This window comes from Diospyros lotus, chromosome 3 (assembly GCF_014633365.1).
Source record: "Diospyros lotus cultivar Yz01 chromosome 3, ASM1463336v1, whole genome shotgun sequence".
Taxonomy (NCBI): domain Eukaryota; kingdom Viridiplantae; phylum Streptophyta; class Magnoliopsida; order Ericales; family Ebenaceae; genus Diospyros; species Diospyros lotus.
The window spans coordinates 21,948,401-22,092,579 of NC_068340.1; the positions used below are offsets into that span (position 1 = coordinate 21,948,401).

General features: G+C 35.5%; 8 protein-coding genes across 13 annotated transcripts; 5 read left to right on the forward strand and 3 right to left on the reverse strand.

The window, feature by feature from the left end:
- Positions 1–5,640: 5,640 nt before the first annotated feature.
- Positions 5,641–8,264, reverse strand: LOC127798536 (uncharacterized protein At3g61260). Its single transcript, XM_052332159.1, has 6 exons — positions 7,725–8,264; positions 7,400–7,497; positions 6,822–7,145; positions 6,454–6,730; positions 6,298–6,379; positions 5,641–6,213 (listed from the first exon to the last, which is right to left on the reverse strand). The coding sequence occupies exons 1-6, from the start codon at positions 7,748–7,750 to the stop codon at positions 6,022–6,024; spliced, it is 999 nt and encodes a 332-aa protein (XP_052188119.1). The 5' UTR covers positions 7,751–8,264; the 3' UTR covers positions 5,641–6,021.
- A 293-nt stretch (positions 8,265–8,557) lies between these two features.
- Positions 8,558–11,089, forward strand: LOC127798537 (40S ribosomal protein S5-like). Its single transcript, XM_052332160.1, has 4 exons — positions 8,558–8,753; positions 9,555–9,826; positions 10,329–10,532; positions 10,688–11,089. The coding sequence occupies exons 1-4, from the start codon at positions 8,661–8,663 to the stop codon at positions 10,740–10,742; spliced, it is 624 nt and encodes a 207-aa protein (XP_052188120.1). The 5' UTR covers positions 8,558–8,660; the 3' UTR covers positions 10,743–11,089.
- Positions 11,090–41,038: 29,949 nt separating this feature from the next.
- On the forward strand, positions 41,039–63,159 carry LOC127797093 (uncharacterized). 4 transcript variants are annotated; one of them, XM_052329622.1, is made up of 15 exons: positions 41,039–41,164; positions 41,763–42,107; positions 56,259–56,336; positions 56,711–56,766; positions 57,584–57,703; positions 57,807–57,877; positions 58,147–58,240; positions 58,409–58,618; positions 60,089–60,340; positions 60,817–60,925; positions 61,092–61,159; positions 61,985–62,054; positions 62,142–62,216; positions 62,307–62,398; positions 62,736–63,159. In XM_052329622.1, the coding sequence occupies exons 2-15, from the start codon at positions 41,796–41,798 to the stop codon at positions 62,809–62,811; spliced, it is 1,683 nt and encodes a 560-aa protein (XP_052185582.1). In that variant the 5' UTR covers positions 41,039–41,164; positions 41,763–41,795; the 3' UTR covers positions 62,812–63,159. The 4 variants fall into 4 exon arrangements, with proteins under 4 accessions (XP_052185582.1, XP_052185581.1, XP_052185584.1 ...); XM_052329621.1 differs by having other exon boundaries at positions 41,069–41,164; positions 41,679–42,107; XM_052329624.1 differs by lacking the exon at positions 41,039–41,164 and adding an exon at positions 41,177–41,272.
- Positions 63,160–63,695: 536 nt separating this feature from the next.
- On the forward strand, positions 63,696–70,024 carry LOC127797096 (clp protease adapter protein ClpF, chloroplastic). 2 transcript variants are annotated; one of them, XM_052329625.1, is made up of 9 exons: positions 63,699–63,965; positions 64,493–64,925; positions 65,079–65,138; positions 65,452–65,546; positions 65,734–65,906; positions 67,772–67,884; positions 69,202–69,247; positions 69,479–69,519; positions 69,606–70,024. In XM_052329625.1, the coding sequence occupies exons 2-9, from the start codon at positions 64,593–64,595 to the stop codon at positions 69,756–69,758; spliced, it is 1,014 nt and encodes a 337-aa protein (XP_052185585.1). In that variant the 5' UTR covers positions 63,699–63,965; positions 64,493–64,592; the 3' UTR covers positions 69,759–70,024. The 2 variants fall into 2 exon arrangements, with proteins under 2 accessions (XP_052185586.1, XP_052185585.1); XM_052329626.1 differs by lacking the exon at positions 69,202–69,247 and having other exon boundaries at positions 63,696–63,965.
- Positions 70,025–71,165: 1,141 nt separating this feature from the next.
- LOC127798303 (putative pentatricopeptide repeat-containing protein At1g69350, mitochondrial) lies at positions 71,166–75,146 on the forward strand. Its single transcript, XM_052331769.1, has one exon. The coding sequence runs from the start codon at positions 71,402–71,404 to the stop codon at positions 73,649–73,651; it is 2,250 nt and encodes a 749-aa protein (XP_052187729.1). The 5' UTR covers positions 71,166–71,401; the 3' UTR covers positions 73,652–75,146.
- A 496-nt stretch (positions 75,147–75,642) lies between these two features.
- On the reverse strand, positions 75,643–78,784 carry LOC127798304 (pentatricopeptide repeat-containing protein At2g03380, mitochondrial). Its single transcript, XM_052331771.1, has one exon. It carries the CDS (start codon positions 78,610–78,612, stop codon positions 76,456–76,458), a length of 2,157 nt encoding a protein of 718 aa, XP_052187731.1. The 5' UTR covers positions 78,613–78,784; the 3' UTR covers positions 75,643–76,455.
- A 2,428-nt stretch (positions 78,785–81,212) lies between these two features.
- Positions 81,213–91,122, reverse strand: LOC127797765 (uncharacterized). 2 transcript variants are annotated; one of them, XM_052330905.1, is made up of 5 exons: positions 90,731–91,122; positions 86,797–86,934; positions 85,374–85,606; positions 84,353–85,172; positions 81,213–83,786 (listed from the first exon to the last, which is right to left on the reverse strand). In XM_052330905.1, the coding sequence occupies exons 3-5, from the start codon at positions 85,602–85,604 to the stop codon at positions 81,589–81,591; spliced, it is 3,249 nt and encodes a 1,082-aa protein (XP_052186865.1). In that variant the 5' UTR covers positions 85,605–85,606; positions 86,797–86,934; positions 90,731–91,122; the 3' UTR covers positions 81,213–81,588. The 2 variants fall into 2 exon arrangements, with proteins under 2 accessions (XP_052186865.1, XP_052186866.1); XM_052330906.1 differs by lacking the exon at positions 86,797–86,934.
- A 20,869-nt stretch (positions 91,123–111,991) lies between these two features.
- Positions 111,992–113,248, forward strand: LOC127796876 (xylan glycosyltransferase MUCI21-like). Its single transcript, XM_052329280.1, has one exon. The coding sequence runs from the start codon at positions 111,992–111,994 to the stop codon at positions 113,246–113,248; it is 1,257 nt and encodes a 418-aa protein (XP_052185240.1).
- The last annotated feature ends 30,931 nt before the right edge of the window (positions 113,249–144,179 follow it).

The window sequence follows — 144,179 nt, forward strand, 5'->3', positions numbered from 1 at the left end:
AGCATTGAGTAGGACTGATTCTTATATGTATGATTTATTGTGAATTTCTAACCATTGGTATTAGTTTTATGGCTGTCTTTGTGCGTATCTATATATATATATATATAAAATCTGTTTTTTTGACGTGAATGTCTTGATTCACGCAATGGATATATAAATATAATCTGATTTTGGATGTCAATGTATCGATTTATACAAATGGGTGTCAGGTTTGCGCAAAATTGTTAAGGAAATCTGTGCTTCGCGATCTGGGTTGAAACTAGGTCAGTAAGATTCGTTTTACAGTGTATTGGCTAGAGAAGAAGGCTGCCCGGTCTTCTGGACTGAAGCCCACACGCATGCACGGCACGTGCAGCCGTATGCGGCTCACTGTATTCTCCGAATTTTCTGACTGCAATATATGTATATAAATATTTTAAATATGCATGGTTCTCATATGATATGGGGCAACATCTAGTATACACTCAGTTTTTTGTTTTTTGACGTATTTTGACTATAGAAATATTTTCTGTATTAATTATTTGTACTTAATCCCCTCTATAATGTGAGGATTGTTATGTCTATTACTATTTATATATATTGGATTGTTATATAGTGATTATATTAGTGATGAATATACCCTATCGGTGTGTCATTATTAATGTAGTCTGTTTTTGATACAACATATGTTTGTTTAATTTTGGATTTATGTCTATGATGTTTCAAATACCCTGTGGGTATGAAAACTTTGGTGGCATAGTATTCCATGTTCTAAGGATTTTCTTATTCATTGTGGCTCGGGACCCTTAGGCGGAATCACAATGAATAAGAAATCTGTTTTAAAGGTTCAATGAGCCAAATAAAACGAAATTATTTATTGTTATTATTCATCAATTGCATGATAATTTTTTTTTTTATTCATCTGGAGTGTCTGAGTTTCGCTTGACTAATCCCCAGGCACAAGTGACCATCCCCTAATGCATTCTTTGGGTAAATCTGGATACAAATACAATCTATACACATCCAAAACTGGACATTTAGTGCAGTCCATACAAAATTTAAATCTTTCAACAAATTGTCACACTGATTCGAACCTTAATATTTTACGTGAAATTCAAAGTATTTTATCACTGCCCCACCATGGAGGCAATTGCATTATAATTTATTTACATGCAGTTAAATGTTTCCTTATGAATTTTATGATGCGAGCTTATTTCCCTATGCAATAGACTACTATTACAATTTTAAATGGGACCAATTATGAGGACTGGAAAGAATCTTTAGACTTGTATCTGGCTATTACAAGCATGGATTTGGCTTTAAGAGAGGAAAGCCTTCTGACAACTCTGCTGCTGTTGAAAGGGCTTCTCATGATAAATGGGAACACTCTCGAATGGGGTGTGTTTGATGGTCATGAAATATACCATGGAGAAGTCCATTAGGCAGAGCATTCCTGAGACAAACAATGCCATGGAATTTCTTAAAGCTGTTGGTGAAAATTTTAACTAGTTTGGCAAATTAAGCTCAGAAGGGCCAATTTATTTCTCTGTTAGAGAAGATCCAATATGATGGGGTTAGTGGAGTGCGTGAACACATCATTATAGTAGTGCACTACTACAATAAGCTGAAATCCCTAAAAGTTGAGCTGGGTGATAGTTATCTGATTTGGCAAGTTTTGGAGTCTCTTCCATCCCAATTTAATGTTCTCAAGACATCTTACAATGCTTAGAAAGAATAATGGAGTATTGATGAGCTGATTGCTATCGTTACTCAAGAGGAAGAGTCCATGAAAAAGGGAAAACTTCACAGTGCTCAGTTTGTTTCTTATGGCGCTAGTACTAAGGGTGAGAAAAAACCCTATAATGGCAGTAAGGGCACGCCTTAGTTTGATAAGAAGAAAGGTGGAAAGCCTGAACAACATTTACAGCTAAAGAAGAAAGCATTCAAGGGAAAGTGCAATCACTGCAAGAAGTTTGGCCATAAACTGGCAGATTGTTTCATCCTTAAAAATAAGCGTAAGAGACTAGGTTTTCCTCTAGCTCTAGTTTGTTTTGAATCAATTTTTTTTATGTTCTGTCTAATACTTGGTGGTTGGATACTGGTGTAATTATTCATGTTACAAATTCCTTACAGGAATTCAAAACCAATAGGAAGCCAAGTGAAGCAGAGTCTGTGATATCTGTAAGCAACGGAGTTAAAGTGACGGTGGGACACGCAGGAGTTGTCTCTTAAAAATTGTTTTCTGGACATGTTTTGGAATTAAAGGACACTGTTTATGTACCTTCCATGAGACGGAATTTGATTTCAGTTTCAGTTTTGGACAAATGTGGTTACACTTTTCATTTTGGCAATGGAGAAATTATTGTTTATTACAATTCTATTATGGTTGGTTCAGGAATTCCCTGTGATGGTTTGTATATGCTTAAAGTGGATTCTGTCTGTCAATTCTACAAACTCCGTTGTGAATACTGTTGTTAGAAATAAGCATACTAGAGTTGACAAGAATTCTTCCATGTTGTGGCATAGACTCTTAGGGCACATTTTCAGGCCTAGAATTGAGTGATTGGTCAAACAGGACATTTTGCATGATTTGGATTTCTCTGATTTCGATACTTGTATTGATTGCATCAAGGGAAAACTTCCTGCTAGAGCTAGAAACAAAGGGGCAAGTAGAAGTCAAGATGTATTGGAAGTGATCCGTACAGATATTTATGGGCCCATTAATCCTGCTACCATGGGTGGTTTTTGGTATTTCATCACTTTTATAAATGACTTTACAGGCATGGGTGGATTGATCTTATTATTCAGGAAAAATCTGTGTCATTGGATGCTTTTAAAATAGTCAAGGCTGCTATTGAATTGAAGACAGGTAAGAAAATTAAGTATATGAGGTTTGATAGAGGTGGTGAATATTATTGCAGATATGATGAAACTAGAAGAAATCTGGGGCCTTTTGCTAGGTTTCTTCAAGATTGTGGAATTGAAGCATGGTACACCATGCCTGGCACTCTTGAGCAAAATGGAGTTGCAGAAAGGCGAAATCGCACACTTATGGATATGGTGAGATGTTTGCTTAGTCATTCATCTTTGCCTGAGTTCTTGTGGGGTGATGCCTTAAAGACAACTATGTATTTTCTAAATCAAGTGCCTAGTAAATCTATGCCTAAGTCTCCTTATGAGTTAATGTCTGGAAAGAAGTCTAGTTTAAGGCATTTTCATGAGTGGGGTTGCAAGGTAGAGGTAAGGCCTTACAAGCCTCAACTGAAGAAGCTTGATCCCAAAACAATTAGTGGTTACTTTATTGGCTATTGTATAGGCTCTAGAGGCTGCAGATTCTATTGTCCTTCTCACTCTACCGGAGTTGTTGAATCGAACTGCGCAATCTTTTTTTAGGATGATTTGAACAGCGGGAATCAAGTACCACATAATATCACTCTTAGAGAAGAGTGAGCCATTGTTCCCATGCCTCTAGTAGTTGTGATAGCTCATGTGAACTGTAATGAAGTTGAGGTTTCCCAATAAAATGATAATTTCCTAGCACCCTTAGTTGATGATCAAGAACAAATTATTGTTGTAGAAGAGGATCCCTTGAGAAGATCTCAGAGAATGCGCAAAACTTCTATTTTAGATGATTTTGTGGAGTACTTGTAGGAACATGACTTTGACATTGGCGATAAAACTGACCCTGTTACTTTTCAGGAGGCCGTTTCTAGTTCCCGTGCCTCTGAATGGATAAGTGCTATGCAGGATGAGTTGGCCTCTATGTATCACAATGGTGTTTGGGATCTTATGGAATCGCTAGACGGTTGCAAACTTTTAGGATGTAAATCGGTTTTTAAGACCAAACATAATCCAAATGGTGACATTGACAGGTATAAAGCTAGGTTAATAGTGAAAGACTATAGTCAAATTGATTATAAAGAGACTTTCTCACCAGTTTCTACTAAATATGCATTCCAAGTTGTTATGTCTATAGTGGCTCATTCTAATCTAGAGCTTAACCAAATGGATGTAAAAACTGTGTTTCTGATTGGAGATTTGGTTGAAAATGTTTACATGGTTTAGCCTGATGGTTTTGTTGAAAAGGGTAAAGAGCACTTAGTGTGCAAGCTGAGGATGTCTATTTATGGGCTAAAACAATCCTCTAGGCAATGGTACCTAAAATTTGATGAGGTAGTCACTTCTTTCGGTTTCAAAGAAAATGCTTCAGACCAATGTATTTATCTGAAAATGAATGGGAACAAGTTTATAATTCTTGTGTTGTAAGTTGATGATATTCTGCTTGTAATTGTGTTAAGACTTTTGAATGAGACAAAACAGATGTTGTCTAGTCATTTTGACATGAAAGATATTGGTGATGCCTCTTTTGTTCTAGGCATTCAGATTCAACATGATAGATACCGACATATTCTTGGTTTGTCTCAAAAGTCATATATTGAAAAGATTCTCAAGAGGTTTAACATACATTCTTGCTCTTCATGTGCTGCACCTGTTCAAAAGGGTGATAAGCTCTCTAAATCTCAGTGTCCTCAAAATGATAAAGAGAAAGCTGATATGGAAAAGGTCTCATATGCTTCTGCTGTTGGCAGCTTGATGTATGCTCAAGTTTGTACTTATCCTGATATTGCCTTTGCAATTAATGCACTTGGGAGATACTTGAGCAATCCTGGATTGAATCATTGGAAAGTTGTAAAAAAGGTCATGAGGTACCTAAGAGTACTAAGGACTTTATGCTGACTTATAAAAGAACTGATCATCTTGAAGTTACAGGATACTGTGATTTTGATTTTGCTAGTTGTCTTGATTTTGATTTTGATGGCAGAAAGTCCATTTCAGGCTTTATTTTTATGATGGCTGGAGGAGTTGTTTCTTGGAAAAGTGTCAAGCAAACATTCACAGCTACCTCGACTATGGAGGTAGAGTATGTTGCTTGCTAAGGCTACTTGTCAAGCTGTGTGGTTGAGGAATTTGATTTCTGGATTTCACGTTCTGGAGAGCATATCCAGATCCCTGACCATATACTGTGACAATACTTTTCCTGTACATTTCTCTCAAAATAACAGGAATTCTGCATGATTTAAATATTTTGATATCAAGTACCTATTTGTTAGAGAGAAAGTTCGGGACTTCCAAACTCGAATTGAGCATGTTACTACAAACCATATGATTGCAGATCCACTAACCAAAGGCTTGGCTGTTAGAGTTTTCCAAGATCATGTAACTCGTATGGGCCTGATTAAATTTTTTGATGTCTTAGTTTAGTGGGAGTCTGAGGTTTATGTCCATACTAGAACATTTAAATTTATGTTTCTTTTGAGACATGTACGGATTGATTTGATCTAGTTATAAGATATGGGTGTTTTGGCATGTATGTGTGTTTTGTTCCCATCGAACATAATATTCTACTTTGTCAAAAGACTTTTAGCCTCATTTCTAGATTATTGGTTGTAAAGTGCTTGGTTGTAAATTGATATTCCTGTTGTGGCCATGTTAATCTAGAACTTTGTATTCTAATAAACTGACTAATGCTATCCAAGTGGGAGACTGAAAGATTTATTGTTTTAGTTAATATGGATTAACATTATCAGCATTTTATTATAAAGCTGGAATAAAAAGGATATCAAATTAAGAGCATTATAACTCAGCTCATTATAATAGGCTTATAGCACTTAGACCAATTAAAAGAGATCCTGTTATGGGCCTTGTGAGTGGATAGTCCATAATGGGCTGGACTATCCATGACCCAACACAAGGAGAGGCCCCTGCCTTCACCCTAATATATTATTGTGGTTGCCCCATTGAAACCGCTTGACGTGATATTTTGGCACACTGGGGAAGAAGGCAGTTTCCTATCTTGCATATACAGTTATTTTTCTGGTTTTCTTCTTTAGCAATGGATTCTACTTATACACAAGATAATGCTATATAGCGTGATTAGGACTGGTTCTTGTATGTATGATTTATTGTCAATTTCTAACAGAAATATACATGCAATGCCAGGCCGTTGAGCAGGGAACCCCTTTAATTTTGTTATAAACGCGGCTAGAAGCACAAACAGGCTGCTGGAATCCTGCCCGTTAATCTGATTTTGTTGGCCTTGTCTTTCACTTTCAACTCTTCATTTCTCTTGTGTTCCTCTGCTTGAGCTAATGCTCCTCGTGCAATTTCCTCCACTCTTTTCATCTCGCTTCTGTAATGCTCCGAGGCCTTGGTTTTTTTCCGCTCCACTTGCCTCTGCATTTCAGTTTTGCTAGTCAATTCTCAATACAATGCCACTATTCTTCATGTCTATCAAGTTGAAAGGACTAGTGAATAAACCTCCGTTCTTTCCAGTCGCCGCTTCGCTTTCTCCTTCTTCTTAGTCTCCCACTCACGGATCGTAGTCTTCAACTTTTCATACCTGAAAGTGGAAGTTTCTGGTTAGCAGTTTTGACGCACAATCTTCATTTCATTTGTTAGTAAATATACAGATACCGTTCATTGATCTTGGTGAGCTCGGTTTTCTCCCAAACATCGGCCCGTGTATCATCATCCATTCCAGATCTTTTTGAATCCTGGCTCTTGAGGTCTGTTGGTGGCAATGAGGTTGCAGATTGTCTGGGAGATGGAGGAATGGGTAATGCACTTTCAGGCGCTTTGCTGGCCGTGCCTGTAAAACTTGGAGCCTGTTTGAAGGACGGTGTAGGGCTGACTGCCTTGCCAGCCACCTTGCCGCTTGCCGCTTTAGTCACCGGCGCAACCTTGCTAGGAGCTACCAATTGTGTTATTGAAGCCTTCCGTTATAAACACAGGGTTGTCAATATGCACGCAAGAAGACTACTGGAACCTTATTATAGAATTACCTGAGGATTTCATAGATGTTTCCCCGGTTTCTGGTGCTCGATTTTTGGAATCTTCTGCCGAGAATCGTTTCGATGCTTTGCCAGATTCTAGTACCCGGTTTTTGGTATCTTCTGATTTACTACTCTTGGTCTTGGTGAAAGAGGGGACAAGCCCATCAGGCCTCTTGTTCTCATCTCTCATGCTCAACTCTTGGAGCGAGTGAATGGCAAATGCTGCTGCGGCAACTGCAGCCGAGTGCTCGGTGCCATTGATGTAATTGTACTCTTGGCTCACTTGCCTGGAAAACTGTCGTCCTTGGAACCAGTTCAGAGTTTTTTTCTTCTCTGCAAAATCCCCACAACCAAGGTTTGCTTTTCATTGCTTCATCTTATGCACAACCCCTAATTAAAGGCTATTCAAGAGGTTAAATAATCTTCTTTCTGTTTAAAATCTGCTCATTAATTAGCTTCTACCAGACACTTGTTTGAAATGGGATATGGAAAAGATTCAATATTCATTCATTCGTTGATTCGCAGAAAGAGACAAAACGAGGTTATCGTCAAGGTCAAAAGAGAAATCTGACAATTTTACCATTTACCTGCTTTGAAAGATTGAGCTCTTTCTGCTGGTATTTTTCTTCCTACAATGCTGCCATCTTCTTCTTTAGTTGTCTGTCCTGCACCACCATGTTTTTGCCTAACAAAATAGTCGGTGGTCAGGTGGACATGCAGTTATGCACAATGAATGAAAAGAAAAATTGCTTCTTCTTCGCGAAGTTGCAGATGCAATATAATCATGGCTTGTAACATGATCTCATCAAGCTAACATGGTATCACAGTCCAATCACATGTTGTCATGTCTATATATTACAAAACATGAATACTTTTAGTTGATCGTGTCATACAAATTTCAATAAAAGTTACCATGTCTGCCGAATCAAACTCTCCATTCTCTTGTACACTGCTGCTAATTCTCAAACTTATTTCTTTGAATGATTTGATGAACATGGACACCTATTTATTTGGAGGGTCCTTTGATGGTGCCAATTCTCAAGGTTGAGTAGTGCTTTGCATGCAAGGCCTTGTTTGATCCTTAAGGTGGTCTAAAACATTCTTTCCTTTCTGTCTGTATTTCGGCTTTCTTTTCCCACAGGTTTTGCCTATGTAAAAGTGCATTGGAAGCTTAGTTTGATTCTCATTCTCACCTTTTCTCTTCTTCTTTCTCCTTTTCAATTGTTGATGGGAAAGCTCTTTGCCCTTTCCAGTTTTCATAAATGGTTATTGTAGTAATTGTAAAGTGAAATGTTTATTTATCAAAAAAAAAAAAAAATGAAATGTTGGTGTGAAAAGAAAGTGGAAAATAAAAAATTTAGAAGATAAAAAATACTGGATAGATTTAACCATTTAGGCCCAAATTTTTTGTTAAAAGGCCGGTGTGGCCCCACCAGCTAATAAAGTTTATTTATTTAATGTACATTAATTAATATTATATTATATTATATGAATATAATATAAAAATAAGATATATACTATTGTTTACTTTTCGAAAAGCATTTATCTATGGTTTATACATTAATATTAAGTAAAAAAATTGACAAAATTACTTCTTTTGAAATTAAAAAATACTGAATGATTTTTTATTAATTAAATTTTGGGCTGCATAATTGGGCTTGACATTTTCTACCTTGGGCCTGATTGGAATAGGCTATATTCAGCCGTAAGGGGCAACACAGAGTCTGCTATGTTAGGGTTTTATATAAAAATCAAATTCACTCCGCATCCGTTCATTCTGGTCCGGCGCTTCCCTCTCGCTCTCTTCCGTTGCCAGATCTTTCTCTGTGTTTCTCAAGCTGAGTAGCAATGGCCGATGTGGTGGCTCAACCGATTATTGAAAGTGAGACGATTCACAGTGAAGTGAAGCTGTTCAATCGGTGGTCCTTTGATGATGTTCAAGTATGTATCTTTTTGTCTCTGTCTCGCATTTTTTCCTTCTAGTATTTTCCAACTGCCGTTCGTTTATTTGACTAGAGATCATCTAATCTGATTTTGATTTGGGATTTCAATTTCCAGTGGTTTACTGCTCTCTCTCATATGCACACGCCCTCTTTCGAAGTTACCACGAGTATTTCAATTTAAGGCGCACTTGCCTTTCATTCAAATTGGGAATCAATCAATTTCCAAAGGACATTTGTGAATGCAAGTGAAATTACTAAGTAAAATTTATATTTTTTTTCTCTATGAGTGCTTAAAGTTATATGCCCTTCTGAATTCAGATAACAAGTTCTTTATTTCTTGATTACATCTGAAATAGTTTCATTTGGGCAACCAGGTTGGCCATGAGTTGTTGTGACGAAGGGTTATTATGATATGCCTGTTCCCTGCCCATTATAAGCATATACGTGTAAATATCTATTAATATACATGAGTACATGTGTGTGCTGAGTATTAAGTAATTCTGTGATGGGTAACAAGTATTAGTTTGACACCAGTTGTTGAGAGGCTGATCTACCCAATTTCAATAGCGAGGGAAGAGACCTGTCTGTGATGGGGTAAGGGCATCGTATATTTCTAAAGCAGAAGGCATGAATGTATGCCCGGTTATTGCTGCTATTAGATGTCATGGGTGGGCTTGGTGTACATTTGTGATCTGAGAGCTCTTTGGAATTTCTATTTGTAGTAGTTGAAAGTTACAACTTTAGTTTGCATTGTTATATTGGTATCATTAGTAACCAGTTTCTGGGGTATTGTACTCAGGTCAATGATATATCTGTGACAGATTACATTGCTGTGAATCCTGGAAGGCATGCAACTTATGTGCCCCACACTGCTGGAAGGTATTCAGTCAAGCGTTTTCGGAAAGCACAATGCCCCATTGTTGAGAGACTAACGAACTCACTGATGATGCATGGCCGTAACAATGGCAAGAAGCTCATGGCAGTCCGAATAGTCAAGCATGCTATGGAAATTATCAATCTGCTGACTGACCAAAATCCAATCCAGGTCCTTGTTGATGCAGTGATCAACAGGTACTATTTTATTCATCATTTTGGATGGACATGAGATCTTCACTAATGGGCTTTATTTGTTATGAACTTAGATAAAGTTTGGAAAATTGGTTTCTCGTTCTAAAACCTGAAATCTTGGGATAATTCATGTTGAACTTGTTTTACAGATTGTTTTTGCAGATTTGTCTAAGAATAGTTTGTTTCTTAGGAAACAATGAAAAGATGATTTCACTTGTTTGAAAATCTTTCCCGAAATAAAAAAACAATGAAGACAATGCTGCAGTCAAAGTTTTTGTTGTTTTTGGAATAAAAAACACAAAGAATGGTAGATAAAAATTAAAGCACTGATATCATAGTTTAAATGGGCCATTATTGTTATCTTGCATACTTTTTGAACCATGGCAGATTGGTGGACATAGATTGTTCTGTGTTCTTTTAGGATTTACTATAAGGACTAGGCTGAGAGTAAGAAATTTTGTAGCTCCTTTTGTTAACATGATCTCTTTATTTGGCTATAATATAGTGGACCAAGGGAAGATGCCACTAGAATTGGTTCAGCTGGGGTCGTGAGGCGTCAAGCGGTGGATATTTCCCCGCTGCGGCGTGTTAACCAGGCAATCTATCTGCTTACAACCGGTGCTCGAGAGAGTGCTTTCAGAAACATAAAGACCATAGCTGAATGTCTTGCTGATGAACTGATTAATGCGGCCAAAGGATCTTCCAACAGGTAAACAGGGCCACCCGTCATTTTACTCTTTTTCTTTTTTCTGCACATTATTTTCAAGAATGGTAGATAAAAATCCCGACTAGTACTTGTTTCTTAGGCAATTTTGCAGCAAATTTGACACCCCCCCCCCCCCCCCCCCCCCTTCCTTCTTGCAGCTATGCTATTAAGAAGAAAGATGAGATTGAGAGGGTTGCCAAGGCCAACCGTTGATTGGCTGATGTTATAACAAGGGTTTTGCAAGTGGTAGTTTTGTCGTCTGTTTTTGCAATGCCCGTCATCCCTGGGATCTTCACTGGTACACATCTTCTGCCATTGCAGATAAAAGTAATAACAATTAGAACAATTTCTTGAGGAGCGAACAGATTTATATATAGGAGTGAGTTTGTTTTGTTTAATTGTTTCAGTCGGTGTTGAACTCAATAAAGGAAACCAAGTCGCAGCGCCAGGTCGAGGTTTATAAATGTTCCAACTTATTAATTGAAAAGAACAGGCCGGGGGTCAAAAATCTTTATTTCCTATTGAAGAGACGCCCTTTCGCTTGAAAGGTTTGATTTTCGGATTTCAGACGCACCCCTTCAGAGTCAATATCTCTGCAATTTTATTATGAGCAAATTTTATATTTATATGTTAAATGTACAATTAATTATTTACTATTATTTTGAATGATTGTCCTTGCGTGGTTGCGCAAGCTCCTAGTATTCGTGCTCTCAATTACGTTCGGAGAAATAAATCACAAGTTGGATTTTTGGTCCTTGCATAGGGCAAGGATTGAATTCGCAATCTACTGAATTGATATCGATATATTATTTATTCGATCACTCGATCAATGTCCAAGGATAATTACTTATTATTCTCTTGTTACAGTGTCACATGGTATAATTAATTTTATTTCTTTTATATGAGATTTGAATTTTAATATCATGAAATACGAAGCAACCAAGGAGATAGCCAAATGTTATATAGGGGTATTTACTAAAATAACTATTTTGTCGACCTTTTAAGCATGTTAATATCGGAATCAGGTTGGGAATCTGGATCGCGTGTCTTTGCTAGTCTGCGTCTCTTAATTGTTAATCATTGTAAATTAAATGATCTTTTAAGAAAGAAAGAATAATTAGTGGAATGAAGGGGCGTTAGATGTCACCTCACTTTTTTCTAAATCCGATTTGTTGATTTAATTAGATATTTAGGTCTTTTAACAAAAAAAATTCAGTATTTGTTATAAGTGCTGTTAAATAAATTATTAATTTTTTTAAAAATTAAACAAGTTATTGTAGAGTCACATTAATTATTATTACTATTATAGATATAATTTTAATATTATCAAATGATATTTTAATGCTATTAACAGTATTAACTCTTTTGTTTCTAATTAAACTTTAATTTAAAAATTAAATGTCAAAAGCACTAAACAAAAGAGCATTTATGATTGTGATATAAGGTTTTTTTGAGTTGTGAAGCGATTTTAATTATGTACATTCTTCCAATATTTGAATTTAGGACTTTATGATACTTTTTGACTCTTACTAGCTTTAGAATTTGATTTGATTTGACCACTTGTTGTATTTGAGTTTTTTTTTATAAAGAATAGAGTTGATATTGTTAATAAAATTAAAATGACATTAGATCTTATTAAAATAAAATCAACTTACGAATTTATAAATATAAAAATTTATTTAATTATTTTTAAAAATAAATTATTAATATAACCTTAATACAAAATATAATAACTTATTGAAGACTTTATTTTATATATAACCATCAATATAATTGCAACATTAAATTGAAATGATATAGTAGTTATTTTAATTTAAGTGGGACGATGAGTGTTGTTATGGACAAGTCGTGCCTCATTTCGAGCCAAGCAATGGGCCCAGTAATCTTAGACTCGACCTAGCCCAAAAATGTTAAAGTTAAGGGCAACAATAAATAGAAAGTGAGAAAAACGCGAGAGAATAGAGGAGGAATGGAATGAATCGAGAGATCCAAAGAACGGCACTGCATTGCATCCAGACTTGAAATGAGAAAGCAGTTAATAATCATTGACATTCACCTGTGCGCCTACCGTCACATGCCTTAAATTCGAATGCTTTCAAAATTAGCCTATCTCGTGAATTTGTTCAATTCATTCAAAATTGAAACCCTAGCTGTTCAATCTCGATGTTGTTTAGACATCCGATTTTCTATTGGTTTTTTGATCGTCCAAATTCGTCTATTCTGATCCTCGAGCTTTTTTTATGGCTACGATTGCACCTAATTCTTCATCCTTGTCGATGAACAATTTTGTTGTCGATGATGGATCGAGCCCATACTTCCTTCACCACTCCGACAACCTTAGACTTGTACTAGTCTCTCAGCCACTGACTAGAGATAATTACGCATCTTGGAGTCATGGGATGACAATCGCCTTGTTTGTGAAAAACAAGTTAGGTTTCATCGACGATACCATCCCGTGACCTACAAGTAATATCTTTCTTGTTAATGCTTAGATAAGGAATAACAATATGGTGATATTCTGGATTCTTAATTCTATTATGAAAGAAATTTCTATCAGTGTCATATATTTTGATTCTGCGTATGATATGTGGATTGATCTTAAAGAACAATATCAATAAAGTAATGGCCCTAGAATCTTCCAATCAAGGCGTGAATTGATGAATCTAAGTCAAGGACAGTCATCTATTAGTACCTATTTTACAAAACTCAAGACTATATGGGATGAACTTGCTAATTTTAGGCCTGCTTGTCATTGTGGACATTGCACTTGTGGTGGTATTTGGGCTTTGGTTGATCATTATCAGATGGAGTATTCTATATCATTTCTTATGGGGTTGAATGAGTCTTTTTCTCAAGTTAGGGGTCAATTGTTGTTAATGGATCATTTTCCTCAATTAATAAGGTGTTTGCTCTAATATCACAGGAGGAGAATCAAATGAGTGTTATAAGACGTGTCACTAATTCTGTTATGTTTCATTTCAAACATGAGGTGAATAAATCTACTCATAATAAATCTCAAAAGAATGAGAGATCGATATGCACACATTGTGGATATTATGGTCATACCATAGAAAAATGCTATAAGTTACATGGTTATCCTTCTGGCTATAAGATGAAACAAAGGCTTCCTAATTACAATAATAATAATAACGCTCCTAATCAAGTGAATGTTGTTGTCATGGGTCAGGATTCTGAAAATTCTTCTGGTAGTCCGGTTATTGGGGATTTCGTGCAAACTTTGAACCCTAATTAGTATCAGCACATGCTGAGTATGTTGAACTCTCATTTTGGGTCATTAAAGCTAAAGGCAAAACCTGGTATTTCAGAAGAACAGGCCTCATGTAATACCCCGAGAGCCCAGAGAAGTTGGAATATATCGAAGATAGTGTAAGAAAGGAAACAACACCAGCTGGATACCTTTTGGGCTGAATGTTGGCAAAGAACTCCCAAGTTAAGCGTGCTTGACCTGGGGTAATCCAGGGATGGGTGACCCCCCTGGGAAGTTCGTGTAGGCCCATCAGGGTAAGTTGTTCCGGTCCTTCCTATCGCTCGAACGGGATGTTACAAGTGGTATCAGAGCCGACCCTTGGCGAAGGCGGTCCGATGAGGGCGAGGAGTGGCGCCGGGGCTTGAGGGCCTGTACAAGGAGCGGCTTCTGGCAGGCTTCTAGGATGGCAGCCCCCGAGGGAGAAGGTCTGGGACCAGTTGTAAGGTCGCATGACGAGGACGTCATGTACTCAAGGGGGGGAGAATGTAATACCCCGAGAGCCCAGAGAAGTTAGAATATATCGAGGATAGTGTAAGAAAGGAAACAATACCAGCTGGATACCTTTTGGGCTGAATGTTGGCAAAGAACTCCCAAGTTAAGCGTGCTTGACTTGGGAAAATTCAGGGATGAGTGACCCCCCTGGGAAGTTCGCGTAGGCCCATCAGGGTAAGTTGTTCCGGTCCTTCCTATCGCTCGAACGGGATGTTACACCTCAGGTAGTTGCTTTTCTATATCAGTGAGTCCAATCCTTAATAACTCTAGGTATTGGATAATAGACTTAGGAACTACTAACCATGTATGTTTTAGCAAGGTTGTTTTTCATTCCTTGAGGCCTGTTACTAATACATATGTCACATTGCCTGATCATTCTCGGATACCTGTGCAATCTATAGGGATTATGAGTCTCAATCAAATTTTGGTGCTTGAAAATGTGTTGTTTGTCTCACAATTCAAGTTCAATTTAATTTCAATGAATGGTCTAATAGGAGTGAATACTATGAGCCTCAGCTTTTCCTCTCGTTTATATATTGTTCAGGATGTACATTTTTCAAAGATGATTGACAAGGGTAGACTTCTTGAAGGCCTTTATGTGCTTGATGCTGATGCTGATACTCATTTGTTGACAAGCAAATATAATAAATCTGCCACTATGGAACATGTTGTAAGTAGAACTACTTGGCACACTAGATGTGGACATATTTCATTTGACAAGTTTGAAAAATTGAAAAGTGTGTTGCATTTTGAAAATAGTGATAATGATTCTCATTGTTCGGTTTGCCCTTTAACTAAGGAAAAAAGACTTCCTTTTATTTCTCAAAATCATATCTCTCGGAATGTTTTTGATCTTGTTCATTGTGACACCTGGGTCCATATCATATTCCTACACATACGGATTATAGATACTTCTTGACTTTGGTTGATGATTGCACACGTTTCACTTGGATGTTTTTAATGAGGCATAAATCTGAGGCTAGGGACATAATTCCTAAGTTTTTCAATATGGTGGAGACTCAATTTAATGCTAAGGTGAAGATGTTTAGGTTTGATAATGCATTAGAGTTGAGGTTTCAAGATTACTTAGAGTGTTTGGTTGTCTCTGTTATGCATCCACATTATTATCCCATAGAACTAAATTCTTTTTTAGAGCTTATATTTGTATTTTCCTCAAGTATTCTCTTGGCAGGAAAGGTTATAGGCTGTATGATATGGCTATTAAGCGTTTCTTTGTCTCTCATGATATTGATTTTCATGAGAATATTTTTCCTTTTCATAGCATTGTTTCTTCTCATGATATGGTGGATCCTTTTCCTGATTTGGTTATTCCCTAGCCTCAACATCAGCCTATTATGATTTCTCCTCCTGTTGATTCTGTCTCAATTGAGGTTACCACTCTTGATGTTGATGATTTCATTTTAGGTTCTCCTTGTCATCCTATTCCTCCATGTAGATCAACTAGGGTCTCGAGGCCTCCTTCCTATCTCTAAGATTTCCATTACAACCTATTATCACAAACTTCTTTACCTTCTACCAAATCTTTGTGTTCCCTAGACCATTTTGTTTCTTACTCCAATTTATCTCCTACTCATAAAAATTTATTTCTTAACATTTCATCTACCTTTGAGCCCCAATTCTATCATCAAGCAGTGCCCTATGCGCACTAAAAGGATGTTGTGACAACAGAGTTAGAGGCTATGCATATGAACCATACATGGACTGTAACTTCCTTGCCTCATGATAAACATGCTATTGGGTGCAAATGGGTGTATGGAATTAAGTATAGATCAGATGGTACTATCGAGAGATATAAGGCTCGTCTTGTGGCAAAGGGATACCCACAACAAGAAGGGTTAGATTTTTTTGATACATTTTCTTCGGTTTCCAAGTTAGTCACTATCAAGGTGGTGTTGGCTTTAGAACAATTCATAAGTGGCCTCTTATTCAACTAGATGTTAATAATTCCTTCCTCAATGGGGATCTTTTTGAGGAAGTGCATATGGATCTCCCTCTTGGTTATAGTCCTAAGGTTGGAGCAAATGCTCCATCTCAGGGGGAACGCCTGGTATGCCGGCTTCACAAGTCTATATATGGGCTCAAACAGGCTTCTAGGTAATGGTTCTCTAAATTCTCATCTGCCCTTGTTGAATATGGGTTTCTTCAATCAAAATCTGACTATTCTTTGTTTACCAAAGGTGTTGGGTCTTCCTTTGTGGCCTTACTTGTTTCTGTTGATGATATAATTATCAAGGGTTCTGATGTGGTTGTCATAGCCTCTCTTAAGTCCTTTTTTTCATAGCAAGTTCAAACTTAAGGATCCAAGCCGGTTACGATACTTTCTTGGTCTTGAGATTTCCCGGTCTTCTAAGGATATTTTTTTCTCCCAGCAGCATTATGCCCTACAGCTTCTTGAAGACATGAGTTTCTTGTCTAGTAAACCGACTGATGTTCCAATGATTCCTAATATACGATTGAGTTCAAATAAGGGTGCTTTACTTAAGGATGTGTCTGCTTATCGGTGACGTATTGGGAAACTTCTATACTTATCCATTTCTCGGCCACACATCACATTTGCTGACCATAAGCTTAGTCAATATGTTTCTAAGCCTAAGAAGCCTCATCTTGATGCAACATATCATTTGCTGAGATATATTAAAGCCTTTCCAAGGTAAGGTTTGTTATTTTCTGCCTTTTCTTCCTTACAACTTCGAGCATTTTATGATGCTGATTGGGCATCTTGCTTCAACACTCGAAGATTTGTTACCAATTTTTGTGCATTACTTGGTGACTCGTTAATCTTTTGGAAGGCTAAGAAGCAGACCACTATGTCTCGGTCATCTACAGAAGCTGAGTATCGCGCTCTTGCTTCTAATGTTAATGATATTGTTTGGTTACACTAACTTTTATCAGATTTTCAGCTTTCTACAGTAACTCTTTCTATCTTGTTTTGTGATAATCATGAGGTTGCGGTTCATATAGCTTCTAATCTGATTTTTCATAAGCGTACCAAGCATATTGAATTGGATTTGATATTTCACTCTTAGTAATAAAATAGTTTTGATAATGACTATATGAAAATCAATTTCTACTATGTGGATTATATGAATGAGAAAATGAATTTTTAGTATATAAGCTTTGAAGCAAGATATGAAATCTTATAGAAGAAATATTGAGTATGGTTGAGAGTGATTTGAAAAACTTGCTTGTTGAGAGTGATTTGTTTCAAAATATACTTTTGATAATCTCAACTTGCTTTTAAGATAATCAAAAAGAGTTTCTAACAGAATCAATTAAGGATGTATTAAAAATTCAAGATTTTCTATAGAATAGTCGACTATCATGATCATTCTGTCGACTATGCTTCAAAATAGTCGACTGTTTTTAATGTTCTGTCGACTATTTAAGCATCTGTCGACTATTTCAGCAACTGTCGACTATCGAGTAAAAATAGTCGACTATGCATTCTGATCTGTCGACTATTTTTGTTCATAAAATTCAAAAATTTCTTCTCATTTCAGCAACTGTCGACTATTCAAGTATGTCTGTCGACTATTGGATTTTTGTATTAAAAATAGTCGACTGTCAGTATATGTCTGTCGACTATTCTTAGTTTTACTTGTAAAAATAGTTGACTAATCTTTTCTTCTGTCGACTATTATGTTTCACAGATTTTATAACGGCTAGTTTTTCAACTCCAACGGTCACAAAACGGCTAGTTTCTTCTTCAATCTTTATGGATGCTTATATATACAACTCATGGATGATCAAGGAGAGGCCAATGGACTGAAATGAGATGATCTAGCAATTGCAAACAATTTTATTCGAGCTTACAGTGTTTGGGCTTTCATTGTTTTATTTTTCTCTCCAAGGCTTTGCTATTCTATCATTGTAAATTTATTGTTAAGCCTTGTTTTTCATTGTGAGAGAACTTGTAACTAAGAGTGTTAACTCTTAGCTTATCTCTTTCATTTGTATTGTTTCTATTTTTCTACCTTGTGTAGCTAGAGGGCCCATTAAATTGGGAGGTTGTTTTCCTAGCTTGTGTAGCTAGAGGGCCTACTTGTGTAAGTAGAAGGTTTTAGTGAATTGGTTTAAAATCCTTAGTGGGAGCTAAGGTAGTGGATTAGGCTTGGTTTAAGCCGAACCACTATAAATCCTTTGTGTTTTTTATTCTTCCTGCTTTACATTTGTCATTTCATATGTTCTATATTTTAAATCACTAAAACCTCAATTGGGTTAAAAAGTTTTTCAAGTTTTATCATTTAAGTTTTTAAATATCCAATTCACCCCCCCTCTTAGTGTGTGACATAGCATCTCCCTTTCTAACAGGATTGTCCTTTCGTTTATGACAAGTTGCAGGCTGGTTTATTCAAGCTTTTGTCTATTAGATCAACCTATCAGCTTACTAATCTTTTTACAAAGTCGTTCCCAGCTTCTCAAATGCAATCTTTGTTGTCCAAGATGGATGTGCTTGATATTCATAGTCCAACTTGATGGAGAGTATTATATGTGGTTGTATTTCTTATATTTCTTATTTCATTTAGTTGTATTTGTATTTTACTTTCTGTTTGGTGTGTAGTGTTAGTCTTCTGCTTTGTATTTGTTTAGTTGATAAACTAAACCAAGACAATGGCATTATTGTAATTAGGTGATATATTAGTTTAGGTATTTAAATGGTTGAGATCCATGAATAAGAGATCGGGGAAACATTTTTACATCTCTGTCTCTCTGTTCTACCACCTACCCTAACCCTAATTGTACATGTTGGCAAAGGAAGAGCTTCCAACAACCATATGCTTGCCAACATAATTGGTGCCCTTAGAGGATTTCCTGGATGTTTGTTGCTGGATGAGGCACTTTATGTGATAATGGGTTCCAACGATAATACGAAGGATAGACTGATCTTGAAAGGTACTCGATCACAAGCTTCTGTCTATGCTGGCAAATTCCATCATCAACTGCTTTCCATTTCCCCTTCCCCTCTATTGCTGGCAAGTGACAATAGCTAGTGAGCCTTGATTGTAGTTGCCTTATTTGGATCACAAGTTTTTTATTTGATCGATTTGTGGGGATTAACTTGCATGTGATGATTTGAATGCAACTAGGTGTGTGTTTGATGAAGTCCACTAGACCTTGGCACAATTTTGTTTTGTCATGGGAAATTACCACTTAGCGCTAGGTTGGGTACTACTGCTCTTATAATCGTGTATGCTAAATGTGGGTCTTGTATTTAGCAGAGAATGTGTTTTATGGAATGCTTCAAAGAGATGTCATATGTTGGACTTCTAGGATTTTAGGTGGGGAAATGCATGGAGGTCAAAAGTGTGCTCTCCTGTTGTTTTAGGAGATGGAGAAATTGGAACCAAGCCTTATGATAAAATGTTTATTGTTGTTTTTATTGCTTGTAGTTAGTTATTCAGGAATGGCACCTAAAGGTCTCAGGGTTTTGAGCAGTATGTGTAATGTTTGCAATATTGTGCCCAAAAGTAAACACTATTAGGGTATAATTGACTTACTAGCTTGGTGAGGACCACTTGCTGAATCATTGGATACCGTTGAGAGAATAGCCAATTATAGCAGCCCTTCTGAGTAAGCTATAACTTGGAGGGGATTGATGAACACTTGCTTTAATGATGAAAACATGGTTGTGGTGGCAGCTAGACTTTTTTTTTTCTCCTTCTTCTTCCTTTTTCTCAGGCTCTCTCTATTTCCTTTTTCTTCTTCTTCCGTTCTAGAGTTCACCGACTCCATGCAGTGGCTTTGAGCTTCTGAAGACACATCATGTATTTGAAAATTGAAATGCCCCAAGGTATGAATGTATGACTATTTTCTTTGCTACTAGATCTCATGGTTAGGCTTGGTATATATTTGTAATCTAAAAGCTCTTGAAATTCCATTCACAGTGGTTGAAAGCTATAACTTCAATTGACATTGTTCTATTATTATTACCTTTAGGGTAAATTTCACACGCCACTTCTGAAGTTTGGTGAAATTGCTCCAATCACCCTTATATTTTTAGAAATAACACATACCTACCTTGACTTTTTAAACCGTGTAACACTAAGCCCCCTACCATTAAGTAACTGTTGTTATTTTTATTAAAATTCTCAAAATACCGCTCCATAATTATCTACACTCTAATTATGAAAAAACTAAAAATTAAAAAATCTAGACAAACATATGGGTTCTATAAAAGAACCCAATTAGTGTGGGTTCTTTGGAACATGCCCTCCTATCTCGATGTGGTTTCTCTAAAGAACCCATCATCACCAATAATGGGATCTCTCTAGAACCCATATCAAGAGAGAGAGAGATCGACAAGGTTTCACTAGAAATCTAGTGGGTTACGATGGGATTTCTAATAAAATCATGTCAATCAAGAAATCGTTGGAGAGAGAGAGAGAGAAAGAAAGAGAAAATCTTACCACTTAAATTGCCATTGATTGTAATGGGGTTTCTCAATTGTTGATGAAGATGTGCGTGCACAAGATAGAGACAGAAAATGTTGACAATGATGAAAAGGAAGAAGAAGAGATGATGGGCAACAAGTGAATGATATATAGGAAGGAGAAGAAACAAGGAAGATGAGAGATTTCATGAAAGAGTGAAATGGAGATGGGTTTTTAAAATAAGGGGAAAATAATCAATTTGCATCATCAATTAACTGTAAGGGAGGTGCATGTTATTTTTGGAAACACTTGTAATGGGTGCAATTTCATCAAAGGTTGGTGTGTGAAATTTACACTTATCTTTATTAATCACTTATCGTGGCAGTTTATGTAGGTCAATGGCATTCCTGTGAAACATTATATTGCTGTAATTCATAATGCATGGCTGCAACAACGGCAATAAGCTTATGGCAGTTGGAATGGTCAAGCATACTATTGAAGTCACCCATCCATTGACTTACCAAAATCCTATCTGTTGATTTTGTGTGATTCAAAATTGTTTAAATGTTTTTCCATTTGCATTTTGATTCATTAAAATGATTAGATGCTGTTATATGAAATTGAGAATCATATTATATTCATGTTAATTGAATTTAATTGTTATGCATTTCTATTGATATATATATATATATATATCATGTGGGCTATCTGATTTCATATGGGCTGAGTTTGCTATGGGCCGAGCCCATGTTCGTATTATTTTCGTGTTTCATCTACTGTTGGCCCAACCCATTTCTGTCCATTTGATGATACTATATAAGGGCGGTAAGATGCCCTAATCTCGTCAGATTGCACTCTCTCTTTTCTTGAAACCCTAAGTCGATGATTTCTTGAAGCGAGACACATCCTGTGAATCTTTCTTTCTGATTTCTGGTTTAGATTGGTTAGTTGGTTGTTTCCATGGTAAAATCGTATGGTAAGTGGCTTTATTGCTTAATCTCTATGTTGTTTTAATCACCTGAGGCGTGAGAGATTGGTTGGCTGAAAGAACAGATCCGAAGCCTGATCTTGAGATCGGTATAGAACATATATTCACTTGTTCTTGTTTTTGGTTTATGTTTCAGTTGTGTTTTGCAATATTGTTTTTACTTCCGTTTGATATCTTGTAACAGATTGTAACCTTGAGAAATCTAGTGAATTGACTAGAGGCGGAGCCTCTACCGTGAGTAGGATCTATTGATCTGAACACGTATCTTGCTGTGTCGATTATTTATGTGTGTGAGTTGTGATTGTAACTTTCGTTTTTGTATTCTTATTTATTGCGCTTGATCTGTGTTTGGCCGAGAAAATAAGTTGGTTAAAACCTACAAGTGGTATCAGAGCCATAGGGATCCAAGATCTCGGTCAAGCTGTCTCAGATCCGAAAGGTAAATCACAGATATGGTCAGATCTTCGAAGAACTAAGGGTTTATGTTCTCATACTCTGTTTTGCTCTAATGTCTTGTGCGTATATACTTGTCCACTTTAGTCTGTTAGATATATGTTGTATGCCCTAAATATTTTGTATTTTCTTAATCTTGAATAAGTAATCTGTTGTTCACTCTATTCTATGATATATATTGTCGTGTGTTCTGGTTTGTATTTTGAAAAACCTAATTTAGGTTTAATTAATTTTTTTTGGAAAAATTAATTTTTCAATCAGTAAATTTCAAATATCACCTATAAATTCCATTCTGTTTTATTGCTCATATAAATGGCTCCATCTAAGTATGAATTAGATAAGTTTGATGGTAGAGGTGATTTTTCATTATGGCAAAAGAAAATGACTTCCATATTGGTTCAAAACCAGTGTTCTAAAGCACTAGATGAACCTCCTGTAATTGAGAAAGATAAAGTAGAACCCCTTCCTACCCCTGAAATACATAAAATGGATAGATTATCCTATAGTCTAATTATTTTAAATCTTTCTGATAAAGTCCTTAGGCAAGTAAACAAAGAAAATACTGCCTTAAAGGTTTGGAATAAGCTAGAATCTCTCTGTATATGACTAAATCTTTAACCAGTAAGATTTATTTAAAAGGAAAATTATTTGGTTTTAAAATGAATACCTCTAAATCTCTAGAAGATAACCTAGATGACTTTAATGTCATTATAATAGGTCTAGAAAACATAGATAAGAGTATTTCTAAAGAAAACCAAGTTGTAATTCTTTTAAATGCTTTGCCTGAGTCATATAGAGATTTAAGGACTGCAATGCACTATGGTAGAACCTCCATATCCTTAAAGGATGTAGTGTCTGCCTTAAGATCTAGAGATCTTGAAGATGATAAGAAAGATAAGAAAATAAATAGTACTGAAGGCTTAAATGTAAAGAGTAATTGGGAACAAAAATCTAAGAATAAAGGCAAAGGGAATTCAAGGGGTAGAAGTAAAATGAGGTCAAACTCTAAAGCTAGAGGAACAAGTAGGGGATTCTCTAAAACAAGAACATGTTGGTATTGTAAGAAAAAGGGCCATGTAAGAAAGAATTGTTACAAAAAAAGAAAGATCTAGAAAATGAGAGTTCTAGTAATCAAGATGCAACAAATTTTTCTGATGGATATGATAGTGCAAATGGCCTAATTTTGTCTGAACAGGCCGTAAGTGATGAGTGGATTTTAGATTTAGGTTGCACCTTTCACATGACACCTAGGAGAGACTAGTTACTTAATTTCTAGCAAATGGAGGGTGGGAAAGTCCTAATGGGTAATAATTAATCCTATAATATAACTGGTATATGGTTAGTGAGGTTTAAGATGTGGGATGGAGCATATAAGACTTTAGATAATGTGAGGTTTGTGCCCAACCTTAGAAGAAATCTTATTTCCCTAGGCATGTTAGATTCAAATGGAGGGTCTTATAAGTCTGAAAATGACATTCTTAAGGTGTTTAAAGGATCCATGGTAGTTCTTTGAGGGAATCCGTAAGCAAGGTATGTATGTCCTGCAAGCAGAGACTATCTCTAGCAGTGCTGCAATCTCATCTTCTGAAAATGACGATACTATTTTGTGGCATAGGAGGTTAGGTCACATAGGAATGAAAGTTTTACTAGAATTAAGTAAAGAAGGAATCTTGGATCCTAGGAGGATTAATAATTTAGACTTTTGTGAGACATGTGCCTTGGACAAGTTTCACAGGTTGTAGTTTATTTCTGCAACTCATAAGTCCAAAGATGTCCTAGAGTATGTTCATTCCGATCTTTGGGGATCTCCCCAAGTCCCTAGCTCCCTTTCAAGCGCCCAATATTTTCTTTCCTTTATAGATAACTATTCTAGGAATGTTTGGGTCTATTTCATTAAGCATAAGAGTGAAGCTTTTACTAAATTTAAGGAGTGGAAGACCTATGTAGAACTACAATCAGGTAAGAAAATAAAGACCCTTAGAACAGATAATGACCTAGAATTTTGTAATTAAGAATTCTCAAATTTCTGCAAACAAGTAGACATTGCAAGGCATAGAACTTGCAGTGAAACACCTCAGCAAAATGGAGTTGCTGAACGTATGAATAGAACCATTTTAAATAATGTTAGATGTTTTTTGAAAGACTCTAACTTGCCCAAGAAATTTTGGGTTGAAGCAGTTTTAACTGCTTGTTACCTCATAAACAGATCTGTTTCCTCTACCATAGACTTTAGGACTCCTGAACAGTTATGAAGTGGGAAAATCCCATCTTTAAACCACCTTAGACCTTTTGGATGTATTGCTTATGTCCATAAGAAAGAAGAGAAGTTAAACCCTAGAGCCAAGAAGGTTGTATTCTTAGGATACCCTCAAGGGGTAAAAGGATACAAATTATGGCTGATTGAGGAAAAGAAGACTGTTATCAGCCGAGATGTAGTATTCAAAGAATCGGAATACTATACCCCAAATAAGGTGGAAAATGCCAAGGTAGACCAAGCTGATAAATTTCAGTTTGAGGTGGAAAGGGATAACATTAATGATAAGGTAGTAGATTCTAGCCAAGAGAGTCCTCAAGTGTCTAGCTCTCCAGATCTTGCTGAAACTGAAATAGAGAATGAGGATAATGAAAATTCATCGAAAATCATTCCAGAATTGGATGATTATGTCATATCTAGGGATAGGGTGAGGAAAGAGATTAAACATCCTACTAAGTATGTTCATGTTGATGTAATTGCCTATGCTCTTAATATTGAAGATTCAATTGAGTATGATGAACCTGTTAGTTATCAAGAAGCTTGTTCCAGTAAGTATAGAACTAATTGGTTAAAGGCAATGAAGGAAGATATGGAATCTCTCTAAAAGAACAATACCTAGATACTTGTAAATAAATCTAAAGATCAAAAGGTTATAGGCTATAAATGGATATTTAAAAGGAAGCCAGGTATCCCATGAGTAAAACTAGCCAGATTTAAGGTTAGGGTAGTAGCCAGGGGTTTTTCCCAAAGAGAAGGCATAGACTACCATGAAGTGTTCTCCCCTGTAGTAAAGCATACCTCTATAAGGTTAGTTTTAGCCTTAGTAGCTTTACATGACTTAGAGCTTGAGCAATTAGATGTTAAGACTAATTTTCTCCATGGAAACCTAGAAGAAAAAATATATATGGACCAACCTGTAGGTTTCATAGAAAAAGGTAAGGAGAATAAGGTTTGCTTGTTGCATAGGTCCCTTTTATGGTCTAAAACAATCTCCTAGACAATGGTATAGGAGATTTGATGAGTTTATACTCAAAGAAAATTACACTAGGTGTAACTTTGATCATTGTGTCTATTTCAAACAGCTTAAAGGAAAGTTGTTCATATATCTCCTTATATATGTAGATGATATGCTTATAGCATGTAAAGAAAATGGAGAAATAGATAAATTGACTCAAGCCCTAAAATCAGAATTTGAAATGAAAATCCTAAGAGCAGTTAGGCGTATTTTAGGTATATATCAATAGAGATAGAAAAAAAGGTATTTTGACCTTGTCTCAATCTGGCTATTTAAAGAAAGTGATAAATCTCTTTAATATGGAAGGTTGTAAACCTGTTTCAACCCCTATTCCCCCTCATTTTAAGCTTCAAGTTGTAAAAGAAAGCTTACCTAAGGAAGAAGTTGAGTATATGAAGAAGGTTCCCTACTCTAATGCAGTGGGAAGCCTTATGTATGCCATGATAGGTACTAGGACTGACATAGCCTATGGAGTCAGCCTAGTAAGTAGATTCATATGCAATCATTCTAAGGAGCATTGGTCAGTTGTTAAGTGGGTTCTTAGATATTTAAAGGGGTCAATAGATAAGGGTTTAGTGTTTAGATTAAATGCTGAAAATTCCAGCAGCATTAAGGGTTATTGTGATTCTGATTTTGTAGCTAATTTGGATAAAAGAATATCCTTATCAGGATATGTTTTCACTATAGGTGGAAATGTGATAAGCTGGAAATCAAATCTCCAGCACATTGTGGCTTTATCAACCACTGAGGCAAAATATGTTGCCTTAACAGAAGCTATGAAAGAAGCTATCTGGTTGCAGGGAATAGTTAGAGAATTAGGTTTAGGTGTCCAGATCTCTAAGGTATATTGTGATTCCCAAAGTGCCATTCATCTTTCAAAGAATAGTGTATTCCATGAGAGAACCAAGCACATAGATGTGTGTCTTCATTTTGTTATGGATATTATATCCAAAGGCAGGTTAAGGTAGAGAAGATTTCTACTCTAATAAATCCAGTGAATATCCTAACTCAATCAGTTCCAGTAACTAAGTTTGAGCAAGCCTTAGATTTACTCAATGTTCTTCTAATGTAGCTGTGGAAGACTTAAAAGGGGTCTTTAGTCATTAATCCACTATTTAATCCATTCTTGAATCAAGGTAGAATTTGTTGATTTTGTGTGATTCAAAATTGTTTAAATGTTTTTCCATTTTCATTTTGATTTATTAAAATGATTGGATGTTGTTATATGAAATTGAGAATCATATTCATGTTAATTGAATTTAATTGTTATGCATTTCTGTTGATATATATATATATATATATCATGTGGGCTGAGTTTCCTATGGGTCGAGCCCATGTCCGTATTATTTTCGTGTTGCATCTACTATTGTTCCAGCCCATTTCTGTTAGATTGCACTCTCTCTTTTCTTGAAACCCTAAGTTGGTGATTTCTTGAAGCGAGATACATCCTGTGAATCATTCTTTATGATTTCTGGTTTCGATGGATTGGCTGGTTGTTTCCATGATAAGATCGTATGGTAAGTGGCTTTATTGCTTAATTTCTATGTTGTTTTAATCACCTGAGGCGTGAGAGATTGGTTGACTGAAAGAACATATTCGAAGCCTGATCTTGAGATCGGTATATAACAGATATTCACTTGTTCTTGTTTTTGGTTTCTGTTTCAGTTGTGTTTTTGCAATATTGTTTTTACTTCCATTTGATATCTTGTAACCGATTATAACCTTGAGAAATCTAGTGGATTGACTAGAGGTGGAGCCTCTGTCGTGAGTAGGATCTATTGATCCAAACACGTGTCTTATTGTGTCGATTATTTGTGTGTGTGAGTTGTGATTGTAACTTTCGTTTCTGTATTCTTGTTTATTGCGCTTGATCTGTGTTTGGCCGAGAAAATAGGTTGGTTAAAACCTACACTATCCAATTCTCGTGGATGTTGTAATTAATACGTACTATTTTGTTCATGTTACCTTGATCATTTTGGATGAAAATGAGATATTCACCAATTGGGGCTTAACTGTTGGTGCATTTTCTTTAAAGTTCAAAAAATTGGCTTTTAGTTCTAACAAATTGCTTTTGAAAATTTGTTTTAGAATAAAAAGACGATTAATTGATTTGGAAGATCTTTATCAACCAAAAGTAAAAATTAATGAAAACAATGTAAGCAAAAAGTCAAAATATCATTCACTTTTTTTTTTTAAAGGTTTGTTTGTTGAAAACATTGTCGTTAAAGGATGAAGTCATTCCAAGATAATCCAAGTTTCTCACTTATCTTCACTCAGTTTCTCAATTGTTTCAATGGGTTTGGTCTTTAGCTATGTTGATAATGAGTTTCCATGATCAATTTATGAACCACGAAATACCATAAACTTTTGCATCTTCTGTAGAAGAAAACCAGAAGTAGCAGCCTACTGAAGCTGATGCAAGATTCAAAGAGAATCTCCCCCGCTCAAGAAGCTACTCCAGCAATCCAAGCTCAACAATGGCAACTAATTCTCTTCATTGAGCTTTTCTTTTATGCATAATGATACCCTCAGATATCCCAATTCAGCTTCAAAACTAGTCTACTTTCTAACCATTCCTAGTTATGAATAAGGATTTTTTCTAGTAATTGTTAGAACAAAGAGTTTGGCAACAATACTTCAAGGCATGTAATTTATTGCCACTTTCCTAAAGGTTAATTTGTTTTTCGAATCGCAAAGAGAATCCGCAAATCCTTTAGGATACAATGGAGCTCCTCCTTGCAATAAGTGAAGTTAGAATTGACCAGTTTTTGTGTTTTTAAAAATTGATAAGAGTTTTTAAAAGTTGGTAGAAAACCCTAGAAGTTGTTTACTTGTAGAGAATGTTTTTTTATTTTTCATATATAGTTTTCATCTCTATTTATGTGTTTTCTTTTTTTTATATAGAAAATTAGAAAAAAAATAAAGAATGCATTCACTTTTATCAAATATGAAACTAATTTTAGTTTTTAGAAAATGAAAAAATGTGTTCACAATTAGGATTTTTTTTTTTTACTTGGAAACATTAATTGAAAATAAACTAACATTGATACTCACAGTAATGACAGATTTTCGATGATCACCAACAAAAGATCTATGAAGCTGAAGAGAAAAGGTCGATGACTCGTGACGACGACAAATCCGCGATGATCAAAGAAGGATCTGTGATGATAGTAGTAGCGAGTCTACAAAGCTGAAGATGAACGATCACTAAAGGAAGTTGAATGGTCTGCGATGATAAATGATGATCGACAGCTCCTAGCAACGGTTGGAAACTCATGGCTAAGGATTTGCAATGATGGCGATGAAGGACCTGTGAAATTGAATATGAGAGGTCGATGGAGAAAGAGGAGAGGACAACAACGATTGGCAATGCACGATGATAGTGGACAAGAGTGGATCTAGGGGAGGGCTGGCCCCAAAATTCATAGGTCATTTCAGCCTTCTTCCCCCTAAATGGGCTAAATCTGCCTTACAGATCTGGGAAATGGCTGAATGTGGGGGAGAACTACACCTCCTGCCTGCCCATCCTTAAATCTGCCCCTAATGGTGAATGATGAAGACAGAAGCAACAATTAACAATACTTGGCTTGGTAACAGTTGACTTGAAGAAGACAAGTTGACATGAAGAAGACAACTGCCAAGGACGTAAAGAAAATGCAAGAAGAAGATGTGAAAGAATACATTTTCAATTTTATGGAGAAGCCATATTTGATCTTGGGACATTCCAAGGGAAAAAATTTCGAAAACATGGTAAATTTTAACAAAGAAACATCATAAAAAGACGTTTTCTGATTTTCAATACAACTTTGGAAAATAGAAAACTTGTTTTCTTATTTAGGAAAAAAAAATCAATTTGAACACAGTTATTTCTGTGATTTTTTTTTTTTTTTTTGAAACAATACTCTCTTTTTTCTGTAAGTGAACAGCCCCCTAAGTTTTTGTTTTCTACAACAACCAAAAACCCAGATGATCTGTATTTATAGGGAGAGTAGAAATTGATTAGTTTAAGTTTAAAACGATTTCAAATTTGATTAAAAATGATAGAACTAATCTCAGCTGATAATTTAATCAAATAAATTGACTTAAATTTGATTAAGTCAAAATAGTTAAAAGATAATATGATCAGATAAAGATTTTAAAAATTTGACACTTTATATTTTGAAAATGCCCAACATGTCCCTGCCATTTTCAAAATATATATAATATACACACACAAAATTATAGATTAAACATCACTTCTAGTCATTACATGCATAAATAATGGTTACACAGTGAGAGTTCATTACAACATATCAGAATACGATAACAGACTATGCTTTGAACCACATATTCTGTTTGATAAGCAAAATAAACTTTGCACGCATATAACCTTACACCAATCACTGTATAAACTGAAGTGACATATTCAATATAGGTCTTGTGTCCTTTGGGTGCAAAAGATGAAATTTCTCACCTTAAGGGCCCCCACACACTGTCTCATGCACGTGGGAGGGGTTAACTATGGTATACGGCAGCGCACCAGGTAGGAGACACGGTATATGATGCCCACAAGAAGCCACCCTATAGGAAGGTGAAACTCCCACACTACGATTGTCATGACTCGAACCTGTATCTTTGGGTGCAATCTGCTACCTAAGAACCAATTATGTTACGCCCGTGGGGACAAGTCTTGTGTCCCTGTATCCATTCATGAATGTTTAAGAGCCCAACCCTTTAGTTCCTTGAAGTAGGCACACTTCGCACTCACATAGGTAGACCCCTTTAATGTGCCTTAACATTGGCAACACTATAAAAATTGTCTTTAAGTCTATTAAGAGAATAATTTTCAACCTCAATCTTATTAATACGGGTACCAAACATTACACGACTTTGGGATGATTTAAACAATTTAGTGCTTACAATCACAGTACCCTTGATGTGCTTTCAACTTATTGAACTTAAGACTTGACATTGTATCAAGCGCTAGCTAGTTGAATTTCCATCATTGGTGATTATTTGCATGGGCTTGAGACTCATTCCCCCTGACGTTTGTTCACCAAGTCTCTAGGCAACCCTTTGTTAAAGGATCTACCAAATTTTGACTAGACCTTATAAAGTCAATTGTGACTACTCCATTTAAGATCAAGTCACTCACGTGACTATGCCTTTCTCTAATATGTCTTTACTTTTCATTATAGACTCGACTATAGACCCTAACCAAAGTACGTAGTCTCACTACCACAGTGAATAGACATTGGTGCAACTAGTTTTGGCCATAATAATATTCCATATAGCAAATCACGAAGCCATTTAGCTTTCTTGGTTGCAGAAGCAAGAGCTATAAACTCTGCAACCATGGTGGAATCAGCTGTGCAGGTTTGTTTCTTGGAGGCCCAATAGATCGCACCATTACCAAGCATAAAGATCCACCCACATACCTCTGATTCGTTCTTATAGTTGTTCCCTTTACGAAACCTACAAATAGCAGCATATATAATGTCCATGTTTACCTTATACAAAACATTCACCCTTTTTCTTTTGTATTTGTGGATTATTCACTTGATTAATTTGATTAGACTTATGCTTACTATTATTGTTATTATTTTTATTATTATTATTAGGCCTAAAGGAATACTTATTTGATTTTTTTCTCAATCAAATTAGTTGTAGACATTAACTCCTTAGCCTTTAGAGTTTTCTTTAAAAGCCTATTCTTTTCTTCAATTTGTATATGCACTATAGTTTTTTGAAAAGTCATAGCCTCTCTTTTTTGTCTATAATGCAAAATAAAGTCCTTCCAAGAATTATGTAATTTTTCTACTAAACATTGAGGAGTAAAAATTTCAAGCAAAACAACACCTTCCATTGACAAACCATTTACGATATTTTGATATTCATGTATTTGATTAGCTATAGTTTTTTCCTCATCCATTCTAAATGACAAGAAATTATAAGCCATAAATTTCTTTGTTCCTTCATCCTCAAAAATATATTTCCCATTTAATAAATCCCACAATTCTTTTGCATGTTCACAGTGCCAATATATATCATATAATTCATTTGGCAATGCATTCAAAATTATGGTTAGACATAATTGATCAGCATTTTCCCAATTGCTATATTTTTCTTGCTCTTTTTCTTTGTCAGACGATGATTCTGTTAAAACATAAGATATTTTTATATACTTCAAAACAAAGTTTATCCTTTTAAAATGATTTCCATCAAAAGGTTCAATTTTTGTTGCATCAAGAAGTATTTTAGCAATAGCAAGAGATTGCAAGTTTAAAGGCTTGTTAACTTTTAAAGTATCATTACTTGTTTGAGTTTGCGATTCCATCTCTTCAAACAATCTTTAAGAATGTTAGAGAAAAATTAAATATAAATGTAGATAGTACACAAACCCAAATATATATAGATGTAAGCTAACAAGCAATAATTTAATACAACAATAAAATGAAATATGTCACCGAGCTATAGAGGCACGCCAATGATGTTGTCCTTAAAGTTGTTTCGCACCCCCATGGATCTCATAGGTCCCGGTGCTTGGATTTGTGGCATGCAATCTTCTAGGATTCAACTAGAGCCTTATAGTTTCAAACGCTTATTATGAAGAAATAAAAGAAGAATTTAGACTGCCACTACAACAATAAAAATGAAAAAATTTCAAATAGTAGAAGACTTGCTTTCTGTTATACATATTTTCTGCACCATTTCTTATAGGCTAGACTCAGTCCAATAGGCCGGCCCAATCGCCTAAAGCTTAGTAAGCCCAGCGAGCTTGTTAGGCAAGCTCATATATCGCTGAAATCCGAGTTCAGATTGCGAAACCAAACGAGCTCCCAACAAGGCTTCCGGTGAGCTCTCAGCTATATATCCAATGAGCTGCCCATAATGTTTCTAGCTCGCTGGCCAACAATTCAGCTAGCCGGTTAAACTATTCAGCTTGCATAACAACATTGTTGTTGAATAACCGGGGGCAATGACCCATCTACTTTATCTGATACAAACTGGATCCCTGGTAATACGGAACCCACTCCCGATTTTATGGAGATGATAAGGACATCTTGTCCCCCATGATATCATCTCTACACTTTTATATTTTATGCAATTGTAAACACCATTCACTATAAATAGAGGTCGACACACCATTGTAAAAGGGGGAGAACACTGATAATACCATATTGTTACTCTGCCAGAATCTCCAGAGAACAGTCGTGGAGTAAGCATCATTCCGGTCGAACTATGTAAAATTCTCTTGTCCTTGCTCTACTTAGTCATTCCTCCTTGAATTGTGGGCTTATTTACTCATTACAGGCCTATGAATCATGGTCAGCTAATTCTAAACGTCAGCACTTCCTTTCTCATATATATTTTACAAGGGCATGTGGTGTATTTATACACACAAGACCCAAAGTTCAAAAACTTCCCAGTCAAAGAATATGGGACTTTTTCTTCCAATCAGCTACTACCCTTAGCCATCCCACTAGCATAGGTCACTTAATTTTGAATATCAAGAAAACGTCTTCAACAGCAAGTCAAAAATAAATAAATAAATTGATACACTAGTTAGCTTAAGAGGGGAGGTAAATCAAGTTTTTTCACCCCTTTTGGAAAATAAACTTAAATAAAATAAATTAAAGTAGAAATGTTATAAATGAAATAAATAGAGCAAAACACAAAATGTATAGTGGTTCAGCCTCAACTGCTTAATCCACTACCTTGGTTCACAATTAAGGATTTTGCAATCACACCCACTGGTGTATTATATTACCTTGTAATTTTTACAGGCTCAACTACCAATCTATACACCTGGCTTTTTCAAACGGCCTCAATCACAACTATAACCTTTTCACATGATAAGGTATATAATCTTTATAACTTGACTTTTCAAATAGGTTAAGTCACAACCATTACCTTTTAAAGGCTAAGGCATAACCTTTTACAAGTTCACAATAAGTTGTGAAAAGGATTTTTCAAGACAAAGATGAATAAAACAATAAGTACATATGTTTTTCTCTTGACAAAGAGAGTTACACGATTTTGAATGAAGCACACTCTCTTAAAATATTTCTCATAAAAAGATATATAAGAATAAAGGTCGTGAGAAGTAGGAATAGAAGGTATGAAGATTTCTTGAAGCTCTTTAGAGGCTGAAATAGAATGTGCAAGTAGTTCATATAACCTTCTTCAAGCTGCTTCATTTTCTATTTATATATTTCTTACATTGAATGTTAGTTAACAGGGTAGAATTCAAATTAAATGTTCTATTTGTCTCACAACTGTCATTTTTTTTTTTTATCTCTAACAACATTTATTAAATCATACAAGAAAGATCATGTTGTCTGAAATGCATTAAATATTCTAAAAAGTTGAAACTGTCAAATATTGAATGCGTCCAACAGTTATATTTTTCAAAAACATATAGCAGTTACTCAACTAAATTATATAGATACTCAACTAATATAGCACTTCAATCGATTGAACAATTTCACGTAAACAATTATATGTAGAGTTTACTAAAGTATGATTAAATATTACTTGACTAACTCATAAGCCACAGATACTTAGCATAAAACACTCAACTACTAGGCTAGGCTAACTCGACTAATATAAGTATTTACTTGAGTACAAGTATTTGATACTCGATTAACTTTAAAGTTCAGAAACTTAGCTAGAGACAAACCCAAACCTTACTTGACTAACTTAAAGAAATACTTGCCCATCAGAAATACATTTAGTCTATTAACAACAGGCTTTACTCGATTAATTTTTGAGACACATGGAGCATACAAAAAGTACACAACTAGGAGAACCTTAATAGTCGATTGAAAGATTTTGCCAAAGCACATAATCAACTAACTTGAAAAGTACACAAATCATTACTCGATTGATTTTCAATAAAGAAACATGAGATGTGTAAAGCACTTAACTAATAAAAAAAAGATACTCGATTAATTTAAGTACTTTATTCGATTGGAATTTAGGATTTACTTGATTCAATATATGCTCAGATTTCAATGCTATAAAGATACTCGATTAATCTCCAAAGCATACTCGAGTGCTAAAAGATTAATACTCGATTATAGAAAGTTAGACATACTCGATTGTAGCTTTAAGAAATATAGATCCTGTAATAACATATATATTTGAGCAGGTACTTACAATAGTCGATTGAATCACTTACATACTCAATTGTCTTGAAAGCAATACTGAGCAATATACGATTATTTTTGTAAAAGGGATTTTATTATTTTTGGTCGATTTTTAAAAATATTTTCACAAAGGCTTTTCATCATGTATATTTGGCTGTTTTGAAGGATATATATGTATGAAACTCTAAAAGTCTCTAATTTAAAATAATTTAAAGAAAAATATTTTAGAGATCATCAATAAATCAAATTTACGAAAATATACTTTTTAAAATTATTTTTTTCATAAATAAAAATACAAATTTCTAAACATAAATAAATAATAATTAATTTAGAATATTAATTAACATAGTAAGTGTTTTGGAAAAAATTATATTAACATAAGCATGGGCGGATGTAGGGGCCAACTAAACAATAGTAATATATTATATATATATGTGTGTGTGTGTGTGTGTAAAAATCTAGCAAAGCCCCAACTGAATATTAATATAGCCCAGTTCCAGAAATCCCCCTACATCCGCCCCTGAACATAAGCGTATGTATTATATATGTAAGTATATTTGCTCAAATATGTTTACAGGCTGTGTAGCTCAATTGAGTTCACTCCTCGATTGATCTGTGCTAAAGTTCATGCATTGTTAGTGGGGTTGCAGATTGCTACTGCGTTGGGTTTTCATTATCTTTTATATTGAAGGCGATTCCTCCTCAGTGTATAAATTCATTTCGTTTAATGGGTTTCTCTTTTTGGTCGTGTTATAGGCTTCGTAAGATATAAAATAAAATTGCTCATAACAAAACTTAAAAAAAGGCTCTCATTTGTCCTAGTGTTGCTTTTTATCGTCACAAATTCCCTTTTGAAGTTCCATCTCTTCTCTTGTGTCTATAAATGTTTATTTCTTATTCTGATTTATGAAAGTGTGTATTTATCCAAGAAAACGATAAAAGAGTAAAAACTGTGTTGGTAGATGCATGGAAATTTTTTGGGGTGTCGTTTCGGTATTTCCAAAACCTTTCCGTTTTTGAAAAAAATGTTTTTCAACTATTTTTGTAATTTTAAAAACTTTTTTTTATAATTTCATAATATTAAAAAAATATCAAAAATATGTTTTTTATTTGAAAACACATTTATAAAAAAAAATTCGTCTCTAACTCAAAATTTTTAATTTTTTCTAGAATTTATTTTCAGAATTTGTTTGAATGCATTACAAAATTTTTGTTTATTTTTAAATTAAATAACTATTTTTTATAATTTTATATTAAAAATTATATTTATAAAAAGACCCCTATATTTTTTTATTTACATGTTCCCTGTATTTCTGTTTTGTACTTTTTTAAAAAATGATGTTTTCTAATTTCCATGTCTTATTATATCCGTTTTTCATTTTCGTTTTTGTGCAACCTAGTTGACAATCTAATGAACTTAATTAATTTTTTAATATAAATATAAATAAATAAAAATTTAAAAAATGGTAAATAATTAAAACTCGAAGACTATAATCAATTAAGTTAAAAAAATAAGGGCAAAAATCAAAAACTACCTCTAGGGTTTTAAAAAACTACAAGGACACCCTTACATTAATGAAAATCCATATTTTTCACCTTATAAATTAATAGGTGTAGCATGGAGGACCTTGATGTTAAGAATGTGTTTATCTTTGAATCTAGTGACAATCGTTTTTTTTTTATTCTAAATTTATATGTGTACTGATATTTGGATGTTAGGTATATATTATTCTAAATTTTTATGTATACTTATGCAAGCCAATATAGGGTTATTTCGACTGAAAGTGACTTTCTTAGATGAATTATATGATATGCCCTTAATAAATTCTAAATTTATTAGTTTGATTGTGTTAATTGAACAAATGAAGAACCTAGCTCTTGGTGATGGATTAGATAAGACTCATATGTGCAAAGTATTTGTCAAACTCTCTTGGGAATATGATAAAGTGGAGGTTGTAACATATATACAATTTTTGAGGACTTTTAATAAGTATGGAGAACATGGTTTCAAAACTTTGGAGGCTGACATAGAAATGAACACCTATTCAAGTTGAAAAATTTGTCCCTTAGCTAGATACTATTTTTTTTCTTTTAATTTTTGCAAGTATATGGGTCTCCAAATATATTTGTATAGTGATGTTGGAATGTTGATTCTGCATAGTGTCTATGAGTCATGTGATTGTTGTGTGTATGGGAAAAAATAGGATACGCGGGTTTGATTTTCTAATTTTTTTAAAAAATTATAATTTTTTTAATCACTAGCTACCAAAGATTTCATTATGGGACTGTGTATGTTACTTGTTATATTTATCAATTTTTAGAGTTGTATGTTTATTAATTACACCATGGGTGTATGTATGTTGGTTTCACTGTTGACATTTTTCAACAATACATGTATTTTCTTCACAAAACATTTGTTTTACTACCAGGAGCAGAGTCTGTGTAGGCCCAATAAGGGCCTCGACTCTCACTAGGCCTTGGCCCGCTATTCATTGAGGCCTAAAATTTTTAACAAGCCATTACTCATGTTAGGCTGGGTTTTTACCTAAAACCAACTACTTTAGTTATAAAAAAAAATAATTAATAAATTAAAATTATAAATTATGATAATTCAATTTCAAATCCCACCCCCCTACTTGTCACCTGTCACCACCCCCATTCCTAGATTTTCTCTTTCATTCTTTCTTCGTCTGAATCGTCTCTTTCCCAATTTCTCCAAATCAAACATCACAATTTGCTTGTTACCTTTGTTCTTCTCTTTTTCCCCCTCAATACACAAAACCCAAAACATTTAATCCTATTTAGATTGTTAAAACGTATTTTATTAAAACTATTTTCAATTTTTCCCAAAAATGGGTTGGAAAGTGAAACCCACCACTTCCCTTGGTCTGTTAATCATGAGTTCTTGGCAAAAGAAAAAAAATATATATATATATATATATAATGTTATTACCAGAGAAGATTACATTTGCTGCCTACAGAATGCTCACCCAGTTACCCTAAACCCCTGCTTCACGTGAGCAGTAAGCTTTTGGCTTCACTAATTTTTGTCTAGAAAAGGTAAAATCTTTTTTCCATTTCTAAAATTGTGTGAACTTGAATTTTGTTAACTAATGTTGGGTTTCTCGAAAATAAGTTTGTTAATGTGATTTTAAGATTGATAAATAAGTTTATCAATTGCACAGGCGCACACAATTTGATTGTTGGATCAATTGCACAAGCACATATAATGTGGATGTTGATCAATTGCAATTTGTACATGTGTACTTGATAAATTTGTGAATTTATGAATTTGTGCATTATCTAATTATCATTTGTTATATTGAATTTACAACAGTCATTGAGAGATTTTTAAAATGAAAATCTCCATCGATTGTAAAAGATGTTGATAAGAAGAAATCAAATAATGTTAATTTTGATGTTACACAACTTTCCATTGATCATAGACTAAGGATTTCAATTTTGGATTACAATGTTAATATTCAAGATCAAGTTCGGAGAGCATATATACAAAAAGGTCCGTGTCAACCTCTAGATCATAACTTTCCATATAGATCACTTGGACATACACAAACTAGACACTCAATCTTATTTGGTTTAAAGACTTTGGTAGTTGGTTGGAGTATAGTGTATCAAAAGATGTTGCTTTTTGCTTCTATTGTTATCTATTTTAAACAAATGTGGGTAAATAAAGAGGAGGCGATGCTTTTGTTAGTGAAGGATTTTTGTATTGGAAAAGTAAAGACATGCTTAATATTCATGTTGGGGATCATGATAGTTCACAAAATAAAGCTCCCATCAAGTATGAAGCTTTGATGAATCAAGAGCAATACATTCAGTTAGTTTTCTTCAAGCAGTCAAAACAAGTATGGAGTGACTATCTTATCAGTCTTACTGTATCAATTGATTGTGTTAGACTTTTGTTGCGATAGTGGCTTCCATTTCTGGGTTATGATGAATTTGAGAATTCAGAAAATTTAGGTAACTTTTTAGTCCAATTGCAGTTTCTAATTTATCATAATGATAAGATTAAGGCAGTTACAATGAACAATGCTCCTCTAAATTGTAAATTAACATCACCTAATATTCAGAAGGATATTGAAAGTGCTTGTATTGTTGAAACGATTAATGTTATTATCAAAGACATTGGGGATGCAGTTTTCTCTGTTCTAGTTGATGAATCTTGTGATATGTCAACAAATGAACAAATGTCAATTGTTTTACGTTATGTGAATAACAGTGGACAAGTAAATGAATGTTTTATTGGTTTTCAGCATGTTTCCAGTACCATAGCTCTCTTACTTAAGGTTGTAATAGACAAGACTGTTTTTAGATATAACTTAAGCTTGTCTAGATTGAGAGGACAAGGTTATGATAGGGCAAGTAATATGCAATGTGAGTTCAATAGTCTCAAATTACTTATTTTGAAAGAGAATCCTTGTGTTTTTTACATTCATTGTTTTACTCACCAATTTCAACTAGCTCTTGTAGCCATGGCAAAGAAGAATACTCCAATTTCTAACTTCATTTGCTTAGTTGTTGACGTAGTTAATATTGTTGGAGCATCTTCTAAATGTTGTGACCATCTTCGAGAGAAATAAGCAGATATTGTTGCGAAAACATTAGAGAATTGTGAGATTTTAAGTGGAAGATGACTTAATCAATAAACTACCATTTAACGTTTTAGTGATACGTGTTGAGGTTTACATTATAATTCTTTGGTTAGCTTGCTTGCTATGTTCTCAACTATTATTGATGTACTTGAAATGATTAGTGTTGATAGATCAAATTATGATAAAAAGATGAATCATACAATTTGTTGGAGTCAATACAATCATTTGATTTTGCATTTAATCTAAACTTGATGAGAACTGTTTTGGCTATGACCAATAAATTATCAAAAGCATTATAAAGAAAAGATCAAGAAATGGTAAATGCAATGGAATTGATGAAACTATGCAGACACCGACTCTAGTATTTGAGAGATGATAAATGTGATTTTTTTTTGCAACAAGTCTATTCTTTTTGTTAGGTACATTACATTGATGTTTCAAACATGGATGATATATTTATACGTTGTGTACCTTGTAGTCGCTCACAACATCAAGCTCTAGAAATGATAAATTTGCATCATTTTCGTGTAGATTTATTCTATGCTATCATTGATATACAATTTCAAGAGTTGAATAATCATTTTTCAAAGGCAAATATTGAATTGCTTCTTTGTGTAGCATGTTTATGTCCAAAAGATTCATTATCTACTTTTAACAAGAAAATATTGATTTAACTTGCTGAGTTTTATCAAAAAAAAATTTCATTAGTAAATCTCCTAACACTTGATGATCAACTTGAAACTTTTATTTTTGATATACACTCTAACAAAGAGTTTGAATGATTGAAGGGCCTTAGTGATTTCGCAGAAAAGTTGGTTATGACGAAAAAAAATATAATATATATGTTGGTATACAAATTTCTGACTTTGACACTAGTTCTTCTGATTGCTATTATTACTGTCGAGAGAGTATTTTCTGCAATGAATATTGTGAATTATACATTGCACAATCAGATGAAAGATCAGTGGATGAGTGATGGCCTGGTTGCTTATATTGAGAAAGAGATATATTTTATGATTGATAATAAAATTATTATACAACGTTATCAAAATATGAAACCTTGCAAATAATTATTATAAGGTATTGAATAAATCATATTAATTTTTAGTATATTTTATATTACTACTTTTTTTTTTATTTTTTCCTTTAATAAGTTTCATCCTCACTGGAAATTTTTTTTGGCTCCGTCCCTGTTTACTACACTTGTTACTAATATGTGATTGAATGTAACTTTGTTTCTTCGTTACTTGATTTTGTATGTATACTGAATTTAATTTCTTCATGTCAAAATGTTTTTATATAATTATAAATTATAAAGTTGCTTACTTGATTTCTTTTTTGTTTTTTCATTCTGAATTTGTATGTATACTTGATTTCTTAATTCCTTTATGCTGTTCAGATGCACGGGACTAGAAGTATTTCAAAAAGATAATTTTGCCATCATGTCATTACATTTCAAATCTATAATCTTTGATAAAGTGAAAAATATATATTTTCAATAGCGTAAGTGTGCGCTTGCAGTTTCTTAAAACTCTAGGGATAGTTTTTAATTTTTGTCCAAAAAATAAAGAAATAAAACTAATTGTATATAATATTTTTTTAATGACGATGAAAAAAAATCTGTCCTGGTCATATTTTTTTTTTCAAAATTTAAATTTTAAAATTTAAAATTCAAGATCATTTCTATATTTTTTTGAAAAATTAATTAAAAATTGAGTAATTAATTAAAAAATTCAGAGTATATATATGTGATTTAAACGACAAGTCGAAGATGAGTTCCTCCAGATCAAGAATTGTTAAATCTACAACTGGAAGGTTTAGAGGCGGGCTTTTATGAAATTTGAGAAAGAAAAGGGGAGGTTTCTGAAAACTCGAGACAAATTCCAAGCGCACAGTGGGGGACAAATGAATTAATTAATAAATTCCAAATTGATTAGCCGTCTTCAAGGTCTGGCCAAATGAGCCCCGCACAGGCAATAGCTCAGCCGGTCCAGCCACCGCTATTTCGCCCCCAAATCTCACATTCCAGGTACATCCTTCTCTCTGTCTCTCAATTATTTTTCCTCTCGCTCTCTCTCTCTTGCTATTCTTTTTGTCGAAATCCATCAGCTTCAATGGAATAAATCTTCAATTTAGGGTTCGTATATGTGTTTCTGTTGCGTATATTCTTTCTATGCGTATGTACACATAGTTAATGCGTCTATATAAATCGTGTTGTTCAATCATTAAGGTTAAGTGTTGCTAGGTTTTGTTTTGGTCCTGTTGGTTTCGTGGGTGGTAATCCGATATGATCATGCAGAATTGGGGTTCATCGTTGGTTCTGATAATTGAATTGAGATTTAGTTATGTGTTCTGCGCTAATTACTGTTGCAAAGTGGTGCTTCCTAGTAATATATGTTGTTCTGCTCCTCTATATGGTCTTGGTCCTGTGTTGGGTTCATATTTTTTGTTGCGCGTGATTTGCAGTCTGGCTTCTTTTCAGGGAAACTGTAACTTTTCAGGGAAACTGTAATAAACATTAACTTTTTTGAAAAATTATGCAGGATTTTGGAGCTTTAGGAATTAGGATGGTTATGAAAATTTTGATTGGTTGAAAGATTGAAGAAATACTTGTGATTTTGGTGCAGTTAAAGGAAGAGTTTTAATTGGCAGTGGTTACCATGTATCGCTCTGTGGCTGCTACTGCTACACATGGTGGATTACCGACAGATAGTGGGGATTCTGTCGTGACGCTGGACCAAGTTCCACGTTGGAGTGACACAGAGTACCGCTTTTCACGTGAGAATGAGGATCCTGCCTATTCAAATTCATTTTTTATGGACCCTTTGACTTCTTTGTCAGCCGGAGAGAATAGTGGAAACAGTATGGTTTCCAAGTTTCCCATGGATCACGAAATCAACTCGAAGATCTATCTGTGGAGAGGAAACCCTTGGAATCTGGAGGTGGATGCTGTTGTTAACTCAACAAATGAGGTGATCAATGAAAACTTCTTAAATTCTGTTCTTATGAGACGATTTCGTGGTTGAATAAAATAAAAGCTTCTACTTTTAGATACACTTTTATCAGTTGCTTTTGTTTGTGTATGCTGCATCGGCATTTTTGTTATCTTTGTATGGAAGGTTAAATGATTCAAAAGCCTGCATGAGGCATATTAAAACTGCTTTAAAATGCAAAATAGGTTTCTGCTTGATTCACTAAATTTGGGCACACGGTGGAAACTTGTGTGCAACATTGTTAGTTTCTTTTTGGGGCTCAATATGTCTACTGACTAAGAAAACCAATGGTCCTTGTTGTTTATCTTCAATGTTGGAATCATGAGTTTTATAGCTTATTAATAAGGCTGCAAATGAATAGGGCTGCTCCCAAATAGCTCGAAGCTTGTCTTGGTTAGGGCTTGTTCATTTAGTTAAACAAACCAGCTTGGGCCAAATTTTTAAGCTCGTTTAATAAATTCGCTGAGGTTGAGCTAAAGGGTGCTTGGCTCATTTGGGCTCGTAGACAAGCTCGTTCATGACTTGCTTACAAGCTCATTTATAGGCTTGTTCTAAAATAATGTGTGTTTTTTACAACTTATATTTTTTGTCATACTACTTATATTATCTAAATTTAAATATTAGATATACTACTTTTATGTGTTCTACTAGTTTAAAGTATATATTAAAACATAACTAATTTAAACATGCTTTAAATTTAGAACTCATAAGAAAGCTTGTTTTGAAGCTTGTTTAATATAAAGAAGCCAAACCTGAGCACAACAAAATTCTTAACAAACTGAGCTCAAAATGAGCTCAAGCCCAAGCTCGAGCCTAACAGAATTCATAATAAATAAGCTTGCACCAAGCAAAGCTTGACTAGTTTGCAGCCCTACTTATTAGCGTGGCCCAGGTTTGGAAACCTCTGAGTACTAATTGCATGCAAAATAAACTGGTTCTATTTGCCTGCATCGGGGTGTGACATTTTGGGCACTAAAAAGACAAATGGAGTTTGCCAAAATACATGAGAATTCTGTTCAGCTACATCTGGTTTTTAGTGTTTTGGGCCTAAGGGTGACTGAGTTCACTTTTGATTTCTGTTACTTTGATGCATCAAATTTGGAAGTTGCAACTGAATTGGTTCTGTTTTTAGTTGAACTAGGGACCCATATTGCAGACTGGGGATCATTGGTTTGAATTAAATCCATTAGGGCCTTATTAAAAGATATGAAAACAACAAGAATCACAAGCCTTAATGTGGTTTAGATCTTCATAGAACTAACAATGTTGGGCTTTATTTCTGGTTGAATATGAGGAAGGGGTGGTAGACCTCTTTGCATGCCATGCTTATTTGTGATTGTTTTTCTTGAACAATGTGGTTTTAGAGCTTTTCTGGAAAATAATGCTACCCAATTCTTGCAATAGAACATTTTATACAATCCAGAAATGTATATTGAAAGAATTTAATTGGAATCAGTTTATTCTAACTGCTTGGTACAGCCTAGTGTCGCAACCCCAAGGATCCCCAAGGCTATAATTGTCATTATAATAGTAGTTAGTTTGCATGCATTACTATATTGTACTCTAGGTTGTTGAGAATAGTTATACTTCTCAATTAGATAGGTTGGAACAGCCTATAAATAGGCTAAAGTAGTTAGAGAATGTATGCTTTGAATTGATAATTGAATTCAGCTTTCCCTCTGAATTCCCTCTTGTTTCCCTTTGCTTTCTCTCTAATATCTTCCTTTCTCTGTTTTGACCTGCGACTCTCCCTCATATATGTCTATTATCTCCCCCCATTTTTGTCCAATTCTCCCTCCAATCCCTCTGTTCTTGGTCTTAATTCCCTCGGATTCTTCCGATTTTCAATCCAAACCCTAGGCTAAACTTAGGAACATGACAAATTGGTATCAGAGCAGTTGTTCCTTGGTTGTTAATGTTTGACGGTTCTCAGCGTGAAATTTTGAATCGAACTCTCGAGACATTGATACCTCTGATGTGGTGAATTTTGAAATTAACGGCGGGCCAGCTAATTTTAGCGAACTTCGATGGTGAGTTGCGAAGTAGATCCTAGCGAATTCTTGGTGATATAGGCAAGCTCTCGAGGAGCTTCAACATAACTGATTAGCCAACATTTCCGATCCAATCTCAAGGGAACCAAGGACAAATTGTCACCAAGCGAGGCTTTCCTCGGAAACTGATTGAGGCGACTTTGAAGGACGGTAACAAAGCCAATCAAAGAAGGTGCGGGGCTTAACGATCGCAACTCGTTCCAACTTGCAGGCAACATGGGGCAAGTGGTTCTCGGATCCGGTCGAGTTGCATGAAGCGATTTGGTAAGTTGAGCTATAAGCGACTCTTAGCTTGTGAGCTGGAAGTGTTGTTCAATTTTTGGAGGTGAGTAGGCTAGATGTTTTTGACGGTGCTTTTGGCGACTCTGAGAGCAGTTCCGGTTGATCGGAATTAGCAGGTGAATTCAGCTTCATTGATTCCGACGGAGGAATTCTTGTCTAATTGGGCTTGAGGCAGTCGATTATCCAATAGATTTGGCGGAATTCCGGCGATTCTCAATCATAGTTCTGAAAGGCGAAAGGCGCAGCAAGGCGCAAAGGGTTTTGGAGCCTGAGGTGCGAGGCGCACAAGGCGAGGCGCACAAGGCGAGGCGCACCTTTTAGAAAAAAAATTCAAAATATTGTAAAATCATAAGCAACTATCAAATTATCAATAATAACACATTGATATCATTCATGATTCATTATCTTCAAATTCTAAACTAACAACATCAAAATTGATTTATTCATCATGCAAATTCTAAACTAGAAATACCATCAAAATTCAAACTTAAAGTCTCAAACTCAAACTCAAACTCAAACAAATACCAATCATAATGCAAAGCTCATCCATGTTATTTTTCTTCTTTTGCATGTACTCTCCAATATCTTCTTTTACTGATGGAGGACATTTTGGACAAGCTTTAGTATTCCTAAAATCACCCACAAGATGTTGTTTCGCCCGAAATATACCACATTTTGTTACTTTACGACAAAATTTACATGTGTTGGTATTTCTATCATTAGGATCAGCTTCAAAATAATTCCATGCCGAGTCAGTTTTGGAAATAGTAGATGACATTTATTGGGCTGCTGCAACACAGTTCCAACTTCCACAAAATTCTCAATCAACACGAAAACAACAACCGTATAAACTATAAAGAGAGAGCTGCAACTAGTAAGAGAAATTAAGCAAGAATGCAAGAAATAATCAAATAAAAAACAAGTAAAGAACTCACAAGAGAAGGCTGGAACCAAGAAGAGGGGAGGCTGGAATGGAACCGAGATTGGCAGCTACTTTCGGTGGGCAGTGGGCTACTTAACAGCTTGAACTTGAAGAGCAGATGAGAAGAGAGGCGAGGAAGAGAGGAGAAGAGCATGAGCAGAAGAGAATAGAGGAAGAGGGTGCGGCTGGAGAGGAAATTAACAAGATAGGAGCGTGGGTGTGGCTGGAGAGGAGAGGAAGAGAGGAGGTAGGCGCGGCTGGAGAGGAAAGGAAGAGGAAGATCGGGCTGAGCTGGAGAGGAGAGGAAGAGAGGAGGGGGTCGTGGTTGGAGAGGAGAGGAAGAAGAAGATCGGGCCGAGCTGCAGAGGAGAGGAAGAGAGGACAGGGTTGCGAATGGGAGAGGAGAGGAAGAAGAAGATCGGGTCGAGCTGGAGAGGAAGATAGGATGCGGGCGCAGTTGGGGCTGGGGTTGGAGAGGAGAGGGAGAGGAAGAGGAAGATTGGGCGAGCTGGAGAGGAGAAGAAGAGAGGAGGCGGGTGCGGCTGGGGCTGGAGAGGAGAGGGAGAGGAAGATCGGGCAAGCTAGAGAGGAGAGGCTGGAAAGGATGCAGGCGCAGCTGGATGTTGGAGACGGGAAGAGTGAGGAGCGATTGGACTGACAATTTTAATTAAAAGACCTAAGTTTCATGAGGCGTGCCTCACGCCCCAGCGCCCAGGCGAGGCGCCAAATTGGCGCCTTAAGGCGCGCCTTTGATAACTATGTTCTCAATTACTACGATTCCAATTGTGATTCTCGGCTGAGAGTCAGGCGATCTAGGGGACTCCAGAAGGCCGATCAAGCCGCTGTAATGAGTGACTTCTTCTGCTTTAAAATAGGTTCAACTTTGAAGCAGAACAGCGGCTGCAATTTGCCACTTCTTGGATTAGTTTCAGAGGCGACTATTGTGAAGCAAATACCGAAGGGAAGTGTGGAATTCAATATGTACAGAACTCCTGCTTGTGGGTCTTTGACTTGTCCTATTCGTGAGATTTCTACCATGACTGATATCGCACGTGTGAAACAATTGGAGTCTCAACTGCAGTGGAAGAATGCTACATTTTCATTTAGATTCAACATAAATCATGAGGTGTTCGGCCAGAATCATGAGACATGGGAAAAGAAATTAGATAATAAGTTCAGCTGAATGCATGAGGCAATAGGTATTGTGATATGGGAGGAGATGCATAATTTTTTCGTGATGATGTCTCAGATGTATCTGGTCAGTCTTCTAGCTAAATTTTTTCTATAAGTTAGGTGGAGAGGTTTTAGATAAATACGATTGTAACCGAGAATTCTTGGAGGATGTTGAGAGTGAACCTCAGAAATATGTTTGCAAATAGAAAGAAAAAGATGCTGATGGAATAGCATTGGATCAAGCAAATCTGACTGAAGGACCATCCATATGTGTGGATATTGGTGCCGGAGTCCTTTCTTAGATTTTGGACTTACCAAAAATTGAGGAACAATCAGATTTGGAATGAAACATTGATTTGTTAGATAAGCTTGTTATTAAGTAGGTTGGAGCTGTGAGCGGTGATGCTTGTGACAGCGATTCTAGGTTGGATCTGTTAGGATACATTTGTTCTAGATTAGGGCTTGTAATATGAGGGAAAATATCATGTTACATTTTCTGTTTTGTCTTCAAGAAGGGTTTGTTAATTTTAGGTCTGACCGGGGTAGCTGTAACTGCCAATTTGGGCAGTCGGTCAGAAGTTTCTCCCGCCCCCTATAGCTTATAAATAGGGGCCGAGAGGTAGGCTTTGGGTGTGCTTTCTATTGTGGGTTTACAATCTGTCTTGATATGAGATAGTGCAATAAGGAAGAGTGGATATCTTTCTTGTATACAGCTCTATATAGCTTTTAGGTTTATGGGCTAGGTGAGAGTTGGTTTTGAGTGCACTTGTAATCTTGTACTGATATTCAAGATAGTGGAGAAAGCAGGGGCGAAAGCCAAGCTGGATGTAGGTCTTTCATTGAGACCGAACCAGGGTAAATCTTGTGTGTGTTGTGCAGTTCTTGGTTGGTTCTTGATTGTATTCTGTTTGCTATTCATTTGCAAATTAGAGAGAGAGTTCGTTGGGTAAGTTTGAGTGATTGAGTGATCATATAAAGGGTGAGATCTAGGTTAACAGGATCAAGTCTTTGACGCTCCACGTGCAGTCAAAGAAGTTTTGATCGGGCAATCCAGATTGGAACAGTCTTATATTGGCTATAAGCAAACTGTTCATAAGGGTGATGAGATCTTAAGACTAGAGGAAGATAGTCTACCTGTTCAACATTTGTCTACTGCGGCTGAAGAATTAGTTAGACAATCCTTTGGGTTCAAAACAACCAACATCGAAGATGATGAGAAGAGGGGAACATATGTGGTAACTGGTCAGATGTGTGAATTTCAGAATGATCATCCTTTGAAGGCTTTAGGTTTGCAGGTTTTAGCTACTAACTACAATAGGGAGCGACTAAATTCATTGAAGGCACTTGATGTGGACATATTGACAGATTTTGGCACCATATTGGATCCTCAGACTGCGAGTACCAGCAATCTTGATTGGGTAGCTATTGCAAACCCAAGGGAAATGGTCTATTACACCTTGGAGGTAGATGTAGCCTTGATTGCAATTGTATGAACTATGGTAACAACCCATGGTTTTGTTTCAGTTGATGAGAACATAAGGGCAAGGATGAATAAGCCTAAAAAGAGAAAGAAAGAAAGAGGAATAAACCAAATAGAAAGAGCTGGTATTGGATGAAGAAACAACGGCGCAATCGTTGTAAGTTCTTGGGGACAAGAACTCTCTCAAGGAGGGGGGAATTGTCACAATCCCAAGGATCCCCAAGGCTATAATTGTTATTATAATAGTAGTTAGTTTACATGCATTACTATATTGTACTCTAGGTTGCTAAGAATAGTTGTACTTCTCAATTAGATGGGTTGGAACATCCTATAAATAGGCTAAGGTAGTTAAAGAATGTATGCTTTGAATTGATAATTGAATTCAGCTTTCCCTCTCATCAATTTCCCTCTGAATTCCCTCCCGTTTCCCTCACCTTTCTCTCTAATCTCTTCCTTTCTTTGTTCTTATCTGCAACTCTCCCCATTTTTGTCCAATTATCCTTCCAATCCCTTTGTTCTTGGTTTTAATTCCCTCGGATTCTTCCGATTTCCAATCCAAACCCTAGGCTAAGCCTAGGAACATGATACCTAGTTAATGTACCCTAGGAACAGTTCAATTTTTTACACCAGAACAGATGATGAAGCATCACTTCTTAGTCCATCTTGTCATGTACCTAGGGTTTAGCCTAGGGTTTGGATTGGAAATCAAAATAATTTGAGGTAATTCGGACTAGGAACAAAAGGATTGGGTAAAGAATTGGACATAAATGGGGAAGATAATAGAAAGAAATGAGGGAGAGTTGCAAACAGAATAGAGGAAGGGGGAGATTAGAGAGAAGGCAGAGGGAAACGAGAGAGAATTGATGAGAGGGGAAAGCTAAAATTCAGTTATCATTCATAACGTTCCTACCAACAGACTTCAATAGCTTTATATAGCTACTCTATAGAAAATAATAAACTAATAGAAAAATACAAGTAAAATGTAAAATAGGCTAATTTCTATTTAAGCCCTAGTAAACCCTTTGGTCCTAACATTTCCTCCCGCCTTAAAACATTTCTTGTCCCCAAGAAATGCCAACCCTCCACAGCTTCCAATATGCTTTTTCCTTCTCTTCCAAAGCTTGGATGGTGCAATCTTGAACAACTTCTCTAAGACTAACAAATTGTCAATAGCTCTCTTGGACTCATTGTCTGAAACAAAACTAGAAGCGACCACTCTCTGGTTGTTGTAATTAACAGTTGAAACCTGCCAACTATTGTCCACACCAATTTTTCCCATCACCGCTCCTTTGATGTTGGTTGTTTGGAGTCCAGAGGAATGACTAACTGTGCCTGTGACTTCCTTTAATAGTTCATCACCATCTAATACAAGTAAGGATGGCAGACACACATCCATAGCTGTAGTTAATATATTCCTGACAAACCAACGTCCATTCTCTACTGCAAAAATATCTGCAATAACCTGCAGATGTAGCAATTGAGTAATGTAGACTTGCTTCGGATACCCAAACATAAACTGTCCGAGAGCAGCAAAACTAGAAGTTGTTGCAAGATCAATTTTGGTCATCACTCCATCTTTCATTACGGTAGACAAAAATCTTAATTGGCCAACTGGAATGAGAACAAACAAAACAATAAGAGTTTTGTTCTCCACATAAAAACTTTTGACTTCTTCAGTTATCTCCCTTAGTTTTCCTCTGGCTACCAATTGTCCCTGAAATTCTGCTAGGATCCCCTATAGAAATCCAAACAACAATCAAATATCAATAGCTATCAGACTTTCCAGCCAAGAACAAAAGCAACCTAGGGCGTTCGAGAGGCCCTTAACTCTCCCTAAGACTCAATACAAGAACAATCTCTCCCTCTCCCAACTTCTTCCCCCTCTATATATTCTTCCCTCCCTCCTCAACAGAAATCTGTTACGCGCTTGTTGGGTTGTTAACACAACCCAACGATTTCCCTTCACTACCCCCCCAACTTTCACCTTGTCCTCAAGGTGGAAAAATGGAAACTGCTGCTAGATCAAATGGTAAAGTTCCGAAGTAGCTTCCAATGGGGGTAGCCCTCTTCCATTGTATGAGCACTTCGAACCCCCGTAAGTTCTTTCCAGACCCTGGTCGAACTCCCAGGACCTTGACTTTGTCAGTTGTTTCAAGGCTTGCCAATTCTCAACCTCATCATGAAGTTCGCCCAAATTTCCATAATTATTTAAGATCTTTGGGTCAATACCATTGGGCACCAAGTTCTTCACATTGAAGCTTGCAAGTAGTTTCTCGATACAGGAAAATAATATCTGGAAGTAGCCCTTGCCTTGGTTATCATTACTTGTTGCAACCAAAGGAAGCTCTGCAATTTCTTGTCCAAAAAGCCTAAAGATTCCAACTGATACAATGGATGAGTGCACCATTAATACTGCACAGTACATTCCTCCAAAGTCTTGGCCCCTTGAGCTCTTTCTCGCTCCAGCTACCGGCGTTCCCTCCCTTGTCAAGGGCGAACCCACAGGTGGGTCTTCCTCATCTCGCTTCCCCTTCCTTTCTCTCTCTTGCTCCTCCCGTCTCTCCTTGTTCTTCCTCTCCCGATTAGTGTTCCAAAATGCGCTAGGCTCTAGTCGGGCGCCAGGCTAGGCCCTAGCGCCTAGGCAGGGACTAGAAAAATTGCTATTTTTTAAATTAAAATTCATATTATTCTAAATGTACATACAAATTAAAATTCATATTATCCCAAATACATATATAAATTAAACAAAGATTATGAAATATTAATATAGATTATTAAATTTAGAGTTTAGACTCCTGACTTTGTGAAACACAATTTATAGGCATTAGAAATAATATAATCAAATAAAGACATAATAACAAAATACAACACTTGCGAAGGAAGAACAACGCAACAAAACTTGGCGGAGGAAGAATAACACTTGGTGAGAGAGGTAACAACTGCTGCTTGCTGACTACTTACCAGAGGAGGCATAGGGTGAGTGAGGAAGATGTGCGAGCAAGCACGAGAGAGGCGACGACGACGGTGTGGGAGCACGAGACGGTGGCGACGGCAACTCTGCAATTGCAAGAGACGGTGGCGGCAGCGATGGCGACGACGACTCTGCAACTGCAAGAGATGGTGGCGACGTGCGAGCACGAGAGAGGCGACGACGACTCTGCAACAGATTGTCGGTGGCGGTGCGCGCGAGAGAGAAGGGGAAATCGACGAGAGAGAAGGGGTAACGGGTAAGGGGAAACAAAACCCTAATAAATTTATACTAATCCATTCACGCGGTCGATTAGGTCATAATCGGCCAGGCAGTTCGGCGCCGCCTAGGCCGCATTTTAGTTCACTGCTCCTGATCCTGCTCTTCCCACCTCGTTCTCATCCAAGCGAACTGTTCCAGCAAGCTCGCTACCTTCTTCCCCACTGATTGAACCACACCCCTCATGGCATCAAGTTCCCGATGCATGCCTTCCACCCTCCCTTCCAAATTTCCTACTCGGTCCGTCAAGTTTACCATTAGGATCGATGACGCTCTCATACCAAATTGATAGGATCCCTGATAGAAATCCAAACAACAATCAAATATCAATAGCTATCAGACTTTCCAGCCAAGAACAAAAGCAACCCAGGGCGTTCGAGAGGCCCTTAACTCTCCCTAAGAGTCAATACAAGAACAATCTCTCCCTCTCCCAACTTCTTCCCCCTCTATATATTTTTCCCTCTCTCCTCCTCAACAGAAATCTATTACGCGCTTGCTGGGTTGTTACACAACCCAGTGATTTCCCTTCACTACCCCTACGCACATGGCTGGCTGTTATGCCAGCCATCCAATTTACACCCTTGACCTTTGTCTTTGATAAGTCAAGTGCCTATCAAATTCCTTACAACTTTGAACCTATTCTTTACTGAGGAAATTCTTGTTAGGATCATAACTCTCAGGAGACTTTCCAAAGCTGCTACTAGGACATTCCTTGATTAATTGTAATTCTAGAGGTTGAGCAATCAAAGTTCTTATATTCCCAATCCGTTTATGCGGAATAAGTATGGTGTCCAACTCTCTTCTTGTCTCCCTCTTATGATAGAGATAGAAATCAACATCTCTCTTTTTAGTGAGCATGCCTTGCTCTTTTGAAACACCTGCTTCTGTTAACTCTGTTACAACCGGCATCGAAAATCAGTTCGCGCCTTTTGCAATTTGGCTTGCAGCTTTTGAAATGACGCCAACACCATCATACTATTCAGGGTTAGAATCTTTCATGTTGGCAGTAAGATATCCTCCACCTAGTGTTGTCTTCACTTTCTTGTTGCCAGTTTTAACCAAAGCTAAGGAATCCATAGCCTTATCCAAAATCAAATGCAATGGAACAACATCGTTAAGAACTTCAATATCAATTCCGTTCCTCCCAAGATTTCGATCCTGGACACTAGCCAATCCTTTAGTCCATGGACTAATTACTAGGGGTAACGTGTCGGTCTTGGCTCCTTCTATCACTTCGTCAAGTACTCTCCCATTTTCCTCTTGCAACCTTTCATTAAGTGCATCTTGAGGTATTATTTCTTCTTCTAATTTCTCAATCACTACAACAAAATTCATTTCAACACTGTTGGTTTTAGAAATTGATTGAGTCTATATCTCTTTGAGAAAAACCAGATGAATTTCAAATCTTAAAGCTCCAAATGTGTTTATCCCAAACTCCAGAACATCTCCGTTACCTCCTTTCATTCACGTCGCTTGATTGATTGCATCAATCATCTCTTGTTCTGGACTTTCGAGAATATCATTTGGAAGGTCCTCAACAACAACTTCATTTTCAAAGGAATTAGTTGTTCCGTTGAATCTTCTTGTGTCCAGACATCCTGGATCGAGCTGTCGAGATTACCGTTATTGTTGTCAACACTGTTTTTACAATCATCCTCCTTGTCAATACTACCTAAATCAAAATACTTATTCTGCTCAAAATCGGAGGTAAGCAATGAATCATTTTCCCATAATCTTGACGGCTTCTTAGACTGCTACATTTCAAGGAACTCCTGAGTAGTGTTCTAAAAATCGCTCTAGGCGCTAGGCGGCCACTGGCCACCCCGAGTATGCCCTAGTTGAGCCTCCTAGGCGTCAGCCCGATTAATCGGCAGTGACGGCGCTTAGGCAGCCCAGGCGGCGCCTAGGTGGCCTGCACCGCTTGGGCCGCCCAATTTTTTGCTTTATATATCATCTGATTTTAGGGTATTTTATTTCTTAATCTCGTCTCTCAGCCTCTCCCCCTTTCACCCCAAGGCCGCCACTACCTCAACGTTGCCGCCTCAACGCCGTCGGCTCGCCGATACTCACTGCCATCGCTGCCTCCAGCTCCATCATCGCCGTCAAGCTTCATCAACATCGCCTCTATGCCATTTGCGTGCTCCTCGCTGCCTGAACGTCGCCGCCGCCGCCGCATCCTCGCCGTTAAGCTCCATCTCCTTCGTAACCTCTCTCTCTCTCTCTCTGAGTCTCTGGTTATTGGTTTCTCATTTTCTTCGTTACATTGTTTCTGTTTTTCATTTTATTTTATTTTTTTATTCTATTTATATATTAGATATATATTTAGTTTTAATTATTATTAATTATATATAATATGTGTTTTTACATGATGAAGAAGATTGAAAACAAAAAATTATATGAGGTTATTGGTTATTTTGTAGAAAATAATTTCTATTTTCATTATATCATAAAAAAAAGTTATTTTGCTATTTTATTATTTTAATTTGATTATTTTGTAGTTATTTTGCAATTATGGCATGATATGTTATTGTTATTTTGAATATTAAGTGAGGTTATTGGTTATATATATATAGGTTTCTATTGCAAGTTTCTTCAATTAAAAAAAAATCAATTTTTTCTAGGCTCCGCCTAGGCTCTAGGCCCCAGCCTAGCGCCCAACTAACACCTAGTGCCTTTTAGAACACTACTCCTGAGGCTGTAATGCTTCCTTAACCACGTCGTTCTTCAAGAGCTCTCTATTATGGTCGTTCAATCCTGATGATTGATTGTTTGAATCAATTATCTCTTGGTTAGAACTTTCAAGATAATCATCTGAAGCATCTCCGCTCGACTTATAGAAGAATTCACTTGGAATACTAAATTGATACTCCTTAGACAACATTATGAAAAACTCCTGCATTTGCTCGCGTATCACACTGCTTGTTTCCTTGCGCATTTGACTGAACTTATTATCAAATTTCTTTTCCCATGTCTCATGATTTTGGTTAAATAACTCATGACTTTTATTGTATCCAACTGAAATTTTAGCATTCATTTGCTGTAGTTGAGACTCCAATTGTTTCACACGTGCTCTATCAGCCATGGTAGAAATCTCACGAGTAGGACAAGTTGAAGGCCAAGGAATAGGAGCTTTGTACATCTTGAATTCAATACTTTCCATGACCTAATCGACTTTGGTTTGACGCAGTCTTAGAATTTGCCTGAAATTGATAGCAATGAACAGCTTAGATCGTTAACAATCCAGGAGCAAGAGAAGTTGGAAGAATCTGTCTCTTAACGGAATCCGCCTATGGAATTACTTCTCCTCTGCAACTGCTTCATAGCAGTTGCCTAAGATAAACGATCGCATCACAGCAGTCAACGACCTCCAATTCTCGATCGAAATGAACCGCTAGGCGATAGATCCGAGTTCACCTCCTGGCTTGCCTGCTCACAACAATCTTCTATCAATAGCCGAACCTTTATCGGCTACTAAAATTACTAGAATCGTAGCCGCAAGTCAGCCGACTCTAATTCTACCTTCCAAAATTGCCAAAATTAGCTGATGGGAGTTGTTGGAATCACAGCCAAGAAGCGTGGGCCACTGGATTGCAGTGACTGAACCTAGATCAGCTCTAATTTTGCCTCTAATACTCGCCTAATCCAACTGCTCAAGTGGGCCTCCAAAATCCGAGCCCAATCAGTAAGAAATTGCTAGAATCACAATTGGAATCGCCGGAATTATAGTTGGAAACGCCTCGCCTGCTTGCCTCCAAAAATTGTCCTTACTAATTTCACAATCGAGAGTCAATTGTCGGCTTCATCTTCAAGACTTGGGCTCGAATTTGCCGAAATCACTGAAATCCGCAACTCAACTACTTCTGCTAAGAGTCATCTGAACTTCTAATCGGAATCTCCTGTATCACTGCTCAATTAGTTCCGATAATGGCTAAGGTCGCCTTTTTGAATCGCTACTGTATCAACTGAAGTCCACCGGTTCTGTTGCGGCTAAGAGAGCTGTGTTTCATACCTTCAGAATCAGATAAAAAACGATCGCCTATTAGTAGCCAAGAATCACCATCTAAATTTGCTTCCAATGACCGATTTGCTTTGTGTCAAATTTGAGAGATCTAACAATGAATCCTCAAGAATTCCTTAGAGAATTTTGGAGAACTAAACAAGAATTGGTAGGGAGAGAGAGAAGAGAGAGGGAATGAGAGAATTAGTGGGAAATTTCAGAATTGAATTGATTCATAGCATGCCTTCATCGGGTGAAATCAGTATATATATAAACTGATCTCACCAAGTCAAGTGGGATGCTTCCCACCAAAAGTTACAAACCGCCTAACCAACTCGTGCTACAGCTACTACTACTTTCCCATATTCCTGCCTACAATCTCATTAAGTACATGACACTCTGCTTTGAATCTGGTTTTGATTACTTCAAAATCGGATTGGACAACTATTGAATTTCCAGACTCATAGCGGAGGAACAACTGCTCTGATACCAAATTGTCATGTACCTAGGGTTTGAATTGGAACTCAAAATAATCTTGAGGTAATTTGGACCAAGAACAGAAGGATTGGGGAAAGAATTGGACAGAAATGGGGAAGATAATAGACATAGATGAGGGAGAGTTGCAGACAGAATAGAGGAAGTGGGAGATTAGAGAGAAGGCAGAGGGAAACGGGAGGGAATTTGAGAGAGAATTGATGAGAGGGGAAAGCTGAAATTCAATTATCATTCGTAACATCCCCAACAGACTTCAGTAGCTTTATATAGCTACTCTACAGAAAATAACAAACTAACAGAAAAATACAAGTAAAATGTAAAATAGGCTAATTACTATTTAAGCCCTAGTAAACCCTTGGGTCTTGACACATTTCACATTAAGCACGTCAGGCTTAGATTAGTAAATACACAGATGTACCTGTTTTCCATCTTTTTTGTCTCTGTCTTTTATTCTGAGTTTGCTTTTAGTTGATTGCTTGACAGAACCTGGATGAAGCTCACAGCAGCCCTGGTTTGCATGCTGCAGCTGGACCTGGTCTTGCAGAAGAATGTGCAGCACTGGTAACCCTTCTGTATATCAGAATATTTGTTAAGTCATTTTATCTCTTGATGAGATTTCTTATATGCTGCATAATTTTCCATTTTAACCTGGAACTTAATTTCTGCCATAATTATTTGCATATTTACATATATTTTTTTTTTCCAGAAAAGGTAAACATATCTCAAAAAGAAAAAAATTATAGTGGAAATACGTGCCATCGTTTTAGTCAGCATCATTAAATGTGGGGAAATTTTAAATCAAGCATTTTGCGTTGTTTTATTTTAAAGAAGTTAGTTAGATCCAGCTATAGAGATATATGAAATAAACATGGATTTTTTGGATGTAAACAATAAAACTTTCAAAAGTGTAAATAACTTACTCTATGTCTTCACAGGGTGGCTGTCGAACTGGGATGGCAAAAGTTACTAATGCATATGATCTTCCGGCAAGGTAAGCAAAGTTGTTTAGCTCTCTCTATTAATCTTACAAATTTTGTGACTAAATTTTTGTATATGGATTAGTAATGGAGAAAAACCATAATGCATTGGAGCATTGCTCTATATGTCTTAGAAGCTTACCCCCTAGACCCTCTTTTGCTACCATTGTGCCTAGAAATTACAAATTATGATATACCGCATCCATAACACAACTGTGGGAGTAGCTGTAATACTTTCATTCCTTGAGGTCATTGCATTTTCCCTCTTTCTTGTCAGTTGTCTTACTCTGTTTCCTTGTGTGCTAGTAGTTCTAAAAAATGCTATTGATGTTGTAATAAATTGTCTTGCAAAATCTGCTTTTGTCCATTTTTGCACCTTTAATAGTGTCTTTTTTTCAGTAAATCAGCGTCCTTCTGTTATTTCAATTTTTGTTTTGTCTTTGTAAGGGACAAGAACCATCTCGTTGCATGTAGTGACCTTATTTGTGGGAGCTGCTTTCATTGCCATCTAAAGCCATTTGACATGTTTATGTTCTTGCTGCATGCCTTCACAGTTAACATGACATGAGCCTGATGTCCTATAAATTCTCTGCGGCAACGTGACAAGAGTTAGATGAATTTGACATACTTTGGGTCCAGGGATGTCTCCTATTCTAAACATTCATGCTGCATGGATTACCATATCATCCCTATTAATGTGATTTGACTCTTTTGAAGTTCATGCATTTTGTTTGAGTATTGATGGCAAGAAAGCAAAAGTTGAGTCTGTGATTGGTTTTAATGTTAAATAGATCTTTGACTAAATGCTGTTAATATTTATGCATTCTTTAGGAGGGTTATCCACACTGTGGGTCCCAAGTATGCCGTAAAATATCATACGGCTGCAGAAAATGCTCTGAGTCACTGCTACAGATCTTGCCTTGAACTTCTCATTGAGAATGGACTTCAAAGGTTAGTTGAGATATCCCCGTCTTTGCCTTTTGTTTATTGTGTATTTGTTTATTTAATTTTTGTCTTACTGGAATTTTTTATTTTATGATATCTATTGACACAGCATTGCTATGGGCTGTATATACACAGAGGCAAAACATTATCCTCGTGAACCTGCTGCTCATGTTGCTATAAGTGAGATACTTCCCATATATTTTCATTTATCTCGCACTATGTTCTAGACGAGATCTAGACAATGCATTCTTTATATGTTCTCATGTTGGAGAGCTGCTTGTTTTTTTAGCCATAGTAGAGTATAGATGATCCATGCTTACATGTGTTCTTTTACCTATGTAAGGCCATTCCAATTTATCTTCATTGTTCATTAAATTTCTTTTTGGAAAGTTGAGCGTTTCTTGTTTCAGTGCTTATTATAAAATTTGTTCTCTCTTTTTCTCTCTCAGGAACTGTGAGGCGGTTTCTTGAGAAACAAAAAGATAAAATATCTGCTGTTGTTTTCTGTACTACCACTTCAGGTGATACCGAGATATATAAAAGGTATCCCATTCTTGCAGTATGTTTATCATGTTAAGGCTGTGCATTTGTTTTACATTTTTTGTATGTCAGTAAGAAACTTCTCTGGGGATAATGGCATTTGATGATTCAATTCTGTTCTGTTGTTGAATACTTTGAAATGTTTAAAATTTTTGGACTACTTAAATGTAGGTTGCTTCCGCTTTATTTTCCTCGAGATGAACATGAAGAAGAAGTTGCCATATCAAAGCTCCCTGCTGATGTTGGGGATGAAAATGGTGAAACAGTTATAGATGAGCGAAAAATCAGGATAAAGCCGTTACCTAATTTGAAAAATACTGTTTCTAAACCTCTTCAAGCATCAATGGATCTTCCTGTCAGTGACATCGGATTAACAAGAAGGTCAGTGAAACTAAATATGCTCATACACCTCAAGTACTCTCTCTCTCCAACATACTCACACACACCAAGTAATGAGTTTGCAAAAATTTCTTGATTTTGTATAGATATTGGTTAATTTGGTTCGCTGTTATCCAACAGAGCATATGACAGCATTGTTGAGTTGTAGTTAATTTCATCTACTTGAAAATCAATATTTGTTGAGCAGAGTTAAGCTGTGCCCCTCAATGTGAGGGAGGCCGACAGCACTTCTTACTATGAGTCAACCGTTGCTTTTGACTTTTTGTTATCATCATTTTAAACGGATGCCGTCTCATTGAGTTGGCAACCAAAAAATGTCTGGGACTCCAGTGATCATGCAATGTTTAGGAGGTGCACTGTTTAACAGCTTGAGGCATTGAGAGGCCTGAGAAATGGAATCGCAAGTAAGGGACTAACACTAAGATGTAGTGTTTGAAAAAAGGGAGAATAAAGAATGGAGGAGAAACTAGCTTCCTGACCACTTGTATTAATTGCATGCGAGGTACCCTTTGATGTTTTCAAGGTTAATTACATCTAGAATCACTCTTAGTCTTGGATAAGGTGAGCTTTGGTAGCATTGGTAGGGTTGCTCCATTGTGATGGGTAGGTACGAGTTTGAGTTATGGAAATGATCTCTTTGCAAAAGCAAGGTAAGACCATGTACAGAAGAGACCCTCCCCAGCTCTCACAAAGTAGGGGTCGAGGAGTCTCGTGCACTGGGGACCCTCGTAACCTCGTTCTTGGGATACGTATGTATAGGATAAGTTTTGTTTTCATAAACTGACCTTTGTAAGTATCAAGAATGATAACAATGGCTACCTGCCTGATTTTTATCTATTGAACTTATTTTACTAGCTTGTTGTTCAAAGAAACAATGTGGTGATCTTCCCATCACTTCAGGGCAGAAGTGGGCTAAGTTGATCGATAAATAATGTGGTGATCTATTCGTTGATTGTAGCAGATATGTGCACGTAACACAGTGGTGGGTTTTCAAATATATGGTGGTTAAAGGAGAAAAATTTGGAATGTGAGAAGAGTACTCACTGGTAATGATACAGTGGTACATTTAGTGCAAATTCAGACAATGTTGGACCAATCTTGTTGAGGCCCCTGTCAAAGCCAAAGTGGGACAGAATCTATTTATGATATTTCTTTCATGCTTCACTTGAACATCTACAATTTGATGATCGCATTGGAAGGTTGGGTGAAATATTGTCTAGATAAATTTTGGAGTTACGAGCCCATTGCTCATCACCTAACCACAAAATTGGCAGTACACTAGAATTTGGACAATTTTTTTCCTATGGAAATGTTATTAGGCACTTCCTTGTTAAATAACTTGATGTTTGTCGTGGGGGTTCCAAACACATATTTCTCTTGTTTTTCTTCATTTCCTGCCAATTGTTATTCCTTTTTTATCAGCTGAACAAACTGGAAGATCATTCTGAACAGGAACTCGCAATATTGGACTGAATATCTAGATCCTGCTTTCATGTCCTTGATTAAAGATCCAGATGAACGGCGCAAGGAACAATGGGAAAAGACTGCTCAAGCCAAACGTGGATGGAATTGTGGTAAAATGCTTGGATTGGGTGACCTTGGGGGACCTGCATTGTCAGCAGCTGAAGAATACTCGCTTCACTCCCGATATCTTGCTAAAGCAAATTCTCTTAACCTTTCTGAAATTGCAGAAATGAAAATTGTGTAAGCATATATTAGCAAAATTTTTACTGAATTTCTTGATTCTTAAACATTAAATATTATATATTTCAAATTAAATACGTAAAGACAAATTTCTGGAGCATTAAACCCTTTCAGTACATTTAGCATGCAAAAATTTCACTGTCCCTAAAGTTTATTTGTTACTATATATGGGTGGCATAAACAAGCAGAAAAGTTTTGGAGTTGCTCTAGGTGGCCAAATTTTAGTGTTTTGAGGAAGATAATTGCCTTGTTCAGATGACATGCCTTCTAACACATAAGTTAGTGTATTAATGCTTTCTACTAATACAGATTTGTTAATTAAAATTCTGAAGTTGCAAATGAAGGGTCTTAGAAAACCTTAGTTTAAGGTCACTGTTTGTGCAAAATTTCTGATTATTCATACATTATCTTTGGTCATGCTAAAATGTATTGCATGTAGACAGCAAGGATTCATAATGTTCTTTGTTTCCTTTCAGTTATCGAGGGGGGGTTGATAGTGAGGGTCGCCCAGTGATGGTGGTTGTGGGAGCACATTTTTTGTTGCGATGTCTTGATCTGGAACGCTTTGTGCTCTCTGTGGTAAAGGTGAGGGGACTTTTTCTGCTTCATTTGACACTTAGATGCTATTTTTCATTACATTGTGAACCTGCATCATTCTGTTTCTGTTGCATATGTTCAGAAAATTTGGTGGTTTGTGTACTGTGTTCTTCAGTTAGAAGTAGATTAAATTGTTCTCAGCTTTTGTTTTCAGGAGTTTGAGCCCTTGATACAGAGGCCTTATACAATTGTTTACTTTCATTCTGCGGCTTCTTTACAGATGTAAGTGTTGCATATGTTACTAGTTGTTGTTTCCAATTAGCAGTATCTTCTGAAAAAGATTTCTTTCTTCTCAATCATCTCAAGTATTTTTCTGTATTTCATATATACGATTTGGGACAAACTGTCAATGAAATCAGAGGAATTTTCAAATAAAACTGGAACTTCTTTGTCTCAAACTGACAAAAGGATGAACTTGGTTGTGGTTTGTATGCTTCTTTATAATGTTTCACTTGTTTTTGCATATGTGAATGACTTTGTTTTGGTACTTTAACCGAGAACAAGGCACCTGATTCCTTTAGTTCGCCCCCTCCCCCACGTTTTCTCTTTGCTGGACTTATAAGTCGCTGTCCTCTGTCCATTTTATCCCTTTGTTGAATTTGAGGATGCATTCAAGGCATCGGCAAACATGCTCTCTGAGATTTTCTTCATGTGAGGTGCTGTTTTCAGAAGGAGGTTGCCAACCCCTGACTTTTTCTTTTACTAATTTAATTATTTTGTCAACTCTCTTTTGTTGATGAGTAGCACACACCTCTTTAAATTATGGCTACATTACACAAAACTAAATCTTGTGAAAACAATGAATTCAGATATGGTCAAATTTTGGATTATATCTTCTCTTGTGCCATATCTTTCAAAAATGATAAAAAGTAGCTATTAGTTGTCTAGTATCAGTGTAACTATGGCCTTGTAGTAATTCCTTGCATTCAACTAGTTTGATTGTGGGGGAGGGGTAGGGGGTTAGCAGTGGAGGCATGTTGTACACACAGTTTACTCTCAAAACTGTTCTTGCTTGTACTTTTTAACCTCTATATCTTGGACAAGTAGGCAACCAGATCTTGGATGGATGAAGAGATTACAGCAAATACTTGGTCGAAAACACCAGCGTAACCTTCATGTATGTGATGGTGCATTGTTCTATCCAATTATAAGCAATTATATTTCTTCTTTCGATTCAATTATAACATGTCTATATACAATGTAGGCAATATATGTTCTCCACCCGACATTTGGACTGAAGGCTGCAATTTTTGGTCTGCAGCTATTGGTAGATAATATGGTATATTTCCTCATATTAATCTGGGTTTGGTCATGAGCACAATTATTTCTATTTCAAAGAGCTTATTAATTATTGGAAATTATCTTGTAGGCATGGAAAAAGGTTGTGTACGTTGATAGACTGTTGCAGCTATTCAGATATGTTCCTCGCGAGCAGCTAACCATTCCAGACTTCGTATTCCAGTTGAGTTTTATGTGCTTCTCATCTTACTTCTGTTGCCTTTGTTAAAGGTAGTTAAAGATTCAGATTTTTGCACTCCTCAGTTTGATATAGATGACCACTGTTTGGAAGAACCAAGGGATGGTTTGTGGCTATAGTCATCATAATTACTGGGATACCCTATTGTTTTTAGTAGCATCCCAAAGATTGGGATCAAATCCTACCCATCGGTTCCATACTGTCTTTAGGTTATTTGAGCAAGATTCTTGCCCTGAAATGATAACGGAAATGACAACCAAAATTTCCCCAACAGCTCGCCAAAATTGTTGTTTAGACATTTCACTTTGTGTGTCAATGCAGGCATGATTTGGAAGTGAATGGAGGGAGGGGCCTAATTGTGGATCCCAGAACAAAATATGTATACCATCGACCATAATTATTGCATCTCAAAACTGGAAGGAGCGGTTGAGCGAGCATTTGGGGGTTCATTTCCTTCGGTTCGTTCTCTTTTAATGTTCAAAGACATTGGGGTCGTGTTGCTTTTACAAGTCAGATTCTGCCCTTTCGTCCATTCTCTCCCATATTCTATTTATTGTTTGTAGAGTTCCGTAGACTCAAATAATATCGAGCAGTGTTGTGTATTATGTCTGCATCTTGTAATAAAGGTTTCCCCCGCATGTAATTTCTTGTGCCTGTGATGAGTTAAGGCTAATCATACATTAGAATGGATCAAGCATTATGGAGTTGTGTTTACTATAAACTTTGAATCATTGCTGTTTCTGTGCATCTATCTTCCAAGATATGGCGGCTCTCCGGTTGTTAAAAGCTTGAAGATCCGTGGGCAGTTTTGTTCATGGTTTTTGTGTTTTTATCTCCTTATTTTTACTATTTTGAAAATTAGGAATCTTAAATGAAATTTTATATTTTAAGAATTAGTTTACTCATTTATTTTTCTCAAAAAAAAAATAAAAAATTCTTAAAAACTACCTTGTTAGATATGGCTTTTTGGCCTTCAGGTTCGATATTTTGAAAGAGATTCACTTTTGTTAGTTCTCTCCTAACGACAAGGAAAATAATAGTCTTGTAAAATGGTCAATTGTCGCAGAAAATGATTTATCATAACTGTAATGATTCTTATGTTTTCTTTTTTTAATATTCGCTGAATAGAATAATAAAGAATTGTAAACGTTACTCTTTCCTCAATGGAAAATTATGTAATTTTTATAAAATAATATATATATATATATCATTCATATTTGAAATTAATTGTGCTGAAATTAGAAAATAGGAAGAGAATCTATAAATGGAATTTGGGAACATTGAAAATTCTTGAGAAAACATACAAGAAAGAAAGAGGATAAGTGATGGAAATAGGAGGACAGGGAAAAACCCTTGCTTTTCAGGATTCAATGGATTGATGGTTTTGCTGTATCATAAACTGAAAGTTCAAAAGCGTGAATCGTTGGATCCGTAGAAGCGGAGGAAGGCCGCCCAAATCCTCCGTCTCCGGCCGCTGCTAGAGCGTCTCCCAGTTTCCCACTATTTCTTCTGGAGAAGAATTGCCTCTTCCACGTACGCACGTACTATGCGGTATGCTTATGTGTATTCTTGACTTAATTAATCAGTCCCCTCAAAAATCTGGTTCCCTTTTCTTGAGCTTTGTGTGCGGAATGCTAAACACATTCACAAACTTTTGGTTCTTGGGCTGTTTGTTTGTCGTTTCAACGGGCACTTGTGTTGATTTTGAAACCAGAGGTTTGATTTTGTTTCTAGAAAGCAGAGAAAGAAGCAGTAAACAAAATTTTGAGGATAACCCTTATTGGGCATTTTCTCTCTTCTTGTGTTTAGTTATTATTATTATTATTATTATTACCTTTTTTTTTTTTATCAGCATCTGAATTCTTGTTCATATTACCAATTTGTAACTCCAGTTTTTGTGCTCACAAGACTCTTCTTGATCTTGACACTTCGTAAATTTCTATTTTCTTGTTCATATTATTGGTATATTTAATGCCATCAAAGCCAGTTGGCTGTTATATAGCCGTACTTACAGTTTGATTTTTTTTTTTCATTTGTCTTAATTTTTGTATTGGTATTTTACGTGAATTTGATGTCAGATGAGAGGCAACTGTAGTAGCAGTGTGTAAGACTGAGGGGGATTCTTGTTGGAAATAAAAGGGAAAGGACAAAAACAAGAGCTTGCACTCTGTAGAGAAAATGCTACAAGTCATGTCTGCAAGCACTCTAACAACTTCTGGAAGCAACTGCATATGTGGATATACCCATTTATTGAGAAGGCATTTCAGGCTGATGAAGGGAAGTTGCTTCACCTTTGGCGTTGACAGATCATGCCTTTGGTATCAACGTGCTCGGAGCTTACCCTTCATTGGGCACTCAGATATGTTAAGAGAACAAAGTTGGAAAGTTGAAGCTGGATGGCTTTTTAAAGGAGATGACCAGGGTCTGAATGCAAGCTCAGAGCAAAGTGAAAGTGCCAATGAGGATATATTGATTTTCTTTTTCCAGCTAGATTTGTCAACCCAAGTACAGGTTGGTGTGATTCTAGTGTCTTTTTTCCACACACATATATATGTATTTATGTTTTGGATGATATTTCCTGCTTAAAAACAATCCACTCCAACACACATCCCAGGCTACTATGAAAGAGTTGATGGCTTAGCAAATTTTCTGTTTTTGTGGCAGCGTGCTCTGAACTTGGAGGAGTATGAAATTGCTCAACAACTGAGAAACAAACTTACAGAGGTTAGAACACAAACTTTGTCAATTCACAGTACCATACCACTCCTGATGAGGCTCCGCCCAACAAACCTCCTACTTCTAGGGTTTGTTGAAGTTCTTTATTAATTTTTTATCGTATTGGTAGGATTTCTTTCTGATTTCACTCGACAATCAGCTTTACTTTTTATTTTCACAGATGATTTATGAGAATGCCAATAATGTTTTGTATATATTTTTTTGTAAGACCTATTCTTGCATACTTTTCTCCACTTAACAAATGCAGTAATTTTAAATCAAGTTATTTTGCAACATGCTTCATAACTCTTTGTCTTGGAAGGTTGAAACAGAGGTTATTAGACAGCAAGAAGAAAGAAGAGGATCAGCCTCAAAGAGCGAAGCCCAGGACATTGCTATAAATATGTTACGCCTGCGGTCAGTCTCTAACCTCATATTTCTTATACTTTAGCTTTGTTACTGTTCCAGTTTTTTTTGTTTTATACGGGGATGTTGGTCTCTGGTTACACTTCTTGTATGCACTTTTCTCATTCTGTAATCCATTATCATACTGGTTTAACTAAAAACTTATATTGGATTTTTTCCATACCTTTTTTATGTACAGTGCTGACTTACAGAGTGCAATTCAAAGTGAAAACTATCCTTTGGCAGCTGAATTGCGGGATAAGATTTCCAAACTTGAGGCAGAGTCACTGGCTGCCTCAGCAAAAGCTCAACTTTATGAACATGCTCAGTATGCATTTCGTTTGGGCCAGAGAGTGAAGCACAAGCTGTTTGGTAAATATTGTTCTGCCTTTGTTACTCCATCATTTATCTGGTTAAGAGTAATCTGTGAATTATTTTCCACTGTAGTCTACAATCAACGATGTCAAGACTCAGATGCAGTTAATTATGATCAATGATATTGGGATCTCAGGCCCCCCAAGGAATTGCAATTCAGATCTTGTATCCTGATCATGGTGCATTCATGCACCAAAATCGCAACATGGACCAACCCCAATTTAGAGGAAATATGATGAAAAAAAAATTAAAAAGGGCATCTCCATTGCGTGAAGCTCCTCACTTTATGAGGCTCCCTTCTTAAGAAATCAAAAACAATGTAAAATAAAATTCTAGGGGCTAAAAAAGCAACCTAAAGCTATGTATGTACTGCTAAATAACAAACTCACTAATTTGTTGTCAATTTAATAAACTATTGAACTACCTTTAACCCAATTCAAAGTGCACCGCCACTGTAAATGGCACTCCAACTAAGCCTTATCCCCTCGTTTTACTTAAAGAAGATAATGTCATATTGTGTACCTGTACATATACCACGTACCTTAATAACCTGTGAACTAAGTAACATTTGTTATAATTATCAATCCCCTAAGAGACAGTTGAATTCAGTTCCTTTTCCCAATAGGGAAGCATTTATGGAGTCATGATGCAAACCACTAGAATGGGCAACTGATTCCATATGGATTAGCATCTATGCAATTCAGAAGCCCACGAGTCTATTTGAGATTTGTCTTCGCAATAACTCCCAAAGTCTACATGTTTTCTAGTTTTACTTTAACATGGTAGGGCCACTAGAAACATGCTACAAACCATAATAGCTGGAGCATAAGTTCTTAGGAAATCTGTGGTTCATTTGAAATGTTTTTCTTTTTTGTTTTTAAAGGAAAATAGTTATATATTTCAGATACTTGGTAGATGACTTTTTCAAGTTCTCATAAGCACAATTTAGAAACTTTCAGGGATGATTTGCACTCTCACCATACTTCTTGCACATGTAGCACTGGCAGATAATATTCTTGGCATTCTTGCTTCTCTTCCTTGGTTGTAGAAGGAAGAATAGCATGAACTCAACCCATTTAAAGTTCAATCATCTGGATCCCTACTGTTATATACTGTAATTTCCATGATTTTTTCCTGACGGATATCAGTTTAAAATACTTAAGATATATGAAAAATAGCACTCAAAATGGTTTTAAATTATTTATAATGGTGTTATGATAATATATAATGAATCTGGGGGCATTAGGGGTCCATAGAGGGCCGGGTCTGTTAAACCCCTGTCCTGACCATTTGATTTTGTAGTTCTAATTACTGACCCCAAAAAAATGCAAAGAGGGTAATTGAATCTTTAGATTGTTATGTAGAAACAGAGAGCAAAACAAAACCTTTGGTGTGGAGTTGTATCTCTCTGCAAAAAGAAGCCTAGTAATTGCCAAAGGATTCAGTGTGTACGCACAACCTAAATGGAACTCTTTGTGAGGGAGCTGAACAGCCACTTACAGTAAATATTACTGTATGATCTGTATCCTCGCCAATTGCATTGCCTTTACAAAATTAAGAGTTGGTTGTGGCTTTCTTGTTCTTTTATTTTTTCTTTGTTTTTTTTGCCAGTTTCTGCAACACTTCAGCTTGGGGCTTTTAAGAACACATCAAGCTGTTTGTCTTTGTTTATTTTCTTGTTTCATTTAGCATCCACACTCCTTTTTTCTGAAAACATGACCCATTCTGGTAGGCTCTACATTTCCCTTTTTTATGTAATTGGACTATCTTCTGGATTACAGGCCAAGTTCAATTTTGTTTTTTGATTTACTATTCTTAGTTGTTCAAATGATCAGAAGATAATATCATTATATTTATATCAGGATATCAAGGCATTATTTGTGGGATGGATCCTGTTTGCTGTGAATCAAGTTCATGGAAGGAAATTGCACAGGTCGATAAGTTGTCTCGTGGTCCTGATCAACCATTTTATCAGGTTTTACTTGCCTTGTTATTTGTTTTAGTTTTAACAGTGTGCTAGCAAGAATAACTTTTGTTTGAATATTTCCGGGTCTACATTTAGTTTGTTGTCTTTCAGCTCATGAATATTATTTGGCTTGTTCCCTTAATGTCTTCCTCGAATATTAAATTGTGATTTTGATGCATAAATTTTTCCTGTCAATAATGTGTCATGTTTTCAAGTGTACGTTTAGAATCTTTAGATAAAGACAATTGTTAGTAATTAGTAACTCATTTTTTATATGTGGGAGCAGTAGCATTATTCGCATGGGATTCCACTTTCTACTCTTCTCAAAAATCTTTTTTCTCCTATTTTCCAATTATGGTAATTCTGAGCAAAAAATAAACAGGTTTTATTTACCTAATGATTACATGGGCATGCAATCCATTTGGTCAGGTCTTTATGTAGCAATCAAAATGAGTTCAAGTTCATTTGATATGGTAAATTAGTTCCTTTTGGAGTTTTAGTTAAATTCAAGTAGTAAGCATATCATCATAACTTGGCAGCATCTCCACTTCTTCTAATGCTCCATTTCCCTCCAAAATTCCCCATTTGCTCTCCTTTGGCAAGCTTGTGGCTGAAAATTCTTGAAACAAGGAATGTTTTGAGTTGAAAAAACTAAATCTGGTCAGATCACAACAGATATCTGTTTTCAAGTGAATTCTAGATTTTCTCTAATTTGTTACTGCTTGTTGAGCCTAAAACAATTCACTGAATTATGCACAGATTGAGATCACTGTTTCTTTTTTTTTTTTCTTCTCTCATTATCTTCCACAACAGCATTTGGCATAAACCTTCCTTTGGAACACCAATGTTGGTTTTTGTGCTATGTATACCGAAGAAGTCGCTGTTACATGCCTATCAAGTTGTCATTACTCTTTGTGACAGCACATTTATAAATTGTCATAAAAGGCCATCCTATATATATTATTAAATTACTCGAAGTACATCATTATTAAGCAAGGATTTTGATGGTCAATCACCCCAAAAGCCACACGAATGTAATTTGTGGATCAAATTCAATTAGCACTTTTTGCTGCATTGGTGATTCAACAATAAACAATGAAAATAAATAAAAACAAAAATAAGATAAATTACCGGTAAAAAGTCTAAAATTGCAAAAAAAAAAGAGTAAACATCACATTATAGTCAATGAAAACAAACTTTTGGACTCTTATTTATCAACTCTGGTATTTGATACTTTTAACTTGGATGGTGATATGAAACTAGCAACCACTGCAGGCAAACAAATAAATAAGAGAATTTAATTTTCTTTGGTCTATTGCTTTACAGGTCTTGGTTGATGTATATGCAAACCCCAACTTACTAGTGGCATATGGTAACTGCCATTGTCTTGATCTTACTTTACATTCTTGCCTTGTCGTTACCTTTGTTTTGAACTCTAGTATTCAGGAATTTGGGTTTCTATGCCAGCTGATTAACGAAGGCATAGTTTCTTCACTGTTCAGATTTGACATTATTCATATTATATGCCTCTATTTTGTAAATCATTGCTGTTTTTCTCTGCCTGGTGACTTGATTTTCCTTGCAAATGATTCTCAAATTGCAGTTGCTGAAGAAAATTTGCTGCCCCCTGATAAACCAGACATGGTGAGTCGAATTGACATTTGGTGAAAACAAGAACCGTCTGCACTCTCATGTAACTCCTCAACTGGTTTGTGCTTAACATTGCGCAGGCCAGGTTTGATCATCCCTACATTTCGTTTCTATTCTATGGCATGGATGCAGCTGGAGATTTCATCCCGATCAAGCAGCTTCGCGACAAGTACAACAGGCCTCGGCATGAGGTGCCCTATGATCCACCAGAAGACAACGGGAAAGATGCCTAAGTCAGTTTCCCTCATCTCTGCAAGCGCCAAATGTGTCCATATATAAGAAGAATAACTTCTTGCTAGCTGCCGTGTATGTGACCTAAATAGCTTGATCCATGGATGTGTGCCAAATCCTTTTGGAAGCTTTGTCATGATTTGATGTAAATCATGAAAATTAAAACCTGTATATAGCAACACAATTGAGTTGAATGCTCTCGTGGACTGTAATGAATATGGCAGAAAACTTCCTCTTTGCAAGTCATCATCTGAGAAAGTTTAGGGCATGTTGTCTTTGTTATTTTTAGGTTGTTTTTCATTTTCAGTTTTTTAAAACACTCAAAATGTATTTTCTTACCCATTTTTAAAAATGTATTTTTCAAAACACACAAAAAAAAATTATATAGAAAACTTAAAACACTGAAATCACGTTTTGACTGTTTTTAGTTAAAATACAATCTCTGAATTCAAAACACAAAAAACGCTTCCCTCTCTTCCTTCTCTCATTTTTTCTCTTTCTCTTTAAGCTTGATCACCATCACCGTCCATGTCTGCCATTATCATCATCACCCTCCACACTTGTCATTGCCATCACCACCACTTCCATGCTCGCCATGCTGCCCAGATTCATCATCCACGCCCACCATACTTGTCATTTCTTTCCTCTTGTCAAACCTAGATCCACCATAGTCCTTCATGTCCAAATTGAATATATAATGATTTTTTTTATTAATTTTTTTAAGATTTTGAATTATGTCTATGATAAAGTAATACTTTATTATTTTATGATTCATAATTTTTTTTAATGTTTATGTTGCGAGTAATCTAAATCTGAAAATTAATGTCAAATTTCAATTTGTAGATAAAAAAAAATTTCTCATTGAATTAATAATTGAGTCAAATTAAAAATGACTTTAAAAAGTATTTTTATAATTTTAATACATTATATACAGTTAGACTATCAGTTATTTCTTATATTATATTTTAAATTCTTTGAATTAAATTTATAATTTATTAATAAATGTTACAATTTATTTTAAATCAAATTTATTAAATAAAATATTATAAAATAAATTTTCTCAAAATTTCAAAATAAACATATTTTTTAATTTTTTATTTTGACAAACAATTTTTTAGAATGAAAAAAAGAACATATTTTTAATAATCTCAAAATAAACACTCAAAATATAAAATTAAAAATAAATTTAAAATACAAAATTAAAAACTAATACATAGAGTTAAATTTTAATAAATTATGAGGCTGTGATGGGATGGTTATTTTTGCATTGCATGTGGTTGAGGCATGTTGAATAATTCTGCTGCTTGCCCACCAAATTATTAGATCCCTTGGCCCAATTAAAATCGCCCTTTTTCTCAGGAAACAGTAGCCCACTAGGCGAAGCTTCCATTTACAATATGGGCCAGCCTCAGCCTCAAGAACAGATACTTAACAGACGAAAAATGGAGAAAATAAAGCAAAGATGGATTAGATCGCCAATCTCTCTCTCTCTCTCTCTCTCTCTCTCTGCAGCGGCATTTGAATGTTCCGGGGCTTTCACATTACATGGAGGCTATTAATAAAAGACAGAGAATCAGCTCAAATTGTGGTCTGAAACTACAATCTTGTACGAACACTCCTAGCAGATTCTCAGCAAAGATTGAGGATGACGCTTTACATGCCCCTCTTCAGATTATGCACCACCTTAAGAGCTGTTTCTCAACTCCATGCTCATCTCTTTGTCACTGGACTCCACAGAGACCCTTCTGCTTCAACCAAGCTCATTGAGTCATATGCCCAAATGGGCACTATTGAATCTGCCAAACTAGTTTTTGATCACTTCCCAAATCCAGATTCTTTCATGTGGGGTGTACTGATCAAGTGCTATGTGTGGAACGGCTTCTTTGGAGGAGCCATTTCGCTGTATAAAAAGATGATGTGCAGTCAGGCCCATCTCACGAACTTCATATTTCCGTCTGTGTTAAGAGCTTGTTCTGGATTTGGAGATCAGGATATTGGTCGAGAGGTCCATGCGAGGATAATTAAATGTGGGTTTGAGTCGGATTCTGTTGTTGAGACCTCATTGCTTAGCATGTATGGCGAAGGAGGTAGCTTGGATAATGCTCGTCAAGTATTTGATGGAATGTCTATTAGAGATGTTGTTTCATGGAGTTCAATTATATCGAGTTATGTGCAGAATGAACAATCAAGTGAAGGGTTAAGAATGTTTTCTGAGATGATCGTGAAAGGTCAGGAACCTGATCCCATAACTATGTTTGCTGTGGCTGAGGCCTGTGCTGAATTAGGTCTACTGGGACAAGCAAAATCAGTTCACGCTTATGTTGTCAGAAAAGAGATTCAGAGTAATGGGGCACTGGATAATTCTCTGATTGCAATGTATGGAAAATGTGGTGACTTGTACAGCTCAGACGTAATGTTTGACAACATTATTCACAGGACTACTTCTTCATGGACTGCGATCATCACTTGCTACTATCAAAACGGGTGCTACGAGGAAGCATTACATGCTTTTGTTGAGATGCAAGAATCCAATGTGCAACCCAATGTAGTGACTATGATGGGAATTCTATCTTGTTGCGCTAGACTTTACTGGCTCAGAGAAGGGAAGTCGGTTCATTGTTATGTTATTAGAAAAGCTATAGACCCTGAGTGTGATCTTTTGGGTCCAGGATTGATAGATTTGTATGCTAATTCTGGGAAAGTAAAATATTGCCAGAAGCTCTTTGATACAGCTGAAGAGAAGCATATCTTGTTGTGGAATATGATAATATCAGGTTATGCTCGGAAAGGACTGTCAAAGGAGGCCTTGATGCTGTTTGTGCAAATGCAGAGTCTAGGAATATTGCTGGACTCTTTCACTTTAGGAAGTGTTCTTTCAGCATGTGGAGATGTCTGTTTTTCCCAATTTGGACTTCAGATACATGGTTGTATCATTAAAACCGGCATCTCAAATGAGTTTACGCAAACTTCACTGATTGATATGTATTCAAATTGTGGGTTTATGGATTCGGCATATAGGATATTTGATGAGGACCAAAAGAGAAGCACTGTAACATGGAATTCTATGATCTGTGGATTTTCTCAAAATGGGAATTCTGTACAAGCAATTACCCTCTTTGACCAAATGCACTCAAATTGCCTGGCAATGGATGAAGTGACCTTATTGGTTGCAGTTCAAGCTTGTTCAAATTTAGGACATTTGGAAAAGGGAAAATGGGTTCATCATAAGATCATTAACTACGGTATAGAGAAGGATACATACATTGATACAGCCTTAACTGACATGTATGCCAAGTGTGGTGACCTTGAGATGGCCCGGAGAGTTTTTGATACCATGTCAGACAGAAATGTAGTGTCATGGAGTGCCATTATATCTGGTTATGGGATGCACGGAGAGGTTGAAACTGCTATCTCACTTTTTAAGCAAATGGTAGGATCTGGAATAAAACCAAATGAAATCACTTTCATGAATATTCTATTTGCTTGTAGTCATGCAGGATATGTGAAAGAAGGGAAGTCATATTTTAGGTCCATGATGAAAGAATTTGGTATTATTCCAACGTCTGAACACTATTCTTGTATGGTTGACCTTCTAAGCCGAGCTGGTGATCTTGATGAAGCATATAGAATTATTCGTACTATGCCATTTCCTGCAGATGCCAGTATTTGGGGTGCTCTGTTGAATGGGTGTCGAATTTATAGGAGGACAGACATGGTTAGAAGCATTGTAGGAGATCTTTTAGATATACAGACTGATGATACAGGATATTATACTCTATTATCTAATATATTTGCAGAAGGGGGTGACTGGGATGAGTTTAAGATGGTGAGATCAACAATGAGAAATACAGGTCTGAGGAAGGTCCATGGGTACAGTGCAATTGAGGTTGACTAGAAAGTTAACAGATTCAGCAAAGATGATGAGTCTCATTCCAGAGCAAATGGAATTACTTCTTACTACCAAGGGTTGTAACCTCATTGAAAATGCACAAAGTATGGACTCAGAGGTCACGAGCTCGACTTCCACCTTCTGCTCTCTTATGTGATTATGCATGCAAACTCACTTTTTGATAGTGGTCTCATACCTGGAAACCTGGAGAGACATTTTCTTTTCAATTAGCATCTTGCTTAGGGTCAGGTGTACATCTGTTGTTCACCCCGGTCTCTTGAAGGCCTAACAGGAATAGGAGGAGTTTCCAAGGTCGTATTCTGGCAAGGAGTGACATAGGTTACACTCCCCTTACCCCTTACATCTAGAGGGGGAAAAGAAATAACTGCTCATTTAAAAACTAAGAGAGTTTTCCTTTGATAATATTCTCCTAATAAATTTTCAGTAGTTATATTGGCTACTTTCCCAAGGCACAGTGTTAGAAATCATAGTATGGTGTTGGCTGTTGGGAATTGTATTTGGACATAGCAAGATCAATCCTGAATAATAAACACACGTATAAGTGCCTTCAAAGTGACCATTGATAAGAATAGATCCATTGCAGGATTGCAAAACTAGAAAGGCCTAGCTGCTTCTTTCACTTCAGTTGTTTGCGTGTGATAGCAAACTTGTGCAAGGGTGGCAGTAGATTTTTCCTTAATTAGATGAAGCAAGCCTGGGGATATGGGTGTTTGTGGTTTGAGAGGAACAGCTTCTATGGCAGGCAGAGAGACACTTTTGGGGTGGCTGCATTTGGCGACAAGTACTTGGATGACTAACCCTGAGCCCTGGAAGTTAATGCCTTAGAGAATAACCACAACTTTTATGCCCTTTCAGTATTAATGCTGCAGGGTTTGAGGCTCTTATCATATTCTGAACACAAGTCACAGTGCCCTGAGGAAAATTGGAGTGGCTGAGGATGTGGATTAGGCCTTCTTTTGGATAGGAGGTTCCTTCAGTGGCTCCTTCAAATCCTAGAAGATGTATGCTCCAAATCTTAACCAATCTTGTCTCAGGCTGTCAGGCCTTTGGTAAACAATAGAAAGAAAAGGAGGTCAAATAGAATGGGCATTGGAATGAAATATTTCATTTCATGAAAGGGGTTGTTTTTGAACAGACTATTGGTTGTAGCTCAGTTTGTTTGACAAAAAAGGAGAATAAACCTTCCAAGCATAGCTGAAAGTCAATAACTGGAATGACTCATCTCATTCAAGGCTGGGGTTGAAGTTGCCTGACTCTCCAAATCCATCCTGCACAGACATCTTTTTGGGCTAACCTGGTCCAATTCTTTTGGTGTATTGCATGCACCTGGAGTTTACTTATATAATGGATGCAGGTCTTCATTACAAAACAGCCAATAAACAGAAACTATAGAGGAGAAGAAAATTCTCCCGGGTCAGTTTTTGTACAGTCCACATTGCTTGTATATTTACTTATATGTTAAGACAACCGGCCCCGGGGGGGGGGGGGGGGGGGGAGCATAATGCACTTTTGATGGTAAATCAAAGGAATGGAAGTTGACTTAATTGGAAGTATTTTCTGTTTTTGTTCTTGTTCTATCTATAGATATTGACTCCAGAACCTCATTTCATAGCTGCTCTAAGTTTAGTGAACATTTTTCTACTTGCACAATGTGATGTTGAAGCTTGAAGGTTTGATTTAGTTTGCCGATTACAGAAAGAGTTATTACCAGAGAGCGAAGGACCTTCTGCATGGACCTTATGAGTGCATGAACTTCTGAATCGATCTTATATTGCAAAACTTGACTGATTAGTGAGTTAATTGTTGTTCAATCAGATCCTTATCTTATCCCATAACAGAAATAAATCTTCTTATGCCTTGCAAATCCTTGTGCTTTTACTAAATGATATTTACATTGACTAAGATTTGATCTTATCAGAACTTGGGATTCACTTTCACATTTTATTGCTGCCGGGTATTGATAATAATAAGCTCTCTGGATAATCGAACAAAATCCTGAACAGGAAAAAATAATTTATATATACTGAATTTGGATTTTGTTACAAGCCTCTGCAACTGATATTTCTTATATCCGCTGCAAACATTACAAAACCACAAAGGGTAGATCCTTGCTAGGGCCAAAATCATACAGGAGATAACACAAAAATAGCCCGCCCCTTGTTCATCATTAGTCACTCACATCTGTTCAAGCAGTTTTGCATCATGAGCTTTCATCCAACTTCTTTATGAGTGTCATGGCTGCAGCTTTTCATCCTAGAACATAGCAGTCTTTCTGTAGTCACTGATTTGGACATGCATGAGAAATTCGTGTCACCTTGAGAAAGATACAGTGTTGATACTGCTGCGAAGGATCTTATTGTTCATAATTCAACCCCCAATCTGCTGTACAGCAATATTATATTCTCCCCCAACTTGTTTCTGAGCATGGAATTTTTCACTGTTTCTGTAATTTATGTATTATAAAGCACCATTACAGTCACTGACTAAGCAAGATCAACAGAAACTCTTTCTCAATCAAGTGTAGTAGGAGTTGGTACAGGAACTGACTGGGTAATCAGATGAATATTGCTGAGAAAACCATCAATACAGGCAAATTCAAGAGGACAGCTCTCTGCCTCTCCCACAGCAAAATGGCAGTGCTACAAGAATTGACCAGATAATTGTATGGGTATTTACTAGGAAAGCCTGTCGATCACACCCCATGAAGAGAAAAACTAAACGACTTGGATCCTCTCATGATGTTCCTAGTTGGTCCTCTAGATGCGAACATACCTGATGAAGCGAATAAATTAAGCAATAGCTGCCACTATTGGGGGAGAAGAATCGGTACCGATGTCAATCTCTACTTGGCTAAATCCAGGGTCCTTGCTCAGCCCTCTTTTCTTCATCAACTCCCATACCCAACTAGCCTCATTCCATCTTCCACATGATATATAGAAGTTAGACAAAAGCACATAGTAACAAGCTTCATTAGGGTGCAACTCTATCATCCTCGTAGCCGCCACCTCCCCAAGGTCGAACCTTGAATAGATGTTGCATCCATTGAGGAAAGCTCCAAATAAACTCACATCCGGCTCTATTGGCACACTATCAATAAAATGCCAGGCTTCCTCAAGCCTGCCTGCGCGAGCCAATAGATCAACCATGCATACATAATGTTTCCTGGAAGGGACAAAATTGTATTGCCGGCACATTGAATTGAAATACATCAATCCTTCCCCTACCATACCTCTGTGACTACAAGCAGATAAAATACTCGTCAAGATTACATCATTTGGCTCCAACTTCTCCTTCAACATATCGTTGAAAATTGCAATGGAACCGCTACAATCCCCTTGCATCCCGTAACCACTGATCATTGCAGCCCATGTTATTCTGTTCTTCTCCCCCATCCCATCGAAAACTGAACGAGCAGACTGTGTGTCACCACATTTTGCGTAAAAATTGATCAGTGCAGTGCCAATGTAGACACTAGATGATAATAGGCCGCCTTTTAAAGAGTAAGCATGAAGCGAAGAGCCGAGTGGCAGAGAACCGAGGGACGCACAAGCTGAGAGTATGGTTACCACTGTGATTGCATCTGGCTCCAAATGTGCTGATCTCATTTGAGAGAATAATTTCAGTGCTTCATAAGCAGAACCATTTTGGGAATAGCCGGATATGATTGAGTTCCAAGCAACTAAGTTCTTGTCTGAAACTGTCTCAAACAAATAATGTGCATCTTCAATTGTATGGCATTTTGCATACATGTCTACAAGAGCATTTGTCACTGTAGCATCTTCAATGCCTAGCTTAATTCCAAGACTATGAATTGATTTACCCATCTTCAAGTTGCCCGACTGTGCACACGCAGATAGTACACTTGCAGCCGTAACAGCATTAGGCAAAACACCAGCCCATCTCTCGTCTGTAAACAACTTCAAAGCCTCGTTTGGAAAGCCGTTCTGAGTGAACCCAACAATCATAGCTGTCCACGGGACAAGATCAATGGTGTCGAGCTCGTTGAACACAGAACACGCATCTCTTATGGCTCCACACTTGACATACATGTCTACAAGAGCAGTGATCAATAGAGAACTTAAATCAATACCCTTCTTGATCATATAACCATGAACCCACTTCCCCTGATGTAATGCTCCTAACTTTGAGCATGCTGTGACTATACTCCCAAAAGTGTATTGGTTACCTTCAACCAACCCATCTCGCATTTGATTAAACAAAATCAAACCCTCCTCTGTACAATTGTTCTGCACATACCCAGCAATCATCGAAGTCCAAGAAACTACGTTTTTGTCAGTAGTTTCATCAAACACTTCGCGGGAACAGTCAACCTCACCACACTTGGCGTACATATCAACAAGACCCGTCAACACAAAACTATCCGGATTACCCACCTTAAGAATCTCACAGTGGACTTTTCTTCCTTCGTCTAGATAACTTAATTCACTGCACGCCTTCAACACAATGGAGAAAACAATGTTATCTATTTCTCTTAGGCATTTCCTCAAACAAGTGTAGAACTGAATAACGTCCGAGTACAAGTCGTTCAAAAAATACCATCTGATCATCACTTTATACGAATAGATATCCGGGTTTGGTATTCTATCAAACACCAAGCGAGCAGCTCCAGCTTGCCCGAACTGCCCATACAAACTGACCAATTTGGTCTGGAAGAGAATCTCGTCGGTTAAGCCGTGAACGACAAGCAAAGCATGGATTTTCTTGAGAGAGGAGATGGTTCTGCAGAGATCCAGAAGAGAAAAGAATGGGTTCGAAGAAATGGATCGAATTGAAGCTACAGTTTGGTCAATTTCTGGCAATTCTAGAAAGTGTTGATGGTTTGGCGAGGAAGCCAGAGTTGTTCTATATTGGAGGAGAGGTCTGATAATGGCAGGCTTTATAGCGATGCATGAAATGTTTCTGCGCAACGACGAGAGCAGTTTCATCTTCTTCTTCTCAACTGGATTGGTCGGTTTTGTGGGTTAGCAGGGCATCAACGAATCCAGCCATTTTGGCTTCTTGAATTCGCTGTTAGACGTTGCAGCAAACGCGACTAAAGGTGTGAAACATAATACAGTAACACAATTTGGCGGCGCCAATTCGTTTCAGAAAGTTATATTTTATAATACACACCATGGGAGAAAGATGCTGATTTATACTCTCACCGAGAAATCAAGTAGTCGATTTCAGATTAATAAGTCGTGAATTTAATTTGTTGTTTAGTAAAGTAACATAAAATCTTCGTCTCTAATTTTTTTTTTTTTGTCAAAATTAGTAATAAATGATAATTTTAAAATAGTGATTTATTATTAAACTTCTATATATTCATTTTCAGAAAACAATCAAATACACAAAATTAAAATATTAACTAAGCAGTCTAAATGAATATTTTATATTATATTATTTGTAATATTAGTCATGCAAGAAATTACTAACAATGAATACAGTTTGGCCCAAGTCAACCTGAACTAATTGCCGATTGGTATTTTGTGAGAACAAATCATAATAGAAAATTATTTTAGGGCATGAAAAGGATTGGTTGAATTGTTTATTATAAAAGGTGGATCACTCTTTAGAGCAATGCTATCTAGCTTCAGTAAAGATCAACAACAGTCTATATAGTAGTTATATGACTGTTAAATTGGTATTACAAGAAAATCTGTTGAGTATCTTTTTATTTTTTTTAATCAAACACTGTCATGTAATTGTCACATAAATTGTTATTTATCTTTATTGGAGATAAATAGTATTACTCGTTTAGCTATCACCCTTGTAGACTTAGGTAGTGTTTGTTAAAATGAGTAAGATAAGAGAATATCAAAATAAGTTCGAAATGATTTTCGAACTAAGATATAGAATGATCAAGATAAGGTTGAGAAATATTCTAAGATTTTTATCAAATTATTTTTTAAATTATATAAAATGCATTAGAGGACATATGCGTCATTTTTTTTATATGTAGGGACCAAGATATGTTTATCTTGAAGGGATGAGAGATATGCATATTTTGAAAAATCAAGATAAGATATCACAAGATAGTTTTTTCAAGAATTATAAGATAATGTTAACAAATATGTTAGAAAAGATAAAAATTCGAAATATATCCCATATCTTGACTTTTTTATCTTATATCTTGATTAACAAATACCCTTTTAATAGTTAGTTTAAATTATTAAGTCTAAATTATATTTAATAATTATTTATTTTTACTTATAAATTATATTTATTTTTGCAATAAAAAATAATCATTCAAAACCACCCATTGATTGAACAAATAATCATTGCCCATGACGTGATCTGAATAGATATCCTCCAAGTGGGTAGGCGTAGTTAATTTCTGATCTCAGGCTCAGGGGCATGATTGGAGAGAACATGCGTTGGGTGGGAGACAAATGTAATAAATAAAAAGTGACCGGGGGGGGGGGGGGGGGGGGGGGGGAAGTGCAAGTGGGTCCAACCAAGGCAAAGAGGGGAGGGGGGAGTGCAAGTGGATCCAACCAAGGCAAAGACAAAGATGATGACGATATTACAAGAACTAGAAAATATATAACATTGCATGTAGATGTGGGAATCTAAGGAGTCCTTTGGACTATAGTTCCTATATAGTTGGCTAGAATTTTGTGTTTGAGTCTTGTTGTTGAATTTTGTAACTAATCCCTTTTGTAAAAATCTTGAGGTTAAATTGCGAAAACTCTCGAGACGAGAAATTTCATCTTTTTAAAATTTAAGAAATATAAAATTATAAAATAAAATTATTTATATTATACAAATTCTTTGAAACATTATAACTTATACGTAAACTTTTTACAATTTTAAATTTTTTCAAGTATCGCTCTTTATGATTTCACATAAAATTACAAGTCCTAGTAAAAAATTTTTTTTAATAAACCTATTCCAAACTTTAAAAAGTCTTCTCGGTGATAGAGTCCCTTCGTCACCAATTGCACAAATAATAAGAATACACATTTTCAAGAGTAATGGTGTTTTTAAAATAGATTTAACATCAATATTAATATTAAATGTGTCAATAACTTAATATCATCACCCATATCTTAAGATGTCCCTCTAAATCATTGAGATATTGCAGAATTCTAGTTCCATCCCAGGGGTATCATAACAAAGTATAACATGTGTCAATAACTTTTTCTAGTAAAAGAATTGAAAAGCTTTTTAAATGCCCCACAGGTTCTTGAAAATTAAGCCAGTGATACTTCTATTTTATCTAACAAAAGATACTAATCCAAAAATTAAAAAAGAAAAGAAAAAGAAACATATAACCTTTAATAGCAAACTGAAACCACATAGCGTGTATTGGAAACGACCCAAACAAAACCCATGACCAGTTCATGTAAAAGTCTTCCATTTTCAAGGCAAAAATTTCTGCATCTGCATGCAACATTTATGCTAAACCTTGTCGAGCTAAATGGTAGGGCCTCTGCTTGGACAATCAACTCTGTTACTTGATCTACGGAGGCAAATCAGCCCTGACAAATGGTTAAAAAGTTGAATGAAGAAGAAATGAAAACCATCCCACAAGCAAGCAATCTCCAGGACAAGAGTTGCTCCTCCAGTCCAATGAATTAATTTGACAAACAGACAAAATAGATTTCCATCTGAAATTACAATAAGAAAGAAATAACTCCAGAGAACACAACTCCAAAGCAGTTTTGAGCAAGCTTCCGAAGGAGTGTTTTTCTGTATATATCCCAGAAGAGATCACGCAACATTATTTGGGAGTTGGGTAACTCAAGAGAGAGAGAAAGAGAGAGAATCAAGGGGCCCTAAATTATGGGCTAAGATGACATGTACAAAAGGCAATCCCCCATATAACTAACACCAAACTCACTTCAAAAAGCCATAACACAGCTCCCCATCTCCCTATCTGAAGTTCTTGACTCTTAAATCAGAGTTTTATCCCACAATTAGGTTAAAGTGACCAAGGGAAGATTACCTGCAGGGCATCGTTGGCGGCGGGGTCTTCGAGGTGTCTTTCCCCACCCTGCCAGGCTTCTATCCTCCAATCTAGCTTCAATGTTATTAAGTTGCTCCATCAGTGGTGTACACACTGTGCTTGGTGCCACAGCAGGGGCGGGGTCAACCACTGCCCTCCGCCTTCCCCTGGCACCCCCGTTCCTGGTGCCGTTCCTTCTCATCAATCCCGACTGCCATGGATGGCCTGTGGCTCTCATCAGTCCCCCAAATGTCTGAAGATCCTCTGTTACCTCATGCCTTGACAAAGAAGCCAGCCCTGGAAGGATGTCCCTTTGAAAGTCCCTTCGCTGTCTCCCCCTCCTTGCAGGGCCCTTACGGGTTCGATTTGGTAACGAAATCGTTCCTATTTCTTCCACTTGTAGGTTTTCAGGAACCAGAGGCTTTGGCATATATTCTTCTTCCTTGATCTCTGTTAGCTTCAATGTCACGGCCTCAAAATAATCAATCTCATCAGAGGAAGATACCTCATTGTCTCCACCATCTTTGCCTTTTGATTCAGTCCCAGACTTCTTGTCAAGATCACCAACCCAAGAAGAAACTATCTCAACAAACCATAGGAGAGGATCTGATGCAGGAGCTTCAAGTGAGTGGCAAGTGGTAATCTCCACATGACTGAGATGACTGGAGGACGAGATCGTAACTATAGCCTGAGCTGCAGTCCTGACATTTTCATCCTGGGGCTGCTCAGCTTTGTGCTGAGGCGATCTCATAGGCACCTCATTGTGCTTCTGATGTTCCACTAGTAAAATGTCTTCTGCAGTCTCTGGTACTGCAGGGGCTTCAAGATCTATCTCCACCGCAATCTTCATGTTGGTAATGGTGCTTGCAACAGAGGGTGCTACCGTAACTTCATCCTCACTCACACAAGAGTTCAAATCAATATTTCTGAAATTGGAAGATTTTTTATCCCTGTCATTCTCCACAACCAGTTCTTCTTCAGCAATCTGTGAGCCAGACTCAGGATCACAAGCCAAATTTATATCAATTACTCCATTTTTGCTTTCATATTTGATGTCTTCACCTTGAGCCGGGCATCGAAGGGAAGCAGATGTTGAGAGGAGAGAAGACGACTCATTCTTAGGATTACAAGGATTGTCAAAGATGGGAAACCCAAGGATCTTCCTGTTAACTAAGCAGTCACCTACCTCATTCCGCTTCATCTGGACCTCATAATCACATGAAGCTGATGTCATTTTCTGGGTTAAAAGTTGATTAGGACCTTTCACAATGTCAATTTTTTCTGACAACTGATTAGAAACAGCTCGCAAGAAACTTGGTCCCGAGGAATTTGAATCCCTCCCTATGCTTGTATGTTCATTCTTAGTAGCAGGCTTAGCTCTAAGCCAAGGCAAAATTTTGAAAGGCTCTTCATCATCTATGATCTCTAGGCCTTGATGGGTAACCACCTCATTTGGTGAACATTTTGACAGGCCAATGTTCAAGTTCATCTCTTTTGCTGGCTTCACATCTACAAGATTAGGGCACTTTAATATTCTTCCAGGACCATAATTAGTTGAGCGTTCAGAAGCCACCATATCATCCTTACTGCAACTGAAATAATCAAAACCTGCTGAAGGGAAAGAAGGTGGTGCATCCTTCAAACTGGATGATGATCCATGGTAAAACCTGTTACCATTAGGTAGAACACTTCTGAAGCCAGGCTTTGACCCAGAACTGCTATTAAGAAGGCATTTATCCACAAAAATCTCATGACGTTGACCAGATAATTGAGAAGTCCTACTCGAGGTACCAAGTGAATGTAGAGATGAGTGTTGTTGAATTGATGCAAATTTCTGCCCCAAGCACCGACTTGGCTTTCCCCATGTTGAGATATGGGGCCAAGCATTGTCAAAATCAGAGGCATGAACCATTGGATAGGCATTGGGTAAATGGGAAGCCAAAACTGGTTCCAGATGGTTAAAAGTAGAGTGATCATGACTGCTTTCAGAGAGCTCTAGACCATTAACTGTTCCCTCACTCCATAGCTCTCGCCTTCTATGATCAGATGGAAGAGTCCCTAGAGGTTGATGAAGCTTGTTAAGTGTAGGATGCGCGGGCTGGGAAGACATAAGTGAGTTATGTGGCTGGGAACCTTGAGAAATAGAATTTAGATGGGTTTTACTATGTCCTGAACATAGAGAAAGGATAAAACATCATTAGAACTAGTCCATGAAAAATAAGAAAAAAACCTTTGCACACATGATTGCTACCACAAATTCTGAAGTATTTCTAAAAGTATGTGACAAGACAGATCATAGATGAGTGTGCCCTGGGAACATACATGATAAAACCAGAATATCACTCTTTCTCCGACTAAAACGTTTGTAGACATGATTGCTACCACAAATTCTGAACCATCCCTAAAAGTGTGTGGCAAGAAAGACTATAGATTAGTGTGAACTAGAAACTTACATGATAAAACCAGAATATTACACTTTCCCTGATTACAACTAAGAATGTGCCAAAAAACATAACTACTTAAAATCTTTTGATTGTCAAGACTTTTTTTAAATTTGATCTTAAGAACCTCCAACCACTTATGTAGGAGAAATAAAAAGACCCAATGTGTGCACATTCACCCCCCTGCCCCCTTCTGATGTTGGGAGGTGGGGTTATTATGGACTGCAGGAAAATGCTGATTTAAATTGCAAGGCCAACTTAAGGTCATTTTTCAGAGTCAAGAAAAGTCCTTACCTGCTTCAGGCATATTAAACAACCACTCTCTTCCATTTCCTCTATTCTCAACATGTGGATAACTGCAAGTCCCACTATTGCTTCCTTGTTGGGAGTTCTGCAAAATTTCTTTGGGCAAACCTAGAAGAAACTGTGACTTCGATTTAGCAGCTTTATCCAGGTTTTCAGTTTCTGCATGACAGGCAGCAGGATCCAAAAAATCAATGGAGGTGGGACGAGTCGGTTCTTCAAACTGAATGGGCTCATTCAAATCAGCCAACCCAACAGAGTCCCTATAACATGAACCAGATCTTGAAGCATCCCCATCACAGTTGGTCTTTGCACTTTCTCCAAGACACAACTTTACACTGCTTTCAGAAGCCATCTTATGATTTCTACTTCTGTGATAACTTGAAACGTCAGACATTCTATTCTCTGGGGACTGTTCCCCTTCTGTATCAAGATACACGTCAGCTGGGAGTTGAAGATCAAACAACTTTTTCCTAACCTTTGAGGGTCTAGTCTCCAATATCTCACAATCCATTGAACTGCATCCGTTATGAGATGGAAGCTGACCAGTTTGTGTGTTGTTCCCCTTTGAACAACTAGGGGGAGAACTAATGATCTCTGCACCAGAAACAGATGGCCTAGCAGAAACCGAGTTTGTTAAAGGGAAGCTTGTTTTATGCCATTTCCAAACATCTTCAGATGGTATTTTAGACAACATTGGGATTGAAGATGATGATGTCTCTATTTGTATCTGATGCTTGTATAGTTCTTTCATTTTAATTTCATCCATCATCTCTCTCTGCACCTTGTACAGGCGGTGGAGTTCAAGCACCTGGGTGACAAGAAGTAATTGAAACAATTAACATTTTACAGAAAGATTGAAGCATTTTACCTAACAAAGGCCAACAGAACCTCAACATCATCCAGACCAAATCAAGGGCTTTACGACCAAAAGTAAACTAGAAATAGTTGGTTGCATCGAAATAATGATTTACTCAAATGCAGAGTTGTAGACAACTAGGATTGGAACTACCTGTTGCTTGAATACTGCCTCATGCTCAAGCATTTTCTGCTTTAGTGCATCCTTATCACCCCCTGGATATGTGCTTGTGATGTTCCTAGGCAAGAAACCATTGTAGCATTGTCCATTCCCTAAGGTTTTGCCTCCACATAGGGGCCAGTTACTGCTACTTGAATCCTCGTTAAGATTCCTCATGGAGTAATATCCAGGCAGGTAGCTTTTGCTGTGCAGTTTTGTTCCCATTCCTGCCAATCAAAAATCAAGTAAAGTTTACTTAAGTCTTAATACTTGGTGAGGTATAAGCTCTAGTTCTAAACATCAAAAGAAAAATAACAAACAACAGAGAAAATTCAAAAAAAAAAAAATCAATGGCATCAATGTTGGTGGTACTGTTTCAATTGAATCTCCAAAAGCACAATAACTAGAGACACAGTGAAGTCAACATCATCCAATCAGAAACAAGAAAAACTAGGAAACTGACCCTCTCACTGCACTTTTTCTCATCCAACTTCTCAAATTTAACTTTGTTTTGATGGACCATAAAAGCTATCGCATTATCCAAAGAAGACACATATCTATGTGCAGCTTTAATAGGAGGAGGAGAAAATTGGCACGTTGTTATCTATGATACAACATCTTTTCAATATTTTATCAAGTTACAAGGGATTTCATTTCATGGCACCATCACTCCAGCTGAGACTTACAATTTAGTTATTTTTCTTTTACCATACATTTCACAAACTGTTCCAAGTATTTTGACATTTAATCCTTCAAAATGCAAGATTCAGGTAGCTTTGAAAGATCTACATGTTTAGGATCAAGTTTTATACATGTTTCACAGAGTGATGATTTCTAACTGCATAAACCAATGTAAGTATATTCACCAATAACACTTCAGAATGGCTCCCTATACCATCAGTCAGAATGAGAAATGAAATTATATAACTGCCCACTAATTGGGAAATTCATTTTACTTATAAATATTTGATATACCATGAATAAGTCATGTTAAAACCAAATTTGAGACTGACAGAGATGAACTCTTTTTTACATTGAGAGACATGAAAAGGGATGCATCTTGTCTAGTCACCATTTATATGTTGATAGAGATGCCTGTGGGAGAAAACTCATATTAACAAATAATCTGTAAATAAAATTCTCCCTAGTTGTGGCAATATAATAGGAGCTATTAACAATCGTCGAATAAAGCACAATAGAAAGCCAAAAAATCACCACAGAATACAAGATTTGACATGGAAAACGCTTCAATGTGAAGGGAAAAACCACAGGACAAATTCCAACAAAAATCTACTATCAATAATCAATACGTACAAGAAGTTTAGCCCTAGATGGATTAAAAAAAATCAAATACCAGCTTCTTATAACCTCAAAGTGAAAACAAAATAAACCCAAAAAGAGATTAAAACAATCTCACCTAAATGGCCAGAAGATTAATGATGTCACAGAAACCTGTGCAGAGACCTCCACTGTATGAATCGACCATACAAAACCTACATACAGTGATTGGAACAATCCTCCAAAATCTCAACTCAATCCGATGAAGATCCACTGCCTAATTACCAAACAGGTTGCCAAAATCAACCACACAAAATAAAACCGCAAGCCAAAAAAATGAATTGAAGCAAAATGTCCTCAGCCTCAAGCAAGTCAAATCCACAATAGGACATCACAAGCAAAAATTGAATAATCAATTCTATATATGCCAAAACGTCATCTGCCAAAGCCATTAGAGCTGCTATAAAATATTTGCTTGTTCACTCCCTGCCCCAAACTTTTTTCAAGCACTCAAATCAGGATAATATATAGAACTTACATTATTAAAGATTCATAAAAGGAGCAACCAGATGTTAGTAGTATTTAGTCTCCAATCAAGAAACTGGAACTCAAAGGCCAAATATTAAAGATTCGTATGGCTCAGGACAAGAGATCAAACTGGAACTCAAAGGTCAATATCACATCTTCATGACAGGAAGTATAATCTTATCTAGAAATACCAACTTTGACTTGGAACGAAATAAAAGGTGAAATTTTGAAGAAACAAAAAATGGTCTGAAAGGTTGTTAACAAAGCTCGTATGGCCACTACGTTTAAAATTAAGAGTACCTTCTTGTCTATTTGCATAGTTCAGCCTCCGGTGGGTGGATTAGAATTGTCAGAGGTGTAATTGCCAGTAATAGCTTATATGCAATAGCCAAAGTCCACATGCCTACAATTATTGACTACAACAATATGCCTGTAACAGATACTACTACATAATAACATCATCCTTTTTTTTAAAACCATGTCTGTAAGATCAATTTCTGTGTAATATGAAACAACTGTACACAAAGCAATGTTTGTTTTCATGGTAATGCAATACTTAAGATGAAAACTACAATGTAGATAATATGAATAGGGTAGAAAAAGAATACACCTCCTTTAAGTTCCCTCCAATGCATGGGACATCTTAAAGTTGAGCATTACATCACAGGCACATTAAAGACTAGGCTTCAATAGCATAATAAAAATTCCTTGGTCCATTCCCAATGGCTAGTATTTTATATCAACAGGTAGTCTAGTGTGTAATGGGGCATATTGTCGATTATGGGTTTAATTAGAATTCATATGTTTATTCATCTATAATATTTACACATATGGACCTCAATTTTTGCTTGTGGTCTGCTCGGTTTGTCTTGTCATTCCACATGTAGTCTTCTATAAATAGAAATTAAATGAATTCCAATCAATTGATTAGATTTCCAAATGTCAGAAAAAACAATAGTGGAAAGAGTTCCCCAACCAATGGTTGGGGTATCCTATTTACCATCTCTTTCAGGACCTGTTATCTATGTTGTTCCTGTTTCAAGCAAGACTTGGAATGTCTTTGATCAAAGGAAGTGAAGAAAGCTCTTCATAAAGCTTTCATATCCTTGATAGATGAAAGAAGAAACTGAGTATAATGCAGAACAGTAGAAGGATAGCAGAAAATTGAAGAGAAAGAGAAGAAATTGGGGAAGAAAAAGAGAAGTTTGAGAAAAAGCAAGAACTAAGATAGAAAGAGAGAAGAGAAACATTTGAAGACATAAAATCATCAACCTATTCAACAACAACAAAAAGAGTGAATTTCTTATCACATTGTAAGCTTGATTATAGGCCGAGATCCTATTTAAAACATAACTGACCTAATTACAAATATCTCAACAAAAAAAAAAGATAAAATCAAAATATCATAATATCAAACATTAAAATTTAGTAATCCTAATTCCTTATCAGAGCACCTCTTAGACACTAAATTCGTCAGCTAGAAGGTGTAAGATCCAAATATGCAAGTTTGGCACAGTCCCACTAGCTTAAGCATCCCAAGCAATCTCCTTTGTCCAAGAATGATGTCAGAATTTTTTTTATTCAAATAAATGGTCTAAAATTAATTCTTTGTAACAAAGCCAAGTACTGTTTACGTTCCTGCTTACATCTTCATAAGTTATCCTATGTTGAGGCGCAATTCCTGTCCTTATTGCATATATTTAGTCGAAATATTATATGCCATAAATTGCATTGTATGCTATAATTATGGCTAACAATGACCAAGTGAATAAAATCCACCTCATGTTTAAATGCAACTCCCACAAGCCCAGATTGAAAATGTTAAGGGTACATTTGAGAATTAACAAGAAATTGTTTGATGATTGGAACCTACTTCTTTGGCAAAGCAAGCTTAAAATTTGTAAAAATTATGAAAAAGTATGATGAAGGTAGGTGAGAGGAGCACAATATGAGATTTTATGTTGAGTAGTTGTTTATAAGGATGAGAATTTTGTGTAAACTAGTTAGTGAAGAGATCAAACTACAATTAGATATGATTAATAGGCATAATATTTATAATTTTAAATGTTGATTGGGGGTAATTTTGACTAAAAAAATAATTTTATTTTTTCATTCATGACAGAAGCCCCAGATTTTTGTTTCTACTCCACAGCAGAAAAATAATTTTTACTACCAGTAAAACCACTTCACATCACAGAAGGTTTTTATTAAAAAAAAAAAAAAAGAAGGAAGTAATTTTCTTGATTCTTACCACATGACAGAGGCTCTGTTCTTTGATACAAAAACAAAAGCTAAAAACAAGAAATTGCAAGAATACAGTTTTACACAATATGGGACACTCAAGGAAAGCAAGGTTACATCCTAGTTAGAGAGAGAGAGAGGAAGACAACAAGGAGAAATACTTCAAAAGAAGCATGAGATATGAACTTTATTAATTACAGTCCCCAAATTTGAACACATGCAACAAGTATAGTTGGAAGGGAGATCCGAGAGAATCAATTAGATAGCTAGAGAACACATTGCTAGTCAAGACCCATGTCATCAATTAGACAACAAAATCTTATGACACCAGGACAACCTCCAAAAGCAGAATATATTAAGTCCTAGACTTCTGGGTTTGGAAGTAATAGACTTCACCATGCATTAGCAAGATGCCATTGTAAAATTACGTAATTAAAACAAGGATAAACTGAAATTGAGCCACTGGTTGCCACACACAAAATACAAGAAATACAAAAATTATTTAAGCAATAAAGACCTTCCTTCCACATCCAAGAATTAACAAACCACCCAAACCTAATGCAACCAAAATCACTAATTTACAATTGTAGTAATAACCATTCCTAATAACAATTTATCGCAACATATCATATACAGGGAACAAAACAATATTAAGGAACACTGAAGCGAATACACATTTCCAGAACATTCATAATAAGGCTGACATACTAGAATTGGGGAACCATGCACTTCTATTGCAATTAAAATGGCTCACTTCAAATCCAGATGCCACTATCATGCCTAATATCAATTCAAACAAGATATAGAAGGGAGAAGGAAGAAAGAAAAGAAGACGAGGAACAGCTCATAGGCAATTCCAACACAATTCATAAAAAGGCTGACACGCTAGAATTCTATTCTGGAAACCCTACCATCAGTAGGGAAAGTAAGCAATATTTTCCTTTGCAAATTAAGCAGCAGATTGGACTCTAGTTAAAAGCAGGAAACCAGAACAGATCCCCACACAAAAATGGTGACTCATCAAAGCAAAAAAAAAAAAATACCCATCGGATTTATCAGAATGAAACCAAGACAAACCGATTACGAACAAACTGTCTCACTGGACAAAACAACACAAAATGCACAAAACAATTAATTGTTCAGAGTAATCTAACCCAATAATCTGAGAAACCCAAAAACAGAAAGTTGAAATTGATTAAAATCGCACAAGCACTATTATCAAATATAGAAAACCATTAAACTCCAGAAATCAGGAGGGGTGTGAATCTAATTAAGCAGCAAGAGCAAGAGTGTAGTAAATTTACCTCAGACCCACATCCTGCAATCAGGAAGCCCCCATGGATTCAGTTATTAAAGAGTAACTCCCATATCCGATAAGTAAGAATCATGGAAATTGAGTGTCGCAGATTGGCATTAGAAGGCCAAAAAAGAGGGGGAAAGGAGGAGGAGGAGGAGAAAGCTTAAGAAATCCAAGGGAACTCGAAGTGGGTATTGTATAACACCATTTCAAGAAGCTTAGATTGTCACCAACTGGAAGAAAAGAAGGAGATTTCGATCTGCTGGGCCAGTCTCTGAGAGAGAGAAAGAAAGTCTCTTTGAGAGAGAGAGAGAGAGAGAGAGAGAGAGTTTTTTTAGAGAGAGAAGGAGAGATCCCAGATAAGCAATCTTCACACAAACAAACGACCTTCTAAGAACAATGACATGAAATTTGTCAACATCCGGTCTCTTTTTATTCTCTGCTTTTTCCTCACTTCTCTCTCTCTCTCTCTCTCTCTCTCTCTCTGATTTCTTTTGCAAATAAATAAATAAATTATAGGTTTTTGAGGAAATGAAAAGAAATGGGCATTTCTAGATTCTCTCCACCTCCCTTGCTTTTAGTACAGATATATTAATTAATTAATGAAAATTGAATACTATTATTTAAAACTGTCCAACTACATATACGCAAACACATACAGAATAAACTTAATAGATTTAATTTATACACCCACACACTCCCCCCCATACATATATTAATATATATATATATACTTGCCAGGGAGGAACTTCCCCCCTGCAGCCTCTGCTCTGCTCAACACAGATACCCTCTATTTATACAATACAAAGCCAATCCCTTTTTCTTTTCTTTTTTTTACAAATATCAAATTCTCAGAAACTTAACGTCACTATTTCTGCTCCTCTGTTTTAAGTTCGAGCTCCAACTCCTAACTCTTATTTTGGGTTTAAATTATTTTAAATTCCTCCTACCCTAAATGATTATAATATAACAGACTTATTTTTATCCTTGGGACTAAGTAACACTAATACTTAACTGGTGGCTTAGGTAGTGATTAAGATTGATGCGAACCATGAAGTCTATTTAATTGTCATTTTATAAAGAGATTTATCTTTACTTGATACAAATAATGGGTCCCAATCTCTTTGTTTCTAACTTAATAAAATAGTAAAATTTATATAATCTATAATAAAAACAAACAAACAAACAAACAACACCGTCTCATAATAATCAATTTTTAGGGTATCCTCTATTTTAGTTTTTTTCTTTTTTAAAAAAAAAAAAAACCCTTTCCTCTTAAGAGTCTTGACCCAACTCTCTAATATTAAATTATCCTTTATTAAAATAAAATTATTTTTAAATAAAAATAATAATCTTTTCTGTTTAACGGTTGTAAAATAAAAAAGTTTCATGTTTAAAGTTTCAATTTTAATTTTTTTTAAATTAAATGTTCTATAACTTTTTAGAAAAAAAAAAAAAAAACTAATAATTTAATGTAATGAATAATGAGAGTGATTGTACAAAATCTGGATTCACATGTCAGTCGCCGTTGGATTAATTAGGGCCTAATCGGGCAATGCACCAGACAAGGGCGGGGCCCAGTAAGGATGAGGTTTAGGTTACGAGAATGCCCCTGAGGAGGGGGATATTTACGGGCATGGAATTGTACTTCCACTGGAGTTTGATTGGCTGATCCTCTGTACCAGGAACACACAGCTATTATATTATTATGTCTACGTGGCGGGCTGTGGGGGGCGCATAGATTTGGTGCGGCCTTGATTAAGATGTTCTGGCTTTAGATAGAAACATAATCGTGAGGTCAATTCCAACGTTACCTAACATCATTGGGTGCATGCGCTCTAGTATTTGTTCTTTTTATTTACCTAAAAGGCTTATTATTATTATATAATAACAAAATATTATTATTATTATTATTATAATCATAATATTAAGAAGAATGGTAATTCATATTTATATTTATTCTCAAATCACATTAATTCAACGAATCATGTTACATGTACACTATTTTTGTATATCTTAGACTACACAAGGGGTATTATGACCAAAATATCTTACGCCTCACGCGCCTCTATACGCCTCATGAGGAATATTTTTGTCATTAATATACCTTTGTGTAGTTCAAGGTGTACATAAAGATGTACTAATAATATTATTTAAGTCATTTATAAGTATAATCATATTATTATTATTTTCCTTATTATTATTATTATTGTTATATTCCCTATGTGTGTCAAGTAATTAACTTTCATAATAATAATATCATTAATTAATGATAATACAATATTATTTATTTATTAATAAACTCTAGTAGTGGCTTCTTAATTCCCAGCTTTCAAGAAGCAGGAGGGGGGCAGAGTAGGAAAAACACTTTGGCTCTGTTGGGCACACAGGAGGAATGGAGAATGGACATTTCAGTGCTTTCTAGGTTTGTTCATTAATTTTTGCTTGCCAACTTTTTGGCCCACTAAGGTAAATATTGTATGGTGATGAGAAAACATATTCAAAGCTGATAGAGAGCCGAGTTTAGTACTTGTCATGATATATAGGCCTACTGAAAAGGGCAGTCTAAATAATAATATTTTAAGGGTAAATAAGTTGAAAATAATATTGCTGATAGACTATATCAATATATAGTATTAGTCACAGTGGTAAGATAAATCTCCAGCGTGACATGTAAAATTGATTTTATGGGTTGAGTGAATTTTATTATTATTATTATGTAAATAATAGTTTATTAATTAGCACTAGTTTTGCCCATTTGCTAACCAAAAAATAAAAATAAATGGATAGTACAATTTTTTTTATCAGTAAGAATTATCAATTATTTTTATTTTTATTTATTATTAAATTTTTTATGATAAAAGGCACTAATGTTGTCCAAAGGTGCTTGTGTGGTAATATTGTTTAGAAAAAATTATAATTATTATTATTATTATTATTATTATTATTGAAATTTGACATAATTACAAGAATCACTCCTTGAATTCTAGAAATAGGAATAACCTTTCATTTGTTAAACAAATGAATAAAATAACCATTTTACCCTCCATTCTTTCTCCCATTCTTCTCTTTCTCTACTTACTCTCTCCTTTGATTTTATAAAAATAAAAATTTAAAAAAAAAAAAAAAAAAACAACCAATGGTTGTCAACTACAATTGACGACTAAGTATTTTGGTTATCGATTAAACTCCACATGAGTTTGCAATCGAACCCAAATACATCTTGAATTTAAATTTGAATTTAAATATGAGAAGATAGAGAAAAAACAAGAGAGAGGAGGAGAGATAAAAAAAGAATTAAAAAAAAAAGGATGGACCCAAACCCTTCTAAGGGTTGGGTTCATCCTTTTTATTTCCATTGCAAAAGAGAAAAAAGAAAAATAATTACTATTTGAATTGATTAACAAAATCTTAGTGCATGTTATAATGAACCCCTCTCAATCACATAGTATTATTGCAGAAGAAGCAATCAAACCTTAGTTTGATTGAGTTTCGTTTTGCGAAGAATTAAACCCCCCCCCCCCAATAAGGTCAAATCTTTTGCAATTCAAACCCCAATAGGTTTGTCGTGATGAATCCAAATTTAAGATAAACCTTTGTTGGGTTCATTAAAAGATAAAAAGAGAGAACAAGTAGTCTTACTACGGTCATCATTGTTGCTATGAAGATCTAAAACAAAAAAAAGACAAATAGAATTTTAAAAATAAATAGAAAGAAAAAAGATAATATTTTTAAATATAGGGGTATATATTTTGTTTATTTTTTTTAATATTTAACTAGAATGAATTAACAATAAGGAAGAAATTGTAACATAAAATTAAGCTTTAAGAATATTTATTTTACTTTTTCAACATCAAAAATAATTCTTCTAATTACATTAAACTTCAAAAATACCACTTATAATATCTCCCATTGAACAAACATCACAAGTTATCCTTAAAAGCTATTAAATACCTTTTTATAATTAAGATATGGCAAATTACAAAAACAAAAGAAAAGGGACACAAGCGTCAATAACCCATAATTAATCCTTTATTATAATACCAAATGTCGACTATGCCCCCTCAGTCAGTCCTACATAAATGTCACTCTTCCCCTTGGAGCATCCAACACCTTTACCAATACAACTAATATAATTCTATAGGCATCAGCTAACCATATATAAAATCACTCACTCGGTAACAATTTTAGATTAGCTTTAATACCATTGATTTATTTATAACCTCACAAGTAATTAATCACCCAAAATACTAATTAAAAGAGACTTATAAATTGATCATAAGACCAAATAATACATTGCCTGAAAAAAAAAAAACAAAAAAACTACCAACATTACATTGAAATATAATAATTAAATAAATAAATGTGCATTGTCAAAGTCAAAGGGGATAGATTTTTTTGAAGAGATATAAAAGTAGGTTAGGTGCACAATGATACAGCAGATACATAGAAATAATAGTATGGCATGGTTAAGTTATGATTATATTTCCATGTAACTTATAGTAATGGGATTTGATGAATGGATGTTACGACGGTGAGAGGCTCTTGTCATTATCACCATATATATATATATTAATAAATCCCAAATGGGTTGCGAGTCAATGAAGATTAGTCATAAAATGTAGATATTTTTATTTCTTTTGCCAAAGAGCGTAGATTAGACTCAAATGTGGTCCCCCAAGCAGCCTCCCAAGTCATTTTCATGGAAAATGAGGGAAACTTTCCATCCGGTGGAAAGATTTGGCGAATTAGATGTACAAAGGGCCCCCTCTCTCTCTTTTTTCTTCGAGTTTATGCGACCCCAATTTCAGGTAATAAGTTTACTTAGCATACGTTCAAGGTGTTTAGGTTGGATAGAGGGAGATTAACTTTTTTTTTTTTTTTTTTGATGGAGAGTTGCACATTACAAATTTTGGGATGAATTGAATTATTATTAAAAAATATTCTTTTATACTAAAAAATTAAATTTAATAATAATTTGCCCTGCAGACTTCAGCTGAGTGCAACTCACACATGCATTTGGCCTGTGAAATAGAGTTGTAGTCTTGTCTATAAGAGAATTCTTCTATTTATAGAAAGAAAAATACCAAAAAGTCTGCAGAACGTCTTTTAGATTTGTAGGCAAACACATCAAATGTAAGTTTGATCCTTTCTTCACGATCTCATGCGAGTAATATCTGAAAATCAAGTTTTTTGGAGTTTTTAGTCTCTTGAAAAAGTCTTTCACATGGTCTAGAGAGATGTTTTGGGTCTGAGTGACCCACGAGCATTTCCCAAACATAGATATTCTAGTGAGCGAGTAGGATCTAAAGTTTTCTCGAAAGGGTTCATCAATGACGTTGAGAGAGACTTCCAAAAGGGTTACTCGGGTCACTTGATGAGGTCATTTAGCCTTATCTTTCTCAATTTCTCACTTATTTAATCGACTAACTTAGCTAGGTTACTCGACTTACTACTTTCTCGGTTTCTCAATCAGTTAATCACTTGATTAATCTCTCAGACAATCCACTTGATTATTATCTTGAGGTTAGTTATTCGAGTAACCTCTCAATTTACTTGACTAGGATTAATCATTTAACTGATCTTTTAGTCACTCAACTATCCTTTCAGTCATTTGATTAATCTCCCAATTATTCGACTAAGTTTTTTTTCAATCACTCATCTAATCTCTTGATGATCACTCACCAAATTATCTTAGTGGGTTCACTTGATTACTCGTCCAACCTTTCTCGCCCAAGTCACTTAGTGTATTGTGAGCCTTCTTTTTAGGACTTGGCTCATCATTTGGGCATAAAAACATGAATCAAATTTAAAAATGTAAACCTAAAATTGAATAAATTGGATTAAAAAAAAATCAAAAGTAAGCCATTTTAATGATTATATGAAAAGAGATCAAATGTTAAGTCTATTTTAGATCAATAAACACTCAAAAACAGCGTGGAGAGATACGACGGGTGGGAAAACAATTTAAAATTGGTTAGAAAAGTGGGTTTCTTTCGGTTTGGTGGTGGATTGGATGAGAAAGAGGTGGAGAGCAATTTCAGCAGAAAGGTACATAAGGTGTCAAACACATTAGGCCATCATAGTTCATGCATACCCCACAACCCACCCTTCATTCGTGCCTCGGTAACTTCAATCAAATTAATTTCCATATTTGTAAAAACCAAAAATAACAACAAGTATACGCCTACGTACGGTGTTGAAACAAAAGGTAAGACTGTGGTTAAGCTTTTCTATAATTAATAATAATGCGTGAGATCAAGTTAAAGATAAAATGATGAAATTAAGGAACAGTGGGTCGAAGCTCATATTGATATTATTATTATTGTACAAGGGAACAGTTGGAATATGCAAGGCAAGGCTTGCCTGGGGACAACCCTATATATAATTATCAACCCATTTGTCTTCAAAATCAGCAACCACCCCGCACCCTCCCTCACTAGTCACTCACTTCACATGCAATTCAACTTCAGTCAGCCAAAGCACTAGTTGCATCCGGCGAAGGTGAATGTTTCAGAGATGGAAATCCAGTGAACAGACTAACCCCAACAATCAATCAATCAGCAGACAATCGACAATCAATCTACTACAAAGTGTGAGAGAGTATACAATTTTTCAAAAAATATCTATATATCATCGACCACTGGAAAGCCACCCACCATATACATAAGAACATTAAAGAGGTAATCCCCACTAGCATAATTCAACGATGAAGACCGTATATGTGTTGATCTCAAAGAATCATGCATTCTAGCCGTTATATAACTAGTCACGAGTTCCGTATTCGAATCTCATTGTTGGATTCCGTGATTTATTTTTCCTGTAGAAATTTTGGGATTGAGCTACAGGAGCTCTTAAAATGAGGGATTTCACATTTTGGTCTCAAAAAATATTAAAAAGGTGTCTCATGGTATAAGTAAAGTGACGAGTAAGTAATATGTTAGGATTAATACTAATAAATCACGAATTTGATAATTAGCCTAGGTAAGGGCCAAAATCAAGAACACAAAAAATGAAAAACTATACAAAAATAATAATCCCAAGAACATTAAAGAGATTATAAGGATAATCATCTCAAAAATATTAGAGAGGTATAGATTGATATATATAACATATACATTTAATTTTTCATCAGTTATTTAAAAGTTAATTTCATATTTACTTTAATTCCAATAATTAAGTAAATTTTTCTTTAAATCTTGAGTTATTCTAAAAATAGATTAAAGATAAAATAAATGAACCAAAATACATAAATTAAAATGTTCATTAACACGATGAATAAATAAACTAGGACGATATTTTTGGTGTGTTTAAGACCGGGGACAAGACCGGAATAACAAGAGAAGTTGAAGGTGGAAACCGAGAAAGCGGACCAGCAGACTCTCACTTGTCCGTACATAAATTTCGCCCTTCTCCCCTTCGCAAATCCCGAGGTCGATCTGTGTCCATGAATCTTCGGCTTCTAACTGACTTTTTTCAAATGACATCCATAACCCCGGATTCTCCCCCAACCTTCAGAAACGCCCAATGACCAAATTGCCCATCTGACGACAGCAGCCAGAGCCAGAGGCTAATTAATATCGGGATGATCGATGTCGGGATATTTTAGGGATTTTGCTTTTTTTTCCCCCGAGACAGGGATTCTCATGTTTGGTGACCATTTTTGTCTTTTTCAAACGTGTAAAAAAATAAAAAAATAAAATATGCTCATTAATTTTTCCATCATTTCGTTTAATTGTACAAAATTCTTCCGACTTCTGTAGTTTAGTTTTTTTTTTTTGCTCATTTACTTTAATTTTAATTAAATTAATTTAATCTGTATTCATGTGATGAGATATTAAAAATGATTGAAATTATGTAAATTAATTTTATAATTATATCCAAACATACTACGATTCAATCTAAAATATATATAATATTTTCTCGAGTGAAATTCAATCTCGATAAAGATAAGAGTGACAAGTGTCACATACATATTGGTAAATAATATTAAAAAAAAATCATTATTAAAGATTATTGAAAATAGAAAATAGAATAGTGCACTACTCGTCAAAAGCGTTTCGATCGTATCCCTTATATATTAAATGTAGTCCACATTGCTTGTTATTGTAATATATGTTTAATCACCCAATAATTAACAAGCATATTGTAACACGTGGGTCCCACAAGTGGCTACACACCATCGGCCTCCAAGTTATTCATTTATGAATATTTTATTTCCAGCCATCGCTATTTTAGATTTTGTTTTATTTATTTTTTTTGGGGTGGGTATTAATCAGTTTTGGTGGTTTGAGTTAGAATCTGGTGGTACCACTACCGGGCATACGTTCTGTGGGTGGGCTTGCTGCTGATCGTTGAAAGCGACAAGGATTACTTCCACTGGGGCCCCACACAAGATACTATCGCTTTCACGGCTGATTGCTAAATGCTACCACCGCCTCTGTTTCAGGCTCAATCACACTCTTTTTATTTTAATCATTAAGTTTTAATTTTTTATAATATCAACGTTAATATTTAAAGTTTATTGTAATATGATCACATTTAAAAATTTTTGACAAACCTTGCTAGAATTGGTAATGTGGTGCTAATGTAACAAATAAAAAAAATTTCACGTCTTGATTGTATAATAATAAGAACTAATAAGATATTGTCACGTGTCATTGTAAAGCAAACCCGTCTCTCTCTTTTTCTGTCTCTCTTTATTTGTATTTGTCGCTCTCGACTTCTCCCCTTCTCTATTGCCATTACAACCCATTGTCGTCGTTGCCAATGCCTTCATTGTCATCCACCTCTAACGTAGCCGCCACCGTCTCCATCGTTATTCACTGTCGTTGCATTTGTTGTCGTCGCCTCCATTGCAGTTCTCCTCATATCACCAACCCAAAACACTCTCTTATGTCAGCAACCACATTCAATCCAAGAAAACAACTTAATTCTCTTTTCGACCCTACCCATTTTTATTGTCCATTCCTCGAAAGGCCAACCATCTAACATCATCCTCCATTTCTTCTAGGGAACAGACAGATTTTGCAACCCAAAAAAGGTTGAATAGTCAAACTATAACCATATCGGTGGCTGAGCAACAAAGTGGCTTACCTGCCAAAAAAAAAAGCCAACCTTGATATCGGTAAAAGGAATGGTGGAGTCCGAGTATGAGATTTGGCTGCAAGAATTAAAGCCTTACCCATAATGAAAAGAACCAGAATTGTCAAGATCTTGGTGGTCGATCGTGGGCTTGAAACTATAACTGACTTCAATGATCTTATGGCGTTGGTCACGACAAATGTACCTAAACTTGAACTTGCCTTGAAATTAAGCTCCAATTTTTCATCTTTTGGGTTGTTTCTGAATTGTTGAACGTATTCCATTATGATTAGGTGTTACTGTAATACAAACTGTAATATTTTAGTATTTTGAGAATAATAATAATTAATTTTATATTTAAAATATTTTTTAACATCAATTAGAAATTATAATTGAGAAAACTAATGGACTTAGAGTTAGTGAGCTAACTTGAAAAATGAAATGTTAAGTAAATGGGTTTAGAGTTAGTAGGCTAAGTTGAAAAAAATAAATGATAAGTAAATGAGCTTAGAATTAGTGATCTAAGTTGAAAAAAAAAAGAAAGATTAAGTAAATAGGCTTAGAATTAGTGGGTTAAATTGAAAAAGAAAAATGTTAAGTAAATGGGCTTATAATTAGTGGACTAAATTGAGAAAAGATAGGCTAAGTAAATGGGCTTAGAGTTGGTAGGCTAAGAAAGTAAGCTTAAATTTATGGACTAAATGAAAGAATAGTCTATTCAAAATAAGATTTAGTTGAAAATAATTAAAGTAAAAAAAATAATTAAAGATAGTGGGTGAAATAATGAAGAAATGTGAAGACAAGGTAGAGTGTGGACAAATAATCAAAGATAATGGGTGAATTAATGGAGAAATGTGGGAGACAAAATATGGTGTGGACAAATAATCAAATATAATGGGTGAATTAATGGAGAAATATAGGAGACAAAATATGGTGTGGACAAATAGTCAAAGATAATGGATAAATTAATGGAGAAATGTGGGAGACAAAATAGAGTGTGGACAAATAATCAAAGATAATGGGTGAATTAATAGAGAGATGTGGAAGATAAAATAGAGTATGGACAAATAATTAAAGATTATAAATGAGATTTAGTGGAAAATAATTAAAAAATGATAAAATAATAAAGATAGTGGATCACTACAATTATACTAAACTTAATTCAATCTCTATAAATAGAGAAAACTTGAAAGGTTTGAGAACTTGAATTAGAAAGAGAAATGTTATAAGAAATAATGATTTGAGAGTAAGAGAGAGATTTGAGAAAGAGAAAAATACCAAAAAATTTCTAGAAAAATGCTATAGGTTGGGTTTAGTAATTTGTGTGAAAATTTGTGGCAAACGGCGTTGTTGGATACGCAAACTGAGACTTCATCGCAATATAGAAGAATACTGAATCACTCCGCGGGAAAGTAAGTTATCTTCAAAAATTTCTTTAAAAATTTCAAAAATATTATAATGATATTTTAGAATTTTTTATGGTGAACTTGGAAAAGAAATGCATTATTAGTATTTATTATGAATTTTTGAGGTAATAAATGCTTGAATGGAGATGGAAGACCCCCAAAAGCATATATATAGGGATGGTCAGGGCAAGGAAAGGTTGGGCTTCCATTCTTAAACAAATGGGCTTGGGCCTATTTTTCCTTCAAATAATTGGTCAATGAGTTTATGGCCTGACTTTTAAATTGGGCTGACAATAAGTGGTGTTTAGATTTAGTTGTTTAAATCACAAGCCAAAACCTATGAAGTTTAGACCCACCCAATATAATCGTCATCGCCTTGGGCTTATTAGGAAACACAAACCCAACAATTCTCTACCTTGATTCCTAATAAAACCAGCACTCACATACATATACAATTGATGATAAAAAAAACAATAACATACCAAGCAAATTGAAAATTTTACATACATTTACCAATATTTAGAAGAGCAAGACAACCTCTAAACTTTGTCAATGGAGAGCACCTTAGTTCCCATATCCGAAGAGTTATAATATGAGATAACTTTCTCAAGTCTAATAATATCTTGAGACACAATATCACGAATAAAGTGAAGTTTAACATCAATATGCTTAGTGCGTTAGTAAAAAAATAGGGTTCTTACACAATTGTATTGTCGATTGACCATCTAAATAAACAACCACATTTTCACTTAAAACAGATAGTTCCTTAAGTAAACCTTTAAACCACAAAACTTCTTTAATAGTTTCCGTGGCAGTAATATATTCAGATTCGGTAGTAGAAAGAGCAACAATATATTAGAGTTGAAACTTCTAACTAATGCAAGAATCACACAGAGTGAACACGTAGAAAGATATAGATTTTATGTTATCTCTATCACCCGCATAATCATAATCAGTAAAACCCATAAATTTCACACTATCAATATAATGTTTATAGACTAAGCCAACATTATAAGTCCTTATCACATATTTAAGCAGCCATTTCAAAACTTCCCAATGTTTGGGACCCGAATTTGTCATAAACCTACTGAGAGTGCTAACAGCATGAGTTAGGTCTGATCTAGTACAAACCATTAAGTACATCACAGATCCAATAGCATTAGAATATGGAATTCTACTCATATATTCCTTTTTTTCTTCGTTCTTGGGAGATTGATCTTTAGACAAAATAAAATAATTTGAAAGTGGTAACGAAATAGGTTTGCAATCATGCATGCCAAATGTTTTCAAAACCTTTAGCACATAAGATGATTGATGCAAAAACAATAATGAATTTGATCTATCTCTTTCAATTTCCATGCTTAAGATTCTTCTAGCAATTCCTAGGTCTTTCATATCAAATTCACTACTTAAAGCAATTTTTATGCCATTAATCATCTTCACGTTAGGGCCAATCAAGAGCATGTCATCAACATATAATAAGAGAAACACACAGTCTTTATTATGATGTTGGAAATATAGGCAATTATCAAATTCACTTCTTTTGAAACCAATTGAATGCACAAAAGAATCAAAACATTTGTACCATTGTCTGGGAGATTGTTTCAAACCATACAAAGATTTTTTCAAAAAGCACACAAAGTCAGGTTTCTTTTTATCTTCAAAATCTTTAAGCTGAGATATATAAATCTTTTCATCTAGATCACCATGCAAAAAAGCAATTTTCACATCAAGTTATTTAAGTTCCCAATCAAAATATGCAATCAATGCAAGTATGACATGTATAGTGGTATACTTAACAATAAGAAAAAAGATTTCATTATAGTCAACCCCTCATTTTGTGTAAACCCCTTGGCTACTAATCTAGTCTTAAATCTTACAGGTTCGCTCTTACTCGTGCACTTATTAACCTTATAAATCCATTTATAACCTACAATGGACTTATCTTTAGCTCTAAAGCAATTTTTATGTCATTAATCATCTTCATGTTAGGGCCAATCAATAGCATGTCATCAACATATAATAAGAGAAACACACAATCTTTATTATGATGTTGTAAATATAAGCAATTATCAAATTCACTTCTTTTGAAACCAATTAAATGCACAAAAGAATCAAAATGTTTGTACCATTGTTTAGGAGATTGTTTCAAACCATACAAAGATTTTTCAAGAAGCACACAAAATCAGGTTTCCTTTTATCTTCAAAATCTTTAGGTTGAGACATAAATCTTTTCATTCATATCACAATGCAAAAAATCAATTTTCACATCAAATTGTTCAAGTTTTCAATCAAAATATGCAATCAATGCTAGCATGACACGTATAGTGGTATACTTAACAGCAGGAGAAAAGTTTTTATTATAGTCAACCCCCTCATTTTGTGTAAACTTCTTGGCTACTAATCTAGCCTTAAGTCTTACAGATTCTCTTTTACTCATACCCTCCTTAATCTTATAAATCCATTTACAACCTACAATGAACTTGTCTTTAGGTTTAGATATTAACTCCCAAGTCTAATTTTTAAAGAGAGAACTCATCTCCTCTTTCATTGCTTCTACCCACTCCATAAAGTATTCATTTCTAACAGCCTTCTCATAGGTGTTTAGCTTCTTATCAACTAGTTCTTAATAACTAGCATAGGGTATGTCAAAATCTGATTCTTACATTTGAGGTAATCTATAAGATCTCATTTCTCTATCTCGGGCTAACTAGTAGTTAGACAATGATGGTTGGTTAATGGAGTGATCTTCTATTACTTCCTATTTCTCCTCATCTAATACGTGTTGACTCTGACTCTCCACTTCACTTGAGGTGGTGACAATGTGGATACTCAATCTACTCGGCTTATCTTAGGGTTTCTCACTCTCTGATTTCAAACAAGACATTTCTAATTCATTAAATTTGACATCCCTAACTCAAGATAATCCTCACTCCCTTTTGGCTTCTATCCCAAAGTCTATAACTCTTTACTCTTTTTGGGTAACCCAAAAAAACACATTTCCTAGCTCTAGGTTCTAATTTTTCTCTCATTTGGGTGAGAAAAAACAGCATAACTAAAAGTCTTGATAATAGAATAATCAGCACATTTATCATACCATTTTTCATATGGAATGTCACCATTTAATGCAGCTGATGAAGTTAAATTAATCAGATAACATACAGTCATAACAGCTTCACCCCAAAGAAATTTAGGGATGTCAAAACTAATCATCATACATCTCGCCTTATCAAGTACAGTTGTATTAATTCTTTCTACCATCATATTTTGTTGGGGGGTGTAAGGAATAGTCTTATGCCTAGTAATGCCACATTCTTTACATAAATTATCAAAGATAAAATTGAAAATTTCAATACTATTATCAATTCTAAGATATTTCACCTTTTTACCTGTCTAATTCTCTACCTGAGTTTTTCAATAATAAAATTGCAAATGGGATTCCATCCATCCATCCAATTCTAGATTCTATTTGTTTTGAGTTTTCAGTAAAGTAAATCCTAACCTAAAAGCTCCATGCAACTATTGGAATATACATCAAACTTGATGAGTAACCCCATAGAATTAAGTAACCAATAAGTTGGGAATCATTTTCTTACGACTAAGCCTCCTTGGAAAATACAACATAAGTCCATGAAAAACGAAAACATAAAAGATCCATTGAAAAAAAAAAAAAAATTGAACTTGTCAAATTCAAAAAGAATAGTAGTTTTTGCTCTTATCTTTACAAAAACATAAGAATCAAGCTTACAAATTAGTTCATACTCATAAAATATATATATATATATATATATATCAAAATTAATTCATACCAGTCAAATCCAATACAAGGTAAGTAGTTTACAACAAACAAAAATATCAAAAGAGTAGGCAAAGAGAGAATAACGCAAAAATAAATGGAAAACTAAAGATCAAGTAATAGATCAAGTAAGAAGTTCATATTTGTAAAGCTTACAAATTACAATCATGCAGCTTACAATCAAGAAATTAATAGTTACATAAAATTTTAATAGTTTCAATAGTCAGAATAGACGATATGAAAATGGATGTTTCAACGGTTTCAACTACACATTGCCTTTCATAGTCACTTTCAACTCCTTCAAATTAATGCCAAAGGATTCCACACTTGAAAATAGTTAAAGAGTAATATAACTAGACAATATGAACAAAACAATATAATACCAATAACTCAATACTATAGTTTAAAAAATTAACAACAATATAGTAGAAAACATATACTGACAAATGCATGAGATCTTTAAAATTCTAAATTTCCATAGATGTGGGTTGTTTATGGTAATCTTTGTCAGTTCTAAAAATAATATTCAAAATTAATTAATTAATTTCAAAGTAATAAGTATTGAACCATAATTAAATTAAAATAATAAAAATTAGTTTATATTCTTCAAGTTTTTCAACATGATCCAAATTTTTAGGGTGATAGATGTCCAAAGCTAATTTTGAGTACAAATCAATTTTTCAACAATTTTAGGAGTTCAGAACTCCTAAATGGATAAAAAAATTGACCCCCAATGCTAAAATCAGACTCGAATGCAATAGTGAAAACTAAAATAGCTAACACATCACAAGCCATAGATGAAAACAAACCTATGACAATTAGCTATCCACTATTTTAAAATGTGGAAGTTATTATTATCCTTCTCATATACTTCATTAAAATACTTATCCAATTTCGAATGGGCATCAATAAAACCACTACCATTAGCAGACTTATTCTTTTTGAAATAAGAAATAAGTAGTTTTATTCTCATGGATCGAGATTTTTCTTTTTTAATACTCTCCACAAAACTTGGAGTAGAAATTTGAGACAGCTCTTCTGTTTTACCTTGAGGTGCCAACTTTTGTTTATACTAGTCATATAAAGCATAAATGACATTCTTCAATGACAAAACTGTATCGACACCTTTTTCACTCAAATACACTTCTTTAAGTGCATTCCATAAACTCTAATTTGTGCCTAAGATCAAACACCATAGCAATATAAAGCAAGTGGTTCAATTTTTTTAGATCCCACAATATTTGTCAAAGTTCTCTTTCATCCTTTTTGCAATTTCACTCAACTCAAAATCTTCACCCTCTTGCCATTCTTGTAGAAGATAATGAATTATACTAATCTCATGAAAAAAAAAAGTGTTGGGAGTGACATGTTGACCTCGAAACTCTCAAAATAAGCTCAAAAAATTGGTGCAATAATGTAACAAATTTTCTAACATTTGTTCAATCCTCAAGCTTAGGTTTCCCATCAATAGTAAAAACTTGTTACAAGTCATTATTCCAAATACTTGGTCCAAGATCTATCTTAAAACAAGAATCTTCCTTATCAAATCTCTCAAAAGTCTTTTCAAACTTTTGTGCGATTTTTAACATGAAGTATACCAAGTTCCATCTAGTTGAAACATCCAAAGACAACGAGCCCTTACATTTATTTTTTTTTTTCAAATCAACACATTCTTTGAATTTCTTCAATCTTGCTAGTGATTGTTTAATATATTCACTGCATCCCTAACTCTTATTATTGATTCACTTAGGTCTTTTAAACCATGCTGCACAATTAGATTATGTACGAGCCACACACCTCATATGAAGATAATCCCCATTCATAATGCTAGTATCTCATTTCACTATTTTTTTTCTTAACGTTCACCACAACAACATCATTTAAACTAGCATTGTCAACCGTTAAAGAAAAAACTCTACCAAGTTTCCACTCAATTAGACATTTCTCAATTGACAATGAAATGCCATCACCTTTACGATTAGAAATTGGACAAAGTTTAAGATTTTTTTTTTCAACGTCCAATTGTTGGTGTGTCATCAAACACATATAATTAATCTTTTGAATGAAGGTCATGTGTCAGTGGTTAAACAAATTGTTTGACAGAAATTTTTCAACCCATTCATCAAGCTCAACTTCTTCATTAAATAGCTCAAAACAGTCACGAGAAATAATCCAACGAGAGGGATTTCGAAATTTATGACAAACAATAGACATAAAATGCCTAAAACCCTCATGCTCCACAAATTTAAAAGGAAGCTCATTTACCATCATCATACAAGTTAAAGCTTTTCTAGTAAGCATTTGATCAAATTTCCAATTAACAAGTGCACCCATATTCTCACACTCTCTCTCACCCCCGCCCCCATCTAAAGTTGATTTCAATTATAATTGCTTTTGATAGATTTCAATAGCATGAAGATGTTTTTTACAAGATCCCATATGATTTCTTAAAACAATAGTCCAATTTTTTTATCATAATGAAATTCTCTATAACAATAATTGTATTTCCTGTTAATTTCACTCTCAGAGTTTACAAATTTTGTAAAATGATCCCATACCTTTAACCTTGGTTTGATTGTTTTTCTCTTTACCTTTCCAAATGATGTTGCACCTATACTATCTTGAGCTTGACTTAGTGTTGGCAGTTGATGGAGGCTTTGAATTATCATTGGTAAGGTTGTTTGTGGTGTGACTGGTGTCTCCTTGTCTTGTCATTTGAAATCAATATAATTTTAATTAATATATTAAAATAACTTATATGATAAATTCCAACAACAAAAAAACAACAATAAAACCAACATTTAACTTTTGTTCACAATTTTTAAACGTTAGCTTCAAAGAAGTAATATCAAATTAAGAAAATGAAATAGCAAACACAAAAGTAAAACCTAGCAGCTGAAACCAAATTCAAGTTTCTCATATTATGAAATTGAACAAACTACCACATCCTACTGCAATTGAAAATTAAGAAGAGCATTTTTATCGTGCTTGAATTAGAGACAAACAAAATATTTTCATGTAGTTAAATGTGAAATTTTCAATTAAATCCACATTCAATTTTAAAAATACTATACTTATATTACAAGATGATGATGTTGAGGTCATTTTGTATCAAGGAGGTATTACCGTATCAGCCTCGTAAAAGAATGTTGGAAAAATTATAGTCTCAGCCAAGTAAACAAGCAAAATAAAAAAATCCATACCAAAACAATTAAAAATTGAAAACTCTAGTTGAAACTAACCTCTAGAGGTCATCGTTGGGTTGGTCGTGAATCATAGGTCAAAGAAGGAAAAGAATAGGTCACTCAAAAAAATAAAAATCGATTCTAGTGAGGAAATTTTTGTCCCGTCTTTATTAGAGACGAATTTAGAGATAAATTTGAAAAAATAATTTTAGAGACAGAAATTAAGCATCTCTAATTTAGAGGAGGAATTAAAAACGAATTTTTTTTGTTTCTATTTTTTTTTTTTTTTTTTTGCTCAGATACAGAGTTTTTTTGTCTCTACCATAAAAAACGAAACTAATTCAATCTCTATCCTCAGCTTAGAGATGGAACTAATTTCATCTCTGCCCTCAGACACGGAATTAGTTTCGTCTCTAAGCCGAGGGCAGAGACGAAACTAATTTTGCCTCTGCCTTCCTGTCTTTTTTTATACAAAATTAAAGAATAAAAAATAAAAATAATCTAAAGTGAAAGCATGCTTGCAATAATAAAATAATAATTAGTATTTTAGAATATAAAGTATGCATGCAATAATAATTGGTATTTTAGAATATAAAGTATGCACGCAATAATAATTGGTATTTTAGAATATAAAATAATTAGTATTTATATTTTAGAATAATATTTATATTCTAGCATATGTGGAAGCATTTGAGTTCAGAGATAGAAAAATTTTGGTCTCTAAACTCTATATTAAGGATGTTTATTTTATAATAAAATAATTGATATTTTTCACATATAATAATGTAATAATAATTTGATTGTTCGTTGGTAGGACCAAGAGTTAGACAAAAAGTTAGGATTTTATTATTGAGTATAGGAAAGAATATCTTAAATATAAGTTGGAGCGAATAAATAATTGACAGAGTTCATAGCCTTGTGGTCAAACGAGCCTCGTTAGGGCATTTGGTCATGCTAGGTTTCGAGTTCAAGTTGCAAGGGAGGTACCATTTTTCAAAAAAATAAAAAAGAAGTAAGCCATGTGGCGAGCGTGAGCCTTACACCGTCTCGCATGTGGGCTTTGTGGCAGGGTGACGCGCACACTTATGCCATACGCGCCCCGGCCATTGGGTGCTAGACGCCTCCTGCTGATACTACTAAACCGTTCTTATGCTAATAATAGCGATCGAATTTTTTCGTCTCTAAGAGTTTTTTTCCTTATTTAAAACCAAAATGTGACTGATTCTGTTACCACTTCAGAGACGAAATTTTTGGCTTTACCAACTAATTTTTTCCGTTTCAAATTAGTGATAGATTAAAATGTCACAAATTTTGTTACTAAGTAATTAGCAACACAATTTTAGGCATTTAGTGACCAATTTTTTCAATCACTAAAAGCCTTTTTTTTTTTTTGTAGTGGGTTCGTCTTGGTCATGGGTCATTTTGCATCAAGTGGTTCTTCATTCAGGTTAACTAGAGACAAGGACAATAGTCATCGATTGAAGGCTGACAATGAATAGAAAGGTGGAATTGAGGGAAGGTTGAAGGTGATGGGAGAAGAAGACAATTGTCATCAGTAAAAGGTTGATGGCGAAGAAGAAGGCAGAATGGAATGAAGGTCGAAGGTGATGGGAAACAAGGTCTACGATCGTCGGTCGAAGAGAAAGGCAGAATTGAAGGTCAAAGGTGACGGAAGACTGGGACAATGGTCGTCAATCGAAAGCCGACAACCAAGGGGAAGGCGGAATGAAAAGAAGGTCGAAGGCAATGGGAGACAGGGATGATTATCGTCAATCGAAGGCTAACGACAAAGAGAGAAGTGGAACAAAAGAAAGGTCAAAGTTGACTAGAGACAGGGACGACTATCGTTAGTCGAAGGGTAATGACGAAGGGGAAGGTGGAATGAAAGAAAGGTCGAAGTTGATAGGAGGCGAGGACAACAATTGTTGGTCGAAGAGAAAGGCGGAACGAAAGGTCAAAGGCGATGAGAGACTATAGGACTACGATCATCAATCAAAGGTTAATGACGAAGGGAGAGGCAAAATGAAAGGAAAGTCGAAGGCAAAGGGAGATAGGGATTATGGTCATTAGTCAATGGTGAAAAGGAAGGCAAAATGGAAGAAAGGTCGAAGGCGATAGGAGATAAGGACCACGGTCATCAATTGAAGGCCAAAGACGAAGGGGAAGGCTGAATTTGGAAGTCAAAGACTCGAAGGTAGGGTTCTTCTTCTTTTACTTTTTTTTTTCCTTCTTTTCGTCTTCCTTTCTTGTTTAGTTCGTGTCGGCCAAAAATGACGTTGTTTTGGAACTTTGGTCAATTCGATTATTTTGGTTATTTCCAACTCAAAAACCGAACTAAAACTGATTAACCGAAATTTCACAAAAGAAAACCGAACCAAATTTTATCAAAAAATGACGTTTGATTATTTTAATTAGATCAAAATTTTTGCACCCCCGGCACTGAAAGGTTTATCAATAATTAATTAATTATCTATAATTAGATATCAAAATAAGAGTAAGAGTGAGTATTAATAAGTGATTTTTTTTAATCTTGTTTTGTATTTATTTTAGATGAATATTTTATTTATTTCAAAGTAATAGATACACTTATTTTTAACAAATTTTACTTTAAAATATTACAATTTTAATTTAATATAGAGAAAGAATGTTACTTCTGTAGTTATTGTGCGGTTTAGTATATAGATTATAGAAGAATATGGGTGATATTAAGTATTTAGATTGTGTGCAACTGTGGATGTGACAAATCTAATTTATTTCAGGACTTCTCCTCAAACGGAGCATAAACAAATGAGCTGACCTTTATTTTGTAATGGTTTTTAATATTGAATTAATTGGTATACAATTTTGATTTCATTTTTTTACATCTTTTATGGCTCAACATTACCTTTTCAAAATTAAAAATACTTAAAAAAAATTATATTATATTATATTATACACTTATCTGGGACAAATATTTTCAAAAATTCTCCCACCTCTTGTGAATGTATATTCTTTTTTTTCTTACACAAAGCACTTTCATAAAAGAAGGGTTTGACAAATACCCACTAAAAAATTTATCTATCACTAAATTATGGACGATATGTTGAAATTAATTACTTTTAATGTGGAGTTACTTAGTACTAAATGCTCTATGTGAGTTTTAAGTTTTTGAAATTGAATTAAATTTGTAGTTACTAAACCTTCATTTAAGGGGGTTTAATTCTTACAACTCTTTCTTGAACTACCATGAAAAAGTTCAAAGAAAACTCAAGCTTTCATATCCACCACTAATCCCATCAGGTTTGCTTGCTCATATCTTTCTTCATTAGATCTCTTTTCTCTTTCTTTAATTTTTTTTTTTTGGAAGAAATGTTCCGTTAAAAAATAGTATTAAACGATCAGAAAGAAAAAAATAATAATTTTTTGTATTATGAGATTTTCTTTACACATATTTATTGCGGAGAAAAACTCGAATAGAGAGTCATTCATCTAAAACTTTATATATTTGATAGTTTCATATGATCAATTCATCCATTCACAAATATGTTGGCGATTATACGCATTTTAGACAATAAAACTAATTTACAAAAACTAGTCATATGTCTTGTGCCAATCGTATTGTTCTTTGCAGTCAATCTTATTTTGACAATGATTATAGGATCACTCGATACGGATCCAATAATAAATCAAGGTATTATACTCATTTAACACATGCATGATCTTTTTTTTTTTTTAAGTACATGTTCAATAAATTAATTGAGTATACAAAAAGTTATTATGTTTTTTTGCATGAAAACTGACCAATTTTTTATGATTGCATGGTTTGGACAATTAATGGGTGGGCAGATCTTGACGCGGAAGAAGAGATTAGTGACGGGAAATGGGAAAGCCCGGAGCCCACTTGGTCAATCAGCTGTGATCGGTCCCATTTTGAGTATGATCTTTGCTACATCAACCGTCCATTTGCCTATGATCCAAAGGCCTCGATGTTGTCTTCTGTGGACCCCACCAACTCGACCCCACCATTGGCGGAAAGGATCTTACCGTACCCCCGCAAATGGCAGCACAACGCCATGGAATATGTCAGAGAGATCAAGCTCACCACAAAGCCGCTCGGCTCTCCCTGCGCTGTCACGCACGCTGCGCCAGCCCTCATCTTCAGCGCGGGCGGCTTCACCTCCAACATTTTCCATGATTTCAACGAAGGCTTCATTCCTCTATACGTCACCGTTCACGAGTTCTTCGCCGGCCGAGACGTCATTTTGGCGATCGTGAATTGCAGCGGCTGGTGGCTAGACAAGTACGCCGACCTAATCCCGCGCTTCTCGCGCCACCCTATCATCAACCTGGATCGCGAGACCGCCGTCCATTGCTTCCCGAAGGCGATCGTCGGGCTCATGTCGCACGGCCCGATGACGGTGGATCCGACACTGCAGCGCCGGCCCGACCAGAAGACGGTCCGCGATTTCCACGCCCTGCTGGAGAGCACCTACGGCCAACGGCAACGGCGCAGCCGCCCCCCGCCGGCGCCTAATTCGAGGCCGCAGCTCGTGCTGATGAGCCGAACAACGCACCGCGTGTTGCTGAACCAAGACGAGTTCCTCCAAGCCGCGAAGGAGGTAGGCTTCGACGCGGTGGCGTTCGAGCCGGCGCGCGACACGCCGATGCGAGAGATCTTCAGGATTCTCCACGGCAGCCACGCGATGGTCGGCGTTCACGGAGCGGGACTGACGAACGAGCTGTTCCTCCGGCGAGGGGCGGTCTTCGTGCAGATCGTGCCGATAAGGAACAGCTGGCTGGGGGACATATGCTACGGGAAGCTGGCGGTGCGGTTAGGGCTAGAGTACATGGCGTACGACATCGGGGTGGAGGAGAGCAGCCTGTACGGGCAGCATCCGAGGGAGATGCTGGACCCGAACGATCAAGGAGGGATGCTAATGAGCAACTGGTCGCACTGGGATATGTACATGAATCAGAACGTGAGCCTGGATTTGGGCAGGTTTAGAAGGTACCTGGAGAGGGCTTACGAGAAGGCGAAGCTCTTCATGCTGAAGGCAAGCCATCGCCATCGCTAGAACACCAAACAAATTAACCATCGATCAGAAGAATGAATCATCAGCATTCATCGCCAGATTTAAAAGGGAACGTTTCCGTGAATCAAATCCGTACTTATTTTTGAGTTTTAGCTCTGCAAAGAAAAGAATTCCATTAATTAGCTTATTTATTTATTTAGTTTCAGCCATCAGCAGCTTGACATGACGGCGAAACAAACAAACCTTAAATTTGTTTATTTACCACTTTTTGCAGCAGAATTCAAATCTCTCCATGCATGCTTGTACTTGTATGATTGCTTACCCTTCCAGCACTCTCTAGGTACTTAATTAATTTATGGAGCCGTGCCCGAATAGTTGACGCATGAAATGATCGAACAGAACGAAGTCCGCTCAACCAAGGTTTGGCTGACTTCATCTAAGATGAAATTCGCTCAGTATATTGTTATTAAAATTAAATAAAAATTAAAATAAAAAATAATTAAAATTATAATATAAAAATTAAATTAAATTATAATTATAATATAAAAAATAATTAAAATGAAGTTCGTGGCTGGCAAACTTCAATATGAATGAAGTTCGCCCGCATAGCATCGAGCGGACTTCAACTATGTTAGTGGCGGGCGGACTTCATCTGCCCAGCAGTCCGCCTACTGCTGGGCAGGCGAACTTCATCATGGATAAAGTCCGTCTGATCGTTATTTGGACCCGTGTTTCGAGGTGAAGCAGCAGTTTCAAGGTGAAGATATTTTTGTCTTTTAATGCTTTTAGTTATCCTGTACGTCAACCAATTCGGGCATAGTAGCATTTTCCTAATTTATGTCAAATTGTCATTTTTTTTTCATTTTCATTTGCTTCCTCTGTATATTATTGGGATTATCGCCCTTACGCGGTCCTCCATCGCTCGTGTCCTCAATTTCGATAGAAGAAAAAAATCGCAAATGGACATTTGGCTCTTGCCTAAATCGAGTATTGAACTCGTGACCTACTGGTACTAATTTCAGTGTATCACTTGCCCACCACTTGACCTATGCCCTGGGGAAGCTTCCTCTATATATTCTTGTTAGCTATATATTTGGTATTGTTATGGGTGCTTTTTGGATAAAGTTAAGCGGACTGGACTCGACCCAGCAAGCCGCCCCAATCTCCCAAAGCCCAAGAGGCCCAAGGCCAAGGTCGTCAAAGCAAGGTCGCATGTCGCCGAAACACAAGCTCAGACCGCGGAACCAAGTGAGCTCCCAGCGATGCTTTCAGCTCCTTGTTGGAACCGTTTAACTCGCATAACAAAAAGACCACAGAATAATCGGAGGTGATATCCACCTGTCTTATTTGAGACAAATAAAATCCCTAAAATCATGAGTATTTTTTGAATTATATACTTCTTATAAGCTAGACTCGACCCAACAGGCCATCCCAATCTCTCGAAGTCTAACGGACCCAAGGCCGAGATCATCAGAGTAGGGTCGCGCGTTGCAGAAATCCGAGCTCAGACCGCGAGAACCAAACAAGCACCCAACAATGCTTTTAGCTCACATAACAAGAAAATCGCAGAATAATCGGAGACGATATCTACCTGCCTTATCTGAGGCAAACCAAATCCCAAAAATCAAGCCGTTCGTTCCTGATAATTCGAAAACTATAAGGAAATGCCATCCACGGAGTAGAATCCTTCTACATTTATAATTCATTCAAATTGTAAACACCATGCTCTAGAAATAGGGGTTGACAACCATTGAATAAGGAAAGGGCAATAAGATATCGTTACTCTGCTAAAATTATCAGGGAATAGTCGTGAACTAGGCATCATTCTAACCGAACCACGTAAAACTTTCTTGCGTACAGTCTGTTCTTTTTTCTATTTGTTTATTCTCTTTGCAATCGTGTTTATTCTCTCAGTGCGGGCTAACGAATCACAGTCAACCAATTTCGAACGTCGACAGTTCTTGATAATTCGAAGACAATAAGGAAATACCATCCATGGAGCCGAATCCTTCTACATTTAGAATTCATTCAAATTATAAGCACTCCACTCTATAAGGAAAGAGGTCAATATTATCACTGTAAAAAGATACAAGTAACACTATACTGTTACTCTGCCGGAATAACTAGAAAAATAGCCATAGACTAGGCATCATTCAGATCGAACCACCTAAAAATTCTCTTGTGTGCTTTTTATTCTTTGTTTCGTTCTGTTCTTTTCTTTAGTCTCGTGTTTGTTGCTTCACTGCGGGTTCTCGAATTTCGATCAACCAATTCCAAACGCCGACAAGTATTCACCTCATCAATAACATTGAATATTAACAGAATTATACCATTTATCTATAATTAATACAAAAAGTAAAATTAAATTATATGTCTCAATTGAAAAATTAAAATTAAGTCTAAATTTAAAAATTTGGTAAAATTACTAATTTTTCTTTTCTTAATTTAATTTTGAAAATATGATATCTCAAAGTTAAGATTTAAAGTTATTTTAATTAACCACAGGAAAAATGTAAATTACAATATAAAATTTATAACGAGATTTTATAAAAAAAAAAAAAAAAACCACATTTCAAAAAGAAAAAAACTCTAGTCAACTTGAGATTAAGATGGACAGAAAATTAGTTTAAAAATTTTTACAATCTCAACACATAAACTATGTTGCACGAAAAGAGAAATAAAGAAAACGGATATAATACATAACAAGAAAGTGAAAAAAGTTTTTTTTTTAAAAAATAAGAAATAAAAATGTGGGGGAAACGAGTAAATATATGACCTTTTGAAAATATAATTTTTAATATAAAAAATAATTATTCAATATAAAAATAAATATAAATTTCATCATGCATTCAAATAAACATAAAAATAAGTTCTATCATCCATTGATATTTTGCTTTTTTGTTCTGGTTTTGATAATGAAAAATAAAATGGATTCACATCACATAAGTTGATATAAGTTTACATTTAGTTTCACCTAAAACTCAATTTCAATCTCTATAAAAATCAAAATAATCTCTCTAAACCATAAACTATCATTTGGATCATTAATTTGAAGATTAGGAATGATGATTTTCTATCAAAAATTATTTTCTAAAAATTGAGTTTCAAAATGTGGTTTTAAGAAGTGGAGAAAATCCAAAGTTCTTTCATCTTTTTAAACCAACATGTCAACCGTTTCAACATTTTAGCCCAAACTATCGACAATGTAATTTGGACTATCGATCGTTTTAGTTGTTCTTGGCTTAACCTGTCAATAGGTTTTCATAAGCTGTTGACATGTAAAATTTTTATTCTCAATTTCTAAATGTCGACAGCATCTGCATCAAAAATCTCAACAATACTTCAAAACTGTTGACAACTTTGATCAAACTGTCGGCAGTTGTTTGATTTTTCAAACTAATATGTTGACCATTTCCTTGAAGATGTCAACTGTTTCTGTTCCAGAATATCCAACGACTAGTTCGTCCACTCATCTAAAGTGCTATTCCCACTTTCAACGACTATATTCTCACAAGATCTCGTCAGATGATGGATGGATGATTCAAGATGCCCAAGTGATCTCATTACAAGCTCTCAAGTGCTCATTCATTTTTGTGCTTCATTACTTGTTCATTTTTCTCTCTAAGACTTTATATTCATTTTGTATAATTTTATTTCAAGTCTTGCATTCATTCTTGGGGGAAATTGTAACTGAGAGTGTAAACTCTTATATTCTCTCTTCTTGTATCAATCTGTGTTCCTAACTCATCCAGTTAGAGGATCTACTTGTGTTTGAATAGAAGATTTATTTTTCCTAACTTGTTTTGCTAGAGAGCTTACATTGCTTGCAAAAGGATTGTTTTTCCTAATTTATTGTTAGAGGGTTTACTTCTTTAAGCAAGGGATTGTATATTCCTAACTTGTTGGTAAAGGGTTTATCTGAAGTGATAGGAGAGTTTTAATGAATTGTTTGAAAAATATTTAGTGAGAAGCTATGATAGTGGATTAAGTTTCGTTTAAACTGAATCATTATATATCGTTGTGTCCCTCTTTTGCTTGTGCTTTTTATTTTAATTATTGTTCCAAACATTTCAACCATCCTCACTAGTACTAAAATCTCATTTTTCATTAAGAAAATTTTTAAGTTTAATTAATCTTTTAAACAATCCAATTCACTTCCTCTTTGGTATTGATGCTATTGCTATACAATTATATCCTCTATAAATTATAATTTATTAATTAAAATAGATAAAAAAATTAAATAAGAAAATAATCAAACATAATACAATTTATAAAAGTTTCTCTACTTCATCATTCTTTTTCTTTATGGTCTCATTAGCATCTTCATCAAAAAGTATGGTTTCTAACTTTGATTCAATTGGGACTTAAAAAATTTTAAGTTAGAGGCGAAATTTTTTTTTATTTCTAACTTGGATAGAGACGAATTTTTTCCTATCTCTAAACTCTTCGTAGATGGAAACACATTTATGATATTTTTTAATATTACAAACTGCCCTAAAACATTTTTTAAATTATAGAAATAATTTATTTATTTATTTATTTATTTATTTATTGTATTTCTCAGTGTTTAGATATAAGAAATGTTTAGAAAATATTGGAAGAGCACCCTCGAAATGTTTCGTGCATTATTCAACATAAGCTTAAATTACCATCCAACTCTAACCTATTTAAATATGAAAAGTTGTAGCGTAGATCCAATTTAATTATCTCGGTAACCTATTTGAATAGTTGAATAAATTTACTATATGCGGGAGTTTCATGTAATAATTAAACGGACCTTTTCAAGCCCTCGGAGCACATCTCCACTGGCAAAGGTTGTTCTGCCTGGATGTTTCATGGCCCCTGGTCAAGTGTTCGAATCTTGTCAGTGGGGTATATTCTTGATTTATTTTCTCAGTGTAGCTGTAAAATATGGTGGTTGAGGACGTTAATAATAGTGTATAATTTAAAAAAAAAAAAAAAAACCTTTTCAAGAAATTCGTAATCTGTAATAGAAAGTGTAATTTTGGGGTGACATTAACATGGTTACAAATTATTAATAATTCCGAAACCACCCGCCCTCGGCACGGATCGGACCTTGCCCCGCTTTCCGGGTAAAATCAACTTCTTCGCTTCCTTTGCATGGAGGCCAAGCTCTCTGAAGCCGCCTTTGTTATGGAACTCACTTCTGCATCTTCCTCGAGGCCAAACTCCAATATTGCCTTCTGCCTGCTGGTCGGCTCGGCAGGCAAAGCCTTTCAAACCAATATTCCCAAGGCAAAAAAAGTTAATCGGCCTCTTAGGTTTTCTACCTCTTCCTTCAGGTACCAGCTGGTTCATATACATCAAACTCACATTCATATCCCCACTTATCATTAATTTCGTCAAATTTTCATCTCATTCAATATGTTTTTACTTGCTTGCTCGTGGTGACATATAATTAAGCTCTAACGGTCTTCAATCACACTTGAGCTTCTTAAGGAATGTTGGATGATTTTAAATTTCCAATTTATGTACAGATCGGCTGATGCATGTGCATGCTGTAAAACAGAGATTGAACGTACGTAGTTTATAGTTCTGGAAAAGCATTTTTAGATATCGTTGGTTTGATTTGATTTTGTGGGATTTTCCTGTTTCCTTTTGGGTTCCTAACATTGGTTTTCGGAAAGAACTTATGTGGAAAGGAAGAGATCGAACATAAAAAGAAAACTCTTGAATGATAAAATATTGAAAGATTGTATCATTTCCTAACTACTCTAGTCTCAAATATTGGAAGATTGTATCCTTTTAAAATTTTAACTAAATTTTGAAAGGTTGTTTCTTTTTAAAAAAATGATTGTTTCCTTTCTTAATTCTAACTATATATATTTTGAAAGATTGTTTCCTTTCAAAATAAGTTGTTTCCTTTCAACATTGTAACTAAAATTTTGAAAGATTGTTTCTTTTCACAATTTCTAACTACACTGTCTCTGTATATCCAAATAATTTTGAAATTTGTGACAGGTTGAATACGTTTGAAACACAAGGTTTTTTTCTCTGTTGAAGAAGATCAAAACTCTTTCTATTTATTCCAAAAATTGATTTCTTTACTTTTGCTAAGTGCATAAATCTAAAATAACTTATCATATCCACTAAAACAATTTAATAAATCCTCACAATAAACTCAAAGTGAAGAGAGGACAAATTTTTCTTTTAGGGAAGCGATTCTGTCGTGTTTCAAAGCTTCTACAACTTGAAGATTTCCTGTAGAATTTTCTTATTTGTTATTATCGTTGTTTCATTTTAAATTTTATACTTTTTCTCTATATATAACTGTCATTGTAGTAATATACCTAATTAACAGTCATTTCTTTACATGGTTATATCCACAAAAAAGTCGTTTTCTTTATCATTGTTCCACACGTGCATTGTTTCCATTTGATATTTGGTGCTGTCTTTGAAATTTGATAAAGTTTTAGTAATTATTTTATAGGATCTTAGTTATCGATTTGTGTTTTTGAACTTGAAGAGACAAATAGTTTGTGGAATGAGTATATATAAGCATGGACAGTATACCTCTTCGGAACCGCATGCTTCCGGAGATACTTAAGAGCACATTCAATGGTTTTCATTGTCCTGGGTGTCTGAAAGAATCTTATGATCTGACTGATTAATCAAAAAACGTTCGAATTATAGTTGCCATCCATCCAGGAATCCATGGGCATATATAGCAGCAGCAATAAGGCATCTAGTTGGTGCAGTGGAATATAGGATAACTCTGGATCTGGCATATGGTTTGGACATGGAATTAATTGAGGATTTTTACTGTCTATCTACACATTTATTATATTTATCCACACATTTACTAAGGAAAAGGGCTGCTAATTATTATTTGGTCTTTAGATGAAAGTGTTGGTAATAACACATAAATGTGTATGTAGGATAGGAATAGAATGGGTGGTTAATTGTTAATTCCCCCCCTCCCCCACCCACCACAAACACACCTTTTATGATTGCTGTTATTTACTTTACCAAGACATCCTTGATGAAACACATATTTACTGCATTTGATTTAAATTTCATAGCTACGCGTAAAAGCTTCTGTCAGCATCTTTAATTTGCTGTTATTAGAAGAAATCTTCTGAAACTCTTCATATTTTGTGTTACTATTTCATGTGAAGGTGCATGGGGAAGAAAAGGGTTGGCGAAAGTGAGAGGTTGACTTTAAACAGTATAAGACACTCACTTATCCAACAAGAGGATAGCATTATTTTTAGCCTTTTGGAGAGAGCTCATTACTGTTATAATACGGGCACTTACGATCATAGTGATTTCTCTATGGATGGATTCCGTGGTCCTTAATTTGGTTGAGTTCATGCTTAGAGAAACTGAAAAGCTTCATGCCAAGGTTATTTAATATGCATCTAAGAGGAAACTATGATGTTGAAAGAACTACAATAGGATCAAAAATTTCAATTGCTAATCAGGTAGGCAGATATCAGAGCCAGACGAGCATCCTTTCTTCCCAACAGAGTTACCTGAGCCCTTGCTTCCACCTTTACAATGCCCACAGGTAGCTACTTATTACATAAGCATGCTTTGTCTTTCATTGTTTTAGTATTTGTTGAGAACAAATGTCTCCATGTGCACGATCTTAAGGTAATATTGTAGTTCTGCTAACTCAAAATATGTTCTGGACCTATTCATGGTTCATCTGACAATGAAGCTAAATTTAGACCAATTTTGAGGCCTAGTGTCAACTAATTTAACTTAATAATGCCGGACAGTGGTAAACTCAATGAGCAGCGAGTACGTGGACTTAATAGTTGGGGAAATGCTATTTGTACAAATGGTTTACAAAAAGGTTTACAAATGGTTTACACGGTTCAAATTATAAAAATACCCTTCACCCAATTGTAAATTCACCGCCTCTGCACTTAGCCGCCTCCCCTCTCCTCTCTCTCCCCTTCCCATGGTTGCCTCTAGCAACCATCGCCACGCCGCCCCTCGCCGTCTTGCCTCACCGATGCATCATCATCGCTGTTGTCGCCTCGCCGATGCATCCTTGTCACCGCTGTATCCTCGCCCGCCTCACCGATGCATGTACGTTGCCGTTGTCGCCTCACTGCTGCATCCTCGCCACCTAGATGCTACCGCCTCACTCCGATTGGTCGCAGATGAAGATAAGGTTGGCAATAAGCCGAGTTAGGCCTAGCTTGAGCTTAAATCGATTAATTTTAGCTTGGCTCATAGCTCAACGTGAACTCGATATGAGTTGATTTTTTTAGCTCGAGGTCGACTTGATGATGACTACGAGCTAGCTAAGTTCAGCTTGAAACTTAACTCATGTGATATATATAATATATATTTATATTTATATTTAAATAATTATTAAGTATATATTTATATTATTGAGTATTAAGTGATAAATATCTTTTTATTTAATAAATTTATAAAATTAATATATATAAGTATATCGAGCTGACTCATGAGTCAAATGAGTCTAGCTGATGGTAGCTCAAACTCGACTCATTTACTAAATGAACCAAATATTTGAGCTCAAATTTGACTCATTTGTATCACGAGCTAGCTTATTGAGCCAATTATCGAGTCGGGTCTTGACCTAACTCACGAGTAGCTCAACTTATTGCCAGCCCTAGATGAAGATGAGCGATAAAGCCCGATCTGGCCTCATCCCAGATGCAAATAAAGCCTGATCGAGCCTCATCCGCCACGAACAAAGGAAAGATAGCATAAATGAGACAACAAATGGGTGGAATTTTTTCGTCATTTTACGCGTGTATAAGGCTGTGTGTAAGCCTGTACATACATGTAGCACATTCCTAATAGTTGAATTGTCACAATTGTGCAACACATAAGTCATCTTTGTTATCAATCTTTAATATAGTCAAGACTGATTTGTAAAAGTTGTGATGCCACCACTAGGTTAATCCAACTTTTTAATATATTAATTGCTATGGCACTAGAAGTTAAGATGTTAATTTGGCTTTGAAGTTGAGACAAGTTTGGTCATTTTGGACAATCTCCTGATCAGATTTATCATACCCTGTGAAGCACGAAAACGGCTCAGAGATGCCGTTTCGACGTTTCCGAACCGTTTCCCATTTCGAAAACGGCAGAGATGTCCTGGAACAATTTTTGGGTCGTTTCTGTAAATTGGGAAACGTTTCGGGGCCGTTTCGCAATTTACAGATAATTGTGGGAAACATGTTTCGTGCTGGAAACGCGTTTCCAGCGACTGCAGTGAAGCAATCGCCTGCAACAAGGAAGATGAAGGTCGCCAGTTATCACTCACCAGATCTGCAACTCATCATCACTTGATGCTAGGCGGCGACCAGCATCAAAGATTTAGCGGCAAGAGAGGTGAGGCAGAGGTCGACAATAAGAGATGAGACGCGAAGGCCGGTGGCAAGGGCGAGAGGCGAGACAGGTCGACGGTGAGAGGCAAGGCGGCGGCCAGAGCGGCGAATCGATGTGTTGACGTTAAGCGATTGGTAGTGAGCGGTGAGATGGGACGGCAATTGGCGGGGAGATGGCGAGATGGGTCGACGGTTGGCGGCGAGGTGGAGAGTTGGGTTGGCGACGAGGCATGCTGGTGGTGAGAGCAACGGACTCGGGTCGGCGGCGGCAATAGCTACTCCAAACCTTCAGCTTCAACAAACGGCGCAACCTGCAAATTCTATTAGGGTTTGTAACTTATAATAATATTTATATTATATAAATTATAAACTAATTTCACATACACCCTTATTTATTTTATTCTAACACTTATATTTTTTAAATTTACAGTTTACCCTACATTTTCGTTTCCTACCTTTTTGAAGAAATGTCGTTTTCCCGTTTCCGTGCAACCTAGATCATACCCAACAAGATTGTCCATGTTAATTGAATTTTTTCTTGAGAAGTAGAATTCTTCAAGTTGATTGAATATCATGAGTTCCTTTCGCTTCTGAACTCTTACAATGCACCTACATCCAGTGTTTAAGCTGATTTATTGTTTGATTAACCATATAGCACTATTTCAGACAGATAATTGATTGACTGGTGCACCATTAGTTTTGTTGCTTCACAGGTTTGCACTACTTCTATCAACATAGGAGGTGATTGGCTTACCCTTTCTTTCAGTAGTTTTGAAGCTATTTGGCTTTTAAGTTGTGTAAAATTTAAAAGTTGAGCAGTGTTTAAATTGATAACATGTTTGCATAAATGTGCATATAAACTATTAGTCAATAGTTATGTGTTTGGTTTGAAAGAGCTGATAAACTATTAAAATTTGACAAAAAGACGAAAATAGACATGTTGTTGAATAAAATTCGTAAAAATAATAATTTTTAATAAAAATATTAAATATATTAATTCAATATATATTAATATCATATATATATAGTGAACAGAATTGTAGATGGAGGCGACAATGAGGGTGAGAAGAAGTGGTGATGGAGGCAACGAAGGTGACGAACAACGAACTGGGGTGAAGGTGATGGAGGCAGGTGGATGACAACGACGGTGATGGCGATGGTGATGAATGACGGCAACGAATGATGGACGACTGCAATGGCAATGACCGGAGATGGGTCTGGCAGCGACAAGATCAAAGAAAGCAAAGGGAATGAAGAATGATAAAGGTTGAAAATGTGTATTTTGTTTAAGGGTAAATTAGTAATTTGCTTGGTCAACGCAAAAAACTAGGGGGACCAACTTTTCTCAAACATTGTTGAAATAGCTTTAAAGTTGGGTAACGTTTAAGCTCTTACGCAGCTTAGTGGTCAAACCGATAAGCCAAACACCCCAATAAATAGCAAGATTTGGAACTTATACTTCATAGATCTTCTTCTGAGGTTAGTAATAGCAAGAGATGATGGTAATAATGGATTAGCTATTGTTTGTGACACAATATGCCTCTATGTGTGCAACTTGCACTTAATTGTAAGAGTTATGTGACAATAAATAGATTCAATTAAATTGGATTTTATAAGTAATCAAATTGTATTCATCATCTATTTGTGATTGTTTGTTGCTTTCCCTTTTTTCAATTGGGTTGGGAAAATGTGTTATGAATTATCCAATAGCTCATTGTAACTTGTATTTTCATTCCCTTCTGTTGGCTTATTAGTGACACTTTAATTCTTAGTTGAAATAAATGTTCAGGTATCCTACAAATGTCTGTTTATTTGAAAACCCGCTTATAATTTGGAAAGTAATAACAGATGTTTTTAAATTTATTGTCACTTGAACACAACAATGAATTTGTAAAGTGAAAATGTCATCGTCAAGCCACCTAAGACTGTCGCTGGTTGAGATTGCAAAAAAAGAGAACAATTAGAGGGCGCGAAAAGATCCCACACAAATACTTCAATGCTTAAGTTAAACGTTGAGGATGCTAAAAACTGTAGAACAGACTTTTCACTAGTATCAAAGACGTATCTTTTGTTGTTATGTTTTAAAGTAATTTTGATGATGCAAAACTAAATTGGCTTAGAATTTGAAAATGGAAGAGTGGCATATACTTATGCCTTTCAAATTAAAATTCTCGTGGCTTACAATTTCGATTGTTATTCTAAGATTTTAATAAACCATACAAGATTCTCATTGAAAAATCTCTTTGAATCTTGAATTTTTTGTTAAAGGGTATTAAGTTTTGTTAAAGTCCAATTCTTCAAAATCACATTCTTTTTACAATAAAGTAATAAAAAAATGTCGACTTTTTTCTTTAGTTGACTTTTTCATGCCTTTGTTGTTTAAAAAAATTGGATCATTAATTTCAATTGACTTTCTTCGTATGTTAGTCTACTTCTTTTGAGAATAAGTTGACAGTTCTGAAAATTTATCAACAATGAAAATTTATACTCTCGGTTCAAGTGTTTTTAGTTTAAAACCAGTTGATAGTGACTGTAACACATCGACTTTCTTCTAAAATAGTTGACCTTTTGATAACAATTGTTGATAGTTTGCTATGACAAGTCGACTTCTTTTTAAAAGAGTCAAAAGTTTTTATAAACTTATCTTCAAATTCAAATGTTTTGAAAGAAACAATCAACTGATTCTTTGAATCTGTCGACAATTTATGTTCTAACAACATTGAAACTACTAGTTTTTCAGGCATTTAATGCGGGATAACAATCATTAAATTCAATTTATGTGCTTGGCCAACCAAAAAGCTATAAATATAGCCTGAAAGAGCTTGTGGGCAAGCTAATAAAGAAGTGCATATGCTCAAAGTGATCATTCATCTTACATTCTCTTTAAGCTTTCAAATTTTTCATTCAAATGCAAAGTGTATTTCTTGTAATATTTGTTTTAGTCATTGATTTTAATATTTGTGTTTCATTGTAACTAAGAAAGTTATCTCTTAAATCACTATTGATTATAAAATCTATTGTTGTATTGCTTAGCTTGTTGTTAAAGGGTCTACCATGTATTGGTAAAAGCATTTGTATCTACCTACTTTATTGCTAGAGGGCATATTTGAGTTCAAGTAGGAAGTGTTAGTGGATTTGAAAATCCTTAATGAGAAGTTAAGGTAGTGGACTAGGCCGGTTAAGTCGAACTACTATAAATCTCTTATGTCATTTATATCTTTCTTGCTTGATTTCTTTCTCATTTTGCAAACTCCACTAAACACTTACTATTTCACATCAAATCTTCCTCATTTCAAGCAAAGATTTTAATATTTAAAGTAAGTTTTTAAAATACCCAATTCACCCCCTATCTTGAGTGTGTGGTTACTTATTTGTGCTAACCTAACAATTGGTATCAGAACAGATTGCCTTATATTTTAGGTTTAATCACCTAAGGAAGATCCACTCATGGCACATATCTTTGGATCATCACAAGTTGAAGGCCAAAGCACCTCTCGGTCTCCATTTTTTGATAGAACAAACTATGGGTATTGAAAAAAGAATCAAGATACTAACATTTTGAGGGTCATAATGGAAGGAGTTTCCATACTCTTAATTGAAAGAATCAAGGATTAGACTAATGAAGAAAGAAGGGTAGTGGAGATCATTGCCAAAGCAATGAACACATTGTTTTGTGCTTCAAGCCCCGACGAATTCAATCATGTGTCAACATGTAAAACTGCTAAAGAAATTTGGGACAAGTTAGAAGTGACACATGAAAGTACAAAATAGGTAAAAGAAACCAAAATCAATTTACTAACCCATGATTATGAATTGTTTTCAATGAAGGAAGATAAGACCATAAAAGAAATGTTCACCTGATTCAATGACATTATTACCAGACTGGAGTCATTAGGAAATGTATACTCCAATGGTAAAAGGATAAGAAAAATCCTAAGAAGCCTTCTAAGGGCTTGGGATCCTAACGTAACTGCTATAACAAAAGCTAAGGATTTAGATATTTTATCTTTTGATAACTTGCTAAGTTATTTGATATATGACTCTTATAAATTCCAAGCCTCACTTGATTGTCAAAACTTTACTGACCTGTAGTGTTAGATTATTTTGCAGACGAACCACGAAATATAACAATTTCATCAAATATAACATTTCTGTTAATTACAACTTTAGATACTTTTGTATCCCATAACTTATAACCCTTAACACCAGATTTATAACTAAGGAAGAGACACTGTTTAAACCTTGGTTTTAATTTTTCATCATCAATGTGAATAAATGCAGGACATCAAAAAATTTTCAAATCAGAATAATTTGCAGGAATACTAGACCATACCTCTTTTGCAGTTTTCTTCTCAATAGTAAAGGAAGAAAACCGATTAACCAGAAAACATGTCATGTTTGCAACTTCAGCTCAAAAACAGCATAAAACATACATTTTCTATCAAGATTTTGTTTATTCACTTGGCTACACCATTTTGCCGTAACGTACCTGGAATTGTTAAATGCCTTAGAATTCCTTTTTTCCTGCAAAAATTATTAAATTCATTTAAACAAAATTCTAAACCATTATTTGTGGGAGACGATTAATATGTCTTTTGGTTTGCTTCTCAATTATAGTTTTCACTGTTTGAAAGTATCGAAAAGATCAATCTTCTATTTCAAAAAGAATATCAAAACTTTCCTAAAAAAATTATCAATGAAAGTCAACATATATCTAATACCACTTTTAGAGGATACATTGGTAGGACTTTAGAGATCATAATAGGCATAGTCCAATCTCTTTTTCTGTTGTGCCAAGCCAATTTGGAGTAAAATCTCAAAAAATTTCACTTGAAAATTGGGGAAAGGAATAAGAAATTTCTCTTAGCCAAAAGAGTTCTCTCGACCAAGGGAGTTCTCTTGGTACAGTGTTTCTTGGGTCAAAAGGATTCTCTCGGTAGAGTGCTTCCCTCGGCAATAAGGATTCTCTCGAATCAAAGGAATTCTATTAGCAGAGTGTTTTTTCTCGGCAAAGAGGATTCTCTTGGCAATAGGATTTCTCTCAACAAGAGGATTCTCTCGGGTCTAAGGAATTCTCTTAGCAGAGGCATTCTCTCGGCAAGGCTTTTCGCTCAATAAAACTTCTCACTTTGGGCAAGGCATCCTCTTGGCAAAGACATTCTCTCAATAGAGGCTTTCTCTCTAACCAAGAAGATTCTCTCAGCAATGATTCATTTCACCCCGAGATGACTAACACATGTCAACACCCGACATTCTTGAGAATCAATCCCTATAAATACCCAGTTACAAGACTCAGAAAAGGGTCTAAAAAATTCGATAAACTCTAGACACTCAAAGCATTTGTACTTGTTCTCTCGAGTATTTGTCTCTTTCTCGTACTGACTTAAGAATCGAAAGGTCATCGCAAGTGAACTTCTCCATGAGCCTTCTAACTCTTTTGTGGGCATCAACAATGAAACAGAAGATCTTCTCAGCAACGATATTTCTCTTGGCGACCTCATTTCTCTCGACCACAGTATTCCTCTTAGCCACAATATTTCTCTTAGCGACCTTATTTCTCTTGGCAGTCCCATCTCTCTTGACAGCTTCATTTCTCTCGACAGCCTCATTTCTCTCAGCAACTGTATTTCTCTAGGTAGTCTCATTTCTCTCGGCAACCTCATTTCTTTCGATTGACTTATCTTTCTTGGACACCTCACAACTTGTCCCACATTATAAATTCTTATTATTGTATTTTTTGCAACAACACTTTTGTATTGTGAATACCTTTATTAAATCTAACTCATTTTTGCTTACCAAAGACGTAATGCTCATAGAACTCCAATTTTCCAATACTTTACCCTTTAAGAAGTTCTCATTTTCTTAATTCAACCGTACTTATTTCACTCGTATGTCTAAGATGCATATACTACAATCAAGTGATATTAGTATGTAACAAAGAAGAAGTTGAAACATTAGCATCACCTGTAACAGTAAAACCCTGCAGAACATTTAATCTACCATACTTCTTTTTACCTTACATTTCAACAAAAACACCTTTATCAACCTTGATGACTCCAGCTTTGCCAATGAATTTGCACCTATTTAAATTAAGAGTACTCAATGAAATAAGATTTCTCTTAATATCGAGAACATGTCTGATATCAGTTGAAGTTCTAACAATGCCGTCAAACATCTTAATTTTAATTGTTCCAATACTAGCAAATTTACAAGAAGAATTATTTTCCATCAATATATCATCCGTAGTCAACGTTTTATATGTCGAAAACCAATCCCTATTAGAAGACTTATGAAACATGCATGCTATGCCAAGGATCCAATTTTTACAAGGCTTTGTAATTTCATTCATTATCATCATAAATTCCCCATCACTACTATTATTTTTAATAATATTGGTTTCATTTGAAGTTTCTAGTTGTTTCCCTTTTTGATCAAAGTTTTGTCTTTTAAGTTTGTTCTGTAATTTTTAACACTCCTTAATGTGTTTTTTCTTCTTACAATAATTATAGGTTTTATCTTTATTTTTAGACTTGGATCTAATTTTTCCTTTGCCACTGAAATTTCTATCATATGTTCTCTTTCTAATCAACAAATGATCTTTCTGATTTTCAGAATTTTTCAATAATTGCTTATCAATTTTCTCTTTCAAGAACAAAGCATCGTAAACTTCATCTAATATGATAATGTCACGATTATAGAGTATGGTGTCTCTAAAAGTTGAATACAAAGCCAGTAGATAACATAACAAAATTTCCTTAAAAGCTTTCCAACTCTTCATCATCATATTTAACCTGCATGCTTTCCAAATCTTCATCATCATATTTAACCTCCACACTTCACAAATCATAAATAATTTTCTTAAAAGATGTTAAATAGCTTTCAATAGACATATCTTCTGTCACTCGATAAGAATATAACATTTGCTTTAGATACAACTTACTAGTCAAGCTTTTTGTTATACACAACTGTTCCAATTTCAACCATAGAGCAGCAATAATTTAAAAAAAAAAAAAAAAACATCCTACAAAATTTGATTCGATAAATGCAAATATATCTAAGATAAAGCCTTATAATCCTTACGTTGTTTTTCTTCAGTGCTCCATGATTGTGTCATTTTATCAAACCCCAAAAGTGCATTATCTAACATACCAAAATTGCATGTATCTTAATATGTCATTAGTGAGAATCTAATATTTCAGCCCAATAATATAATATTATACTTCAAAGCAACCATTACGAAAGATCAAATAATTCCAAATAATATCAAACGATCAATAAATAACCCAATAGAAAATATATCAAGATAGCATATCTGAACAATAAATCTAGATGAATATCTGAGTTGGACAGATCTGGAGAATTTTGATGGGTCAGATCTAGGTTGAATCTGATTGGATTTGGATATTAGCAAGTCAGATAGAGTTGAACTAGATATGCTAGATTTGGGCAAGATTTGGGAAGGCTTGAACTGTGCATCAATGATAGAAGATGAATGGATAGTCAACAACTATAGCAAATATGGCAATGAACAAAGATGGCAACGAAGATGGGAGGTCGACAATCGATTGGTCACGATTGAGAACCAACGATCGAATAGATGCCTAGAAAAGATAAAGGTTGCGATCTGACCGCAACGAAAACGTTAATTATCGATGGCGAAAAGATGATCGACGATGACGAAGTTGAAAAGGACAATGATCGACGGCGATGGTGAAACCAGTGATGAGGAAGGCTAACGATCGTGAGTTAATGGTAAAGCTCAATGGGTCCAATGACTATAGCGAACGCGATAGACAATGACAAAGAAAAAGGCTAACGGCGGCAATGGCAGATAATGTTGGAACCATCGTCGATAACGACAGAAAGCAGGAAGACGGTCGATGGCAATAGACAAAGTAATAGCTAATGGCAGGCGACGAAGGCTGGTGGCGATCAATGATAGAAAGAATAGGGTCGTTTGTCACGACAAGGCAAAAATGACTAACTACAAACAGCAGACAGTAGATGGAGAATGATGAACATCGAAGGAACAAAGTCGACAACAATCAATGGCTGTGAGGGGTGGTCAATGGTAGTGGCAGTGATGGCGACAACAACAACAGCTATGACGATTGTGGCAACCGTAAAGAAATTGTATATCAAACAGTTGAGATCTGTTAAAAGTTGATGGTTTGATACTTGATTAGTGGTTAATTTTATAAAAATTTTGTTATAATTATACCCTTCTTTTGATCTTAAAAATAGTTTAAATTAGATATTAATATATATTTTATGGTTATATGCAAGTTTAAATTGAAAAATGAATGAAATGAAATTTTAAAGTAAAATTTAATAATAATAATAATAATAATAATATATAAAATTATATATAATACATATACATCATTATATGTATTCATGTAATATATATAATATAATATAATATATATATATGTGCCATGTGTAATACATATATATAATATATAATTTATTAATAACATTAAATTATTTTTATTTTTTTTTTAGGCATGAAGAATTAAAGTCTATGAAGACTTAAAACCCATGAAGAATTCAAGTCCATGAAGAAATCAAACCCATGGAGAAATCAAGCCCATGAAGAATTCAAGTCCATGAAGAAATCAAGCACATGAAAAATTAAAGTCCATGAAGAATTCAAGCCCATGAAGAATTAAGGCCCAATTTGAGCAACCCATGGAAGATATTATTTGGAGAAGGTCCAAGGATTATTTTTAATCCTAATGAAGATTAAAAACCAATTTATAGAAATCTATTTTTATTTTTTATGTGAGAGCTTTATTAGGTGTGTTTTTTAGCTAAAATCCATTTAACTATTAGGTGGATATTATAGCTAAAATCCATTTAACTTTATGAATGCTTTATTAGGTATGTATTTTAGCTAAAATCCATTTAATATTAGGTGTGTATTATAGCTAAAATCCATTTAACTTTAAGTGTGTGAGTGCCCATTAGATATAATTATGTCTAGTTGAATAATTGAAATTGTGTGGTTTGTATTGCATCTTGTGGCCTATAAATAGATCACTTGATTGCATTTGTAAGTGTGATTATTATTCTTGAATCAAAGTTTAGTTGTTTCCTTATAATTCTCTCTTTGAGAATTGTTCTTGTTCTTTCCCCTTTTCTTTAGTATTCTCTCTTGTGATCTTACTTCCTTCCTTTTTTCTTTTAAATTCTTATGTCATTTATTATTACTTTATTATTCACCGCCTAAATGGCCGGTTAATTTGTGCCTTTAAATTTCTGTAATTTTAATTCTTGTCATTTAATTATTCACCGCCTAAATGGACGGTTAGTTTATGCCTTTAAATTTCTTGTCATTTAAATTCTGTTATTTAAATTACGTCGTTTAAATTCATGTCAATTAACTTTTAAATGGAAATGAGTAGCTAAATCTAATCTTGGGTTAAGGCAAGGACAGTGTCCAACGCCAATGATTCCCAAAGAAAGCTGCGCTTTAAATAAGTAACATTAATTTAAATTTCAGTATGAGTGTATCTTAATTATTGAGAAATCACTAGGTTTGGATTGGAGCGTAAGCCTAACTTAGAGCTTTCATGCCATGTATGAGAGTTACTAGAACTGGAAACGCTATCATACCCAAACCCGGATGATTAATTTAGTTGTTTTGTGTATTAATTGCAATTGAATTTATGGTGGTTGCTTAAATTAGAATACCGCATATCATGTATGGGGATTGCTTAACCTAGAACTATCATCATCTCTAATTGCATTTAATAACAAACCCTCATATCTGAAATTAAATTAATGTTGCTAATCTTTTATGCTAAAATTTGGGAATCAACGGGTTGGCACTGAAATTGTCTTAACTCAAGTACTATCCAATTTTATATTCTCACTTAAAGTATTTATTTCAATTACTGCCTTAATTTATTTCCTAGTATCTGTTGTTTAAAAAACCATAAAAAACCTTGTTGCCAATTTATCCAAATGCGTGTGTGCTTGTGTGACATTCTTTTTATTTTGCCATAAATAAATCTCTCAGTGGACGACCTGGACTCATTCAGAAAATATAAATTTAAATTTGGACTACAACTGCACTCGTACACTGACGAGTATAAACCTCTCACCTAAACAAAGAAAAAAATATAAAATTTTTATTGTGTTTTGTTTTGTGTTTTAATTGCAGGGTGGGAGTGCAGTCAAATTTTGGCGCCGTTGCCGGGGAGATTGAGTCAAAAAAAAAAATAAAAAAAATATATATATATATAAGAAGAAGCATCTCCTGATAAATTCGGTAACTCTGTTTCTTTTTACTTTATTTTTATTTGTGCATAGTGTATGATACTTAGGTCAGGTAAAACTGTAGAAAATCAGTCACTCATGTCTCAACACAATGAGAACATGCCACTTCCACAGAACATGTCTGCACGTGGTAGTGACCACGGTGACCCTGATCCCATTGATCAAGAGATGATCAGACCCCTTAGGGAGTATCTTCATCCTCCTAGGCAGACAACCCCCTCATGCATTATTCTTCCCATCAATCATCATAGGTTTAACTTCAAACCTGGCACAATCCAATTGTTGCCAACTTTTCATGGCATGGATTCTGAAAATCCATATACTCATATGAAAGAATTTGAGGAAGTATGTAGCACTTGCATGGACCATACAGCAAATGAGGATGTCATAAGATTAAAACTCTTTCCATTCTCACTGAAAGATAAGACAAAAATATGGTTAAGCACTCTCCCACCTAGATCTATAGGAACTTGGAGAGAAATGCAAACAACTTTCTTAAAAAAATACTTCCCTGCCAACAGAACTGCTACTCTTCAAAGACAAATCATGAACTTTGCCTGTAAACCAAATGAGAATTTTGCGCAAGCGTGGGAAAGGTTTAAAGATCTTCTTCACACTTGTCCGCACCATGCTTTTGAGCAATGGAGAGTGGTCAGTTTCTTTCATGATTCACTCACTCCCCAATTGAAAATGCTAGTTTCTACAATGTGCAATGGAGAATTCTATGAGAAGACTCCAGAAGAAGCTTTCCACTTCTTTGACACATTGGCTGAGAATACAAGGAACTGGGAAGTTGGTCCAACATCTGCTCTTGATTCAAGAGAAAATCCACAACCTAGAGGGAGATACCAACTGAGTGAGAGTGACGATTTAAATGCAAGACCAACTGTTTTAACAAAGAAAGTTGAAAACATGCAACCCAAAAAGGTGCAATCTATTAATCAAGTGGAAGTAAAGTGTGCTGTGTGTGATGCAACAGATCATTCAACTGAAGAATGTCCTACCCTACCTGCTTTCAAGGAGGTATTGTATGGGCAGACTAATAACAATCATTCACACAACTTTGAGGGGAGACAAAATCAAAATCAGAGTGGAGCCTATTATGGGAATAATCAGAACTACAATTCATACCATCCCAATAATAGAAATCACCCCAATTTTTCTTGGAGAAATGATTCTGAAAATCATTCTCAACCTCCCTTCCCTACACAACAACATACCTTCCAACAAAATCAAGGTTCTTCATCCAATACTTACCAACCTCCTCATAGGAGATCTTTGGAAGATACCTTGCACCAGTTCATCCAAAGTCAAACAAGTATCAATAATCAGGTTGCTCAGCTTGTCAAAAATCAAGACCAAACAAACAGAGCCATAGAAGACATTAGGAGCCAGTTGACCAAAATAATACAAACATTGAGTGTGAGAGAACCCGGGAGGTTTCCATCCCAAACTAATCCTAACCCAATTAGGCAAACCAACCAGGTAGAAGCTTCAAATAGTGAAACCAACACTCATGAACAAGTGCAAGTAGTGACTGCCCTAAGAAGTGGAAGAATAATTGAGAAACCAACTGATCCTAGGATAAACCAACATGTTGATGAAGAAAAAGAACCAAAAGATCATGAATCCACCGTGGAAAAAAATGAGAAAAATGAGAAAAATGAAAAACAAAAAGAAGATGAGAAAGAAATTCAATACAGGCCCAAACCACCTTTTCCACAAAGGTTGAATCATTTGAAAAAAGAGCAACAAAATGCAGATATATATGAAGTGTTTAAGCAAGTGAGAATCAACATCCCGCTGTTGGATGCAATCAAACAAACACCTTCATATGCAAAGTTTTTGAAAGATCTGTGCACTGTCAAAAGGAAAACAAATGTGCATGAAAAGGCATTCTTGACTGAACAAGTCAGCACCATTCTCCAATTGAAAACTCCTCCCAAATACAAAGATCCAGGCTGTCCAACCATTACATGCATCATAGGAAGTCAAAAGGTTGATCGGGCACTCTTGGATTTAGGAGCTAGTGTCAATTTGTTGCCATACAGTGTGTATCAACAGTTGGGATTAGGTGAGCTTAAACCCACTAGAGTGACCCTTCAGCTGGCTGATCGATCAGTCAAAGTTCCACGAGGAATTGTGAAGGATGTTCTGGTACAAATCGATAAGTTCTACTTTTCAGTGGACTTCATCGTTTTGGACACCCAGCCGCATCAGGGGCCTCAACCTCCTGTGCCAGTCATCTTAGGTCGACCATTCCTTGCCACATCAAATGCCATCATCAACTGTAGGAATGGTGTGTTAAAGCTATCTTTTGGGAACATGACTGTAGAAATGAATATCTTCAGGGTGGCCAAACATCAGGACACTGAGAGTGAAGTGGAGGAGGTAGACTTGATCCAAACACTGACCAATGACTGTTTTGAAGAGTTCATGAGAAGACCCAAAGAAGGAAATCAAGATCTTGAAGAAATAAAAGAAGTGGAAGTCATAAGCAAAGAAAGTGAGAAGCCTACATGGATGCCTGGTTTAGAGCCATTAAGGAACTTGGACAGTAAGCTCATGGCTCCTGATAGCCATCAGTCCACGCCTGAGAGAAAGCCATTGCCCAGTGATTTGAAGTATGTCTTTCTAGGAGAAGGGGAAGCATTCCCAGTGGTGATCTCTTCAAGTTTGACACCTCAGCAAGAGCAACAACTGATAGAAGTTCTAAAAGCACACAGGAAGTCATTAGGATGGACCATTTCAGATTTGCAAGGTATTAGCCCTTTGATCTGTACTCATAAGATATTCTTGGAAGAAGGAGCAAAACCAGTTAGGCAAATGCAAATGAGATTAAATCCCAACATGAAAGAAGTTTTCAGAAAAGAAGTGCTTAAGCTATTGGATGCTAAAATAATTTACCCAATCTCTGATTCTAAGTGGGTAAGTCCAACACAGGTAGTACCCAAAAAGTCTGGAGTCACTGTTGTAAAAAATGAGAACAATGAACTGATTCCCACACGCATCCAGACAGGATGGCGTATGTGCATTGATTATAGAAAGCTCAATTCTGTGACAAGGAAAGATCATTTTCCTTTGCCTTTCTTGGATCAAGTTCTGGAGAGAATAGCAGGCCAAGCCTACTATTGTTTCTTAGATGGCAACTCAGGGTACAATCAGATAGAAATTGCACTAGAAGATCAAGAGAAGACAACTTTCACATGTCCATTTGGGACATTTGCATACAGGCGCATGCCATTTGGGTTATGCAATGCTCCAGCCACCTTTCAAAGGTGTATGATGAGCATTTTCAGTGAAATGGTTGAGCAGATTGTTGAAGTATTTATGGATGACTTTTCTGTTTATGGAAGTAACTTTGAGGCCTGTTTGGAGAATCTGAAAAAGGTTTTAGCAAGATGTAAGGAAACAAATCTGATACTCAATTGGGAAAAATGTCACTTCATGGTGAAACAGGGCATAGTCTTGGGGCACATCGTTTCATCTAGGGGGATGGAGGTAGACAAGTCAAAAATTGAAACAATTCAAAAACTCCCCATCCCTAGGAATGTGAAAGACATCAGAAGTTTTTTGGGACATGCAGGGTTTTATAGGAGATTCATTGCTTCCTTTAGCACCATAACAAGACCCTTATGCCATTTGTTGTCTCAAGATGTTCCGTTTGAATGGAGTCCTGCCTATCAAAATGCTTTTGATAAATTGAAAGATGCACTCATTTCAGCACCTATCATTCAGTCCCCTGATTGGTCCCTCCCGTTTGAACTTATGTGCGATGCTAGTGATTACACGGTAGGAGCTGTGTTAGGGCAGAGGAAGGATAAGAAACCTCATGTGATATATTATGCTAGCAAAACTCTTAATGAGGCACAAAAGAATTACACCACTACAGAGAAAGAGTTACTAGCAGTTGTCTTTGCCCTGGACAAGTTTCGATCTTACCTCGTAGGGTCACTAGTGATCATTTTTACTGATCACGCTGCTCTGAAGTATTTGTTCACAAAGCAAGATGCAAAACCCCGTCTGCTCCGATGGATCTTACTCCTGCAAGAGTTCAACATTGAAATCAGAGACAAGAAGGGAGTAGAAAATGTGGTGGTTGACCATTTGTCAAGGATTCCAAGTCAAGATCTCACACAATTTGATGAACCAATTCATGACAATTTCCCTGATGAGCAACTGTTTAAAGTAAATGTTATTCGTGCATCATCTGTTGTCCCTTGGTATGCCGACATTGCGAACTACCTAGCAACTGGTCTGATCCCAGACCATTGGAGTAAGCAAGATAGGCATAAATTCTTCAGAAAAGTCAGAACCTTCTTTTGGGATGAGCCCTACCTCTTCAAGTATTGTCCTGACCAAATCATCCGTAGATGCATACCCGATCATGAGCAACAAAGTGTCATCAATTTCAGTCATACTCTTGCATGTGGAGGCCATTTTTCTGTCAAGAAAACAGTTGCAAAAATTTTTCAGAGTGGATTTTATTGGCCGACACTGTTCAAGGATGTGTACAAGTTCTGTTCAAATTGCGATCGATGTCAAAGGTTAGAAAGTCTGTCAAGGAGAAACATGATGCCATTACATCGGATCCAAGTGTTAGAAGTTTTTGACTGTTGGGGTATAGATTTTATGGGCCCATTTGTCAATTCATTTGGTCATGAATATATCTAACTTGTTGTTGACTATGTGTCCAAATGGGTAGAAGCAATCCCGGCCAGAACAAATGACCATAGGACTGTCGTGAAATTTTTGAAAGAAAACATATTCAGTCGATTTGGGATGCCACGAGCAATCATCAGTGATGGGGGTTCCCATTTTTGTAATAAAGTTGTGGCAGGATTAATGAAGAAATATGGTGTACTGCATAAGGTTGCAACACCATACCATCCCCAAACCAATGGTCAAGCCGAGCTAGCCAATAGGGAGATTAAGCGCATATTGGAAAAGACTGTTGCTGCTAATCGTAAGGATTGGTCCTTAAGACTAGTAGACGCTCTTTGGGCGTACAGGACAGCTTACAAAACAATTTTGGGAATGTCTCCCTATAGGCTAGTATACGGTAAATCTTGTCATCTGCCGGTGGAAATTGAGCATAAAGCATATTGGGCAATTCATAAGATCAACAAGAGTCTAACTGAAGCAGGCTTATCCAGGAAGCTCCAATTGAATGAACTTGAGGAAATTCGGAATGAAGCATTTGAAAATGCACGATTGGCCAAGGTTCGCATGAAAGAGTTACATGATCGGCACATCATTCGAAAAAGCTTTCAGGTAGGGCAACGGGTACTCTTGTATGATTCTCGATTGCATCTATTCCCAGGAAAATTGAAGTCTCGATGGGTCGGCCCCTTTGTAATCAAGTCCATCTCAGGATATGGGGCATTTGAGATAGAAAATCCGGAGTCATGACAGCTTCTAACAGTCAATGGTCATAGGTTGAAACCATACCAGGGTAGTGTTGAGGAGAATGAAGGAGTTGTGGATTTGGATGATCCATCATCATCTGATGAGTAGGGAAAGTTTCCTATCGTCTGGGAATCTGACGTTAAAAGACCACCTTTCCATTTAGGTTAAATGGATGTTTATAGATCTGAAAAAAAATAATAAAAAAAATAAAAAAATTAAATAAAAAAAAAGAAAAAAATAAAATAAAATAAAATAAAATAATAAAGAATTATATATATAAGTTGTTCATTTTCTGCATTACTTAATTAACTTTGATTCAAATAGTGTTTCTCTGTGTGCAGTCTAAATAAAATTTTTTTGCATACGAGTTCATGCATTGAAGACCACCAGGTATGCCTATCTTCTATCCTTTTATTGTCGATTGAGGACAATGTAAGGTGTACTTGATTTTATTGGTGTTTGAAACTGATCCATTGTGCAAATAATTTTGTTAGACTCGATAATATTGTCTTATATGGTATGTATGATTTTATTGGGCCCCTAAAACAAAACATTTATTAAAAAAAAATCAAAAAAAATAATAATAATAAAATAATTAATAATAAGAATAAGAATAAGAATAAAAAAATTAAAAAAAAAACAATAAAATAATAATATAAAAACAAATTTGAATTGAGAGAGACAGAATTGACGCTGGTGGTAGCTATCTTTTCTTGGGCAGTGCAATCACACTGCCCTATAAAGGATAAGGCACACTGTCAAATGTTGAAAAATGAGGCACCAAGCGTTGAAAAAGAGACGCCAAGCCTGACCCTGTAATTATGGCATGCCTCGAGCCGAGTGTAAAATAGTGATGGTCATTGCTCTATAAGAGACTCCATATCTGTATAAGGCAAGCCACCCTTCTTGAGCTCAGTCTTCTTTCCTTTGTGTTATTCTCCGATCAGGTACTCTCATCCCTTTTGTAAAGTTTATAGTTCTTTACTTTCTTTTTAGTATAGTTAAAAAAAAAAAAAATGGATCTTTATCTCTCAAAAATTCACAAGTACTATCCATCTCTCCTGCAGAATGATTTGAAAAAAATTTATGTTGCTAGGTGTGAAAGACTTAGGTTGTTGATGCTTAATAACATCCCTGAAGATATTCGTTGGCTGATCGAAGCAAAAGTTCGATTAGCTGGTGAAACTTCACCTAGTTTTAAGCATTTTTCAGGCTTAGGGAAGAGTAGTTTTGCGAAGAAAAGAAGAGCGAAAAGAGTGAATGGTTGTTACAAATGTGCTCGATGGACCTGTAACACACGATGCAAATCTGTGGGGTTTACGTCCATAAATCGAGAAGATAAAATTAGTTTCATAAAGGATGGACTGAGTAAGGAGTCTCTGGATGATATCCGATTGACTCTTGAGACGCATCCATGTGGAATAGTACAAAGAGAACTTCTTGCTTTATGGACCCAGTTCAGAAGTGACCACCAACGCTATAGTCTTGGGAATCTAACTAAAAATGACCATGTTTGCCAATCTATAAGAAAATTGGATGGGAAGCTTATCCCCGCTTCATAGAAAGTGTTTAAGCCGTTTCTGGACGTAAAACTAGAAAAAGATGTGAGCCACAATCACAACTACTTATACATACGCATGATTTTTGTTTGTATTTATTTCTTGTTGAATTGTTGTATAGCTACTTTTGATCGCCAAACTTCTTTTCAGGACATACAAAAGGAACAAACATGGAAGGCCAGTTAGTTCGTCGAATCAATACCATATGTGTACTTTGTGGCTCTCAACTTGGGAGCGATATTTGTTACGCACTTGCAGCAAGCGAACTTGGTAAAAAATTAGGAGAGATAAAAATTAATTTGGTATATGGAGGGGGAAGTCGTGGATTGAATGGTTATGTTTCACAAGCTGTACATCTTGGAAATTCATCTGTGGTAGGTATAATGCCAATCCCTTTAGCTGAACCACATATTTCCGGGATTACACGCGGTCAACTTATAGAAACTACTTCTATGTCTGAGCGCATGGCTTGTAAGATTTATCAGTCAGATGCCTTCATTGCTTTACCAGGAGGTTTTGGAACACTTGAAGAAATCTTTTGTATAATCTCCTGGGCCAAGAGTAATCTCCATACCAAACCTATTGGACTTTTAAATGTTAACCATTTTTTCGATGGGTTACTCTCTTTTCTTGATCAGGCTGTGGACCAACAGTTCATTTCTCGTTCAACAAGAAAGATTCTCATTTCTGCATCCACCATTGATAAGCTGCTAGAGAAATTACATGCTTATGTTCCACAGTACGATCCTCATGAGCCTCGGATAGACTGGTCTAAGGCAATTAGTAACAAGCGCAAAAGGGGTCCGATTAATTTAGATTTATCACTGTGAGAAATGCTCTTTATTAAGATGGCTGAGTAAGGAGTACTTTTTGTACTCTTGAGACGCATCTAGTTATTGTACAACTCGCAGAATTTTTCTTGATTGTGTTCTTTAAAAAAAAAAAAAACAAAACAAAACAAAACTGTGGAATGTTGTTAGCAAAGTCTTTGATAAGATGGCTGAGTAAGGAGTACTTTTTGTACTCTTGAGACGCATTTTGCTTATCTTATGACTTGCATGAAATTTTTATTTTGGTGTGAAAATATAAATATATATATATATGGTGTGCTCATTTGTTGTTTAAGTTTTAGCAGTTCACAGCAAATCTATGGACTTGTGGAGTTACAGGTATTCCTAACAACCCTGATTTATTACTGCAATTCAAGTTGGGGGGTGTAAGGTCTAGTCATGAATCATCTGGTTTATATTTAACTGTGAGTTTGTAATTACTAATTTGTAGTCTTGTGGGAATTGATTGTCTTTATCTGCTCTTATAAAAAAAAAAAAATTATTATGTGTTTTAAATAATGCTATTCCTAAAGCTTTAAAGTTATGCACTGATAGCCGGTTAAGTTTGCAATACGAAACATGAATGCATTGATTTCTCATTTGAAAACGTTTATGCATGAGAATAAGTAATTTACATTCATCAGGGATTCAAAATTTAGAAATTGGTTATCGGTCATAAAGTCAAAGGTAACAGTAATTAGCTGATTAGTACACTGTATGATCCCTCAACAGAAGTGGAGACTATTACCCAAGTGAGTGTTTGAGCCTAATAACCGTTAATTCTGAGTGAAATAACACTTACTCTAAATATGCTCTCTTGTTTATCTTATCTTTTCAATGGCTTCAAAATATCAATTCGCTTTGAATGTCTAGTATGATAGCGGATAAATTTGACTGGTTTCAAACTATGAATTAGATGACTGAGAAGCATGATAGGGGGATCAATTTCTTTCATTTTGAGCCTATTTTTTTCTTTAAATCAACCTCTTGTTAGCCCATTTGAGCCATTTGTAGTACAACTTCTTTCGTTACCCTCGTTTAACCCATAACCATATGAATTTTATCCAACCTGGTGTAATTTTGGGAATTAGTCTGTTTATCTATTTTCATATTTAAAAAGAAAAAGAAAAAAAAAGAAGAAAAAAAAAAGTGAAAAAAAAAGGGACAAATTCTCTTAGTTATTCAGCATAACTGTTTCAAAATGAATGCTAAAAAAAAAAAAAAAAAAAAATCCCGACACACCCTTTGCACACTCTACCTTTTCTTTGACAACCGTATTAACCTTATAGCCCCATTACAACCCAGTCTGGTCCCTTTTGATGCTATAAATCATGTGATCTCAGAATTCGAGTTTGGAGTAGGGAATCATGTTTAAATTCAGAAGTTACTCATCTAGAGCATTATTCCAATCATGAAGCTATGTCAATTTCCTTGTTCTTTCATGAAAATACGTTCCTTGTATTTGGGATGGCACCGAGTTTTGAACTTGTTCTGCATTTACTCTTATAACGGTGCACCCCCTTGTGTGTACACCTGAGGAATCCTTTTTATTGGAGAGAAAATCCATAGTAAGATTTGAAGTCAAAACTTTGAGGGAGTAAGTCTGTGTGTTGGTTATCCTAATTTCCATTCCTGAGATTGTATGACCTTTAACCAAAAATCTGATTTAGAATGCTAAATTATTTATTTAATTTTATGCATTTCGGTTTCGAATTTGAAATTTTTACATTCATACAGTTATTGTGAATAAAGTTTGGCAGGTGTATAATCTGATTGCTAAGGGACTAGCAATGTTTAAGTTGGGGGGTATGATTAGTGGTTAATTTTATAAAAATTTTATTATAATTATATCCTTCTTTTGATCTTAAAAATAATTTAAATTAGATATTAATATATATTTTATGGTTATATGCAAGTTTAAATTGAAAAATGAATGAAATGAAATTTTAAAGTAAAATTTAATAATAATAATAATAATATATAAAATTATATATAATAAATATACATCATTATATGTATTCATGTAATATATATATAATATAATATAATATATATATATGTGCCATGTGTAATACATATATATAATATATAATTTATTAATAACATTAAATTATTTTTATTTTTTTTTTAGGCATGAAGAATTAAAGCCCATGAAGACTTAAAACCCATGAAGAATTCAAGTCCATGAAGAAATCAAACCCATGGAGAAATCAAGCCCATGAAGAATTCAAGTCCATGAAGAAATCAAGCACATGAAAAATTAAAGTCCATGAAGAATTCAAGCCCATGAAGAATTAAGGCCCAATTTGAGCAACCCATGGAAGATATTATTTGGAGAAGGCCCAAGGATTATTTTTAATCCTAATGAAGATTAAAAACCAATTTATAGAAATCTATTTTTATTTTTTATGTGAGAGCTTTATTAGGTGTGTTTTTTAGCTAAAATCCATTTAACTATTAGGTGGATATTATAGCTAAAATCCATTTAACTTTATGAATGCTTTATTAGATATGTATTTTAGCTAAAATCCATTTAATATTAGGTGTGTATTATAGCTAAAATCCATTTAACTTTAAGTGTGTGAGTGCCCATTAGATATAATTATGTCTAGTTGAATAATTGAAATTGTGTGGTTTGTATTGCATCTTGTGGCCTATAAATAGATCACTTGATTGCATTTGTAAGTGTGATTATTATTCTTGAATCAAAGTTTAGTTGTTTCCTTATAATTCTCTCTTTGAGAATTGTTCTTGTTCTTTCCCCTTTTCTTTAGTATTCTCTCTTGTGATCTTACTTCCTTCCTTTTTTCTTTTAAATTCTTATGTCATTTATTATTACTTTATTATTCATCGCCTAAATGGCCGGTTAATTTGTGCCTTTAAATTTCTGTAATTTTAATTCTTGTCATTTAATTATTCACCGCCTAAATGGACGGTTAGTTTATGCCTTTAAATTTCTTGTCATTTAAATTCTGTTATTTAAATTACGTCGTTTAAATTCATGTCAATTAACTTTTAAATGGAAATGAGTAGCTAAATCTAATCTTGGGTTAAGGCAAGGACAGTGTCCAACGCCAATGATTCCCAAAGAAAGTTGCGCTTTAAATAAGTAACATTAATTTAAATTTCAGTATGAGTGTATCTTAATTATTGAGAAATCACTAGATTTGGATTGGAGCGTAAGCCTAACTTAGAGCTTTCATGCCATGTATGAGAGTTACTAGAACTGGAAACGCTATCATACCCAAACCCGGATGATTAATTTAGTTGTTTTGTGTATTAATTGCAATTGAATTTATGGTGGTTGCTTAAATTAGAATCCCGCATATCATGTATGGGGATTGCTTAACCTAGAACTATCATCATCTCTAATTGCATTTAATAACAAACCCTCATATCTGAAATTAAATTAATGTTGCTAATCTTTTATGCTAAAATTTGGGAATCAACGGGTTGGCACTGAAATTGTCTTAACTCAAGTACTATCCAATTTTATATTCTCACTTAAAGTATTTATTTCAATTACTGCCTTAATTTATTTCCTAGTATCTGT

Bases quoted from the DNA above. Each gene is read 5' to 3' on its own strand.
- LOC127798536 (XM_052332159.1), bottom strand. From the start codon at position 7,750: ATGGAGAGTTTGATTCGGCAGACATG. The intron at 7,498-7,724 runs GTAACTTTTATT...CTATTTTGTTAG, and splicing joins AGTTTGATTCGGCAGACATG to GCAAAAACATGGTGGTGCAG. The intron at 6,731-6,821 runs GTAATTCTATAA...CACAATTGGTAG, and splicing joins AACATCTATGAAATCCTCAG to CTCCTAGCAAGGTTGCGCCG.
- LOC127798537 (XM_052332160.1), top strand. From the start codon at position 8,661: ATGGCCGATGTGGTGGCTCAACCGATTATTGAAAGTGAGACGATTCAC. The intron at 9,827-10,328 runs GTACTATTTTAT...GCTATAATATAG, and splicing joins GTTGATGCAGTGATCAACAG to TGGACCAAGGGAAGATGCCA. The intron at 10,533-10,687 runs GTAAACAGGGCC...TCCTTCTTGCAG, and splicing joins GCCAAAGGATCTTCCAACAG to CTATGCTATTAAGAAGAAAG.
- LOC127797093 (XM_052329622.1), top strand. From the start codon at position 41,796: ATGTATCGCTCTGTGGCTGCTACTGCTACACATGGTGGATTACCGACA. The intron at 60,341-60,816 runs GTAAGCATATAT...GTTTCCTTTCAG, and splicing joins ATTGCAGAAATGAAAATTGT to TTATCGAGGGGGGGTTGATA. The intron at 60,926-61,091 runs GTGAGGGGACTT...TTTTGTTTTCAG, and splicing joins TTGTGCTCTCTGTGGTAAAG to GAGTTTGAGCCCTTGATACA.
- LOC127797096 (XM_052329626.1), top strand. From the start codon at position 64,593: ATGCTACAAGTCATGTCTGCAAGCACTCTAACAACTTCTGGAAGCAAC. The intron at 64,926-65,078 runs GTTGGTGTGATT...TTTTTGTGGCAG, and splicing joins ATTTGTCAACCCAAGTACAG to CGTGCTCTGAACTTGGAGGA. The intron at 69,520-69,605 runs GTGAGTCGAATT...AACATTGCGCAG, and splicing joins CCCCTGATAAACCAGACATG to GCCAGGTTTGATCATCCCTA.
- LOC127798303 (XM_052331769.1), top strand. From the start codon at position 71,402: ATGACGCTTTACATGCCCCTCTTCAGATTATGCACCACCTTAAGAGCT.
- LOC127798304 (XM_052331771.1), bottom strand. From the start codon at position 78,612: ATGAAACTGCTCTCGTCGTTGCGCAGAAACATTTCATGCATCGCTATA.
- LOC127797765 (XM_052330906.1), bottom strand. From the start codon at position 85,604: ATGGGAACAAAACTGCACAGCAAAAGCTACCTGCCTGGATATTACTCC. The intron at 85,173-85,373 runs GTAGTTCCAATC...CTTGTCACCCAG, and splicing joins AGGCAGTATTCAAGCAACAG to GTGCTTGAACTCCACCGCCT. The intron at 83,787-84,352 runs GTAAGGACTTTT...CTCTATGTTCAG, and splicing joins GTTTAATATGCCTGAAGCAG to GACATAGTAAAACCCATCTA.
- LOC127796876 (XM_052329280.1), top strand. From the start codon at position 111,992: ATGGTTTGGACAATTAATGGGTGGGCAGATCTTGACGCGGAAGAAGAG.